Raw genomic sequence first — 136364 nt, 5'->3', positions numbered from 1 at the left:
CAACGCGGATGCCCCGGGGCCGGAGGCCCAGCCACACCCACCCTCCCACGACAAACGCGCCACACACTGACACCGGGGGCCACTGTGACCGCGCCGGGGGCCCCTGAGTCCTGCGGCGGCCAAGCCCCAGCTTCAAGGCCCGGCTCTGAGCGCCACTCCGAGTCCCAGAGCCAGGCCCACCGTGGGGCCTTTGTACCTTCACCCACGTGTCTACACTCGAGAGGCCCCCAGGGAGGAGCATGTCCGGGCTGCACTGTATGGGGGCTCCTGACACTTTTCCACCTGGTCTGGCGGGCATTGCTGAGCCTCCACCACGGACCCGACCTCGTGCAGGTGCTGTGAGGGAAGGAAGGCAGTTCCCACCTGGCGGGCCCTCGGGCTGCATCTAACAGGGAGGGGGTGTCCTCGCTGGGCCACGAAACCCAATTAGTAAAAAAAAGCCATGTATACACTGATGTGTATAAAACTGATGACTAATAAGAACCTGCAGTATAAAAACAAACAAACAAACAAAAATACCAGACCCAATGGGATACAGGTGCACACGCACACACTATGCAGACAGCCAAGCACCATCGCCATATAAAGCACAGAAAAAGAGCACAAAAACACACCCATAAAAAGAAAGAGGGACTTCCCTGGTGGCACAGTGGTTAAGAATCCGCCTGCCAATGCAGGGGACACAGGTTCGAACCCTGGTCCGGGAAGATCCCACAAGCCACAGAGCAACTAAGCCCATGCGCCACAATTACTGAGCCTGCGCTCTAGAGCCCGCGAACCACAACTACTGAGCCCACGTGCCACAACTACTGAAGCCCACGTGCCTAGAGCCCGTGCTCCGCAACAAGAGAAACCACCGCAATGAGAAGTCCGCGCACTGCAACGAAGAGTAGCCCCCACTCGCCGCACCTAGAGAAAAGACCACACACAGCAACGAAGACCCAACGCAGCCATAAAAAATAATTAATTAATTAAAGAAAAAAGAAAGAAAGAAAACAGCAACATGAGAGGAACTGTAACAATCTTACCTGGGCTCCGCTTGTTCAGCATCTGATAGAGGCAGGCGGGCGGGTGGCCACAAGCCAACGTCGCCAAGTTTCAAGGGGAGACCCTGGGGTTTCTGCCGGAAGCGTGGACTTTGGTCCCTGCAAGTCCTGCTCTGGTGGAGAGCCCGGTTCCAGGAGGCCAGGGGGGAGCTGGTTTCCAACAGCGGGGCGCGGGGCTTAGCTGCAAGGCAAGGCGGTCGTATGGAGCACAGAGGGTCGCAGAGCAGGTGGGGACAGCCCCCCGCCTCCCTGGGGCTGCACACGTGAGAACAGGGCAGACACTCGGATTTTCCTCTGTGAGTGGTACTCTGGTGTGGCCCAGACACAACCCTGTGAGTCACAGCTGAACAGTGAGTCTGTATGACCACAGGAGAGCAGCTCTGACCAGTCGGCAAGGACCTCAAACTTCCCTTAGGGTCACTTGTTACGGCAGCCCTCGGAAAGGAGCACCCCACCGCAGAGGTGCTCTAAGGCCCCTTGGGATCCCTGGGGCGTTTCCAGGATGAGATCAGCAGGTTCTCCACGGGAGTGCATGAGCGCCCCTCGAGAACATGAGTGTCCCTCTGGGGGTTAAGGAGGTCATCCTGGCCAGTGGCCACACCGTGGGTGGCTGGGCGAGGAAGGACAGCGTGGGTGCAGGGCTGGCCCGGGTATCTGCAAGTGTCATCTACGTCTGGGACGGGGAGAAGGAAGGGAGGGTACACGTGTTAGGCTTGGGAGGGCACGGAACAGGTGAACTAGCAGAAGGCAGCCACGTGCACGGCAACACGTTGCCAGGCCAGGCCTGTGGGAGAGACGCACGCCTCCTCCCGCCTGCGCTCCACCTGTCTCTCCTTCCACACGCCCTAACCAAGCGGCAGACGCCCCCTGTGAGGCTGGAAGTGCCTGCCCGGGTCCCAATCCCACAGCTTCGTAACTTCTCAGAGCCTGTTTTCTCTCCTGCAAAACTGAAGGCACATAAGACCCTGTGTGATGCGGGCCTCCCTCCTCACGTCTCTCCGCGGTTCCTCTCAGACGCCCCAACACCTCCACCTTGTCTCCGGGCCCACAGCTGGCAAAGGGCACCAGACTGCGCCTGGTAGCTCTCCGGGGCCTGGCAGTGTGTCCCCACCCTCCCCCACAGAGACTGACCCCTCAACTCATGAAACTTCCACATAAAAAGGGACCAGACACCCAGGCATGGCGAGGACTCCAAAGGATACTGAAGGAGGTGAGGCTGCGCGGGTCGTAGACCAGGCTGCAGCAGCGGGCACATGCGCTTCCCACACCGCCTGTCTGAACCCCTGGTAATTCCGCAACGCCAAGCGGTGTCCTTTCTCCCACAAACGAGCTTTCTGGCGGCCTGGGGCCAACTCCTAAAGCACGGTCTCCTCCGCCAGGCCGGCCGACCCCCTGGCCACCGCTCTGGCCAGTCAGCCGGTTCGGGGCTGGTGCTCATCAAACCTACCGTTGCGGGTTTGCGCAGGAGGCGGGGCGGGTGTAACAGGCTGGAGCGGGGTTCTCCAAGGCTGGGCTCGGCGCACGCTCCCACCCCAGGCTGGACGGAGCCCAGCTCGGCTTCCGCCCAGCCCTCACCTCCGCCCTCCGGTCCACGTCGAGTGGGCGCGCCAGGCCCTGGGGTCACGCCAGGGAAGTCCCGTGGGCTGGACACGCAGCCACGCGCTCCCTCCCCCACGGCCCGCGCACCTGTCCTGGGCGTGGCCCGATGCCCCGCCCCGCGGCCCCGCCTCGCCCCGGGCCGCGCCGCGCGCTGGTTGGCCGAGGCGGCGCGCTGTGCTAATGACCTGACCCTCCCGGCACCTGTGGGCCGCGCTGCCAGCGGGCGCCGGGCGCCGGCGTACGCACAGTGCGACCCGCGCGAGGACACCATGCCGCGCTCCTTTCTGGTGAAGACGCACTCCAGCCACAGGGTCCCCAACTACGGGCAGCTGGAGAGGCAGAGAGGTAGGGGCTGCGGGCTCCCCTGCCCTGCCCAGGGCTCGACTCCCGCGGGGCAGGAGGGGCGAGAACGCCGGGAACGGGAACACCTGTCCCAGGTGGGAGGAGGGGCCCGAGACCACGAGGCTGGAGGTAGAAAGGTGGCCCGCGGGCGTCTTATCCACTTCAGGGACTCCAGCCTCGCGTCGGGCAGATTGGGTGGGTATTTTCTCTCCACTTAGAGAAGTTTCCAGGCCCCCAGTCACTCTGGGGCTCTCCCGTTATGACCCGGCACGCCCATCCCAGCAAAGGGGACCCCAGGGCCATCTTCCTCATGCAGGACGTTTGAGAGAGCCCCACGGATATTGCAGAGAGAGACGAAGTGAGCCCAGGCTGTTCTCCAAGAGCCCCGTAGAACATCCTGGGTTGGGTGGTGAGCAGAGAGGCCACGAAGAGTGACCCAGGGGCCCTGTGGTGTCAGGGCCCAGCTCGCACAGCGTTCCGCTCTGCCCCCTCCAATGCCTCCTCCCCCCTCCTGGGGTTTCCTTCCCTCCCGCCTCCCTCACCCCACAGGAGGTTGCCCAGGGCAGGCTGTGCGAAGGGGCTGCAGTTCTTACCCAGGTGGGGAGACAGGTGTCCAGGAACCAGGGCTGTGCACTCATTTCCACTCCCTGTCAGGGTCAGGGACATGCAGAGGTCCCATGGCAAAGGCCTCTCTCGAGTGGTCAGAGGCGCCCGCCCCAGCTCCACAGCTTCTTGGCGGGGGGGACACCCTCTGGGGGACGGCTCAGTGACTTAGAGGGGGACGGGGAGAGACACTGCGGAGACCAGGGCACACAGTCGGTGCCCGTCCAGAGCCCTTTAGCCCTCTCAGGACTGGGAGCGGGGAGGGAGTCCAGGCTGGTGGGTCCCCGGGGCTGGGCTGCCACCAGGGGGCACCTTCTAGGACCGGGATCCTCAACTCCACATTTTGAAATCCAGTTAATGAGTCACCACCAGCAATTTTATAAAATAAAAAAGAACAGAAGCCATCAGAGTGCCGTGCTCGCGGTAAAAGAAACTTTTGTTTCGGATATACATGTATGATAGCACGTGTAATTCACACGGGTCGTGGCTTTAAACGTTTAAAAACTATTGTTTAGACTCCAGTCACACAGCGTGCCCCTTTGAGCGGGCAAATCCTGGCAGCCGAGCAAGGCCGGTGACTGTCAGGGAACAGCCTCGGGGCCATCGGTGCCCTGCTCCCCCATCCTTGTAGCACCAGCTTTCTAGGGCCAAATAGCCACGGTGATCCTCTTTCTGCCAGGCAGTTACCCCAAGATAGACCCGAGATGCTGGATTTGGGGTCCCCCACTCGTCACTTATAAATAAGTGCCTTTTTAAGGCCTCCCCAGGGAACCCCTGAAGCCAGAAAGGAACTTAAGTCTCTTCTCCCAGGAATCTGAGTTGCAGAATGAATTTTAAAATCTAGCTAACCCAGGGGACGTGGGGAAGCATTTAAAGCTATTAGCAGAAGCACATGGTCAGTAGCACCCGGCATATGGCTGCCTCCCCCGTGCTCTCCCACTGGAGTCGGCACTGGCCCCCTAGACAGGGTTAGGCTCCGAGGTGATGCCTGGGGTCAGGATAGTGGCTGAGCCGCAAAGCCTTAAGGTGACTTTTTTCCCATACAAGGGCCCCTACTGGAGCTTCTGTGTGGAGTGGGGGGCGGTCCTAGACTCTCCGGGCACCCCAGTGCTGTCTCCAGAAATTCCTTGGACTGCATCTCTTAGCTGGTCACTGTCCAGCCTCCATTGCTGGGAGGACAGAAACCTGGCGAGATGATTTTATAACTGGGAAGACTGGAGTGGAAAACGGTGAGGTCAGGAGAGAGTGGAGTGTGGGAGCCTCCCCATTCCTTTGCATCCTCATCAACACTTGTAATTTGCCTATTTTTAATTCTAGCCGCCCCAGTGGGTATGATGTGGTACCTCACTACGGCTTTAATCTGCATCTCCCTGATGGCTAATGATGTCGAGCATCTTTTCCTGGGCTTATGGGCTGGGTGTACGTCTTCTTTGGAGAAACGTCTATCCAGAGTCTTTGCCCATTTGAAAAGTGGGCTATTTGTCTTTGTATTGTTGAGTTACAAGTGTTCTTTATATATTCTGGACACCAATTCCTTATCAGACACCTAATTTGCAAACATTTCCCCCATTCTGTGGGTTGTCTTTCTCAACCCCAAGCCTTGGCGTGGACATAGAAATGGGGCCAGAGATTTATCTCAACACATATGAAATAAGAAATGGGTTGAGGGCTGGAGATTTGGTCTTTGGGAAAATGCAGAACTTCACTCTTACTTGCTAACACGTTTACGTTGGGGGCTTCTGCCGTCTGGGTCGAGCATGAGGCATGGTGGCCCCCACACACGAGAGCAACAGCCTGAGGGCAGGCCGAGCTAGGAGGCAGTGGACACCACCGAAAACGGTCCCTCCTGAGCTGGGAGCGTCTGCAGGAGGCGGTGGGCACCCACGCCATGGTGGGCGAGGGGTGACTGGCAGGGGACCGGAGGCTGATGAGTTATTTTACGCGCGGCGGCTGCTGCCAAGAGTTGTGAATTAAAGCTGCGTGTGAGTCCGCAGGATGCAGCTCCGAGCTGGCCCTGCGGCGGGTGGGGCTGAGAGAGAGGGCGGCTAGGGACCCTTCCTTGGCCCCTGAGGGCTGCTCTGGGATTCTGTGAGATGCTCCTCTTCCCTTGTTTGTAAAGAGGAACCGAGATTCCTGCTCGCTGTGGTCTCCGGGCTGCAGCCGCCACTTCCGCAGCCCACGCCTCTGTCTCGTCAGCCCTTTTTCCCCTTCCCGCGGGGCTACAGATGGCCTAGGTGGGATCCGGCCAGGAACGCGGGTTGGCGAACTCGCAGCGCCGGGACTCAGGCTTCACCGCGCACTGTCTCCCCTCCCCGCTTCTAGAGACCAGTGGCGCCTGTTCTGCCTGCGGGGGGCTGGTGGTGCCCCTGGTCCTCCCAGACGAGGCGGCCCCGTCCGCACCTGGCGAGCCTCCCCGGCCCTGGGACTTCACCTCCGTCGTCGCCCACGTCTCCCTGCCCCTCCCCACCTTCCTGTGTACCGAGGAAGCTCGGGGGGCCTCGGGGCCAGATCCCCTGGAAGTCAGCCCGGCGGACCCGCGGGCCGGCCGGGCCCCCGGCGCACCTCTCAGAGACGGCCTGAAGCACCTCAGCCTGCCCCCGCTGCTGGCTCTGCCCACGTGCTGGCCCCCGGTCCCGGGCGCAGATGGGGCCCAGGCTCCGGGCCACCTGCCAGGGGCCGAGCGGGCCCCCCGCACCCCGGCCGCAATGGCCGGGCACCAGCAGCTGCATTGCCACCTGCAGGCTCAACGCTGCTTCACCTGCAAGTTCTGCGACAAGGAGTATGGCAGCCTGGGCGCCCTCAAGATGCACATCCGCACGCACACGCTGCCCTGCCTCTGCGCCGTGTGTGGTAAGGCCTTCTCCAGGCCCTGGCTGCTCCAGGGCCACCTCCGGACCCACACAGGTAGGCACCGGGGCCCGTGAGGGGTCTGGCTGGGGGCGGGGTGGGGTCTGGGCCTCAAAGGAGGGGAGGGGTTGGGTTCATAAACAAGAGGATGCATGCGCACACATGGCTCCTTTTTCCTGGCTGTCCCGAGGCTGTGGCACAAAGAACCACACCCCGGGGGGCTCAGAACATCAGAAATGCTCTCTCACGGTCTAGAGCCAGAAGTCTGAAATCAAGGTGTCACGGAGCCAGGCTCCCTCCAGATCTGGAGAGCGGGATCCTTCCCACCTCTGCCAGCTCCTGGGGCCCCAGGTGTTCCCGGTGGCCCCGTCATTCCAGTCTCTGCCTCTGTCCTCACACGGCCTCTCCCCGGTGCGTGTGTCCAGATTTCCCTCGAGTTATGAGGACACCAGTCACACTGGGTTCGGGGCCCGCAAGCTCCGGCACAACTTGAACTTGATCACGTCTGCAAGGACTCTCTTTCCAAATCAGGCCATACTCACAGGTACCCGGGTTTAGGACACGGATGTATCTGTCTGGAGGGATACAATTCAACTCGTAACACCTGGCAAAGCGCGCGATGCACAGGGCTTCCGCGGGGCCCGACTTCTCAAACAGTCCATGGCCTTCCTGAATTCTGGGGCAGCAGGGAAGGAGGGGAGCCAGAAAGGCCTGGCGTGGGGGTGAGGACCCCGGGGCTCACACAGCCTTTCTGACGGGCTGGGGTTCACCCAGGAGCAATCCCGTCCCTGGGTGACAGGGTGGTCACAGAGCACAGGCGATGCAGGAGAGAGGAGCACTTGCGGACAGGAAACAGGGACAGGAGCGCGGGTACGGGGCAGGGAGCTCGCGGCCTTTCATTCCGTAGATTACAAACTACGGCCCAGAAAGAGTGCAAGGGCCGGCTCTGTCCAAGGGCAGCCAGGGGCTGAGCTGGACCCCACCCCAGGCCTTCCTCGTGAGTCCAGGACTTTGTCAAGCACGCGGTGAAAGGGAGACGGGAACAGGCTGCGCACTTACAACAAACACTCTGGAGCTGGACCCTCCCTCACCTTCAGTCACGGCTCTGGGACTCACGCCAAAGAAGGGTTTTGCAGGAGCCTTTTTTCCAGGCTGGAAATCCACCTGGTTTTCCCCGACCGCTCGCTCGCTGAGGATGTCCCGAGCGCCCCATCACACAGCCAGGGCTCAGTGCCCTGGTCTGGGGGCGCAGGGTCAGGCGGCCAGGACGCGATGCTCTGCGCCCCGCGGGACTACAGGCTGCTGCCTCCCAGGGCCCCTGGGGCTGCAGGACTCTCCACACAGGCAGAGCCGAGAAGATGGCTCTTACTGACCCTTTCTTTTACACTTGGGGGGGTCAGCCTGGAGGGCAAGGCCCCAACGGAAGGACTTTGTCCAAATCCCTGGTCGCCCTGATTGGAGGTGGCCTGGAGGACACGGGAACCCCCACCGGCCCCGAGCGCCAGCCCTTGTACAGCCGCCTTCACGGTTCCCACCATGGCTTTCGGGGGGGGGGCAGGTACAGCTGCCAGGAGGCCTGCAGCGCCTCTCCCGTCCAGGGCTGGTGACAGAGGGCCCCAGGGGAGCTCCAGCAGAAGCAAAGAGCCATCTCGCCAAGATCCGTGTTTTAGCTGCTGCGGTCTTGCCCGGGTCATCAGGCACGTGACCCCCTCAGCAGAGGGCAGGTGCTAAGGCCGCCGTCACTGACGCCGAGGGAGCGGGCGATGGAGATGAAGGCATTAGCTTCACCGCGAGGGCTGAGGAGCCTCTGGGTGGGGGACGGCTTACGCACTTGCGAGCCTGGGGCCACCCTCCGCAGGGCTCTTCTGGCGGCTGCAGCCGGTCGCTCACCTGTTGCCCTCCGCTCCCCCAGGTGAGAAGCCCTACACCTGCCCTCACTGCAGCAGGGCCTTCGCCGACCGCTCCAACCTGCGGGCCCACCTGCAGACGCACTCGGACACCAAGAAGTACCAGTGCAAGCGCTGCGCCAAGACCTTCTCCCGCGTGGCGCTCCTGGTGCGGCACGAGGAGGCCGGCTGCTGCGCCCCCTGAGAGGCGGAGGGGCTGCGGAGCGGGGCGTCCTGTGAGGGCGTCGCCCTTCCCTGCCCACGCGAGGGCCTTCTCTCCGGGGGTGACTCTCGTCCGGTCGCGAGCCTCCTCCGTGCCGCTCCCTGCGAGCTCCGGTTCCGGTCCTGTTCCTCCCGGCGACAGCCGGTCGGGAGTCGGAGTCGGTCGTCAGCACGGCAGATCCCCACCTGAGGCTGACGGCGGGGCTGCCCTGGATGCCCTCCACCCCGTGCCGGCAGTTTGACTTGGGCCGAGCGCATCCGTGGGGGCCACCTGCGTGGGCAGAGCTACCTGGAGGCTGCCCTCCACCTGCCTTGGCTGGCATCTGGGCCAAGCTGTCTCACGTCACGCGTGCACAGGCACACACACGCGACACGCACACACCCTCCCCTCCTCGCTAGGCCGTCCTGAGGACGGAGCGGCGAGGGAGGCCCCGCGGCGGGTGCATCTGGGGCGATAACGAGCCCGCACTCCCGCTGCCATGTCCTCTACGGCTCTGAGGCTCGCCCAGTCCCCTGGGTCCGCGGAGGAGGCCGGGCTCGGACAACCTCTGCTGAGGCAGCAGGGACCCTGTGGCCAGGGCAGGGGAGCCAAGGGGGAAGGGCCTTGAGCTGTGCGGTCCTGAGCAGGTGGGAGCGCCAAGGGAGCAGGGCGCCCTCCCTTGGAAGGAGGCGAGCGGACGTGGGCGCAGTACAGCGAGGATGCGAGAGGGGGGCCGAGGCCGCGTGTCTGTGGCAGGCGTTCACGCCCCCCCCCCGAAGCCTCACCTAGAGGGGAGCCCCTCCTGCACCTGCAGCATCTCTACTGAACACCACAGACGCATCGTCAATGCAGCCACCTCCCCGAGGCGCTAAGCCCCTCTGCCAGCACCCCGGCCTCCTTCCTGCACGCCCACTCCCGAGGCTGCAGCACCTCCAGCCCAGCAAGCAGCCCATCTCTGACCCCACCCAAGACACACACCTTCCCAAACCGACTCAGATGCCCAGAGCCCGCTTCCTCCTCATAGGTGGCCTCCCCTCACCCCCAGGCCCCGGGCGGTCACGCGTTGGGCTGGCCCCGCCTCTTGGCAGTGGGTCTGAGTCGTCCGCACCAGACCCCGGAGGGTGGCATTTAGGAAGGAGGAAGGAGGCCTGAGTCTACCGGAGACTGGCCGACTCCTTGATGCAGGAGGGCTGGCCCCAGCTGAGGGGCAGGGCTTGGCACCTCGGTCCCGCTCCAGGGATGGCGCCACACGGCGAGCGGCACAGGACCCCTCTCGGCCCTGAGCCACCAGACCTGCCGGCCGACCTCCTCCCCGGGCGACAGGACGCTGGGCGCGCTCATCGGGCCCACACAGCTACCAGCTCTGCAGCCCCAAGCCTGGGTCCCCACCCGTAGATCCCTCCTGACGCTGAAGTCAGGGTCTGGAGGTCCCTGGGTGGCTGGTTTGATAATGGCAATCAGAGGGGGCCCGGGGACATCCCAGAGGAAACCTGACCTTGACACTGGGCTCCCCTGGGTCAAGGGCCACCCTGATGAAACTGACCACCCAGGAGAGCCCCTGCTCTAGCCTAAACCAGACTGACGCATCTACCCACGGAACAGAGAGCCTCTCCAGGGAAGCCACGCTTGCACTCCCAGGCCTACTGCCTCCCCCCTCACAGCGATCAGCCTCCCCCTGAGGGAGGCATGGCGGGACCAGGAGGCTTAGCTAACGTGTCCGTTTGCTGGGGCGGCCGTAACAAACCCACAGAGCGGGGGCCTCAGACCGCAGAGACAGACTCCCCCACAGCCCCAGAGGCCGAAGTCCGAAGTGCTGGCCAGGCTGGTCCCTGCTGGGGCCGAGGGAGAACCTGCCCCAGGCCTCTCCCAGCTGCTGCATTTGCTGGCGCCTCTGATGCTCTGGGGCTCGCGGAAGCGTCACCCCCATCTCTGCTTCCATCTTCACATGTGCGTGTCTGCATCTGTGTCCAAATTTCCCCTTTTTGTTTGTTTGTTTGTTTTTTTGCGGTATGCGGGCCTCTCACTGTTGTGGCCTCTCCCGTTGCGGAGCACAGGCTCTGGACACACAGGCCTAGCGGCCATGGCTCACGGGCTTAGTTGCTCCGCGGCATGTGGGATCTTCCCGGACCAGGGCACGAACCCGTGTCTCCTGCATCGGCAGGCGGATTCTCAACCACTGCGCCACCAGGGAAGCCCCAAATTTCCCCTTTTTATAAGGGCATCAGTCGTACCGGGTGAGGACCCACCCTCACGATCGCATCTTGACAGCATCCGCAAAGACCCTGTTTCCAGACGAGGCCGCATTCTGAGGTACTCGGGGGTTAGGACTTCGACATATGAACGGGGGGCACCATTCACCCTGTAACAGCTGATGAGGGCACACAGTTTGCCTGGAGAAGCCTGGCAGGTCCCTGTGCTTGGACTACGGAGAGGAGAGCGGAACGCTGTTCCCCCCCAGGCCACAAAGGGTCGAGGGGGCGGTGATTCCACAACCGACGTACTAGAAACGCGCCCTCCAAACGCACTGTGACCCACCCGGAAGGCCCCTCGCGAGCGTGCAGGTGCCTGACCCCCCCGCCCCCCCGCCCCCCCGGTCAGGGGCCCACGGCGGGCGACAACAGGCCTCTGCCCTCCAGGGCCGTCCCTCCAGTGTCTCCCGCACGCCCGGGCCTCCGCTGAGCGGGGTGGGCGGCCCGGGGCTGGGGAGCCTCCGCGCATCCCCGGCAGAGGCCGAGCTCCCACTGCGCTTGTGTCTGTGCCCAACTCACGGGGTGGCTTTTTTCTTTTAATGGCATCCAGATGCCTGAAGGAAGCTATATTGTAAATTGTGTTCTATTCCTGAGCACCAGTATCTAAATGGAGCAAGGCACCTGTTGGGGACGGAGGAAGGGAATTTCACAGGCCTAAATAAAGCCCACGTTTGCCCTTCTGTGCCGGCCCATGGAAAATGCTCTTGTATTTATATCCGGGCTGGTGGAGGGCAGGGGTGGCGGGGGGTGGGTTGGCAGGCGGGCTGAAGAGAGGCCCGGGCAGCTGCCAGGGAGTCGACGTGGAGTGAGAGGGGAAGGCGTTCCCCTCCGAGGAGGGCAGCTGCCGTCAGCTCGCCTCGCCCCGCCGTGGGGCCGTGTCCCCTCCGGCCACTCAGGCCTCACGGTTTCCCGCTCTCGGCTCCTCATCCCTCGTGATTCTGCCTCATCAGCGGCACTGGCCCGGGATGCTCACTTAAGATCGGGATTTGGGGAGCCCTCTCCCAACACCCACGGATGGGAATCAGGAAGGGCTACAACCGTCCCTCACGCCGTCCCGGGAGAGGAGGGCACGGCCACCTCTTTCCTCGCAGGACCGCTACCTGGGCCCCCCCACAACTACAGGCTTCCTCTACCCAAAGTGTACACGTCACATTTCCGCTCTTCTCCCTAAAGAAGGCCTTCTGGCCACACGGCTTCAGGCACGTCGCTGGTGCCTCTCTGCGAGGCAGGAGCCCCAGGACCTGTGGAGCCGCAGAGGCGGCCCGGCCAAGTCTGGGCGGAAGCAGGCGCCTCGGCCATCGCCAGGATCCCGGACAAGAGGAGAACCTCGGAACGAGCCGAGGGGGGGGCAGCATCGACACCCCGTGAAAATCGCTCCCGGGAGGCGCGCGGCGGGCGGAAAACCACCGGCGCTGCCTTGTGACTGCGGCGCGAGCGACCGGCCCCGCGGCGCAGGCCCCGGAACAGGTGTGAGGGGGACACCCAGCCTCTCGGGGGCCCAGCTCCCCGTGGAGAGACCCCTCTCCTGAAGCCCCAGGCGCACTAAGGTTATGGCTTCCCTTCCACAAGCCCAGAGGCGTCTATAAATACCGTGTTGGGGGTTCTCCGGGAGTTCTAAAATAGTCCACCGGTTACTATCTATACTCAGCGAGTCCACGCCTGGCCTCCACCTGGCGGCTAAGTATAGCTCCCTGGCAAAGCTCAGTGGAACAGACGCGTCCAGCCGCCATCTCCTTGCCGACGGCGGAGGATCCCAGGGAGAGCAAGCCGGCCGCCAAGACTCAGAGGCGTGGGGAGAGGCTGGGACCGAGCCGGGGGTCTGTGGGAGTCTGCTGCAGACCCAGACCCCCCGCCAGATGCAGCAGGGAGGCGTTCTGGCTCCAGACTCTGACGGTGGCTTGATTCCACTGTGAAGCCTTGGTTTCTGCTTCTGGGCAAAGGGAAGTGGGCTACGCTCTGTTCCAGAATTCAGGAGGGGCCCGGGAGACACGGCAGCAAAAGAAGACACTTAGCACACCAAACGTAAAATATGATCGCTAACTCCAGGGGGACCCTCGACCTTTAACCCCTCCCAGACTCTACGTAAATTTCTTTTTTTTTTTTTTTTTTTTTTTTTTTTGCGGTACGCGGGCCTCTCACTGCTGTGGCCTCTCCCGTTGTGGAGCACAGGCTCCGGACGCGCAGGCTCAGCGGCCATGGCTCACGGGCTTAGTTGCTCCGCGGCATGTGGGATCTTCCCGGACCAGGGCACGAACCCGTGTCCCCTGCATCGGCAGGCGGACTCTCAACCACTGCGCCACCAGGGAAGCCCTCTACGTCCATTTCTTGACCACCAAGTTCTGGCTCCAGGAAACCTCTCCTCCCAGCTGCCCACCCCCCAGCCCAAGCCGAGCTGCCCCAGAGGTGGTCTGGCAGCTGCCCAGGGCGTCCTCGGGGGCCAGCAGAGCGCTGGGGAGCGCTGAGGGACAGGAGGGCAGAAGGTGCGAGGGCGAGGCTCGCCAGGGTCCGTCCTGCGGGGGAGCACGGGCCACCCTGGGGCGTCACGGGCAACAGGGACCGGCCTCCCAGGCGTCAGCCGGTGCTCCCTGGCGCCCAGGGTTTCACGGCCAGCTCTGCCCAGGCCTCCCCCTCCCCACACCTCCGTCCCTCAGGGCTGCTTTTGTCCCCTGTAAGGATCGCCTGTAACTGGTCCTCAGGAGAGGCGGAATCACCGCAGGCTCGCTCCCAGCTCAGACAGCCGCCCCCTCTCCTTCCCCCGGACAGACCGGGGAAGCCCGCGGAGCAGAGCGCGGGAAGCTCCCTGCCAGGCGCGGGCTCACAGCAGGGCTGGCAGGGCGCCGGTGCTTTCAGGCAAGAGCCACATCGTCCCAAAGCGGTTCCAGCGCGTCCCCGCCACACGGCCAGGCCTCCTTCCCACACGTCAGCCAAAGCGTCACAAGGAGGAGGCTGGCCACAGACGTCCACGGGGCCGCACGTGGACACTCGCAAAGATGCAAAACACCACCACTCTCCTCGCTACAACTCTGCTTCAGAAAACCACTATTGTTCACAGAACGTTAACACGTGACGGGTTTATCATTGATAATTTTAAACGAGCTTAATAATAAACAAATGCAGCAAATTTATCTTCCGAAATGGGTCAAAACAGATCGAAGCCCGCACACAAACCAGCTCTTTGGGGCCCTCAATTGTCTGGGCGGGCGCGGGAACCCCCGACCCTCCACGGGACCCTCGAGCGTGAACGTGAGCCCTCGGGGCCGCAGAGGCAGGTGGGCCGCCCGGGGAGGAGCCGGGAGGTGGGTCCGCCGCTCCCGGGGCCCATCCACCGCCCACTCGGGGCAGCTCGGCCCTGACGCGTTGCCTGCTTTATCCACTGACCGCGGAGATGACTCTCCGAGGCCACGTGGTTTCCTCTCACGTGCGTCACGAGAGACGGGCCCTGTACGCACCTTCCCCGCCCCACAGCCAGCCGGTCCCCCTCGCAGGCCTTCTCAGACCAGCATCTCCACCTCGACCACGGCCTTCACCACGGCCCGCGTTCTCGCCATCTCCCGGGCCGACTGCCGCCTCCCGTTCGGCCTCCGCCCCGCACCCCAAGGCAGCCCCACAAAACCTGCGCAGCTCGCGCCCTTCCGGCCTCACACGGGCCGTCTGCCCCGCAGCCCCGAGCTCAAGCCTGTCACCCTTAGCACCGCACACGACGCCACTTTCTCCCACGGACCCCCCATATGGCGGCAGCCTCTGTATCCCACGTGCCTAACCTCTACCTGATCCGGGACAGACCGTGGACAGACATCAAGGGAATGGGGGAATAAAGAGGGGACAGGGCAAGCCTTGGCCTAAACCGGACTTTCTTCCCGCTTCGATCCAGTTCCGGGGCTTATCTCGCAATCACGGCTTTTTCCCGCCCTTGGACAGGGGTCTGCTCTGCTTAGCACAAACGTCAGGAGGCCCGGCAAGCAGCCTCCTGGGCTCATCCCGGCTGCATGAATCAAGCCCCAGATCTATTTACAGGGGCAGCTGGGCTGCGGGACCACGTGGGTGGGTGTTTGCAAAAGCAGGTAAGCCGGGTGCACGCGTCCCCCGACGAGGGAAACACTTTCCACGGTGGCTGGCTCGCATAAGGAGGCCCAGAGTGTGGGCGCGACGCCAGCTGCCCAGCCCAGCTGGCGAGGCTTCCCAGCCTCGAGCATACGGTAACCGACGCCGTGCTTGGAGCCCTCGTTTCAGCAAACTGGAAGCTATAGAGGCTGCGTCATTTACTCCTGATTTCACGCACAGTTCCTTCTGAAGGGCGCCTGCACTCACCCGAGAGCTTCTCTGGGGACCCGCAATAATCAACAGTTACTGCGGATGGACGCGGCACGGCGCTCACACGAGCCCTCTCGTGGCTGTACCCCCCGCGAGGGAGGACACTGGCCCAGAGGGCCCAAGCAGCTTGTCCAGAGTCACACGGCAGGTCCATGGCAGGGCTGGGACTTCTGGCTCCGGAGTCTGTAGTCGGCTCCTAAACCAAACTGCCGCTCAGTAAGCAATTCTGAGCTTTCCTTTCACTTGGAAACCAGAAATAAGGCGCCAGATGAGGAGAGCAGATACGTTTCTAACCCAGGGCCAGGGCGTGGGGTGAGATGGTCACAGGGCAGCGGGCGAGCAGGAAGGGGCGCTCTGGAATCCACGTGGGAAGCGGGCCCCCCTCCCACACCTGGTGGGGGGAGCAGGGGGCAGGGAGAGGGAGACGGGCCGGAAGGAAGGAAGGAGAAGAGCAGGAGACACTCGCCATGTCGGCGCTGGCCGGGCTTTGGGAAACGAGAGAGAAAAGCTGGGGAGAAAGAGGGAAGGGAGGTTGGCGCGACTGGTCCCCAGGAGGGCTGACGTGGGCTGCTGCCGCGAGCCGGGCTTGGGGGCCAAAGGCAGGTAGGCAGCCCGCAGCCCCTGGTGAGCAGCCCTCCACACTCTGCCTCCGGGAGCCCAGCGGCCTGGGTCTCAGCGAGACCTTAAGTGTTTCTGCTGGAACCGTAAACCTCTCACGGGAGGCGCAGCAACAAGACGCTGGCAGACGCGGCCGGAAGGCACCTTTCCAGATTCGCCAAATACCCGCAAGAGCAGGAGAACCTGGGGCCAGTGAAGAGCCCACAGAGGGTCCCTGTTAACGGCTACAGTGACCCGTGCAGAGCGGCCCGCTCTGTGCCTCTGCTCCCAAGCTCTGGGGAGCTGGTGTGCTATAACCCAGGACAAAGCACCACAAGCCCGGAGGCTTAACACAGACCTTTCCTGCCTCGCCGTCCTGGAGACCGGACGCCCCAGATCCCGGGGTCGGCAGGGCGGCTCCTCCCGAGGCCGGCTTCCCCCCAGTGCCTCACAGGGCCGTCCCCCTATGTGTCTGGGTCCTATTTTCTTATCTCCCCAGTCATCAGGGTTACCTACCGGCTTCATTTTAGTTTAATCCCCTCTATAAAGATCCCACGTCCAAACACGGGGCCTCCAGGGTGATGCTGGCTCCCTGCCAACTGTGTCACCTCCCAACAGGCTCCAAGAGAAAGGGTTCTGTAGGGAAGGGGAGCGCACAGAGGCTGGGACTGTGGGAGGCCCACTGGCCAGTGGCAGAGCAGAGATCCAAACTCGGGCCAGACGCGGCAGCGGGCAATGGGACCCAGGGTAGAGTGGCTGCTCCTGGGAAAACGGCAGTCATTTCAATACAGGGGGAGCAGGGGCCACGCAGACGGACGAGGTCAGGGCTCAGGCCGTGGTGCTGGCGGAAACAGTGCCTCTGCGTCTCTTCACAACGGCATCAGCCCCTGCAGGAGGCCCTGCACTCAGGCGACGCTCCTGAAACTCATGCTTCTTGAACGTGTGCACACGTTCGCTGGGCCTATACTCGAGGACGGAGACGCAAACGTCAGACGCAAGGAACTTAGCTGGCGGTCCAGTGGTTAAGAATCTGCCTTCCAACACAGGGGCCGTGGGTTCGATCCCCGGTCGGGGAACTAAGATCCCACACGCCGCGGGGCAGCTAAACTGGCGCGCTCTGGAGCCCACGCGCCACAACCAGGGAGCCTAGAGAGTCCACGCGCCGCAGCTACTGAGGCTGCGCGCTCTGGAGCCTGCACACCACAACCAGAGGGAAGCGTGCATGTTGCGGAGACGGGCCCGTGCGCGGCAATGAAAGACCCCACGTGCCGCGGCAAAGAACCTGCGTGCTGCCCCTAAGACCGGGCGCAGCCAGATACATAAATCGGTTAATTTAAGATCCACGCATTAAAAGAGAAAAAAGACGCGAGCAGGCGGAGGGGAGGGGGCTCATCCCCCACACCCCGCCCTCCTCCAGACTCGGCTTCCTTCCCCACTTGCGGTACTTCTCCCCGCGCCGCCCCCTCGGCTCCGAGCCTGAAGGCAAGTAGTTTTAGGTGAGCGGCTGGGCAGAGACAACGCCTCTGACGCCATGAGAGTATTATCCTCAGACGGCAGCGAGAGCCCTCTCCCAACCTCTCTGAGCCCTTCCGTTCAAAATCATCCACCTGGGCCTCACAGAAAATCCCGCACAATCCAACCTGCTTCACTGAGATGTAGCTGGCGTACGGCCGCTTGCACCTACGCTGGCGCCCACGTGTGACCGAGCGCCTGTGACACCGTCGCCCCCATCGACGGAAGGGACACATCCACCCCCAGGAAGCTTTCTCCTGCCCCTTCCTAATCCATCCACCCCAGCCCCTCAGGAACCACTGGCCTGCTGTCTGTCACTACAGATTCGATGGCACTTTCTAGAATTTTCATGGGGGGAACTGGCCACGGTTGCCCTCCCTCTGTCTCCAGCCCCGGGCCCTCGACGCACCTCACCCTCCAGGCCTCAGACTCTGTTTGCTGCCACTGCCCTGCTGGTCCAGACCTTCCATTGCAGACCGTCACTGTCTGTGACAGTTTATCTCCTTAGCCTACGTCACAGAAGAGGACAGTGTCACAGGCCACCGCGGTGACCGTTTAGAGGTCTCCCTGGCCACAGACAGCCCTTTCTCCAGGGCACCCATGTCACCAGCTGGCTTTGCTCCCAAGGCACAGTTACAGTCACATCATTCTCCAGGCTGTTGCCACGCCCGTGGCACCACAGCATACACGTGCATCTCCTGGTGGCCCCCCGTGCCACTCTCTCTCCTGTGTTTTTGTTCAGTCTTATTTTTTTAAAAAAATATTTATTTGACTGCGCCAAGCCTTCGTTGCGGCACGCGGGATCTAGCTCCCTGACCAGGGATCGAACCCGGGCCCCCTGCGCTGGGAATGCGGAGTCTTAACCCTGGACCGCCGGGGAAGTCCCCTTGGTTCAGTTTGTAGAAGCCGTCTCACCTCCACGAGGACTTGCCAACCTCCCCCCTCACGCGATACGGCACCTGCTGGAGGAGGACCCCAACGAGTGTGTGAACAATCAGGGGAGCACGCGGAGTCCTTCAGAAGGACTCTGAAGGGTTCAGAACCTTCCGCTCTGTGACCGTTAGGAAGTTACACAGCTCTTCCCTGAAGAGGGAGACGACGGAAGGTAATTTTGAAAGCCTCAAAGTACGAAGGCCAGGATGACCTCCCGCAAGTCTTTGCGTGGGGCGTGAACTGAGCTCTGTTTCTCCACTTCTGCCACCAACCCCACTACTCTGCCATCCTCACCTTCCCAGGAAGCCAGCAGGTCCTGTCGACACTCAACTCATCCTATAAAGAAGAGTCAGGGGTCCTCAGAGACGTAACTACGAGAAGAGCCAGGCTCAGACCCGGGAAGTGCCGTGCGGGGCAAGACCTCACAGAAAGCAGGGCCACCCACCTCCTTGCATCTGCACCAGGATGGGAGGTGCACCAGGTACTTGGGGAAACTGGTCGGAGTTCTCCAAGTAAGTGGTGGAGGCTACGGCTTCATTTTATGATGCTTTAAATGACCACATGACCTGTATTCTTTTATGTGCATCAAACATTCTTTAATAAACAGGAAAACTTTTTTACCCAGAAACAATGGCTCTGGGGGGAAAAAAGTTATCAAGAAGAAAAGAGGAGGGCGGGTGTCCCCTGCAGTGATTACCGGGACATGGTCCAGCCGACGCAGGGGCCGGACTGTCCTCCCTGCAGACCCAGGCAGCCCTCAGCCCTAGGCGACTCCACCCAGATCCGTTTTCTCTAGACGGGGATGGCTGGTAAGCCCGGGCAGTTCCTGGATACTTACAAGGCAACGCAAAGCTGAGCACAGAATGTGATTTGGGACCGTTTTGTTCGACAGCAGGGTCAGTGAGCCATGGCCAGGGGCCTAACGGAGCCCTCCCGACCTGTTTTGGACAGCCCAAGAGCTGAGGACGGTTATATCCAAGAAAAGCAAAAGACATAGCAGGGACTCCCCTGGCGGTCCAGCGGCTAAGACTCCGTGCTCGCAATGCAGGGGGCCTGGGTTCGATCCCTGGTCGGGGAACTAGATCCCGCACGCGTGCCGCAACGAACAGTCCACGTGCCGCAACTAAGGAGCCCGCGTGCTGCAACTAAGGAGCCCACGTGCCACAACTGAGACCCAGAGCAGCCAAATCAATCAATAAATATTAAAAAAAAAGATACAGCAGCATTACTCACAATGGTCAAAAGGTGGAAGCAGCCCAGTGTCCACTGATGGATGAGCAAAGTGTGGTCCATCTGTACAATGGAACGTTGCTCAGCGATAAAAAGGAAGGAAACTCGAACGCTCGCCACGCAGGTGAACCCTGAGGACACGACGCACAGCGAAATAAACTAGACACGAAAAGGCACGTCCTGTATGATTCCACTGACACGGGGACCTAAAGGAGTCAGTCAGAGTGACAGAAAGTAGATGGTGGCTGTGAGGGCCACGGAGCCAGTGTTTAATGGGGACAGAGTCTCAGTTTAAGACGGTGAGAAAGTTCTGGAAGCAGATGGTGGTGATGGTTGCACCACAATGTGAATGCTCTTAAAACCAAATCCTTGAACACGGTTAAAACGGAAACTCTGTGTTATGTACGTTTTACCACTGTAAAAAAAAAAAAAAAACCAAAAAAATCAAAAGAAGATTTTGTGGCCTGAAAATTCTATGAGATTCACACCTCCGCGCCCATGTCACTTGCTCGTTTTCGAGGGCTGCTCTGGATCTGCCCCAGCAAAGGCAGGTTGTGGCAGCCGAGCTGGAAGATGCAGGAAGCCAATGGTGTTTGCCACCCAGCCCTTTGCAGAAAAGCCTTGAGCCAGCGCCGGGAGCCACGGAGGTGGGCTCGCTGTGAGGGCACAGGGTCAGAGTCCTGCGCCTTCAGAGGTCGCCGAGTTCAAGCCCTTTATTTCCAGGGCCAAAATCCTAAGTCCCACGGGACTCCAGAAGATGAGGGAGAGGACAGTGAGAAACGAGGCGGTGAGTGAAAGGTGGGGCCACTGGGCCCGTCTCGCTCTGGATGGGCGCTCCCGCCAGCACACACGAGGGCCTGGCTGCCGCCTGGCCGCCGGGCGGGCCTGGAGGAGAGAGGAACTTCCTCCTGGAGGACCACCGGCCCCCACTCAGTCGCTCCCACCGCCTCCACCGCCAGAACGCCCTGCCGCCAGCGTCACTCCTCGATGCCCCCACCCCCGACTCCTCTTCCACACGCTTGCCCTGGACCGCACCGTCTGCATCACCCACGTGTGCTACCTCGCGGTGGAGTCTACCTGCACCTCGTCGCCTCTGCAGTGTCACCTTTCCCCTAAGCAGCGAACCCCCCACCAAGGGAATCCCCCCAGGAGAGGACACCCTCCCGTTCCATCTCCCACTGCTCCACTCCCTGGCGTTTCCCACGTCCCAGGCTCCGATTAACCTCGCTGCGGAGCATCTCCAGGATGGACTGAATTGAAACGAAAGGGCAGTAGAGAAAAATCTACGTACAAACACGTATCATCTTTTCCAGTCACCTCCCATCCGTCAAGTCCCTTAGGGAGCGCTGCTGTGCTGTAGGAAACACGCTCTCTGCGAGTAAGAAAGTTACCCACACGCTGGGTTGGCCTGACCGCAGGGCCCCTGTGCACCGTGTTATCTGTCTTTGCTGCTCACGGCGTGGCCCGCCCCCAGCAGCTTCTGCCATTGACACGCGGGGCACTGGCTACACGGGCAGGCTCCCAGACCTCCTGACTCAAAACCTGCATTGCCGCACCCTCCCCGGGTGACTGGTACGGGTGCCAACGTTTGAGAAACGCCATCCCATCCCACGTGCTCTCTCACCCACACTGAGAAATCACCACCAATAAAAGGAAACCTGGGAATGCACACCACACCGCAATGAGACACCAGTGCACACTTCACAGCCCTTAGGATGGCTAGCACAAAAAAAGAAGAAAAGAAAAGAACAAGGGTCAGTGGGGACACAGAGAAACGGGAAGCTTGTGACCGCTGGTGGGGATGTAAAATGGTGCAGGCGCGTGGCAAACAGTCTGGAGGTTCCTCAGAAAATTAAATACAGAACTACCATATGAGCCAGCAATTCTACCGCCGGGCAATTCTACCCAAAAGAACTGAAAGCAGGAACTTTAAGGGATGTCTGACGCCACGTTCACAGCAGCATTACTCACAACAGCCAAGACGCAGAAGCACAAGTATCCACTGCCGGATAAACGGATAAGGGCCGTCCCTACAACGGAATGTTATCCCCCAGCCTTAAAAAGGAAGGAAATTCTGGCCCCTGCTACCACACGGATGAGCCCCGAGGACATTACGCTCGGCGAACCGAGCCAGACACACAGGACAAATCCTATAGGGTTCCACTTACACGAGGCCCCTGGAGTAGACAAATTCAGACACAGAGAGGAGAAGGGTGGCTGCCAGGGGCTGGAGGCGGGCTGGGCAGTCAGTATTCGGTGGGGACAGAGGCCCAGCTTGGGAAGATCACCGAGCTCTGGAGACGACGGTGCTGACGGCTGCTCAACACGTGTGGGCCCTCACTGCCACTGAACCGCACACTTGAAAATGGTTAAGACGGGAAATTTCACGTTACGTACATTTTACCACGTTTAAAAAAAATGCTCTGAAACAAGACAGGAAACCTGAGGAGGCCTGTGGGAGATGCCCGGGGCTTCCTGGTTGCCCCTCGACCTTGACACTTCAAGCGGACTCCGTTTTCCCTGCACCCACCACCGTGCCTATGAAACACGTTTTAATGGAGCAAATCGGCACATGTGTCTTAAAGCTTCTCCGTCTGGTTTTGCACCCTCGCCATGACCCAACAGGCATTAACCCACACCTCTGTGACAAAAAAAAAAAAAACCCCAGAAAATAGACGCCCTATGATGAGTTTATCTTATACATGCATGTAGACTGACCCTTCAGGAGAGCTGGGGCTCACTGTGTCAGCCTGGGGGGGGTCTACGTCCAGCCCTCTTTCAGGGGGCTTGTTTGTTCAAGGTTCCCCACTACATAAGGGAGCCTTTGCCCACATGCACACAGTCAGGCATTTATGCCCACATGTTCAACCGTGAACATAGTTTACACGATCATAACACTAAGAACATTTAACTGTACGGGGAGGAAGGACTGTGGCAGGGCTGGGAGAGATTTCCTCATTCCTACTTGGTGGTAATCAACAGACACGGTCGAAAATGGAAATAAAGGAAAGAGAGAAAAAAAGAGGGAAAATAAGCAGATTATTTAGAAACACGGAGAAATACGAGAGATTTAAAAGTGGCTGCCTTTGGTGAGCTGGAACCTGGGCGGCGGGTATAGAAGGGGATCTGGTAATTCACTCTCTAAATCACGTACATGTACTTCTGTCTTAGCCTGTTCTGGATGCTACGCCAAACACCACCACAGGCCGGCAGCTTACACAGCTAGCACTGAGCTCTCACAGTTCTGGAGGCTGGAAGTCCAAGATCAAGGTGCAGGCAGATTCAGTGTCGGGTGAGAGCCCCTTCGAGGTTCACGGGTGGTGTCTTCCTGCTGCTTCCTCACCTGGAAGAAGGGGTGAGGAGCTCTGTGGGGTCTCTTTTATGAGGGCTCCATCCCCATGACCTCATCACCCCCAGAGGCCCCCCTCCTAACGCCATCACACTGGGGGGTTAGGTTTCAACATACGAATCTGGGGTGACACGTTCACTCTATAGTAAATATAGAGTGAAGAGCAAATACTTAAATTATAAACCATAAAACTGAAGTTACCCGGGTGCTGTAGGGTGGAGCACCTAGCACAGTACCTGGTGCAGAACAGATGTGTCACGAACGTCTGTGCTGCCCCTCACATCATTGCCACGGCAGAGCATAAATCACTGAGGTTCACGGGTGACCTTTCTTCTGTGGCTCAGAGAACACACCGCGACCGCCGTCCAGAGCAATCCACCAGCAACTCTTCAAAGAAGTTTCAGTGGCTTTGCATGAAACCGAAAAGTGATTCCAAGAAAAACTGAAAATAACAACCATCAGAAACACAGCTGTAAACGCCAGTGAGATACCATTTTTCATGTGTCAGGCAGAGGGGGAGCCGCCGTGCTGGGGAGGGTTCGGGCTCCCTTACTTTGGTGGCTGGGCTTCAATGCTCAAAGGAACTTGCAGAGGAAACTTGCCAAAAGCTATCAACACTGCTTTAGGCACGTCCTGCTGGGCCCAGCAATGCCAATTCCAGGGATTTCTCCGACAGAAGAACTCACACTTGCACAAAAAAGCAGCTTCTGTCCAAAAACTGGTAATAACCCAACTGTCAACCAACAGGGGACACGGTGGACAAGTTATGCCAAGTCTAGATCATCGGAGATGATCTCCAAGAAACACCGAAGGGGAACGAAGCTATTTGCTGATACTTTCAGGAACAGAACTGGGGGCGGGGCAGCACCCAGAGTGGGAGAATTTATATCACATACTCCTGTCTTCACTGACACCTGAATCATTTTAAAGCTAAAAATAAATTTTTACAAAGGGAAGGGGGAAATTGGGAGTTACCGTGTAAGGAATAGAGTTCCAGTTTAAAAAAATGAAAACGTTCCGGAGATGGAGGGTGGGGATGGTTGCCCAGCGATATAAAGATACTTAATGCCATCCAGCTTAAAAGTGGTTAAAATGGGAAAAAAAAGTGGGTAAAACGGTACATTTTACAGCAATAAATGTGGCAACCCATTTCAACCAGGAAAAAAGAATCCTTGCTTATACGGAGCTTAAAAAAGGGGGAACGGGGCTTCCCTGGTGGCGCAGTGGTTGAGAATCTGCCTGCTAATGCAAAGGAACGGGTTCGAGCCCTGGTCTGGGAGGATCCCACATGCCGCGGAGCAACTAGGCCCGTGCGCCACAATTACTGAGCCTGCGCGTCCGGGGCCTGTGCTCCGCAACAAGAGAGGTCGCGATAGTGAGTGGCCCCCGCTTGCCACAACTAGAGAAAGCCCTCGCACAGAAACGAAGACGCAACACAGCAAAAATAAATAAATTAACTAATAAACTCCTACCCCCAGCATCTTCTTGAAAAAAAAGGGGGGGGGGAACGAGGTTTGAAAGCACCTATCTCCGAAGGAGCTCCTCCCTTAGCAGCCCGCCACCCAGGAACTGGTCGCCCAGGGGGTGGCGAGTCTGTGGGAACCCCGGGCGGCGGGCGCCCGCGTCCTGCCGAGCTGAGAGCAGCTTTCACCCAGAGTCTTCGACCGCAGGGACCCGCGCGCTACCAACAGGACTACCGCCACGCGCCTGCGCAAACCCCACGCCTGCGCAGAGCCGGCGCCTGCGCGGACACCGCGCCGGGACAGATCCCCGCGCCTGCGCAGAGCCGGAGCGCGGCCACAGGCCAGCGGGGGCGGGCTCAGCGTCGGCAGTCCATCATCCGATCCCGCTCATTGGCTGAGAGGTGGAGCGTGAACAGGACCCGCCGCTGATTGGGTGGCAGGCGAGCAGGTGGGGCGACGGGGACCAATCGCGGGGCTGGCTGCGGCGCGGCTCGGAAAGGCCTGCTGCCATGAGCTGGAGTCACACTGTTTTTCGGCCATGGCCTCGGAGAAGCGGCTCGAAGTGGTGACCTGCACCGCGCCGGTCAACATCGCGGTCATCAAGTACTGTGAGTGGCGGGCCTCGGGGCGCGGGAATGTAAGGGCCCTGTGGACGGGGAGACTGAGGCTCGGAGGGGCCGGTTTGGGCGGTGGACCGGGTCCTCCGCCCGCGGCAGGTGGGCTGGGCCCTCGTCTGGATGAGATTGTGTGTCCGCGTGCAGGTGTGAGGACCCGCCGCACCCTCCACCCGGCAGGGCAGTGCGATCGCGGAGCTGGGCACCATCTGCAGCCGGGACACCTGGGGGCGCTGTCCTTACGGGACGTCCGTCCCCGCGGGGCTAGACACCGGGAGACACAGTCCATACAGGACGCCCGTCCCCGCGAGGGCTTGGCTCCCATGGTCACGCCCACTCTGCCACCTCCACTTGCTCTCCGAGTCTGTCTTGTTCTAGTCTCAGGAATGCTCCTGGGATTAGCTCTTCTTGCTCACTAGTTTCTGGAGAGTCGCCAGGGTGAATCTTGGAGTCAGTTCTTCTCTCCTGTTCCGCTCCCAGCGTAGAGGGGCCACAGTTTGCTTGGCCATGTGCCCCTTCAAGGCAGCTGGACTGTTTCCAGTTTGGGTCAATTATGAATAACGCTGCCGTAAACTTTTCTGTACAGGTTTTTGTGTGAACATAAGTTTTCATTCTTCTGGATAATAGCCCGGAGTACAGTTGCTGGGCCGTAGATAGGGTGGTTGCATGTTTGGTTTTTTAAAGAAACAAACTTTTCCTGCGTGGCTGTACCATTTCTCATCCCTACCAACAACATATAATGTGTGATCCAACTTTTCCTCATGCGGTGTTGTCACCAGCTGTTATTTTAGCCATTCTGATGGGTGTGTGGTGACATCTCACTGTGGCTTTAGTTTGTGTTCTCCTGCCTCTGAGTGACGTTGAACAGCTTTCCCAGTGCTCACTTGCCCTCTGAGAGTCTTATGAGAAATGTCTCTTTAGGACTTTCGTCCACATTCTAACTGAATTGTCTGCTTTTTACCTTTGAGTTTTGAAAGTTCGCTTTGTATTTTAGATACTCATTCTTGCTGGATGTGTGGTTTGCAGATATTTTCTCCCACCGTGTAGTTTCTCTCTCCATCCTCCTAACAGGGTCTTTCAAAGGGCTGAAGTTGTTAAAAGGGCCCAGTGAGTCATCTTCTCCATCCTTGGTACCAGGTCAGACACGTCTTTCCTAGTCCTACGTCCTGAAGAGTGTTAAAGTTTTTTCCTAAACGTTGTAGGGTTTTACGTTTTAAATCGAAGTCTGTGGTTCATTCTGAGTGATTTTTTTCTGTCCAAGGTCTGAGATGTGGGGCTCAGCTCTGCTCAGTGGTGGATGTCCAGTCACCCAGCAGTGTTTTCAGAAGAGGCTGCGCCTCCTCCAAGGAGCTGCTTTTGCACTTTTGTCAGAAACAAGTTGGGCGTGTTTATGGGGGATCCTTCTGGACTTTCCTGTATTACCTACCAGGATTCATCTTTCTTGTGTCCCGTAACTGTCTGCCACCCCAAAGACCCTGCACAAAAGTGCAGCACCTGTGCCTAACAATGGATTTGAAATTTTGGACTTTCTGGAAGGTTTCCTGTGTTTGCTGTGATATGACAGGAGTGGAAGTGCTCAGCGGAAGTGGGGGGAATGCTGTCTCCAGGGGGTACAAACAGGGAGATTTGAAGAGTTTTCAGTAACTGGGGCTCCTTCTGTTTGGGAGGAAAAGGCAAGGGCCTTATAATCCGAGCACTCAGCACCTGGTAGGCACTCCAAGGCTAGTGGTTGAGTGAGTGAAAGACGAAACAGAAGCAGTGAAGCAAGTGGTCCAGCCCTGCTCTCAGGAGCTAAGTGAAGTGGGGGAGCAATCCAGGAGGGCTTCCTGAAGGTGGGGGCACAGCAGGAAGAGGACTTAGATTGTGCAGTGAGAGAGCAGGGTCCAGGCAGCTGGGGAGCTGTGGGGTGGCAGTGGGGGTGGGGAGGGGTGGGGCGTTGGTGGGCAGGAGCAACAGTGCGCCAGTCTGCTGGGCTGGGACACTGACTGGCTTTGCCGTGGGCCATGTGTTCCAGGGGGAAAGCGAGATGAGGAGCTGATCCTGCCCATCAACTCCTCTCTGAGCGTCACGTTGCACCAGGATCAGGTGAGCCTGGGCTGGCGATACACACCAAAAAAATATTTACAAAACCTTTGTTTACAGACGGTGGCAGTAAATCCCCAGCCAAGGAGTGCTGTGCGTCCCATCACCCGCTGTGAGGAGTGCTCAGCGCACAGGCATGCACACGCCTGGCCCCCTCCTAGCAGGTCCTGCCCGGCATCCTCTGCCAGGAGATGGGAGCATGGGCCGCGCCTTGGGTAGTGGACGCCCATGGGGTGTTCCCACCGCCCGAGCCCGGCCCACCTTGGCCTCCACCTCCAGCAAGGCCACTGCCCTGAGTGGGCGCCCAGGAGGGACCGAGGCCGGAAAGGCCCCCACAGAGAGGGGTGCTTGACCGATGCCTGCCACTCAGCAGGACCTGCACTTTCTTTCCCAGTTAAAAACCACCACAACGGCCGCCATCAGCAGGGACTTCACAGAGGACCGGATCTGGCTGAACGGCCGGGAGGAGGACGTGGAGCAGCCGCGCCTCCAGGCCTGCCTGAGGGAGAGTGAGTGGGGGCCCCGGGGATGCCGGGGTCAGGCCAGGCCTGCTCCTTCCCCCATGCCCCCTCCTCGCGCTGGGCGGGTCTGAGTGCACAGACGGCGCCGCCGCCGCCACCCCCCGCCCCCCGTACCTCCCACGCCCCAGGGGCCGCGGACACCCGTCGGCACAGCTGGGTCTGGGCCTGGGGCCTGGGGTCTCCCGGGACGGAGGTCTGCATGCAGAGCTCGGACAGAGGCCGGTCCCCGCCGTGCCGACCCGCCACGCTGTCCCCTGTCCCCGCAGTCCGTCGCCTGGCCCGCAAGAGGAGAAGCGACGGCCGTGAGGACCCGCTGCCCCTCAGCCTCAGCTACAAGGTGCACGTGGCCTCGGTGAACAACTTCCCCACGGCTGCAGGCCTGGCCTCCTCAGCGGCGGGCTACGCCTGCCTAGGTGGGTGCCCGGGATGGGTCCCAGTGCTGTGCCCCGGGCATCGAGCCGTGGCCTTGGCTGTGTCACACGTCTGAACGCTGAGTTCCGTGTCTAGGACCCTGTGCGTGATAGAACGCCCCTCAAACTGGCTTAAATTAAGTGGGGACGATTTCTTGGCTTACATAGCAGAATCCCAAGGGCGGTGGCCAGCTCCAGGCTCTTGGACGGCCTACCGGGAACCCATCTCTCCCTCTGGATCTCTGCTCTGCCCTCCTCTCCTTTGGCTCACTCTCCAGCAGGGACCCTCACCCCCGAGCTGGGGGCAAAGGCACTTAACCACAGAGTTGGGCAGCTGAGTCACGTCCTCCATGTAGCCTGAGACCAGCGGGCCAGGCTGCGTCGGGGGCAGACGGCCTGCCTCGTTGGACCCCCAGGTCCGCATCCTGGCATCAGACCCTTGACCAGTTCTGGCCCTGTGCCCAGCGCTGCCAGCAGCGCCAGACGTGCACACTTTTTGCCCTCTGTGCCCTGGGCCCCGCCCCAAACAGCACCCCTCAGAGCTTCTCAGAGAAGCTTTCTCCGGCCCCTCGGCACACAGGCCTCCCAGTCCCCGGGGGGCATCCCCACCCGCCCGCCAGAGCCCCCCGCGGAGGCTGAGCGCACGAGCACGTGGGTGCTGGATGCCAGCCGTGGAGCTGGGGGCCGAGCCTCCGTCCCCCCGGTGCCCCCTCCCGTGGCAATGAGCGCAGGCCAGCGCCCCTCCAGCCTGTGCGAGCCTCCCCGCCCCATCCTGCCCGCAGCGTACACCCTGGCCCGGGTCTACGGCGTGGAGGGCGACCTGTCGGAAGTGGCCCGCAGGGGCTCGGGCAGCGCCTGCCGCAGCCTGTACGGCGGCTTCGTGGAGTGGCAGATGGGGGAGCGGGCCGACGGGAAGGACAGCGTCGCCCGCCAGGTGGCGCCCGAGTCACACTGGCCGGAGCTCCGTGTCCTCATCCTCGTGGTGAGAGGGAGGGCCAAGCTGGGGGCGGGCGGGCCTCCCCAGCTCCCGGGGCCGCGGGCGTGGCGCAGACCTCCCTCCCTCGCCGCAGGTGAGCCCCGAGAGGAAGCCGACGGGCAGCACGGCGGGCATGCGGACCAGCGTGGAGACCAGCGCCCTGCTCAGGGTGAGGCCGCGGCCGGCTGGGCGGGTGGCTCCCGGGGCGCTCGGAAGCCGGGCCCCGTGGCTCCGTGGCTCCGCGGCTCCGCTCGGCTCACGCAGAGGCCGCCTGCCTTGCAGTTCCGGGCCGAGGCGCTGGTGCCGGCGCGCATGGCCGAGATGACGCGCTGCGTCAGGGAGCGCGACTTCCAGGCCTTCGGCCAGCTGACCATGAAGGACAGCAACCAGCTCCACGCCACCTGCCTGGACACCTTCCCGCCCATCTCCTACCTCAGCGACACGTCCCGGCGCGTCATCCACCTGGTGCACCGCTTCAACGCGCACCACGGCCGGACCAAGGCGGGTGCGGGGCTGGGGCGCCCCGGGCCGTGGGCCGCCCGTGCCGGGGCTTCACGGAGCCCGCTGCTCGGGGGCCGCGTCTCCCTCTCGCTCTCGTTTGCTCGCGCGGCCCCCACCCTCGTGCTGAGCGGGCGGCCTGCAGAGGCACTAGGAGCTGGTCTGAGCGTCTGATCCCGTGGTTCCAGGCGGCGTACACGTTTGACGCGGGCGCCAACGCTGTGATCTTCACCCTGGAAGACACCGTGGCCGAGTTTGTGGCTGCCGTGAGGCACAGCTTCCCCCCCGAGCTGAACGGAGACAGGTGAGTTGTGGGCCCCCTCCTGGGAGGCCACGCGTGCCTCTGTGTGGCCGCGGACGCTTCTCCGCTCAGCCCCGGGGGCACACACGTGCCGCCCGCAGCTCCTGTGACGGCAGGGCGTCTGGATTTCTTCCTCGCCGCTGTTTAAGGGACCCAGTTCTCGGTGAGGGGACGCCTGCCCGCTGGGGGCGCGGGCAGCGTGGGTGGGGCCCTTGGATCTGTCACCCAGCGGGGGCGGTGCCGCTGCTGGTGGGAGGAGCTGGCTGCTACCTTCCACAGCACGTGGGACCGGCCCCACGACCGGGGACTCATCGCCCTGGTCAGCCCGGGGGAGTCTGTGGGTTTAAGCACCGCCCCGAGCGTCAGCTGAGGCCTTTTCTTCTTAAGCTGTGTCTCCCAACCGGCGCAGCAGCAGCAGCCGCGGGCCAGGGTGGAGGCGGCTCCAAAGCCTCGTGGAGGTTTCCCGAAACCCTCCCCTCAGCGACGGCGCCAGGCCCTCGGCGTTCCCGCCCGGCGTCTGTGTGCCTGGTGAACGCTCGTAACGTAAACCCACCATTTAACCGCTTTGAGGTGTACGGCCGAGGCGTTAAGAACATGCTGCGCACCCTTGTCCGTCAGCCCCAGAGGCCCCGACGCCGTCGGTAGCCACGACCTCCCGCCCCCGGCGGCCGCTTCGTGTTCCGCCCTGGATCTGCCCGTTCCGCCCACGCCACATCGCTGCCCTCCCCGTCCAGTCTTGCCTTGTCTCCTAGGTTTGTGAAGGGGCTGCCCGTGGAGCCTGTCCTGCTCTCGGACGAGCTTAAGGCTGCGCTGGGTGCGGACCCCACCCCCGGCGGCGTCAAATACATCATTGCCACTCGGGTGAGTCCTGGCCGCACACGCACGTGCCCCGCGGGCTCGGCCCCAGAGCATCCAGCCCCAGCGTGTCCCGGCGGGAGGGACAGTAGCGGAGCCGTGAACCTGCTCCTTGGTTTCAAAGCACCTGGTGTTTCCCTCGTCATCGCTCACTCACAGTGGACGTTTAAGGATGCAGGCGGTGTACGGGGCGGTGCTCCCAGGCTGAGGGGAGGGGAGGGGGGGGCTGGAATGTGGGGACCCCCAGAACAGATCAGGGTCCCCGCTCGAGTGGCCGGGCCGGGATTTCCGCCACATCCGTCCAATTCCCAGACCCGTGACCTGTGCACCCAGCCCTTGGCCTCTACCGTCCACCCTAGGACTTGCTGTCCACCCCAGGTCTGCCCGGACGGACCGAGGCTGTGCTGGAGGATTGGGCCCTGGGCCCGGCGTCACCAAGAGGGTGTCATCTGACTGGCACTTCCTGGAAGGAAGTCGCTCCCTGTCCCCTGCCCTGACGTTGATTCCTCAACCCCCTAGGTGGGACCTGGGCCTCAAGTCCTGGATGACCCTGGCGCTCACCTCCTGGGTCCCGATGGTCTGCTGAAGGCAGCCGCCTGACCGCCTCCTCGACGGAGCCCTGGCCGCCGCTGGGAGAAGGGGCCGCTTTGCTGGGACTGGGAACCGGACGTGGCGGCTACCCGGCCACGCTTGTTGGGGTTTGTGGGTGGCCGCCTGGCTCCGGGCCGGGCGGTGTGCTGTGGCCCAGTTGGACAGTGGGGTGACGCCTGCAGGTGCCCAGACGGTCAGGAGCAGGGTCCCCCAGGTGCCTCACCTTTCCCCGACCTGCGTCCAGCACCTTGCTGAGATGGGAGCCTGGCTCCGGGTCCAAGCACTGGGGGACCGAATCGGCCAGCATCGCCAGTAAAGGGCTCTGGCCCTGAACTCGGGGGTCACCCCCACTGCCCCCGACCGCAGCTTGACCACTGGAGATGACGGCGTGTCAGGGGTCCCCCCGCGGAGCTGGAGCACGGGCCACCGCACAGGGTGCAACCTCAGGACACCCCCGTGAAGTGCCCCGCCTGACCCTGAGCTCAGGCCCCCGAGTGGGTACAGGGCGTCTTCACAAAAAGACCAGTGTTGTGTCTGTGGGGACGGGGGAGCAGCGCCCAGGCCGCAGTAAAGGCAGTTCGAGGACAGTGCCTGGCGTGCTTTCTCCTGGTCCAGGCAGAGCTCACCGAGGGGGCTGGGAGGGCACGGCGGGAGGCGGGGCTGGGGACTCCCCAGCCCGCCCTCTGTTGCCCAGCCACATATGCGGTGCTCAGCTGACCCTGCCCCACGCCATGGCCACGACCGTAGTGGCCGTGGTCACTCAGGCTGACAGGCTGGGGACGCGGTTTGGGCCTGGCTCTAAGCTCCGTCCAGGAAGGGAGCAGGGAAGCTGCGTTGCGGGCAGGAGCCCCTACTCAGCCCGAAGCTGTGGGTCTGCAACCAGAGCCCTCCCTCCAAGGGAGCTTCTCCATTCCTCCGAGCTGAGCGACCTCACCTCATCCCTCCCCATTGTCCTAACCCAGCTGCGGGGAGGAGGGGGAGGGCATCTGAGCTCTCTGACCTTGACCCTGAAGCGGGGGGGTCAGAGGAGGGAGGTGACAGGACAGGGCCCAGCACCCCTGCATTCTGGGTTTTCCCAGAAGCTCCCACACTCTCACCACCACCCCTCCCAAATTAGTCTCTGAGCAAAGGGTTGCCTGCAGAGACCACACCTGTCCACAGCTGCACTAGCCCAGGGCCCGATGAGGCGGAGGCTGGGCCTGCGCTGACCTCCGGGGAGGGAGCCTCGCGAGGCTCAGGGGTCCTGGCTTGTAGCCCCGCCTCCACTCGAGTCCACCGCGGCCGAGCTGGCTGGGTCTGCACGGAGGAAGGCCTGGGCTGGCCTTCCTGGTAGGGCCGCTTTCTGAGCTCCAGGGCCCAGGCTCTCGTGACGGGGGTGGGGGACGAGGCTCCTGGGAGTGCCGGGACCCCACCTGCCGCCTGGGGAACCGGGGCTGGGGCGGGGCCAGCGGCGGGGCGGGGCCGGGCGGCGCCGGAACTCGGGGAACTCGAGGCGGGAGGCAGACGGAGCTCTGGGGACGCGGGGTCCGAAGGGCCTGAGCCGTGTCCGAGCCGGGTCGTCACCATGAGGCAGATCGAGTGGGCCATGTGGGCCAACGAGCAGGCGCTGGCTTCCGGCCTGAGTGAGTGGGGGGCTGCTGCACTGGGGGCGGGGCTGCAGCGGCAGCCCGGGCTGGGGAAGTGGGGGCCTGGAGACCTCAGGCTATGGCCGAGGAAAGGGGGAGGGGGCAGGCTGGAGAGGGGGCGGGCGAGGGTCCTGCGGAGCCAGAGACCCTGGGCTGCAGGCCAGGAAGTTGGAACTGAAGCCTGGGGGTGGGAGCCCCAAGACTGAAGACTCCAGCGGGAAGGAGTCTGGGGGCCTGTGTTGGGAGAAGGCAGCAGCCTCCGAGCGGAGCCTTGGGGCTGGGGAAGGGGATCCGGGGCCCTCCTGTCCCTGCAGACCCGTGCACACCCACACCCCTGTCCCTTCACTCCCCCACCCCCACCCCCCAAAAGAGGAAGTTACAGTCGGGGAAGAAGCGTTTGCCTCCGGTGGTTTCCGGAGAGTCATCGCCCCGCAGGGTTGGGAAAACCTGGCGTGACCCACCCCTGCCTGAACGGGCCCCTCCTGCCCCGGGGGTCCTGGCGTGTGGAGGTGGGCTCCTCCTGTCTCCTGGCCTTGGACTTGGCCCATGGGGGGCGACCGCTCTGTCTCTGGGGCCCAGCCCTGAGTCTGCTCAGAAGGCCATTGCACAAGGCGGCTGGAAACAGCCCATGTGACCTCCTCCCACCCAGCTCCCTGGGGCTGCTTCTGGGGAGGGACGGCGCCGTCACCCTGCCGCCCTGCGCTCACGGGGCGCGGAAGCCCGGGCCGTACAGACTCAGGAACCTCTCAGGAAGCGGCGGGGCCTGAAGCAAGAAGAAGCCGCTCGCGCCCAGTCCGAGTGGGCGGGTGGGAGGACTGGGGGATATGGTGATGAGGGTCTCGGCCCACCACCGATTACCTGGGACCCACCCTGAGGCCCCCAGCCCCATCCTGGGGACTGGAGGAGCCAGCGAAGCTGGGTGGGGAGGGGAGCACTGTCAGGTCGCGTTTGGGGAGGTGGGCAGCTTTGGGGCACGGGCCCCAAGACCTGTGTCCAGGCCCCCTTCTGGCATCTGAGTGGCTGAGAACTCAGTGGGTCAGTACCTGGCTCTCCTCGCCTCTGCCCAGAGCTGTCCTCTCCCCCCACCATCCCCCCTCCCTCCACCATCCCCCCCTGCAATGACTACGGCTCAGCTTCCTCCACCATCAAAAAGGGCGGTTTGTCAGAAGGTCTCCCGTCTGGCTCCAAATTCCTCCTTTTGCTGACTTTTCCTCCTGATTCAGTACTAACTACAGCCCTCCGGGCTGACCAGGCCCGGCCCCGTGAGCATCGTGGCACGTGGGCCCTTTTTATTGCAGAAAGTCCCAGCTAATCAGACCATGTCCCCTCGATTCCACCCCCGGCCCTCCAGTCCTCTGGGGCCCACCTACCCTGGCCTCTGCGGAAGCGGCTTCTTCCTGAAGCCCACCTCTCAGCCCACGTCCACCTGCTCAGAGAAGTCTTTGCAGCGCACACAGCCTGACGTCGCCAGCACCTCTGCCCACGTTCAGCTGGTTCACCACTAGCTGAAGTTTCCATCCCCATCGTGAGACCACAGCCCCATGGGAGCTGAGGCTCTTGCTGATGATGGAGGCTCAGGCCAAGGAAATTACACCCCCAGATCGAGCGGACATGGTGCTGCCTGAATGCAGAGGAAATGTCCCTTCCCTCCTCCAGCGCAGGGAGGTGCTGAGAGCACAGCAAGCGTGAATATGAACGTAACGGAGCCTGACATCAGCGGAAGATGATGAGGGTTCAGGGGCCGAAGGGAGGGGCGCCAAGAGTCAGGGCTTTTACCAGGTGAGATTCTGAGGCCAGAGCCGGGAAGAAACAGACCAAAAGATCATCCCCCGCCCCCCCCTGCAAGGAATTGTGCCATCTGCCACTGGAGCCTGGACAAAGAAAGTCTCGAATGAGACAAAACAGCTGGAAACTCAGGCCTGTACTGCACATGGCCGGGGGGCTGCCCTCCCCCACCCTGTGCCACAGGGCCCACTGACCAGGAAGTTCAGGTCACCGGAAAGAACTACTGAAGGATATGCTCCAGTGAGAGTGAAGCTGGATCCAGAGAGAAGGAGGGCAGTACCAGTGTGAAGACACTGTAAATAATTAATCATCGTGGGTAACTTGGGGTGAGACTGAAGTTAAACCTTCTAAAGTCCACATGTGGTTCAGGAGGAGGAATTTTTTTTTTTTTTTGGCTGCGCCATGGGGCATTGGGATCTTAGTTCCCCAACCAGGGATTGAACCCGTGCCCCCTGCATTGGAGATGCAGAGTCTTGACCACTGCACTGCCAGGGGAAGTCCCAGAAAGAGGAATTTTTAAATTAAAGTTTGATCAAGTCAGCAGAAGGCAGGAGAAGCAACAAAAAAAGCTAGTTCAAGAGAAAACACAAGTAAGATAGCAAAGTAAGTTATCTGCAATCACAGTCAATAAAAGGTGTTAAATTCACTATCAGAAAAAAAAAATTCACTATCAGATTGCTTAAACTATAAAGAATTTAGCTCTATCAGCTTACTCATTATAGCCCAAGACCCGAAGCAACTGACAAGTCCCAAAGACAGGAGAATGGATAAATAAATGGTGGTGGATTCACACAGTAGGAAAACGCCCAACAAGACAGAGTGAGCTGGAGCTCCGTGCAAACCACCGCAGGAAGGGCCTGGACAAACCTTCGGCTCGGCGGAAGGGAGCCATCGGATAACCTTCTGGGGTGGCGGGGATCTTGATGCCGGTGGAGGTCACGTGGGGGGTCACACATGTAAAAAGTCTGTGCACTTTATGTAATAATTATACCTCAATAAACGACTGGAAATCCTGGGGATGGTTGGTGGTGACGGTGCCACAACAACGTGAATGTGCTTCACGCCACTGAGCTGTTCACTGATTTTACCGCGATAGAAAAAAACAATTACTGGGGGGGAAAGACAGAGATACGCTTGCTCGCGGCAGGCGCACCCAGAGCTGCAGGTAAAGGGCCCACTCAGAACCGGTAGGAGTATCAGCCTCAGACAAAACACACGAATGGGGTCGTCCAGGACACCCCCAGCCGGGAGAGAACGTCCACGCAGCCGGTACAAAGTCAGCAACCAACAGTGCAGTCTTTAAACGCATCGAGCAAACACTCAGCGTGGTGAGGGTCAGGGGCCTGGGGAGTGTGTCCAGGCTGGAGCCCGGGCCTTTCCTCTCCCACACATCCCTCAGCGGCTCCTCGGCCCCCTCCCTGGCTCAAATGCTGCTTCCCAGGGGAAGGCGCCCCGACCCCCATGCCTGCAGCCAGGGGCTGCACCCACCCGGGCCCCCTTCCTGGGCTAACACGGTGGCGGATCGGCGGCCCCTCTGGGGGAGGGGAGCACAGGGCGGGGGGCCGGAGCCCCCGCGGGGAGGGGGAGGGGAGCACAGGGCGGGGGGCCGGAGCCCCCGCGGGGAGGGAGTGGGGGACGGGGAGCACAGGGCGGGGGGCCGGAGCCCCCGCGGGGAGGGGGTGGGGGACGGGGAGCACAGGGCGGGGGGCCGGAGCCCCCGCGGGGAGGGGGTGGGGGAGGGGAGCACAGGGCGGGGGGGCCGGAGCCCCCGCGGGGAGGGGGAGGGGAGCACAGGGCGGGGGGCCGGAGCCCCCGCGGGGAGGGGGTGGGGCTCCCACTAACCTGCTTCTCTGTCCACAGTCCTCATCACCGGGGGCATCGTGGCCACGGCCGGCCAGTTCGCCCAGTGGTACCTGGGCACATACTCCATGTATCCTCCCGCTGCACAACCCAGGTCGGGCCGGGGGCGTAGAGAGGCCGCTGCCCCTGGAAGGCAGGAGGGGCTCAGAGCAGGGAGGTGACAGACCCACCGGGCCGGGCCCTGGCGGGGTGGGAGGCGTCAGTGCCCCCTGAGGGTGGCACTGAGGCCTCGGGAATGCTCAGGATCTCCTCCACACCCCCGTCTACCGGCCACCCTCCCTGGCCGGCCGGGCCTATCCACGAGTGGACCAGGTCCCCACTTCCCCCCGCCAGCCCGGCTGTTACAGGCTCTCTGGAGGCCAAGGCAGGCGTGGGGGGAGGGAGGGCACAGGACAGCAAAGAAGGCAGCAAAGTGGCCAGAGCTACGGGGATGCCGCGCAGCTGTTTCCCAGCTGTGTGACCTCAGGCAGCGGCCGCACCTCTCTCTTTTCTCACCAGCAAAGGGGGCTCACTGCAGCCCCTCAGGCTGGGCTGGGCTGTTCCTTAACCGCAGCTTCAGTGCGGCAGGTGTGTTGATCTGCCTGCTGGAGTACCCCCGGGGGAAGAGGAGAAAGGGCTCCACCATGGAGAGGTGGTGAGTCTCCCCTCCCCTGCTCTGGGGGCCTCCCCAGGAGCTGTAACCACGGAGGACCCTGGCCCTGTCCCCAGCGCCAGCCCACTCGGTGTCTGCCAGGCACCGAGCCCCCGGAGCCCTGGGAGGAAGGCCGGGCGCCCTGGGCCGGGGTGGGCGGTGGGGTGTGCTGAGCCGGACGCGGTCTGTCTCCCCTCCCTCCTCTGCGTAGCGGACAGAAGTACCTGACCAGAGTGGTGAAGGCGTTCGGGCCCCTCTCCAGCAACTACTACATCCGGGCCTTCCTGCACCTTGGGTGAGTCTCTGCCCCCTTGGGATCACCAGGGCCGCCGGCACAGGACTGCGGGGGTCGAGTCAGGCCCCTCCCGGGCTCTGCCAGAGCTTCCCTAAATCTGTATCCGTCACTACTTATAGGGCAACGATTCACCCCAAGCTGGTAGCTTAAGTCAGGAATAATCAGGGTTCCGGGGTTGACTGGGCTCAGCTAGGCGGTTCTGCTCGGCCGCCCCACAACGAGTCTGGTGGTCGCTGCCGGGGAGACCGCCGGGCGCAGCGCCTCTGCAACTGCTTGGGCCTCCTCCCTGGGCGGTGGCTGGGGGCCCAGGGCGCTGCCCCTGTGCAAACCGGGCAGAGAACAGCTCCGGGGCCGGGGTTAGAAGCCCAGCCTGGGCAGCACTGGTCATCTCCTCCGCTCAAGGTCCTGGGGGCTTTGCCCTGAGATCCTGTGGTCTCTGACCAAGGCCTGGGGCTGCAGACCCCCTCTGACTGTCTTCCGTCCCCCACCCCCTCCCCAGGCTGTCGGTACCTGCCGGCTTCCTGCTCGCCACCATCCTGGGTACGGCCTGCCTGGCCATCGCAAGCAGCATCTACCTGCTGGTGAGTCGTCCTCCGCGGTCAGCCCCGCTGGTCCTTGGCAGCCTCGGCCCCGTGGCTGGCCCTGCAGGCCGAGCCCATGTCCTTGCTCACGTCGTGGGGACAGTTGCAATGTAGCCTCCATTTTGGCCCATCTAACGTGCTAGCCGTTCCCCTGCGTCCTCTGTAACCTGCGCTGCACACCTGCGAGGTGGGAGGCGGGGCCCCCGCTTCACAGACAAGCGGCGGAAGCTCAGAGGCGGGACGTGGCTGGCCCAGGTCACACGGCCGGCGGGCCCGGCCTCGATTGGGATCCGTTGCTCAAAGGTTTCTCATCCAGTTTGGGTTGCTGTCAGGAGCACTTCCCGGGGAGCTCGTGAGCCGGGCAGATGCCACGTGCAAAACCCTTGGGGCTGGGTTTGCCTGGAGTCCCGGTTACGCAAAGGGCCCCTTGGCAGTCAGGCTGCACGAGGCCACCTTTACAGCAGGGCAGGGGGTGGTCGGGGCGGGGCGGAGGCCCCACCTGGCGCAGGCTGCCGGATGCTGGCTGTCCTCCTGCGCGTGGTGCCCCTGACCCGCCGAGCCGCGGCTCCAACCCAGCCACGGCCGACAGCTTCCGTCAGGCCGGCAGGGCTTGGTGATTCTGCCCTGATCGCTCCACTGATTACGAGTCGGCCGCCTCCTCATTCGCTGCAGCTGTCTGAGTGCTTCTCCGCTGCCTGTTCAGATCTTTCGCCCATTTTTCTATCGGGCTTTTGTCTTGTTCTCGTTAGTTTGCAGGAATGTCATGTGTATTTTAATTGTGAATCCTTTGTAAGTTTTAGCCATTGTGGATACTTCCTCCTTCTCTATTAAGGTTCTAACTTTGTCCATGAATTCTTCACTGAGCAGAAGTCTTGTCTGTCTGATATATTTATTTGCTTTATGGTTTGTGCTTTTTAAAAAATGGCTTTCCCTGCCCGTATGCCATATTTTCCTGCATTCTCTTTCTTCAACTTTCTAGTTTTACGTTCTGGGATAGAGTGTTCTAGTTTTTTGGGGTTTTTTTTCTCTCAGTTAATTTATTTTTTGGCTGCGTTGGGTCTTCGTTGCTGCACACGGGCTTTTCTCTAGTTGCGGCGAGCGGGGGCTACTCTTCGTTGTGTTGCGCGGGCTTCTCATTGCGGTGGCTTCTCTTGTTGTGGAGCACGGGCTCTAGGTGTGCGGGCTCAGTAGATGTGGCACTCAGGCTCAGTAGTTGTGGCGCACGGACTTAGCTGCCCTGCGGCATCTTCCTGGACCAGTGCTCGAACCCGTGTCCCCTGCACTGGCAGGCAGATTCTTAACCACTGCGCCACCAGGGAAGTCCCAGTGTTCTAGTTTTTAACTTAGGAGCTGTGATTATAGAAATTTACTTTATTCTTATGCTTCATAAAGTATATGCTGTCACATATTTTTTTTATCAGTTAACGTATTAGGGGCTACAAAATGAAAGATACACATTCTCAGGTCCACTTGGCCTGTGGCCCTGGAGTCTGCGTTTCAGCAAATTCCCTGGGCTGTGCACTCTTCCTCCTCAACACCCCTGGGCCCCTGGCCTCCCTGGCCACCGTCCTGGGCCTCTCTCCACCCCCCTCACCCAGAGCTGCTGGCCTCAGTTCAGCATAATGGCCACTCGGGCCTGGGCTCCTGTCCTGCTCCTGGCCCTCAGTCCCTGGCAGGAAGGCTTGTCTTGGGCCGTGCACCTGGAAGCTGCCTCCAGGGGGTCTTTCAGGAGCCCCGGGGTTCAGCACCCCTCACCCTTGTGGGGCCCCTTGTGTTGTGGTGAAATAGCTGGGTTCTGTGTGGCCTCAGCCCCATCAAATAACCTCTCTGAGCTCCAGTCCCCTCAGGTCTCACTGAATTCGGTCATGTCCTGGCTCCTGGCGGGGGTGGGGGAGCACAGGGGTGAGGAGGCGGTTTGGCGGGGCGGGGGTGGCCCGGGAGGACCCCCCAGCCCAGCCCCTCCATGTCCTGCAGGCGGCTATCCGCGGGGAGCAGTGGACCCCCATTGAGACCAAGCCCAAGGAGCGGCCGCAGGTGGGGGGTACCATCAAGCAGCCGCCCGGCAACCCCCCGCCCCGGCCCCCGGCCGAGGCCCGCAAGAAGCCGAGCGAAGAGGAGGGGGCAGGGGTCCCTGTGGGTGGCCCCCAGGAAAACCCCATGCCGGTGACTGATGAGGTCGTGTGACCAGGGCCCCGAGCCACTCCCGTCCCGCCAAAGCTTCAAGGGCTCCTCCTGCAGACGGGTGGGGGTGGGCGGCCCCCAGCCCGGGGCACCCCCTTTTCTGCAGACTCCTTTGGGTTCACCGGTAAGAGGGCTGCCATCTTCCTCACTGGTACTGGGATCTCAGTGCATCGCCTGTTCCACGAAACACGTGTCTGGAATTCCAAGTGTTTGTTTTCCTACTCTGGAAAAGAACGTCTCAGGTCTGGGGGGAGGGCGTGCATGTCCCCCCGGCTCCCTGACCTGCTAGGACTCACCTGCCGGAGCACCCCTCGGACCACCCTGGGGCCGATGTGCTGTGGGCAAGGTGCCCACTGGGGACTTCCGCTCCAGCCACGTTGCCGAAGTTGTTACCAAAGCAAACTTGGGTCCGCTCACCCACGCACAGTGAAGCCAGTCTGCTGACTCGCGTTGTGGTGAAGGCAGGTGCAGGGTTTATTGCAGGCACCAAGCCAGGAGTCCAGGCAGCTCGTGTTCAAAAGACCCCCAACTCCCTGGCGGTTTTCAGGGAAAGGTTTTTAAAGACAGAGTGAGGGAGGGAGGGCGGGGGAGTACTCAGTGGGTGAGTGAACACCAAGTGGGTTTGGTAACACATACACAGCCACACACCATATGTGCCCCCCTCGCACACGCCGCACACACCCCACACTAGCCGTGGCGGGGCCAGGAGCCCCTGTGGCCCCCAAAGCTTTGCCTGGCTTCAGCTCACAGCCCGGCCCGGGGAGCCCCTTCCTTCCCCGGCACCCACGCCCCCAAAGTCTGGAAAAGCCCTTCAATCGCGCGCCTCCTGCTCTCATGCTTTCAGCACTGGGGGTCTCTAGGGGCCTCTGGCCTGGAGGGCACAGTGCCGGCCAGCCCACACTCTTCGTCTTCGGCAGAAATCCAGGCGGCCCACCGTTCCTCCGCCCCCATCCCAGGCCACTCCCAGCGCTGCCCTGTCCCGTCCAGTTCCCGGCTCGGAGCCCACAGGCTCCCACAGCCCAGGACGGACACTGTCTCCGGCCCCCCGCCCCCATCTGCTCTGGCCCTGGTCGCCCCACCCACTGGGCTCCAGCCACCCTGACCCCCGGGCACAGGCCGGCCACCTTCTCAGCCTCTGCACAGGCCATCCCCTCTGCCTGGAGCACCGGGCCCTGGATGGCCACTCAGGTGGTTCTCAGGTGGCCTCCACGGCAGCCCCTCTCCCTTCCCAGGTCCCCTCGCCACCAAGCGGCCCAGGGCTTCGCTGCCGGTGCCGTGGTTGTCGGTCACCCAGGGGGCAGGCGGGGAGCTATCCGTTTTGTTCACTGCTCTGATCCCAGTCCTGGGCGCATGGCAGAAACTCAGTAAGTGCTGACTGAAGACTCCTTCCAAGCTCAAGGTAAAGGTTACCTCCTCCGGGCAGCCTTCTGAGACCCCTCCCCTCTTCCTGGGCCTTACACACAGTAGGTGTCAATCAGCAGGTGAGAGTGGCAGGGGCGCGCAGACAACGGCCCTGGAGCCCCCGGCCCTTAGCGCTGACGTGCGTCATAGGTGTGGGCACTGAGGCCCCAAAGCGGGCATCGTAGCTGACCCAGAACTGCGGAAGGAGGCCATGCACTCCTGGGCCCCTAAACTCATTGCCCCAAAACGTGCTCCGATCCAGGGCCTTCTGTCGTGATAGGTCAGGTGGTTCTCAGGTGGCTGGCGGGGTGCCTGAGCTGGGAGGTGCCCGTTAGCTTGGCTGCCCCTCGTCTGGCAGGTCACCCGTGGTGGACAGAAGCCCAAGGGGCTGTCCAGAGCTGCCTGGGCCTCTGCTGGTGTTGGGGGAGCATGACTCAGCCAGGCTACAAAGACGTGTCCCCCTGAGCGGACCCCCCGGGAAGTCACCCCAGGACACGTGTCCATGGGATAGGGAGGTAGTCCCCAGGGGCCACACCCACGTCTGTGGGTAGAGGGTGGGCTTTGGGAACGAGTCCCATCGCCAGCCCGGGAGCTACTGCATGGCCAGCGGGGCACGCTTGGGCTCCACTCTGTGTTAAAACATAGCCCCGCCCCACCCTGGGTGCACCTGGGTCCACGCGTAGACCTTCCTAGAAGGACACACCATGACCTGGGCCAGTGGCTGCTCCGGGGGGACCAGCTGGGTGTTGACGACCGGGCAGCGTAGAGGGTGAGAGAGCGGCTTCACCCACTGCCCTCTGTGCCGGCCACGGTCCTGTTTACCAGCGAGACAACGCGTATTCACCCGTAAAATAAATAGCTGTTTCAGAAACACAGGGGTGCTTGTTCCTCCCAGGGGGCTGGGGTGAGGGGAGCCCAGGGGGCCAGGAAGTGGAGGTGGCCATCAGAACACCTCTTCCCTTTTCTGTAGGTGTTTTAGCAAGTTCTGGAAGAGTGAGAATGCTCCTTCTAGCCCAGCTGTTTGTTGTCAAAGGATAAACTGCATCTCGAGCTGGGGGCTGCCCAGCACAGGGTCAGCCCGCAGGCACCGGGGACGGGGCCCTTCCCAGGCCAGATCTCAAAGCAGAGGCCTGGAGCCTCGCTACCTGCCCGGGGCCCCAGGGGGGCACATAAATAACCGATAAATACACATAAATAAGAGAGGCCGGTGATCACCGGGCCGACCTGGGCAGGACACAGGTGCAGCCCACGGGCACTCGGATGAACTCGGTGTGGAAGGTGAAGGCCCCGGGCGTGGGCACCCCCGCCGCATCCCGGGAGCAGGGCCGACGGCGCAGCACCGGGAGGCTCTGGGCCAGCGGCACCGAGTTGAGCGCGGCCGTCTCGCGGCCCGTCTTGGCGCTGATGCAGCCCCTGCACAGGCACTCGGCGAAGGCCAGCTTCTGGGGGTAGCGGCTCTCGTCCGTGTCCACGCTGCGGGACAGGCGGGGTGTCAGAGAGCCCGGGCAGGCGCCCCCCTTCCCTGCCCGCGGCCCCACGGCTGCCCCACGCGCTCAGGGCGGCTCTGGGCCGCAGGGCGGGAGGTGTGGGGCGCTGGGAGGGTTTGGCACGCGGCTGGTGCCCAGGAAGTGAGACTGCGTGTGCCCCACGGCCCTCCCAGAGCCCAGAAGCACCCCCTCTCTCCCTGCCAGTCCCAGCCCCACCCCTGCAAAGACTCAAATGGGGGCCCCCCAGATTTTCCCAGGGGGACCCTGGTGTCTGAGGTCTGGGCTGAGGTCTGAGACACAGCGAGGACCGGCTCGCAGGGGAGCCTTGACCTCCCCGTGGTGGGGCGGGCCGGCCGGAAGCCAGCAGGTGAGAGCGCTGAGGCTCAGGGGGCCCGGGGGCGGGGGCCCGGGGAGGCCCGCTCTCACCGGTATCTCCAGGGCGAGATGGAGCGCTGGTGGACGTCAGCTTCCAGCACCTCCTCAGGCTGCAGCACACGGCACTGGTCCCCGGCCGGGGGCCCCGCGCGCCGGCTCCTGCGGCCCGCCGCCTCCAGGCCGGACACCAGCGCCACCGGCAACGCCTGCTCCCACTTGGCCGCTCGAGCCAGCAGGTGGGGAGGGGCGAGGCCCAGGGGCAGCTCCTCCGCCGAGTAGCAGCGCGGGGTCCCGGCGGTGTGGGTGCGGGCCCCCGCCCGGGGTGGGGGGCTGTGGTGAGCCAGGCTGGTGGGCAGCCAGAGCAGGAGCAGGAGGGCAGGGAGGAGCTGGTGGAAGAGGCGGCGGGTGGTCAGCGGTGCCCAGGGGAGGGGGGCCCGCACCGCCGCCCACGGGCTCGACTCCGTGTGGGAAGTGGGCGGGGGGCGGAGCCTCCCTCTACAGCTGGGGAAACGGAGGCCCGCAGGGGCCTGGACTCCTGCGTCCCGGCTCCCCTTTGCCCCCAGATTTGGGCGGCCTCCTGGACCCTACGGCAACGTCCCCAGCCTGGGTGTCGGGCGGCAGGCCGGGCGGCACCGTCCAGGTGGGAGGGCGGGGAGAGGAGCGGCTCACCATCGCAGCGGGGGCTGGGGGCTGGGCTCCGGGCTCCGCGGCGGCGCACCCGGCGGCCCCGGCGTACCCGGTGGCTGCCCTGGCTGCAGCCGGCTTGCGGCGCCCTTTATACGTCGGGCCACACCTGGGGAAAATCCGGCCCCTCCCTCCTCGGGAAGGGCGTGGCCACGCTTCCTCCTCCCTCCCCTCCAGGACAGGGTGGACCCGCTCCTCCCTCCTCTCCCCAACCTCCAGGGACCCTACCCTAGGCCAAGCGCTTGCAAAGGGGCTCAGAACGGTCTTTCCTGTGTGACAGGAGCTCTCGGAACCTTCTCTAAGTGCCAAGTCCCGACCACTTGTACGTTTTTGCTGTTTGGACCTGGTGACCTGAGGCGAGAGCTTGCTCATTTTGCGCTGCTGCCCAGTCCTCCACCAGGGTTTTCTCCCGTCCCCTCCTCCTGCCACGTGGGGAGGGGTTCCAGAAGGGACCGGGGCGGCTGGGGGCCAGCGAGCACCTTCAGGATTCTCTGCTGGGCTTCTGTGGTTTCAGTCGACAAAAGTGCAAGTCTGAGGTGGAGGGCGTGACGATGCCCTGGAACCTTTAAAGGGAAGGCGCTCTAAGAAGCTTTCTAAGGAGGCCCCCGGAGCCCACCTGCACCAACTCCGTGCTGCTGGTGAGGGTTCTGGGGGTGCCTTCGTTATCCTAAAAGGGAGACGGTTTAGGGCCAGATCCTGCCAAGTTTTGAATGCTGAGGCTTGGATGCCATGCTGGCGAGGGCCCGTCTGCCCTGGCCCTCTCGAATCGGTATAAAATGTCCCGCTGAGGAGGGCCTGGGCGTGGAGGACGGAGTCAACCTGCCTTCGGGGTTTCCTCACCTGCTGGCAGGAGCCAGAATGTACACCACGAAGGGGCCAGTGTGACTCCGACTCTGGAGGCACAGCCTCGGTGGACAGGAAGGCCCCTAAGGGGGGATGGAGAAGGCGGCGGTACGCCGGGGCCCTCCCAGGACCTCCAGCGGGCAGTGTGTGCCTCGGGGCCCCGAGTCCGCCCGCCCTCCCGGCCTCGGCCTGGAGGAAACGTTCCCACAGCGGGCATCGCGCCACGGCTGACCTCCCGGCTTCTTTCCGACCGATGGATGGACAGACATGTTGAGGCCCCAGGGCTGCTCCTGCCTCTACTACACCCCTGCCCGTGGCCATCCACCCTCTGCCTGCACACGTCCTGCGGCAGGGAGCTCACCACCTGTATTCATCTCCTGGGGCGGCCGTAACAAAGTGCCCCCAAATGAGGGGCTTAAAACAACAGAAGTTTATTCGCTCACGGTCTGGAGGCCAGAAGCCCCGAGTCAAAGTGTCAGCAGGGCGGGTCCCTTCCGGGGTCTCTGAGAGGGAATCCTTGCTGCCTCTCCCAGCCTCTGGCGGCTCCTGGCAATCCTTGGGGCCCCGGGCTGTAAACGCACCAGTGCAGCCTCTGCCTCCCTCCCACGTGGCCTCTCGCCATGTGTCTCTCGTCTCTGTACCTTCTTCAGACATTCACCTACCCAAGATGATCTCATCAAGAGCCTGACCTTAAGCACAGCTGCAGAGATCCTTTTCCCAGATAAAGGCACATTCTTCCCAGGCACTGGGGCTAGGCCCTCAACATAGTTTCGGGGGACACAATTGAGCCCCTTCCACCTTCCACCGGGACAGAAGCTCAGGTCCAGAGAAAGACCCTTCTTTGGCTGAGATGAGGCCTGCCTCATTGCAGGGCACCCAGGGCCTCAGAAATCCCAGTCCCTCCTGCCTCGACCCCAAAGGTAGTGTGAGCCCCTCCAGGGCAGAGACACAGTGCAGTGGACCTGCCCCGTCCCCAGGCGTGGAGCTGCCCTCGCAGAGTGAGGGGAGGGGGCACCCATGCCTGGCACTGGCCCCTAGGGGAGGAAATCCAAGGGGAAGTGGCCTTGCCTTCGTTGGAGTGGGGTCCCCCGCAAAGGATCTTCGGAAGTGAAAGGCTCAGGGGTCCCTACGCCACGGGGGCTGAGCTCCAGCATTTTCTGTGTCTTTGGGCGGGCAAGTCGGGGACAAACCCTGGGGCCAGGCCTCGCGCCTCCTCCCTCACTACCACCCCGAGCTGTTTTGTATGCACCGGTGGCCTGCCTGGCGCCAGGGTCCCAGGCACCCACGGAAGGACAGGGCGGAGCCCAGCAGTGCCTCATTGCTGCGGGCGGCTGAGGCATGTACACCGGTACAGGGTTAGGCAATACTGGAAAGGCAGCTGCAGGAGGAAGGCTGGAGGACGTCCTGGAGGAGGCGCCCTGGATGGCTCCGGCCCTCAAACCACACCCACATCTCTGCCCCCAGACCACACCCATTCAACCAAGCTCCCAAGCCCCCCTGCCTGGAGAGATGCAGAAAGGGGATGGAGGGGCACAGAGTGGGGGTGGGGTGGGGGGGGATGGAGGTAGGGGAGGAGGGGTGGATGGAGACAGGCACAGAGATCTAGGGAGACTCAGACAAATGCAGAGACCACAGATGGAAGGCAGGGCAGGAAGGCAGAAACACAGGAGCCACAGGGACACTCACCAGGGCCAGTCCCTCTGAGCGCCTCTGGGGTGGCCCTGCCTGTGGCTCGGAGCCCTTGCAGCCTTGGCTGGACCGGAGCAGCCCAAGTGGGCCTGGGCTGGGGATGTGGCCTGCAGGAGGGGTTTGCTCCAGGCCCTGCCAGCTCCAGGCTCGAAGTTCTCCCCCATCCTAGAGGGAAGCCCAGCGGCAGGCCCCAGTCCCGTCTGTGAAGTGGGGGTGGCAATGCCCTCTCCCGCTTCCCTCCTGTGGCGGGGCCTTCTCGACCACGGGGCCCCAGGCAGCCCTGCCCACAGTCAACCTAGGACAGACACAGCCCAGTTTTCTCACGCCCCCAAAACTTTGCACCGTCAGGAACGACCTCTTCACTTCATGCTTGTCCACGGCCCCTCAAGGGCTGGCTGCCCGGGGCAGGGGTCCCTGCCCATTGACCCAGGGCCTGAGCCCCCTCCCGTCCAGCTCCTCCTGCCGATGGAGGCTGACTGCTGTCCTCAGGGGCTCACACGCCCGCAGGGGCTGAGGCGCTGGCTGAACTGTCACGGGGGGCGGAGCTGGACGGTTGGCAGAGAGCGAGAGGAGGGTGGAGGCCCAGGCCTTGAGGGAACCGGGGGCACAGGGCTGGCGCTGCGGGGAGGGGACTGGCAGCGGCTGGAAATCACCAGCAGGTGTAAGAAACCCACAGGAACTTAATTTTCGCTGAACTGAGCTGCCCCGCTAGCTCACTGTATTCACTCGGTGGAGATGCTACTTCACATTTGAGTTAGGAAAGTTATAAACTGAAAAAATGAAATCTTTTTTTTTTTTTTTTTTTTTTTTTTTACCTGTTCAAGAGCAAGAGGAGGAGAGACAGGAACACTCGAAGCTGGAGAGTGCCTGGGCCTGGGGAGGGCGGCCCGAGGGGTGCGGCTTCCCTCAAGACGAGGAGGGTTGGTATGAGAAAACGCAGAAGGGCCGAGGCTGGGCTTTCTGCCTTTGCTTTACACTCGGGGAAAGCACACCAAAGTTTCCCCGAGGAGGCCAGCTCCAGGACAGCACTGGCGCAGCGGACAGGGGAAGGCCTGAGGGGACGGGGCAGGCCTGGCCTGAGCTGGGAGAGGAAGGGTGAGGTGCAGCTGGGTCACAGTTCCAGGAACAGGAAGCAGTGCATGCAAAGGCCCGGGCTGGGAAGGAGGAATGCAAACAGGCAGGGGAGGGGCTCGGTCGGTAGGGGTCTGCAGCTGTGGAGGAGGAGGGCTGGAGGGAGGGGCAGGGGTCAGCAGGCAGGAAAGAATCTTGAGGAGCTGGGAATCACTCCCACCTTTGCATGTTAACCGCCTGGCAGGGCCTCAGCCCTCACGTCCCCTGGGGGGCAAAGATGCTGAGAACCCATTATACCACAGAGCCTCCCTTTTCCCACATGCCTGGCCTGGAATGTTCTTTCCACTAGACCTGGGGGAGAGTTGGCTCGGGGTGTGACTCTCACCCCTCCCAGGACACACCCCTGCCCCCAGATGGCAAATGGCAAGCTGCTAGTTTAAACCCAGCTCCGGTCCAGGGGACCCAGGGCCGTAGGTCCAACCCAGGCGCGGGAAGCCAGGTCAGCCCAGCCCTTTGGCACAGGAGCTGGCTGGTCAGCCGGGCCAGGGGGTGGCGTGCTGACACCTGCGTGGGGGACTCGCTCACCTGCGGGCTCCTGGCTTCAGAGGCCATCACTGCTCGGCTGGTTCGTGCGGCCCAGCGGCTGGGGTGCAGAATGCAGGGACAGGCTGTCACCCAAGGTGTCCTGGATTCTGGTTCTGCCTCCTTGAAGGCTGCCCTTCGGAGAATGGGAGTTCCCTCTGCACCTGGCTTTGACCCGAGGGCAAATCAGATAAGACTTGAGAAATTGCCCAGACACAGTATTGAGGCCAGTGACGCAAGAAGCATCGAGTGTGCTGTGCTGTGGGGCGGGCGTGGACTGCACTGCAGACAGTCCACGCAGGGGCTTCCCTGGTGGCGCAGTGGTTGAAAATCCGCCTGCCGGTGCGGGGGACACGGGTTCGTGCCCCGGTCCAGGAGGATCCCACAGGCCGCGGAGTGGCTGGGCCCGTGGGCCATGGCCGCTGAGCCTGCGTGTCTGGAGCCTGTGCTCCGCGACAGGAGAGGCCACAGCAGTGAGAGGCCCACGTACCCCCACACACACACACACAGAGTCCACGCAGGAGGCCCTGTGGCGTGGCACTGGCTCCCAGCTGGCTCTCCTGTCCCACAGGTCAGTGGCTACGCAGCCTTGGGACAGAGCACCCGGTAACTGAATGTAGCCTCAGTGTCATGACCCCAGGCCAGAGCCCCAGGCCGTGGCCTCCTGACAGCCCAGAGCAGGGCTCTGGGAAGCATGTCGCGTGCCAAGGACTAACGGCACTTGGTTTAAAGTTAAGTCACCCGAGAGCAGAGGTGCCGATGGGGGGAGCAGGAGGGGTCACTCCCAGGGCCTGGCACCACTCTGCAAGTTCAATCCACAGGGAAGTTCAATCCCCCGCTCCAGTGGTCTTGGTCCTGCTGGGAGGAGAGCAGGGGCTGAGGAGGGCACTGCAGGCGGCAGCTCTCAGGCTCGAGGACAGCCTTTCCCAGCCTGCAGAGAGTGAGACAGCACCACGGTCCTGGCTGGGGCGTCTCACGCTCAGACACCCACACGTCCGAGTGGGGTCCAACCGTGTGTTGAGGCACTGAGTGGAGAACTGGCTTTCGGGCTGGGGTCACCTCTCCGGCTCAGGGCCCACTGCTGGGGAAGGTGGGCTCTCGCTCAGGCGGAGATCTCGGTGTTCAGGAATTCCTGCCAGGCCAGCCCCCGTGAGGAAACCACAGTGAGCGCTCCACAGGGTCGGGCCTCCTTCAGCCAGCAGCCCAGCGGGCACTGCCAAGTGGAGGGCCGAGGTGGGGGCCCAGGCCCAGGCAAACATCACCACCAGGGCAAGACAGCTGTTTATCAAAATATTTTATTTTAGGAGACCCCTCAAAAAAAGACCCTCCACATCTGACAGATGCCCAACAATACCCTCGGCCTTTTTTTTTTTTTTTTTTGGTCTTTTCTGTATTTTTTTTTTCCTTTTTAAATCAACTAAAACAATTTGATGCTTAAAATAAAAGACAGGAGTATTTCCCAATCAGACTTTAGTCAAGAATATATATATACTTTTTGATCCTGGGGACGGCAGGGGCGGGGAGGACGCCCGGCAGACCTGGGGTACCGCTCTGTTCCCGGCGACCATAGGAGGGCGGGTGCCGAGGGTGCGACCGACCGGTGGTGAGGGCGCCTGACTGATGAGCGGGGGGAGGACCCATCGTTTACTTAAGCTCGAGCCGGTCCTCACCGCGCTGCCAGCCGCCCCGCCGCCCCGCCGGACTTCTGCTCTAGGAAGGGGCTGCTTCAGTCTGGGATTCAGCGTCATCTTCATTACGTGTGTGGCTTCTTTTCCAGCTGAGAAACTTTTTTTTTTTTTTTTTTTAATTTTTAAAAAGAATCACAGCCAAAATAAGACATTAACTGCAAAATCCAAAATGGCTGCGCTTACCCTATTTATAAAAACAAGTGAGTCTCTGCCTCGGGGAGCAGAGCCCGGGCTACACCTTCCCGGGGATCTTGGCCCGCTTGCGGGCAATGGCGTCCTCCACGGCCTTCAGCTGCTTCAGCAGCTCCTCCCGCCGGGACAGCGTGCTGGCCTTCCCTGACTTGGTGCCCGTGGACGCGCCGGTGGCAGCACTGGTGTCCGAGGCTTTGCCGGGCACACTGGTGACCTTGCTGGAGCTCTTGGACTGGGGGGACAACGGGCGCTTCCTGTGGGGGTGGGGTGGCAGTCAGAGGGATGGAGGGCCTCTCTCTATGAGCCTCCTGCCAGGGGCCTGGACCCCAGGAGCTGTACCTGCCAGGTGGAAGGCGCCCCTCCCCCCTGGACGAGGGTGGGGAGATCCCCTACCCAGGGTGACCTCATCGAGAGCCTGACGGGTACGCGTCAGGGGCCCAGCCCGGCCGCCTGCCCGCAGCCCGGGTTCTGGCCACAGTCGAGGTGGCCTCCCCACGCCGCTCCCACACCCCCGATCGTGGAGCAGAGACTGCGCGGGTGAAGGGGCACGGCGTCGGGGCTTGCCGAGAGCCACGCTGTCCCGCCCTCCTATTCTGGTCCTCGTACGCACCCCGCTCTGTGCTGACGTGAAACCCCACGCTGCTGACCCCGGCTTCAAGCGGTGCTGTGGGCCGAGGGCTGGGGACTGTGCCCACCCTCCCCGCGGCCCCTCCCACCTGGCCCTCGACCCAAAGCTAGGGGTGCAGGTGTGCAGAGACAGCCCACTTCCTGGGAAAAGGGGATCCATGCCCCTACTTCCTGTGCCTGACGTGGGAGGGAGGGGAAGGGGTGCCACCCTCCGGGTCCCGGTCCCCTGGCTGGGAGCTGGGCGCTCTGGACCCACTGGTGGGGCAGAGTTAAGACACGGGCCGGAATGCCCTCTCGCCTCTGGATCTGAGCCAAGTGCCACATCCCTGCTGCCTCTGAGCCTGCCCTTGGCTAGTCCTGCTGGCTTCCACCTGGGGAGGGAAGCTGTGCCAGCCCTCTCTGTGGCAAAGGAGCCAGCGTGCTGTGCCCAGGGCATGGGGGCGGGGGCGAGACACTCACCTGTCTGTCGGGGCCGCGGGGGCCTTGGAATTCTGGCCCCTCTGCCGCTCTGGCTTCGGGGAGCTGAGTCTCCCACCTGACTTTCGGTCTCGAGAACCTGGGTGACAGAGGACAAGGTAAGACAAGGGTCCCAGTTCCACACGGGGCCAGGTGCGCAGGGGCTGGTGTGCTCAGGCAGGGATGGGGTGGCCCCTCTGGCCACCGGTGACGCCATGCCACAGAGTGGTGGCCGCTCAGTTTGGCTTCCTCATTTTCACAGAAAGACGTAAGGAGCAGAGCCAGTGAGAAAAAGGAAAAGGGGAGGATTGATTACACTGGAAATTGAAGCCCCAGAAAAACACGGAAGCCGAGGTCTAATTTCGGTTCTGGTTTCCTGAGCCAGCATCCAAACAGGCCACCGAGCTCTGAGCATCCAACGCCAAGCAGACAAAACCCTCCTTCCGTGCCTTGAAGAAACTCACGGTGAGGGTCTTCAAATGGGGAACAAAAAGGCACGGCGGCTTAAAAACTATAAGGAAAACCAAGAACGGGAAGGAGTGCTTGCTGCCCTGCGAGCGGGGCCCTGAGCGAGGACAGATGGAGAGGGTCCCGCCCCGCAGAGGCATGCAAGTGGCGTGGGTTGGAAAAAAACAAAAGACCAATGCCACTCCTACTAACGTCTGCTTTGAAAGATACCGTTATTTTCTATAAAAAATCTTACCTGTGTCTTTTAAAGGTAAGTATTATACATAGTTTTAACTTCTAAAACCGTAAATGTCGATAGACACGACCCACCCGATCAGAAGTCCCTTGAGGGCCTCAAGACGTTTTAAGGGTGAACGGGGCGCTGGCTCCAGATGCGGGAGGCTCACCTCGGTCCGGGGAGAGGTTGGCCCGCTTGGCTGGAGGTGGGCTCTGCCTGTCCTTGTCCGAGGGCTCGTAGCGCTTCCTGCTCCCTTTATCAGCAGCCTGGAACGACGGGGTGTGTGTGAGGAGGACCAGGGCCTGAGGGAACACAGGCTCTGGAGCAGGCGGCCACCTGCTCTCCGCCGCTGCAGGCACTCCTCTGGGGCGCCTGCGCCGCGTGGCCCCAAGGGGGGGGCCGGGCCCACGGTCTCGAGGCCTCCACGCCAGGGGTGGGACTCAGGGCCTTCCAGTCTCTCAGGACACTGCGGATGTCAACTCAGAGGCCAAGTGCGCTTTGCTCCCTGCCCCAGGTCCCAGGGCTGCCATGTGGGAACCGGCCCGTCTCCCATCTACCTTGTGCCCACGCGGCACTGCCCACAGCGCTGGGCGCGAGGGCAGGACGAGCAGGGTGATGTGGAGAGCTGCCTGCCGGCCTGGCCCTGGGCCCTGGAGCCCCAGCAGCGCTGCCCACGGCCTCACCTTGTTCAGCAGAGTCAACTTGATCTCCTTGTGGGCGATGAACGCGGCCGGTGGGGGCTGGCCGGGTGGTGCCTGCTGGGGGGTCGTGGGCTGCTGGGAGGACCTGCCACCCGCGGGGTTTCTCGAGGGTTTGGGCGGCTGCGTCGACGGATCCCGCTTCCGCTTATCTCCTTTCACACCGTCTTCTTTCTTAGACTTTCCTGCCCGTGAGAAACGCCCATCAGAGCCTCTGTTCCGGTGAGGCGGCCGCCCGCGTGCCCTCTGGGGGAGGCGCCATCGCTGGCAGCGTGGGGCCGCTGCACGCCCCCTCCCCCGCACACAGGCTCTACCTTTCTCCTTCCTGGTCTGGGCTGGGGTGGGGGACCGCGAGCTAGCCGAGGACACGGGGCTTGCCAGGTCTGCATACATGTCGTCCGAGTCCACGCTGTGCGCTGAGCTGCTGCTCGATGTGGCGCTGGACACGGAGGAGACGCTGCTCACGCTCAGGGACCTGCACGCACAAGCACGTCTGCACCGCGGCCCCGGCCTGAGACCGATGCCTGTTCCCGGGGGAGGGGAGCGCACCCAGCCCGAGATCTGGGGGCTCCGGGCTCTCCACAGGTGCCGCCCGGTGCGGGGACGCCCACGTGGCTGTGGCCCGGCCCTCGTGCTCACAGGTGACTGTGCCGTTAGCCGGGCAGGGACACACGGCTGAGTGTGACCGAGAGCTGGACACCCACCCTGGCAACGGTGCACAACAGAGGGCGGACGTGGGCCGCAGCGCGAGCAGACGCTGTGCCAGACACCCCGACGGGCGGGCCCACCCAGGAGGCTCTGAACGTGGCCGATCTCCTAGGCCCTGGTCCCCTCACAGCCCAGGCTCCACGGGGACTCCCGCCCTCTGAGAAACCGGTAGCACTGCGTCCTAAGGTGTGTGGATGCTGCAACAGGGAAGGGAAGAGCCCAGCCTTTTTGAAAGGTTAGGTCTTTAACACACCCCAGACCTACGCAGACAGCTTTGGGCAAACGTATACACCGCCTGCTGCCTGCGAATGAAAGGGAAAGCCGTATCCGAGGAGTCTAAGGACTGATCCGACGCTGTCTGCTCTCTGAACAACTAAGCGGCAGCGCTCTCTCCTGCTGCTTCTCTCCTCGGGTCTCGTCGAGCGGCCGCCCCCCGCTGCCTCGGCCCCCCCTCCTCGCCGGAGCAGCTCGGGAACAGCTCTGGGACCCGCGGTGCCGCTGCCCGAGGGAGGAGGATGCTCCCAGCCGAGGGGCCCCTCCCGGGCTTCCCTGGGCCCTGACCGGGGGACGGAGGGGCGCGGACGGGACGGGGGACAGAGAGACGGACAATGACCTGGATCTGGAACTGGAGCCGCTGTAGCTGCTGCCGCTGCCGCTGCCGCTCACAGTCCGCCTACGACACAACCCAGGGTCCGGCTGCTTACGCTGCCGCGGCCTTGACACGCGGGCGCTCCTCCCCGCCAGGGCTCGCCGGCCTGAGGCCAACGCGCCCCCGGTGACTCGCCACCGGCTGGGCGGCGGGCCGGGCCGACTCCCTCAAAGTGAACCAGCCACAGCCCTGGCCAGCCCCCCTCGCCCTGTGCCTCCAGCAGCGGGGAACCTGGCATCGAGCGGGCACCCGGGCCCCTCGCAGCCATCGAGCTCCCGGGGACCCCGAGGGTCGGGGGCGCGCCGCGGTCCCTGGCCTCTGCCAGCCCTGGAAGGCCGGGCCACGCACCTCCTGGGCGGGCTCCTGGCCTGCCGCTCCCTCCTCCTGGCTTCCCGAAGGTCTCCGGGCTTGGTGGGCTCGGGGGCGGGAGCAGTGGTTTTGGGGGCCTGCGGTGGGGCTGGAGGTGGGGCTGGCTTCTTCAGCAGCTTCTCTCTGTAACGTGGGACAGAGGGAGAGTCGGACCCGGCCGGGCAGGCGGAGATGGCCCTGCCGGCCGACCTCGGGGCACGTGCAGCGCACGCACACGCTCCCCTGTGAGGAGCCGTTTCCCGCGGACCCCACCCCACACCGAGCAGCCCACGGGCCTCCCCCTGCAAGGAAGGAGAGGGAAGAAGACGGCCATCTTACGAGCCCCGCAGCAGTGCCAAGAGCTGGGCTGTGCTCCCTCAGTAATTGGGGACCCCACCGCAGACGGGAGAACGGCCCCAAGCTGCTCTTCACTGTTGCGTGGGGAAGATACCCTGCCAGTTTCAGCGCCCTGAACACGCACGGCGCAGATGGGCCGCAGAGCAGACCCTGCCAGCAACGCTGACGCCGGCAGGAAGCAGAGTCTGGGTTAAAGGAAGCCGCTCAGCACAGCGGCAGGGCTGAGTCCAAGCCTGTGCCGACCACGATTCGCTAAGCCTGAGGCCCGGGCGCCGACGCCGTTCAGGAGGAACACCTGCCACGAGGGCTGGGCCAGATGCGCGTGGGGACGGCCAACGTCAGGACGGGCCTCGCGCTAGGCAGAGCCGCAGGACTGGAGCCCCCTCTCACCCGGAGGACCGTGCACCCCAACCCTGCACGCCAGGTATCGTGAGGTTTGGGTGCTGAGTTCTAGATGCTTCTAACCCCTCCCGTCATCACATCTGTTGGGAGGGATCGATGTGACCGGTTTCAGGAGCAGCAGAGAAGGTGAAGGACAGCAGGGCTGAGGCTGCCACGGACACAGCCAGGGCGGAGCACGGCAGGGGCTCGGGGCAAGGGGCCCTCACGTGCCGCACCGGCTCCTGACAGGTGAGGCTCCAGCCCCAGAGTGAGCACGCCGGGGCACGGATGTGGCCCGCGGCCCCGAGGCCCACGCCCAGGTCTGCGCCCCGCCCCCCCGCCCACTTCCCGGGGCCTGTCGCAGCACTCACCCTGCTTTTGCAGGAGGCGGAGCCGGCTCCCCCTTGGCTCTGACAGGTCTGTGCGGCGACGGCGTTGGGGACGGGGACGGGGACGAGGAGAAGGACCGGGACCTGAGGAGTGAACCAAGGTGAGAGGAGGCGGCGCTGCACCCAGCCCACAGCCCCGGGGGGCTACCGAGCGGCCTCGGACGGGCCTCCGTCATCTCCTGAAATGCACGTCAGAGGGGAATAGAGGTGCCAAGGGGCAGGCAGCACCCCATCCGCCGTCACCTGGGAGCCGGCGGGGAGCACCTGCAACAGTCCGAGGGGCTCACAAACAACCCGAGGGGAAGGTCAAGGAGCGAAGAAAGCGTCCCCGACTCTGTGAGAACAGCTCAGCCGCATACACACCACACACACGGCCTTCTTCCGTCTGTCCCCGTGTCACCTGGTGCCCACAGGGGGGAGACTGCAGGTAAGCCCGCCACACCCTGGGGTTTCCAGAACCCACCAATTTATCCGCTTGGTTCCAGGCTTCTTCCCCACAGCTCACCAGCCTTATTTTTCACGTGAAACCACAGAAGGCTTCTCCTGCCACTGACGGTCGGTATCTTTGCTGTCTTCCTCGCAGCCGCCTACAAGCAGCCTTCCCCGACTGTCCCATGACAGCAGCCTTGCCCTGGACACCCAGGCACTGCTCACACTTCTGGCAGGAAGGCCGTGAGGCCCCAGTGCCCACAGCTGGCCCTCTGGATACCCTTAGCAAAAGGCTGGCTTTCTTTCCTTTCTTTTCCTGTGCTGTCACTCAGCACGAGAAGACACCCGGGAAGAGCAGGCCCAGCTGTCATCTAACCCACAAACACAGGAACGTGGCCTTCGGATGCAGCGGCTTCAACGACCCCCTCGTGCTGCTGCCACCCGCCCTACACTGTCCTGGGGTGAGACAGCCTGCCGGGAAGGGGCGCCACAGGGGGCCGCAGGCCCCGCAGGAGGACCCACCAGTTCACCCCAAGGACACTTTGTGACGTGCTCCCCAGGGAAGCGGCGGGCACGTGTGTCTGCGTGGGTCTGTGTGGGGTGTGCATGTGAGTGCGTTGCGGGGGTGAGGGGGGGTCCACGCCCCGCTGCGGCCCTCTGGGAGAGCTGGGCCTGTCTGTGACTGCGGGGACAGAGCCACACAGGCGGCCCCCTCCACTCGCAGCCTCCCTCTGGTCCCAGACCTGTCCTGGGTGGGGCCCCACCTGCGTGCCTCAGGCTGGCAGGAGGCCGAGGGCGGGGGAGTGACCCTGGGTCTGTGTGCAGGTGGCACCGGGGCCGGAGGCGCACGCAGCAGCCTGCACTCGTTGAAAAGGCTGAAGAGGCAAAAACGGTGTCAGCCGTTTCCTATTCCTCATGCGAACCAGTGACTCCTCCCACCCAGACTTCGACCAGAAATTCTCGAACATTCCAAGATGTGTGCCTATTTTCAGTGGGGAAATACTCCCCATCTTTCTGGAATAGGGCAGCAGCACCTCCTGCGAAGATGGAAACATTCTGTGTCTGAGCGCCCCAAACGGGTCGCGCACGCTCCCAAATTCTAGTGTGCTGGAATGCGGCCCGCCACGTGTGGTCAGTGCAGGTCCACGGGGGGTGCCCGGGCTGGCGCTGACCCTGTGGCTGCCTTGTTCACGAGATGAGCACAGCCCCCGTCAGGCCAACAGGGGTGGGGCTTGTGAGCCCTGGTGTGCAGCCGTGTTGGCTCCTCGGCTCCTCACCGTGTATTCCTCAGAATCCACCAGACACCTAACCCGGCGAGACTATAGTCCTCGGCAAATGAGGACCAGGAAGGCCCCCGTGAGAACAGGGAGCTGCAGTCCTGCAGGCACCCGGACGGGCCGGCGCCCTCCACACCCGCCGGGCCGCAGGGACGTACCTGGACCGGCTGCCTGAGAACGAGCTGTGCCTGGAGGAGCGGCTGGAGTAGGAGCTGTAGGACGAGGAGCGGGAGCGGGAGCGGGTCGAGCCGGAGCCAGAGTACGAGGACGACCGCGACGACGACCTGCAGCGCCGCAGGCGGGGGTGAGAGAGAGAGGCTGGGTCCCGCCCGCCGCCCGCCCCGCTCACACACACGTGCCCCCCCAGACACGCCACCTCTGGGCGCCTCGTGGACGCGCTGCGGCCCAGTCCCCCTTCTCGTGGAAGTGGTGCTTAGAAACCGAGACCCGGGTGCTGGGTGTGCCCGCTGTCGCTGGTGGCACAGCTCCCGGGCCCTCGGGGGACAGAGCCAGGACACGTGTGCCCGTGTGTGTGGGTGAGTGTGTCTGACCCGGGCAGACACACGCGTGTGCATCTATGTGTCCCCCAGTGCGGGCAGTGGAAACCCTGAGTCCATGGACACGCCCAGTCCCCGTCCACCTCCACGGGCCCCTCCTGGCCCTCTTCAGGGAGAGCCCCCGCTCGCACCGTCCACAGCACCCTCACTGGTCTGTGCAGACCTAGTACGCACACAGATGTCACAGCTGCTGACCCCAACTCACAGGCGACAGGCGGACCGACTGGACACTGGGGCCAGGCTGCCCTTCTGGTCTCTTCCGCCAAAAGCAGTGTCCCTGCCCCCCGACCCCTGCCCAGGCCTGTGCTCCACTCTGGGTGGCCTGCACCCCGGCTGACCGTGTTCCGGGGGGTATGTGAAGCCTCACCAAGGTGTGAAGTGTCAGTCCTGTTGGCCAGCGATGCTCTAGAACGCAGCCACGCCACCCCCCCGCTGAGCAGACAGACGCTGCTCAGTCCTGCTGACCTCCCTGCCTCCTTACCTGGAGGAATTAGAGGCAGAGGCCGATGAGGCTGATGTTTTTCGACGCCGTCGTGCCCGGCTAGGGGAGACCGATACCCCAAGTTTCTTCTTGGGAGACTTGGACCGGCGCCAGGGGTCCTTCCACTCATCGGCCCTCTTCACTTGGGGCCCGGCAGAGGCCGTCTCCTTCTTTGGTGGCTCAGCTTGACGGCTGAAATCACAGAGGGGTTAGCAGGTCTAGGGCCACCTCCAGCAGACAGCAATGTCGTTTGGTGAAAGAAGCTGAGTCAGAGGAGAGACTGCGACGTAACGGCTCACTCCAGGAACGCCGGACACACAGGGCAGCAGGCGCTCTGTCTACGGGAGACCTCACCTGGAACCAGACACGCGGGGCTCTCTCCACGAGCGGGGCCTTCCAGGGCGGCAGGGTAGCTGGCCATCCGGCGCCATCCTCCCCCAGAACCCCTACCTTCCCCGCTGCATGGGCTCCAGGAGCACAGGGAGGAAGGGGCCTGGCACGTTCTCTCAAGAGCTGGCGCACAGTGGCCGCACACCAGCACTTAGGAAGCTCAAGGGATTGAGGAACTCCTTGTCTGCAAACGAGTTAAACCCAAGCCTTACACATTACCTCTGTTCTCTTAGGTTTAATTCACTGAAAGAACATCATCTCCCAGCGAGAGGGACGCGAGCAGGACAAGTCAGTGCTGTGACGAAGAGCGTCAAGACTGAGGGCCAGCAGGTTAGTGAGAGCAGGACCCGCTGGGCCCCATGAGCAAGCCACCGCCACAGCGGGCTACCCAGGTGGTCACCACCAACTGGGAACGCAACAAGGCCAAACCGCGCAGGACAGTGGGAGCAGGGGGCAGGGGGCAGGGGGCAGGGGGCCGGCAGCAGCTCAGCAGTGCAGCCCTGGGGACAAGGCTCAGCTCCAAGCCAGGGTGCCCCATACCCCACACCAAAGCACCCCTGCTTTACAGTGAGCCAGGGCACAGGGTCCCAGAACAACTGGAAGCAGTTCAATATGAAGGTATCTGCTGGCCTTGTGATATTTATTAATTTAAGAATCACACAGAAAGTAAAGACAGAGAAACAAAAATCCCAGTATCTCGCTCCCTGGGGCCAGCCACCATTTAGCATCTCTGAATTTCCTCTCTGCCTTTATTTCATTCCCCACGATGAACCCTGCAAGCACAGCTGAGACCGCCTGGGGACCGCTCCACCTGGAGTTGGCCTCCCTGGCGGTGCAGTAGTTCACTGTCAAGTATTGTGTAATTCAGACAGTTCTCTACGGTTAGCTGTTTGTGTTTAAAAAACACAAAGAACAATAAAATCACCCTTTATATAAATCTTTATGGACATCCTGTTTTTCCAAGGGCAAATTCCTAAGATGGGGAATCAGTGGGCCAAAGGAGGTGAGCTGTTTAACGGGTTCTTGGTAAACCGGCACATGTTCCCTGCAGCTTGAAGCAGCTTGCACTCAGCACGGCGGGGGTGCCTGTTTTCTCTCCCTCCCATCAATTCTGGGCTCCTGTGTAACCGGTGGGGGGCGCCACAGCGCGGCCCACGCAAAAGTAAACCTGAGCCCGGGCAGCTCCACGCACAGAAATGGGCTCCCGCCTGTGCAGTGGCACCTGGCGGCGGGGAGGCCACCTGAGCTCTGGTTGTGCCTCACGTGCGCTGGTGGTGCTAACACTTGTTACAAGTGTAACAGCTTCTTCCAGGCTCACAGAGCCTTCTCCATTCTAAGCCACAGTCGCTTCTAGCTGCTCTAGACCTGCTGTCTATTTTAAGTCCCTCCCCCGCTCTGGTGCAAGTTCCCACCCGCTATCCCGCAGGCCAGTGGACCCACTTCCATGCCAGAATGGCTTGTGGGTGATGCCGTCTCTGGGGCATATAAATTCTTACTCCAAGGGGCTGTGCTCTCCCATTCATCTGTCTTCTCCTATTCTAGAATCTTGTCTGCACACAGGACCACAGCATTGTCACAATTCCAGATACTGTCAATTTTCAGAGGGTTCTGGGCATGTCCTGTCCACTGACCTAGAGAACAATGGCAGCAGTGCCATCAGCCCTGCCCCCAACCTGCTGGGCTTTGGGTTAGAGCGCTGTCAGATTTAGGAACTACGTCTTGCCTTTGAATCCCACCTTCTATGAGTGCCAACAAAACATCACAGTTTTATTAAAAAATGGTCCTGCCTTTTGGGACTGGAGTTTTAGAATTACATACATTTTCTATCACCAGCGTCTACTTACATTACATCATAACATACAACAACCAACACCTGTTGATATTTTCAGAACTTTTCAATCAACCCACCAACGAGCAAGTTCCAATGCTGACTATTTGCTAAGAGTCCCACACCAGGAACAACACCCAATGTTTAAAATCGCCTCAAGGAGACACTAAACTGAGGCATAAAATCCCTGTAATCTCAGCTGCAAATGTTGAGAGCCACTGCCCCATCAGCCCCTCAGTGTGTCCTCCTGTAAGGGTCCAGAAAGGGAGTGAGAGCGGCCTGATGGCTCTGGCCTGGCCCGGCCCATCCCAAGCTGCTCTCACCTTTACACTTCCTTGTTGTTCCCATTCTAAAAGTGCCACGGGAAACGGAACGCCTTGGTCACTAGGTTTTTCCTAAGTCATCAGAATGGTCCAGCTCTGTCAACCTGTGGCTCTTCTAACACAGGGAGAAAGAGATGGAAACCAAGGGCCTGATTCACGACGCGGCCACGTCAGTACGGAGAGCCGACAGAGTTCACTGACAACCCAGTTTTGGGACACTGTTCCTATACTTCTGGGGAAGGGCGGGGAAGAGGCAAAGCAGGTCTGCTCCCAACGCAGGCATCGGGGGAGCCCTGACAGAGGATGGGGCCTAGGTCGGTACCCCTGACAGGCAGCCTGTCCCTCTGCTTTCTGACAACATCCCCGGAGGAGAGCCGAAGGAGACGTGGAGAGCCTGGCAGCCAGGCAGCAACTCTACCGGACCGCAGTAAAGAGCAGGCACGCCAGGCTCTCTCCGCAGGCCACCCGCCGAAGGCCGGCACACGGGCTGCTCGACGACGGGAGGCTGGGGGCGCACGGGAGGAAGCCCGAGGCGGTGGGGACAGCTGGAAGGAGGGAGACTGCCAGCCACGCGGGCATCGAAAGCTGACAGAACAGACCTGGAACCTGCATAAGCCCTTCTGAACAGAGAGGGGGAAACACCATCTAGTGATCTCCGAGCAGCCCACCCCAGCACGGCCACGAAATGATCTTATCTTCCAGGCACCTGATTCATTTGTTCGAGGCCACTCTGAGGAGCCAAGTCCACGAGAAAGGGCCCCCGCGTCCCCCTGCGAGGCCAGGGTGGAGGTGAGAGGCACGGCAGGCCACAGCAAGGGTGTCTGCAAACTCCAGCCTGAGCAGCAAGCCCAGTTTTGGGTCAAAGATAAGAAAAGATAAAAAGGAGGAAGGTTCTCTTCTAAGAAGGAAGGGTTAAAGAGCGGGAGAGACACAGGGAGAGGGAACGGGCAGCACCCAGGTGGCTTCTTCCCGACTGGACTCGCTCATGCCTCCCGAGGGCCTTCTCTCAGGCCTTCCCCTCGAAGCTACTGGCCTCCCAAGCGCTGGACGAGGTCACCCCGGGGCCCAGTGGACGTGGAGCCGGCTCCCAGGGCCCCGGCCAGGACGGCCATCAGCCTGCAGGACCTGCCAGCTGTGAGCAGCCCTCCTCCAGCCTCCGCAGGGTCCCTCACGCAGACGAGCAGGGGATGGAAGAGGCCCCCTCACTCCCACTCACTTTCCCCAGGGGGCCTGGGAAGGGGAGGGCAGTGCCCAGTGAGTGGCACCGGGGACCACAGACCTGTTGCTTTATTGAATCCTCAGATTTTGAAAACATATTTCAACTCCAATGCGAGGTTGGACTTCAGTTTCTGGGCGGGGTCGTGAAAACTTCGTTCCCAAGGCGAGGCCCTGTCACTCCCAAGCCCACTCCCAAGCTGCCTTCGGTTCTGTGCTGACCCCAGGCCCCACGCCGCTCCCGCTGGGAAGCGCAGCCACGGCCTGACTGCTTTCATATTCACCTGCATTTACCCAGTTCCCAGCAACCCACACGTCTGTAGTTAGGTCAGAACACGTGAGAGACCACGAGTCTGTGCACCTTCTCAGTCGGGCAGCCTCTGTGATTCTGTGCGTTAGGAAAGAAGTTAAAACACAGGTACACCTTTCCTCGAAAACACCCCGGGCACGGTGACTTTCTCAGAGCACGTCAGCAGGTAAGCGGTGAGCAGGACAGATTGGAATGAGCTGAGAAAGATAAGGAACGGTTTCCGGAGCTCTCAGGGAGCGTCTTTCTTGCTCACAGGAAGGAGGTCAGCGCTGGGGATCTGACTTGTTAAGCGCGAGGACGGAGACGGAGCGGAGCGGGGGGGGGCCCGCGGGCCACGGACAGTGTGGCAGGCGTCCGGTGAGAGCGTGGGGCGCCCTCGCGGTGAGCAAAGGCGGGCGACGCCACCATGGGGGTCGACACGGATCACAACTCGTGGCGTTCACATCCCTGAACCCCATGAACTCCACCTATAAGACGACGGCACTGAAGGCAGAGCCACCGTGGCAGAAATGAGGCCGGAGGAGGAGCGGCTCTCAAGGGAACGGGGAGGGAGAAAGCACCAGAAGCAGAGGGAAACCTAACGTGTGTTTTCGCAAAGACAACAGAGTCCCACAGACCAGTCAAGGCAGACCTCAGTGACCTTGTCTCCAGGGCAGCAGAAGGCCAGGCAGCCTCGGCCCACGGGCCGGCGTGAGCCTAACGGAGACGTACGGGCAGGGGTCCAGCCGCCGCTTGGTCAACCGCACACACACAGTAACCTCCCCACCCCCAGGGCCTTCGAGAACAGTGGCTCCTCGCCTGCCCCCAGACCCCCAGGCGGGCACGCTGGAGCAGGGCACCTCCCTGCTTTTGAGTGACAGCCTGCCAGGCTCCAGAGAGTGTGAGGAAGCGGGGACGGCGCTCCCTCACGAGGACTACCGGTCTCCTAGCAAAGGAGAAGCGGCCATTTCAATCAAGAGGCACCAAACCTCACACTACACCCAAATGTTCAGGAAACAGCTTCCAAGCTAACAGGCAGTCTGGGCAAGCCCCGCAGGAAGGTCCTGGTTCCCGTTTCTGTCTGGAATGAAACTCCTCTGCCTGTGCCGAGAACATCCTAATTACCGCCGGCGCCCCACCGGGCAGGGCGCCCCCCCCCCGGCCTGGCTGTAAAGATCAGGAGGACGCCGCACAAAAGGGACTCCCCCACCACAGAGCTGAGCCCCACAGAGCTGGCTGAAAGGCCCTGCTCTCGTCTAGAAATAGCCCAGCTACAGAGTGGGCAAAATGTCTCCAAAGGCCTAATTACAAAGGCAAACCCGGACGAAAGGAGTGGTGCCATCTCCAAACACAGCAACATGGCGTCCGGCCCGGGGGTCTGGAGAAGAGCCAAAAGGAAGTAGGCAGCTCACCAACCGCCTGTCTCAGGGCGACAGCTCGGGCAGGTGAGGGGCAGGGGTCGGAGGTGGCGTAAGAAGGGAACCCCGGGTCCTGCCGGCGTCGGGCAGAGGCAGTGCCCACCCCGCTGTGCGCCCGCCTCCCTCCCCATCCCGGCCACAAGGTGGGTTCTGGGAACTCGTGCTGTTGCAGATGAAACGGAAGACCCATCACCACGCTCAGTCTATCATCATCTCCCACCATGTACATCCGCAGGACCCATAAGTGAGATCCCAGCACAGACTATGCCCCACTGTCCAGAGCCCCTCACACAGAGGTTGGAGACAAGAGCTTCCCAAGTGGTCTTTCTGGATGAAGCTTTGTCAGTCTCTTTGTCTCACGTGAGAGAAGTTCTTTCTATTCAGCTGTTGATGAAAAATTCCCGGGGCTTCCCTGGTGGCACAGTGGTTGAGAATCCACCTGCCAATGCAGGGGACACGGGTTCGATCCCTGGTCCGGGAAGATCCCACATGCTGCAGAGCAACTAAGCCCGTGCGCCACAACTACTGAGCCCGTGCTCTAGAGCCTGCGAGCCACAACTACTGAGCCCACGTGCCACAACTACTGAAGCCCGCGCGCCTAGAGCCCGTGCCCCACAACGAGAGAAGCCACTGCAATGAGAAGCCCGTGCACCGCAACGAAGAGTAGCCCCCGCTCGCCGCAACTAGAGAAAGCCCGCGCGCAGCAACGAAGACCCAGCACAGCCAAAAATAAATAAATAAAATAAACGAATCTATTAAGAAAAAGAAAAATCCCCAACCTGTCAAAGGCTAAATAAACAAGCTCTTCTATAAAAGGGAGGTCATACAAAGGAGTCACGGCAGGGAATGTGGCCACCTCCTAAAGAAGTGGTCACTCCAGCTCTGGCTGATCAAGGAAGAGGAAACAGGAGGCCATGCTGGAAATTCTGCTCTGGTGAAACCCCACCCTCCAGACTGGTCGCAGGGCTGGCGGGGCCCCAGCCAGGGTGATCAAAGATGGAGTTCAAGACTCCAGAGACCAGTGAGCCAGCCTAACCCGAGTGATGGAGTGCCCCCTGCACCCGCCCCGAGAGTAGTAGGTGCTGGGGGTGGAGACCCATGGGAGCAGAACTGAGCCCAAGAGAAGGAAGCAAACCAGGTCAGAGGCCGGCAGCACAGCAGATCGTCGGCCCATGAGAAAAGCTGCATCTGATTTTAGGAAGAATTCACGAAGTTTCCTGAACCCTGACCCGATAGTTCAGCCACTTTCTCACTGAGCCCTTCCTCGTGGGAGACCCTGTGGTGCTGTAAACGTCAGATCTGGAGGCCGTTCTCACCGTGTTCTGCTGCTTGGGAGCCAGGCCAAGACATCCTACTGCCTTAAAAAAAACCCTCCTTTTGGATCTGCTTGTACTTCCCTCTGGAGAGGCCAGGCAGCCCTGGAATGTGAACACAGGCGTCTGTCCCAGGAGCCACAGATGGTCCCTTACGATGGCTTGACTACAATTTTTTGACTTCCGATAGTGCGCAAGTGTCATGCCTTCAGCAGGAGCTGTTCCTTGAATTTTGCATTCGGATCTGTTCCCGGGCAACAAGCCACAGCGTCTCCATCAGCCACGTGACCACAAGGGCAGACAACCACTACACCAAACAACCCTTCTGGACCTAGACAGCCATTCTGCTTTCACCTTCAGTACAGTGTTCAATAAACTACATGAGCTATTCCACACTTTAAAACGTCTGGCAGGTTAGATGCATTTTCAACGTACAGCGGGTCCATTGAGACGTGACCCCTCGTAAGTTGGGTGGATCTGTGGTCACACGCAGACACAGCTGGCCTGCCCTTCCTCAGGGTCTCTAAAGCCACACTCGTGTAGAGACACCCCTGAGCTGGAAATATAGACAGCTACCTGGGAAGAGCCAGCCGGCTCCTTGGAAACAAGCAGAACGTCCTAGTAGGGCTGGGGAAGGCAGCCTGTAGCCGGAGGAAATATGCTCAGAAACCGTGAAACCACAAGAGCGGACTTGCTGATGTGATTCAGGAATCTACAGAGTTACACGCAGTGACACCCGAGCTATCACCTGCCCTTCTTCCTTGGGTCCCTGCTTCCAAGACCAGGCATCTGGGTATGCACGAAAACAGAGCCATCTTTTGAACCTGGAAAGCAGAACACTCTCTCGTGTCACATTAACCCAAAACTCACGACGGCACCTGTCAAGTGCTCACGAGCGCTCCCTCTGTGCCGGGCCCTGAGACTGCAGTGCCCTCTGGGGTTCCATTCTACGAGGGCCACAGATGACAACAGATAAATAAGCGAGTAATATGAGGTCAGGGGGTGCTAAGAGCTGTGAGAACAATAAAGCAGGGTGAGAAGACCGGAATGAGTGGGGTGACCTCTCTGAGCAGTGGGTAAAGCCCTGGAGTCAGGGGCAGTGGCAGAGCAAAGACCGGGGCGGAACGCTCGCGGTGAACGGTGCAGAGGTGGAACAGCTGGCGGGTATGAACAGAAGGGCAAAGGGCTTCTACCAAAAAGGGGCTTCAAAAGGGCCAACAACAGAAAGATCAAAATAAAGCTCTTCAAACACTCAAATGGATATATAAATTTCAGATAACTTAAAGAGTGATTACTGTAACGTAAAAAGATTCATCAAAGCAGCCTTTTAAAGAAAGAACTCTCTCTGGGCTTCCCTGGTGGTGCAGTGGTTAAGAATCCGCCTGCCGACGCAGGGGACACGGGTTTGAGCCCTGGTCTGGGAGGATCCCCCGTGCCGCAGCAGAGCAACTAAGCCCGTGCGCCACAACTACTGAGCCTGCGCTCTAGGGCCCACGAGCCACAACTACTGAAGCCCATGCGCCTAGATACCGTGCTCTGCAACAAGACAAGGCACCGCAGTGAGAAGCCCGCGCACGGCAACAAAGAGTAGCCCCCGCTCGCCGCAACCAGAGAAAGCTCGCATGCAGCAACGAAGACCCAACGCAGCCAAAAATAAATTAATTAATTAAAAGAAAGAAAGAACTCTCTCAATGCGTCTAAAATATGATCTACTCTGAGTGTTCTGTAAAACCTCACTTTGCCCAATGTTAGGAAATAATACAGTAAATTCAAGGAGGTCAGCTCATTGTAATCTAGAGGATGAAAACAGTCAGATCTGGCACTGACCACAAACTAAAATGAAAGATTACAGTCCTGACACTAACTTTCAGAAACAGAACTGCACACAGGATGGAAGTCTGTCCAAACGAAAGGACAAGAATTAGGGATGAGAGCCTTGTTTCATCCACCAAAAAACTGTTAGAACTAATAAACGTATTCAGTACAATTGCAGGATACAAAATCAACACACAAAAATCAGTTGTGTTTTTATACACTAAACAACAAACTATCTGAAAGAGAAATAATCCTATTGATAATCAAAAATAATAAAATACCTAGGAATAAATCTAATGAATGTGGTGAAGGATCTGTACACTGAAAATTATAACACTGATGAAAGAAACCGAAGAAGACACAAAATACTGAAAGATGTTCCACGCTCATGGGTTGGAAGAATTAATATTGTTAAAATGTTTGTAACACCCAAACCAATCTACAGATTCAATGCAAACCTCACCGAAATTCCAACAGCATTTTTCATAGAAATAGAAAAAACAATCCTAAACTTTCAGATTTAGTTATTCTAGTTATTACTTTTAAATGTATATCTCAGAAATAACTAAATTTCCTTGTCAATTGCATTATTATGAACTTTCATCAATTCTTTAACCGTGGTCATTTTTAAGTCTTTTGTCATTTACAGACAGTTCTGGGTATACTCCGATGCTTTTGCAAATATGGTCCTATAAAAGTGTTTCAACTTCAAGGAATTCTTGGAAAAGACTCTGACAAGTACAGGTTTCTGGTAACTGACTGCACTGCTGAACTGAATGAAAAAGCATTTTCAGAACTCTAATGGAAAACTGATGAACTCATAAAAGTGCTAACAAAAGATCAAGATGAAAAAAAAATTAATTACATGGGACTGAATGAACTGATGAGGATGATTATAATTTCTGTGATTCCTGTTTGAATAAAAAAAAAAAAAATCCCACACAGACTCAGAGGCAGAAAATATACAAATCAATATTCACTGCAAAGTAAAGGAGCTGTTACAGTGGAGGATGACTGGACTGAATGTCAATATTATGACACAGTATGAGTGTGTTTCATGTCTGGTAATTGCAGTCATTGTTGCTTTTGTTGTGGTCATCCATTTACAATGCTTGGTGTCAGTCTATTAAAAAAAAAAAATTTGTATGGAACCACAAAAGACCCCAAATAGCCAAAGCAATCCTGAGAAAGAAGAACAAAGCTGCAGGCATCACAATTCCTGATTTTAAGCCGTACTATAAAAGCTGTAGTAATCAAACCAGTATGGTATTGGCGTAAAAACAGATACATAGACCAATGAGCGGAATACAGTGCCCAGAAACAAACCCCTCCATACCCGGTCAAGTAATATTTGACAAAGAAAAGGCAATTATGTGAGGCTGGTGATAACAAGCCGTATTGTGGGAATTGTCCTGCAACATGTAAGTATATCAAATCACCACAGCACACACCTGTAACTCACACAATGCTATATGTCAGCTGTATCTCAATAAAGCTGGAAAAAATAAGAGGCCTTCTCTTAAAAAAAAAAAGGAAGAAAAGGGACATCATAAAGAAAGTGAAATGACAACCCGCAGGATGGGAGAATGCAGTTGTAAAGTATACATCTGATAAAAGACTTGTCCCTAGAAAATATAAAGAACTCTTACAACTCAAATTAAAAACCAAGCAAAAGGGCTTCCCGGGTGGCGCAGTGGTTGAGAGTCCACCTGCGGATGCAGGGGACACGGGTTCGTGCCCCGGTCCGGAAAGATCCCACACGCGGGTGGAGCGGCTGGGCCCGTGAGCCATGGCCGCTGAGCCTGCGCGTCCGGAGCCTGTGCTCCACAACGGGAGAGGCCACAACAGTGAGAGGCCGTGTACTGCAAAAAAACAAAAACAAAAACAAAACAAAAAACCAACCACCAAGCAAAATATCGAAATAGACATTTCTCCAAAGAAGGTACACAAACAGGCAACAAGCACATGAAAAGATGCTCCACGCTGTTAGTCATTAGGGAAATGCAAATCAAACCACAATAAGATACGGTTCCACAACCTCTAGGATGGCTAGGACCTAAAAAATGGGTAATAGTAAGTGTTGACAAGGGTGAGGAAGAAATCCAAACCCTCACATATATCTGGTGGGAATGTGAAATAGTGCAGCTGCTGTGGAAGTTGAGCAGCTCCTCAAAACATTAAGCATATTTAGCATGTGACCCAGGAATTCTACTCCTAGATATATAGATATGAGAGAAATGAGAACTACGTCCACACAAAGACCTGTATGTAAATGTCCACATTCACCATTGCCGAAACGTCGGGACACTCCAGGTGTCCATCAACGGACAAATGGATAGACAAAATGTGGTCCGTCCACATTATAATGCGATAGTATCTGGCTATAGCGAGGAACAAGGTATCGATAGACGCCACGAAGTGGCTGAGCCCTGGAAAACATTATGCTAAGTGAAAGGAGCCAATCACAAAAGGCCACACATTATATGACCCCATTTGTATGAACCAAACCCACAAAGACAGAAGTGCATGAGAGGCTGCCAGGGTCTAGAAAATGGGGAATGACAGCTAATGGGTATGAGGCTTCCTTCTGGGGCACAAAAGTGTTCTAAGATTGTGGTCACGGCACCACGACGCTGTGACTAGGGTATAAACCACTGACACTGGACCCTTTAAATGGGTGCACTGCATGATGCGCGACTCACATCTCAACCAAGTTGTAAGACACACGGGACGTACACGCTTCAGCCAGCGCTACGATCTTCTGCAGAGGACCACGTGTCCCGGGCAGGTACTCAAATACGTGTTTGCGCTTTTGCTTCCAAAAGGCTGCCCGAGACCCCGGAACCGCCCCCCCCGCCCCCCCAGCCCCCCAGCCGGGCCTCCAGCTCCAGCACCCCAGCTCCTGGAGCGCGCCCCGCAGCCCCGCCCCCCGCCCGGGGACAGCGAAGGCAGGCGCCTCACCTTGCTGGCTGCGGGGAGCGGGCCTTGGGCTTCTCCTTGTCCTTCTCGCGCTCCTTGTCGCGGTCGCGGTGCTGTCTGTCCTTCTCGTCCCGCTTGGCGCGCTCCCGCTCCCACTCCTCCTTCCGCCGCTGCCGCTCCTTGTCCCGCTCGCGCTCCCGCTCCCGCTCGCGCTCCCGCTGCCGCCGCTCGCGCTCCCGATCCCGCTCCCGCTCGCGCTCCCGCTCCCGCTGTCTGTTCTCTCGCTCTCGTTCCCGCTCCCTTTCCTTCGTGGAGAAGCCAAACATACGCACATGCCGCGATTAGCCACTCGGAAGGGGAGGCGCGGGGAGGACACACGAGAGCAGCAGCAGGAGACAGAACCGCCGGGGTGGGGGTCTTGTTTCAGCGCTAGAAACGGACTTGAGGCCACATGGTGGGGGTTGCCCTGCAGAGCCTGCCCTTCCAGCATCAGCACCCAGGCCGCTGTGAGCTGGGCAGACCTCTCTGGCCTTAGCTCTTGTCGAGGGATGGAGATGACTGAGCTCTGCACAGGCAGCCTGCCCTGGGCCACAGGGAGACATGGTGGCAGGGACCCCAGCAGGTCCTGCTCCCTTCGAGGCTGCCCCGTCTGTCACGAGGCACCTGGAACCGCAGGCCGGCCCCAGCGAGGAGTCTGCTTTGCCTGCCGGGGAGAGGGCACAGCGTGGTCAACCAGGGGCCCCTTCTCACCACAAGCTCACCATCTGATGGGTTCCCAGACAGTCAGCCCCCTTTGCTCCAAAAAACTCACGAATGTGACTTAAGTCGTGGCACAAAAACTGCTAACCTGCTTTTTTTTTTTTAAGAATAAATTTATTTATTTTACTTATTTATTTTTGGCTGCACTGGGTCATTGCTGCTGCGCGCAGGCTTTCTCTAGTTGCGGCAAGCGGGGTCTACTCTTCATTGTGGTGCGCGGGCTTCTCACTGCAGTGGCTTCTCTTGTTGCGGAGCACAGGCTCTAGGCGCGTAGGCTCAGCAGTTGTGGCGCACGGGCTTAGTTGCTCCGTGGCATGTGGGACCTTCCCGGACCAGGGCTCGAACCCGTGTCCCCTGCACTGGCGGGCGGATTCTTAACCACTGCGCCACCAGGGAAGCCCTGCTAACCTGCTTCTAACAGACCTCTTCCAAGCGGCAGCTTCACGCCAAAAGCAGAGAGTCAGGGACTCAGAGACTGAAGCGCGTATATTCACAAATCTACTGTATCTCAGAGAAGCACCAACAGCAACGGCTGGAAGTGGCCCAGGCAGCCAGCGCATGAGGCGGCACGAGCCGTAAAGGGTGGTCGGTCCTAAGGAGCCTGAAAGAGTGATGTGCTCAAGAGGGTGGGATACACCCCTTGCCGCTGGCATCGGTCACCCAACCAGCAGCTCCGGTGAGAAACAGAGCAAGAGCACAGACCAACCCAAGGAAGGATCTGCTCAAATCACCACAAAGTTAGTCAATGGATCCGAATTAGTTCTCCATGAACAGTCAACCGGGGCTTGAAATTAGTATACCACGCCCACACAGTTAAGCTCATATAAAGTCCTATAAATAAAAAAGGGATGATTTTAATGGGTCCATCAGTGAAGCTCTGACCTACACACGTAAGCCCCACCTACCCGGTAGTTATGGTACGGCTCCGCTTCTGTGTACTGCACCCGGAAATTCTCGTACTGCCCGCCGCGCCAGAACCGCTCTATCTCATAGTCGTAATAAGGGTCTGCGTAAGGCTCAAGTCTGGAAAAAGAGCAAGGAAAAGTCAAGCTTATCGCTTAGGAATATTAACGCCAAAACATGACATAAAATATCTGCAAAGATTCAGACACCACGTGAAAAGAAAAAAACACACCACCATTGCAAGGCTGACTCAATATTAGAAAATGAATATACTAAAGAAAATCACAGACCTACAGAGGAAAATCACAGGATTACACCTACAGATGATGAGAACGTTTGTGACAAAAATCCAATACCCCTTTCTCAATGAAAATAGGAAGTGATCCTTTCTGAACACGGTAACATGCTTTCACACACTTTAGAACTGAAGCCAGCACCTTACTGATTGGGAACGGGGAGGCATCCCCGTTAAGACCCGACAGGCTGAGGAAGCCCAGGGCCTCTCAGGCAGCCCACCCATCTGCCACAGGCGCCGCCGTGGTCAGACCCCAGGAGACCCCAGAACCACCCCAACCTGCACATCAAATGATGCTGTCCATGAAAAGCCAAGACATGCCGGTGAAGCCGATTCAAGTGGCCAGAGGAGCCCAGTAAGGCAGAGGCAGAGAACTTAACACAGAAAAACCAACACCCTTATGCACACAGATAATAACCAGTCGGGAGACAGAGGGTACAGAAAACCCCTCTTGCCCTAGCAAGAAAGAAGGAAACATATTTAGGAACAAAATTCATTTAATCAGAAACGTGCAGAACCTATTTGAAGAAAACTTTAGCACTCTTGAAAGACACAAAAGCACGTGTGAATAAATGAGACCACGTCCCTTGTCTTTGGAAAGGACAACTGAACATCACCAAGAAGTCAGTTCATTTACAAAGCCCTTTGTTAATTTACAAATTGAGGCCAATTCCTGTAAAGATGCTGATGAGTTTCTTTATGCAGCTAGACAACTGATCCTCAGGTTCACATGGACACCAAAACACGTAAGACCAGCCAAGAAACCATGGGAAAAACAAGACACACCCTCCGAGGGACTTCCCCAGCAGAACAGCTGTTAGATGCCGCGCTTCCACTGTAGGGGACACGGGTTTGATCCCTGGTCAGGGAACTAAGAACCTGCACGTCGCACGGCTCGGCCAAATAACAGAAAAAGAAAGAAAGAAAAAAAAGACACACCCTCCGCGACCTCACAACGTCACAGCTGGCCCGGCCCGTGAAGAAACAGACCCACTGAATAAATCAGGAGGTCTCGGAGCAGACCCCTGTGCGGGAGATAAAGGCGGGCCTTCAATCACAAGCACAGGACAGCTGACTAAGCCCTGGGAAGGGGCAAGGAGGCCCCAGCTCCCACACGCACAGACTCAGAGGACCTGCACGGGGCCCTGACTCAAACCCTGGGCGGGGCGCAGGGAAGGGAAGTGTACACCCGGCAGCAGATGGCCCTCGGCGCGGTTTCAGAGTCTTGCCTCCAGACTGACCCTTCCCGTTGGGTAAACTGGCGGGGGAAACAGGGACGCCCAGAGCTTGCAGAGGCCCGAGGCCCCCGCCAGGCCGCGCTGCGTCTGTGTGGCCTGCAGCGGCTGCTTTCTAGGATATCTCTCCCCCAGCACTTGCGGGGTGCCGGCAGGGTGACCCGGGCTGCTCTACCAAGTGACACAGCTGTTTCTCATTCCCAACAGCCAGACGCCTTCCTAACGCTCCAACCCTCACACCGCTCAGGCAAGCACTGGTGATCTTGGAAACGCAGAGCCAACCCTATGGCCTTTTTCTCAGCCTCTGACTGTCGTTTCGGTCAAATCAGTGGTTGTGCTTTGTAGCAGCAAACCTCCACGCACGGTGTCACTGTGAGAGAAGACGATGCTGGAGTCGGCCTGCTCAGGAGAGGCCTGGCCCGCTCGGTCCCGAGAGGTGAGTGCACCGGAGCGGCGCCTGCCCCGGAGCAGACGTGCTGGGAGCCGAGGGCCGTGCTTGGGACGCTACATAGCTCCTCCAGAGCCAACAGGTGTTTCAAACCCATGTACTTCTGCAATTTGTTTTAAAAGACCAGTGATAAAATGTCTGGAGGAAACAATGAAGAAACCTGCCATACTCCCGGATTTTAGTGACAAATTTCACAGCTTTTCCTGGTTCCTGGGGAACTTGGGGAAAAGTGGGGAGGACACTCACGGGGCCCCAGGGGCTTTAGGAGCAGCTGTAAAACCTCTCCGAGCTCTCGTAGGAACCCAAACGGGCGTGAGGCCCCCTGCAGTCACAAGGCCCAGGCACGGAGCTAAAACGTGTCCTCCCCAGAAGCAAAACAACACGGAAAGTCAGCTGCAAACTGCCTGAGACGCTCTTGGGGAGGCCATCCTCAGGCTGGCGGGTGGAGAGGCCCCAACGTGCCCTGGGTAACCTCAGCGCTGCTGCTCTCCAGAGTCCAAGCCCCACGCAGCTGGGGACACTGAATTCTCTCTCAACAGGGAAGGAAGAGGCAGAGCCATTCCTTACGCTGTGTCTCTAACATCTCTTGTGATCCGATAGTTCCAATCTCGGAAAACTTCGTTTTCTTTGTCAAACTCCCGTTCGTCTTCACCAATGGTCACCGTAAACCTTTTCTCTTCAAAGTCAGGCTCTTGTTCCTTTCGAATGGTTGCTTTTTTTAAAACCTACCATTGTAAGAAGAGAGAAGCCAACACCAGTTACTGTTAGGAAAACAAAGGGGGATCCTGTCCCGACTGACCCCGGAAGCCTGGGCTGGAGCGGCAGGAGAGCACGACCCAGCACTCACTGGGGACACGCCTGAGCTCCGTGCTGGGGCTGGACGCGGGACCCCACGCACGCTTCTGGGCAACAGGAGCGCCCGGTCCCTGCAGACACAGTGAGCCCTGCACTCAGGAGCTCACCCAGCTCTGGGAAGAGGTGACGGGGTGGCGACTCCGTTCCCAGGGCTGGCACCGACCCAGGGGACTGCAGACGTGCCCTCAGTGGGGAGGCAGGAGGTGTGCTCCAGAGGCACCGGGAGCGGGTCAGGGCTGGGGGCGGGCGCGTGCCGAGGGCAGGAAGAGCTTTGCTTCAGCCTGCCACGTCCCTGAAGGGAAGGCGGCCCGAGCCGTGAAGGGTAAGCCCGGGCACCCGTGCGGCCTAGAGTGGGGGGAGAGAGGGGAGGCCGCAGGGAAGCAGGAGCACCAACTCTCTGCGGAGTGCCTCCAAGGGGCCGGGGGCTGCGGCTCTGGCTCAGGCACAGCCCGGTACACCGCAAGCCCCGGGAAGACCGCGGGCCGTGCTCCCGCTGGGGCCTCCCTGGCCGCCTGGGCTCTGCCATGCCCTAGCAGGCCTCGGAGAGACAGAAATGCTAGCCGTGCGCGAGGACCGCCACAAGTTTTCTTCTCGGGTTCTCTGCTGATTCCATTACCTCCTTTGCATGCCGGAGTCCTCGTTCCCAAGCACTCTCCGTAGGGGGCTCTGGAGGGGGTGGAGGCAAAATTTCATCAACTACTGGCCCACCCTATTAAAAAATGAGAAGGGAAAAGTTAAGAGAGCAAGCAAACTTTCACATCTATACAAAAAAGGGGGAGCAAAAACACCAAGTAGAACACCAGTCGGCTTACTGCCTGCTCTCTCCCCCAAGCCTCGCTCCGCCCAACCCCGCTGCCCTGAGCCTGGGGGCCTCTGCCTGGAGACACCAGAGCAGCCAGGAGGCGGAAACGCCTGCCATACGAGGTGTACTAGCGTGCTTTGAGTCGGAGAGTCACAAACAGAGCTTAGGTGTGATTTGCTAGCAATGAAAGAGGTGTTCACGCACCCACGGGTTGGCAGGCATCAGAGGGTGAGGTCCGAGAGGCGGGGCACCGTTGGGCGGGAAAGGTTCAGCTTTGGTGATGAGGGAGTAGTTGCCCTTGTCGTTGACTCCAGGGTGTATAAACCTGCAGTTCATGCCCCAGGTACAGTTCCCTACGGAAATAAAAGCCAGGTCAGAAGGGGTGCCCGGCCCAAGCGCACAGGTCAGCTTCCCCCTGCTCCCCCGGCGCCGGGCCAGGCAGACAGGCGGCGGGCCAAGCGCGGCCCGGCCACCGCACGGGGCCACAGCAGGCAAGCCTGGAAGGTCTGGGACTGTCTCGTGAGCGGCACCTCGAAAAGGGCTCCCGCAGGGCCCCTGTCCCACAGTCACCGTGGGAACACTTCATTTCCCCTGAAACAGAGAGGCCCGAGAGCGCCCCGACGGTCGGGACGGCCCTGCCTTGGGGTTTGCTGCTCAGGACACGTGTGCCCCGGGGAGCCTTGCAGGTGCACCGACAGGGTCCTTGTTCTGACTCAAAAGACTGCCCGTACGGAAACAGGTATCAACCAGAAGCACAAAAATGATCAGAATTCTGCACGTTTATGCCAGGGTGGTCTTTACCAGCTCTGTACCTTTGCATTTCTCCTACCAAACCACTTCAGGCTATTTCTGGTACTTAAAAAAATGCATTAGAGAGAAAAAACACATAGACAGCAATGATAAATTGGGTGTTTATACTTTACAACAAAGAATTAAGAAGGTCAACTTTTAGCATTACTCAGCAACAGAACACCAAGATTATTCAAGAAAACCACTTGACTTTTCAGCACAGGAGGCAAGAAGTCTACATTTTAAAATTAATTAGTGAGTGAATGAATCACTTTCTTAAAATTTAATTTTTTGAATAGATAATATATACATAGGCTTAAAAAATAAATTTGGCATACAACATCTAAGCGGTTTTAAAAAACATTTTCAATCGGTTAGCATGTAGTTAAATTGTAAGCCATCTTTTAATGTATATTCACTTCTAAACATGATATTCCATGTGAATGTTTCTGTCGACAAAATACGTTTTTTCTTGTATCATGTACACTAAAGAGAAATAATCATTTGGTATTTAAGGAAACAATAAATTTTACCTTTTAAACATTATGAATATTTAAACTTGTATTAAAACCAACTTAATAATACAATGCTCCAAATTAAATATGAAATAAAGTACACTTAAAAAATTGCTTCTCTGAGAATGCAAAAATAACCAATTAACTCTTTAATTTCTAAAAGTGTTTGAGAGATCACATATAAGTCAGAGGCTGGGACATATATACTACAGGGGCTTCAAAATCCCAGAGACACCGAGAGTTTCAAAGAAAAAAGACTATGCAGTCATATCTCTAAATAAAGAATTCCAAAACATCATATACTTCTTCAATGCTTGACTCTTATAAACTCACATCATAGTCCACACTGCTTATGTAGTTAAAAAGTAACAAGAGCTCATTGCAGAAAACTGTAAGCACAGGAAAGCATTAACACTATAAACCACAGCTGTTCTATAATTTTTTAAAATCTAAAATAAATACGTGGGTAGCAGATAAATGAGTATTTGTGATTCTCTGTTCTTCCTGTATTTAAAAAATTTTCAAAACAAAACAAAACAGGCCCACTGACAAAGAAAGCTCTTTCGTTCCCCATGTTGGCAGGGGAGGGAGGAGGGGCGGGGGATGGGCGGAGCTGAGGGAGGAGGGTGAGAGGCAAGGGCAGGGGCATCAGCGCGAGACCCGCCCCCGGCCCCGCCCCCAGAGTGCTAAGGTCCGCACCGCACGTGTCTGGGCCCCCGGCCTCTGAGGAGGAGGAGAAGACTACTCCCGAAGAAGTGTGGTCCGTGTACACACGGGCACGGACAGAAGCCCCACGCCTGCGGCAGAAGAGCAGCAAGAAGAGTGTAATCCCACCCGCCTTTCGGAAAGTGAACTTTTAATTGTGTAGAGAAAGGCCCGAAAGGATACACTCCAAACTGTTATTGTTCTGACTGTCAGCACATATTACTTTTATAATTTTAAAAAGCAATTTATTTGGAAAAAAAATTCTCCAGGAAATGGAAGCAAAAATCGATCTACTGGTTTAAAAACTGTACAGTCTTCTGCTTCTAAATGAAACTTCACGAACACAAAATTTACGTGGATTGAGACTGTGACTGGATGACTAAACAGCCTGACTATTCTGTAAGGACTCTGCGTGGACAGGGATGTGAGCCCAAAAGGAACAAGGAGAAAGGATCTGGGAGTTCCCTGGTGGTCCAGTGGTGAAGGGCTCGGCGCTCTCACTGCCGGGGCTCGGGTTCAATCCCTGGTCCAGGAGCGAAGATCCTGCAAGACTCATGGCACAGCCAAAAAAACACAAAAACCCAAAACCACACAACGAAAAAAGGATGCAGCGTGGCAGTGTGGTGCGGGGCTCGGTGAGGCACGGGAATGCAGGTCAACAAAGGCATCCAAGTACTCAGAGAGGCCCTCAGTGATGTTTCCCCACCTCCAGGGCCCTGCACCAAAGGCAGGGATCCGTTTGTGGGGGATCGATAGATCAGTCAATCAGTACATCCATCCCCATTTTTTTCCTGGTTGTATGATACACTCTGTGTTGAGCCCCGCTTTTCTTCACTACACAATAAATATACCTACAAAAAAGGAACCTGCAAGCTCAAAAGTAACAAACCCAAACTCTACCAGTGAAACAGACACATACACAGAGAAAGCCTACCTGAGGCTCAGCAGAAACCACGGACCCGAACACAGAGACGACAGGAAAGGAAAACACACCACACACAGCAGCCCAAGGAGGCCGTCTCGCTCACGGCGTGAGGGGAGCAGAAAGCGCCTGTTTCTGCGGGCCCATGTGTGAGTGCGGCTGCCGCTGGGTCCAGAAACACCACAGACCTTAAAATTCTGACTGCTGGTCTGACTGGCGTCAGTGTGGTGCCTCCAGACGGCGTTTATAAGCCGCATGTCACCGCATTTGCGAGGCGTCCCACTGCAACAGCGGAGACAATTTGACAGTCTCTCTCTAGTGTCCATACAAAATGCTTGCTTCACACTAGAATCTTAAACAAAGACTTTATTTCTAAATAAGACACAGTGTTCTTTCTTAAATATTCCTTGGTCCCATTTCCTGTTAGTCTAAACAACTCAGAATAAGTAACAAATATAGGGATTGTCAAAATAAAGAAGTTTAAGGTGCTTCATGGTTTTTAAAAATGACTTCCTAAAAGGAAGGCAGAATATATAAAAATCTAATAATTAAATATTAAAGACCAACCCAAGATGCACAAACGCTTATTCTAACAGGCATAAAATCCAACGCCCTGTCGCATATAAACTTTTCATGAAAGAACACAAAAAACTCCAGACTCCCCTACGTCACAGAGAACTGTGACAGACAGCTACAGCCACGCGGAGCAGAATCCTGAGATATTCTAACTTCTGAAGGAACACAGTCATCATGGCAGCTGAAAGAATTAAAATAATTTCTGCGCTGCTTCTCTGTGAACAACATAGGCCAGTGGTTCTTGTAACTTTTTGGTCTCAGGACCCCCAAAGAGCCTTTGTAACGATTATATTTATTGATATATAATAATTGATTATATTAATTGATATATTTATATTGGAAATTAAAACAGAAAATTTTAAAGACATAAAATATAACGTATGTAATTTTATGTTAACAATAGTTGTTAACATAAAAGTTTTATGAAAACGTTTGAAGACTACTTAGCGATAGGAGTAGCATTGTCTTCCTTTTTGCAAATCCCTTTAATGTGACGTTAGAATGAAAGACGGCTGGGTTCCTACAGACAACTGTGCCCGGCATCCCACCTGCTGTGCCGGGCGGCTTCAGAGAACGAGGTGCAGCCGGCCCGGGGACACCCACGACAGCCTCTCCAGACACTCCGCATGTCCTCTGAGGCTCCGTTACAGCGAGCTGCAGTCCTATCACTGAACTTCTCCAGCTCTTGGGCGGAAGGCCACCAGTCCACCTTGACCTGTGAATGGCTTTCCACCCAGGTGTGCTTTTGTGACATCACACGACGGTCGTGTGGAAAAGGCATCAAACCCTGCAAAGCTGTCAAGTTCTCCAAAATTCTGATTTTCACTTGAGAGCCTGAACCTTAACACTAGCACAGTCACTGTCCTGGTCTCCCAGGTGTCCTGGAGGAGACTTGGCCATCTGGGCTCACAGCCACAGCTGGCACGCCCTGCCTGGAGGCGCCCCTCACGCCTCAGTGTCAGCAGAGGAACCCCGTGCGCACCTGTAGTTTCGTCAGGCGGAAGAGCGAAAAGACACACGCTGAGGGGCTGTGGCGGGGTGATGGAAATATTCTACATCTGGACTGTGGTGCTAGGTGCACAACTTGGTAAAGTAACAAAAATCACTGGACATTTAAAACAGGCGAATTTTATGGCACTTAAATTATACTCCGATAAAGTTATTAAAAAAAAAAAACACCTAGACTCAAAAATAAAGCTTAACTATGGATCTCCCTGCTCTATCCCGGATGTCATTTCTCGGTGCACATACAGGGGGCGACACCTGCCAACTGGCGCTGCTAGTGTTAGAGCACTGACCTCAGGGCGCTCCTGGGTCTTAAGAACACACCCCGAGACCTGCTGCTTTAAACACAAGAGGATGCAGGGATTAAAAAATGGGCAGTAGGGACTTCCCTGGTGCTGCAGTGGTTAAGAATCCACCTGCCAATGTAGGGGACCATGGGTTCGAGCCCTGGTCCGGGAAGATCCCACATGCCGCGGGGCAACTAAGCCTGTGCGCCACAACTACTGAGCCTGCGCTCTGGAGCCCGCGAGCCACAGCTACCGAGCCGGCATGCCACAACTATTGAAGCCCGCGCGCCTAGAGCCCGTGTCCCGCAAAAAGAGAAGCCACCGCAATGAGAAGCCCGCACACCGCAACGAAGAGCAGCCCCTGCTCGCCGCCACTAGAGAAAGCCCGCGCGCAGCAACGAAGACCAAAAATAAATTAACAAGAAGAAAAAGGCAGCAAACGTTTCTCAAAAGAAGATACACAAATGACCAAAGAGTGCATGGCAAGATGGTCCACATCACTAATCACGGTGGAATGTAAATCAGAACCCCAGGTCACACCCACGGCGATACTATCGCAGCATCGGAAAGCAAGAGTTGGCGAGCAGAGCCGGAACCCTGTGCTCAGTGGTGGGATGCAAAGCGATGCGGCCGTTGTGGACAGCAGCAGGGGGGCTCTTCCAAATGTTAAGAACACAACTACCACGTGACCCAGCCATCCCACCTGCGAGCACATACTCCAAAGATGTGAAAGCAGGCTGTCAGAGAGATGTCTGCATACCCACGTTCACAGCAGCATTATTCCTAATAGCCAAAAAATGGAAGCAACCCAAATGTCCACTGATGGATGATGGGTAAGCAAAATGTGGTTCAACCACACAGTGGAATATTGTTCCGTCTTGAGAAGGAAGTGAATCCCGACACCTGCTACAGCCTGGATCACCCTTGAGGACACTGTGCTGAGTGAAATAAGCCAGTCACAAATGGACAGATCCCATAAGACTGCACTTGTATTAGGCACATGGCGTAGTGGGATTCAGAGACAGAAAGGAGAAGGGCAGATGCCAAGGGCTGGGGAGCTAGTGTTCAATGGAGACAGTTTCAGTCTCACATGATGAAAGGAGTTCTGAAGACGGACGGTGGTGCTGGCCACAATGTGAAGGCACTGCATGCCAAGGAAATGTACACTTAAAAATGGCTACGATGGTAAATTTTATATTGTGTATTTTACCACAATTTTAAAAAGGGAAAGAATGAGGGTGGGAGAGAAAAAGAGATCATGAAGGAGAGGACTCAGGAGGCCTGGCCCACAGAACGGGCTGGGTGCTACTGACAGCTAGGGAATCAGAGACCCAAAGCACAACACAGTTTAAAGAAAATGCTATTTATGCCTTTGTGGATAGAACTTCATGTCTTGATGACTCAACCTAAATATAAGACAGGTAAAAATACAACATAAACAAAGTATTGGTGTTTTAAAACGTTTCAATTTGTATTCCTAAGTACATTTTGTTGTCAATGGTCACAAATATCAATGTGTCCATTGGGGCAATTTAACAATAAACCTGCAGATCACAATAACAACAGAAATAGAGCTAGCAAACATTTTTTATTTTTTTCTTTCTTTTTTTTCCGGGCCTCTCACTGTTGTGGCCTCTCCCGTTGCGGAGCACAGGCTCCGGACGCGCAGGCTCAGCGGCCACGGCTCACGGGCCCAGCCGCTCCGCGGCACGTGGGATCTTCCCGGACCGGGGCACGAACCCGTGTCCCCTGCATCGGCAGGCGGACTCTCAACCACTGCGCCACCAGGGAAGCCCCCAAACATTTTTTAAAAAGCATTTTCAAAGATATAATTTACATACCATAAAATACCCCCATTTAAAGTGCATAATTCAGTGGGTTTTAGTACATTCACAAAGTTGTGCAACCGTTGCCACTACCTAACTCTAGAACATTCCATCCCCCAAAAGGAAACCCTGTACTCAATGGCTACCCATCCCTCTCTGGCCTAGACAATGGCTAACCTACTTTCAGTCTCTATGGATCCGCACACTCTGGACAGTTCCTGTAAGTGGCACCGTACAACATGGGGCCTTTTATGACAGGCTTCTTTTACTTGGCAGTGTCCTCCAGGTGCCACTGCGTTGTGGTATCAGGATGGGTCTCATTTTGTTTATCCGTTCATGAGCTGACGGGACACGGGGTTGCTTCCACACCGTCACGTAGCTGTTATGTCTATGCTGCTAGTATGGGCCTTTGCGTGGCTCACACCTTCATTTCTGGTGGACAGACACCAAGGAGGGGAGCGGCCGGCTCAGAGAGCAGCTCTGCCCTTCACGCTGAGCAGGCTGTGCCCAGGGCAGCCACATCGGTTCACGTTCCCACCAGCTGGATATGAGGTTCCATTTCCCCACAACCTCCCCAAACACGAAAAGCTTCATTTTATTTTTAAAGTGACTCTCTTGCTACTTGGAGAGAACTGAAACACATTCATCTCAGTTCAACACCAATCTTACAAACTGCAGGTAAGCAAAAATATTTACATCCAAAACCTTTCTCATAACTAAGAAAAAGCAGGATATGTTCCAGAACACCCATTTCCTTCTGTACTCTATCGCATTATTCTGTAGAATAAACAAACAGTACGGAGGAAAGGTGACTAAATATTAAAAAAATACATTCCTGAAACAAGTTACTGAACAGGCCTAATTAAACTGCAAAAAAGGCCACTTACCACTGCGAAATGCCTGACCCACTGGTCTCACTCCCCGAAACCCCAACTGGGCACTCGGTGTGACTCCCCTCCTACTGTGCTGTGACCCCAAGGCGTCCCTGGAGAGGCGCCCTGTCCTCGTCTGTCCAGGAACCTCCCGACGGTGCTGACCTGCAGTACCACCACTAACTTCGCTTCACGGCGTGTGTGCTTCTGGGGCTAAATTCTGGAAAGTACTTCAGCAGTGGGACCCCAAACACCTGGACCAGAGCCTCTGTGACCTCAACAGTGGATGCTGCTGCCTCCTGCCCTTGCTGCCAGGGGGGCCTCTGGCTGGTCTTGACCGATGGCCAGGTTTCTGAACCACACGGTTTGCGGACACTGCTAACCGGAAACGACCGCAGTACATATACATGTTGTATGCACGTGTGTTTGTCTCCATCATTTTACTCCAGAAATTCCAGAGATGGGCCGACGTCATTATGAAAAAGAAGTCTTCGGCTTAAGTTTAAATTTTCTGAAATAATGACACTTCAAACACCAAGGCCTTTGAAGACCTGTAACAATTTACTTTCTACAAGGTACCGCACACGTATCTGCATCCCGAGGGCGGCTACGCTCCCGTTCCACGGGCACAGCGCACACGGCCACACACGGAGCCACTGCGTGGCCGTCTAACTCGGACGAGCCGGACTCCCCCACCCGGCAGAAACCAGCAGCACAGAATTAGCACGGCCAAGAGGACACGCCCCCAGCACGCGCTGACCGGGGTCCCGACTGTTCCTGTGTACCCTCATCCTTGGGTCACCTCGGGACAAGGGACGGGCTTGTTCGAGGCCACATGTAGGACGGGGCTCCACCGCCCCCATACCCCCCGTGCCCCCACAACCCGTGCAGGCAGCACGCAGCTCCCGTGAGCCTTGTCATGGCCGCTCTCTGCCCTCAGAGCCCCCCCCTTCCCCTGGCTTCACGGCAGTGTTCTGGATCCAGGAGAAAGGAGTCTGGCCTCCGGAGCAGGGGGACTGTGAGGTACTTAAGAGATGAATAGCGTATATTTTGTACCTTTAACCTGGCCTCTGAATGGTATGGAATTTGATATTGGTGAAGGAGGAGTGGACAATGGTGTCACAACATCTGGAAAAGAAGTACAGGAAGCTCTTGTGAACGTTAGGCCGCACGGGTGGGCTGGGTCACTGTGCGAGGCATCTAGGGTCAGAGCAGAGCCCAGGGCAGGAGAGCACCTTCCGCCGCGCACGGGAAACGTTCAATCGCAGACGCACACCGGACGGTGCCGTGACACACGTCTTCCCGGCTTCGGTGCCCGCTGCTCTCCAGCCCTGCCACACTGCCCCTGTCACAGCTACGCGACTCACTCCGTCCACTTTTCAGGAGGGAGGGGCCTTGCTGCCTTCAGAGGCCAACCTTCTCTAATTAGACGTCCATTCCAAATGAAAGATATGCCTCTGAGACATCTTGCAGAAAGTGGCAACTCCCCTTACAGAGGTGGGAAAATGTCACAAGTGGTGGCTGGGGCATTTGGCCTTGTAAGAAGGACCACTTAGAAAAAGAGTTAATATTGTCTACAGTGAAGATACAGGTCTGTGCTAGGCAGGTGGGCCTGGCATCCCAGGGTGCAACGAGCAGGCTGTCTCCCCTCCAACAGAGGCATTAGAGGGACCAGGAAAGGCCCACAGCTGACATCGAAGCACTGCCGCTGCCGCCACAGACCGGCCCTGCCAGCCCTGAGAACTGCCCTGCACAGGCCCAGGGCTGAAGCACCACCGCAGTCCCAGGAAAAGCCGAGGCCACACAAGCGGGCCGCGCAAAGGCCCCTCGCTCAATTACCTTTCATGAAGAATCGGCAGGTGGGACGAGGCCTCACCTTCCTGTCACTGGGGTCCTTCACTTCACCCTCCTCCAGGTCATCATCCTGAAACAGAGGACAACGTGACTTGAAGAGAGACTTGTCTCCATGAGGGCAAGAGGGGGGAGGGGCATCTACCACCACGCACGGCCTTCACTAAAGCAGAAAGGGTACTGTCACAAGACTCAGGTCTTGGCCACTCACGTGGCCAAGTTCACGTACATTTTCCAAACCTTAGGCGCCTCATCCGCACGATGGGGAATCTCTCAAAGCTTATCCACAGAAGTGCGGCATCACACAAGACAAACCACGTTCTGTGAAGTCCGTGATGCATGGTAAAAAGCAGGGTGTCATCACGTTTCTCTTAATTAGCAATTCTGGGCAGGAAATGGCTACACTTCAGGTTTTTAACATTTTTTACATTTAAACAAAATTTACAGGACAAAATACTTTATGTCCTTTAAATTAGACACTTTCTCTAATTTAAAAGTCTGGGGGCAACGGGGGGGGGGGAATTTAGGCGACTCAGGCCAGCAAGCGTATCCACCCTCAGCTTAGACCTGGGCCCTTCTCTTCTGCTTCTTGGTCCAGAGATCCTAACCTTGGCTTCAAACAATGCAGGAGTGTTTAAAGACCACAGCCCGGGTGGGTCTCTCCCCAAGGGATTCCGAAGAGCAGTCTCGACTTGGACCACCGCTCTGCGCCCTCCTCAGTCCCCGCCCGTGCCCCCGAGACCCCGCCCCGGGACCGCCCCCAGCTTGGGCGGGTAGCCAGCGCCCTGCTACCTTAGTTAAGTAGGTGAGTCCAACACGGAGCTCCTCACTGCCCCCCACCCCGCCCCCCGGGTCCCAGCCCATTGCAGAGCGCCCTCATGTGGTCAACGCAAGGGATCCCAAGCAGGGCAGAGGCCTGGGAGTCACCTGGACCTTTCTCTCCCCATCTCCTGCGACGCCACCCTCGTCCAAACTACTGCCCAGTCCCACCTGGCCTGGGGGCTGCTTCCTGATGGGTGGCCACACTCCTGAACCCGTTCCACAAGCTCCCCGCAGTGCCGTGAACTTTGCAAGTCTGGCCTGACCATACTCTCATGTAACTCATCTCACGTCCAGATCGCAGCTGAGTCCCCTTCCTCAGGGCCGCCCATCTCCCTTCACAACCGGTCCCACAGCCCCCTGCCCCTGGAGCACGGGTCCCGGCCGCCGCGGCGGCGCCCAACCGGACCCTGCCCTCTGCTTACCACGGGTCGCCGCTCCGAGCACAGCCTCAGGCTCAGAGTAGACAGCAAGTGTTGGTTTTCACCGAACAAAGAAATACTGAAGGCAAACCCTAGATTGATGATGACTGATTTTAAAGCTTAATATTTGTATAATTTTTGCCTTAAAAATACCAAGCTATTAAAAGGCATTTTATAACAAAAAAGAACAGATGCCTTAGAGTTATATCCCTTAAAAGAGAGTCAGCAGAGTTTCTTTTAGAGAGAAAAGTAAGTTATTCAAGGTTTTTTTTTTAAAGGTCCCGAGAATTTATTCATCTTATACCTGAAAATCTGTACCCTGTGAACAACATCTCCCCATGTTCCCGACCCCTCAAATGATTTCAGTTTGAGGAAAATGCGCTGATTTTATGCTATACGGCAGAAGACCCCACCCTTCTGGTCTCCCAGCCGTGTGTTCCTTTCACTACTTCCCTCCCGGCATAACCTCAAGGTGCTATTACCTATTACACACGAGCTCACATCTAAGTTGAGAGCAGATTCTGTTTGTTCTCATTAGAAAAACAAAACTCTTTTGAGAGGTCAGAACTCACCCAAATCTTCTGCTTTGTTTGGAAATCAATGCACAGGAGTTGAAATGATAAGTACAGAGTGACTGCTTTTCAGAAATCAAGATTCCGTCAGTGCACTAGAATGGGTTAAAGAGGTGTTTGTGCAAAGGTGTTACTCTCCATATTCACAAGAGCAACGAGGAGCCAGCTCCCTAGCTCAGACGGGAGGGGGGCGGGGGGCGGGGGGCGGCCACCTGAGCCACGAGCCACCAGGGAGTACTGGGCGGCTTCCCAGACGCCAAGCAGGCGAAAGCATCAACACATCACTCAGCCGTCGAATACCCTCAAATGTCATCTAGTACAATGGCCTTTCAAGCGCTGGACAAACAAAAGGAGTTCTTAAATCTTATAAAGAGTTTCACGCAAATACGACTCAAGAAGGAGGTCCCTGAAGCCAGACTCCCGGCGCTCAGCTGCTGGACAGCTGTCCTGCCAGGTCACGGCTGTAACTGTCAGGTGGGAATTCTGACGGGCAGCCCCTGATCCCGGAGCCAGCAGAGAGCAGAGGTCCAGCGAGACGCAAACTGGTGGGTCTATAAACAGCTAAAACGTTACCGACAACTACCTCAGGGGCTGAGTGCCAGGCCCTGCACAGTTTACAAACCCGGGAGAACCGCGGCAGCGTGTCCTTGGGCTGAGTGGGCACAGGGCAGCCATGACCGCGGACACGGCCCTCCGCCCCAGCCGCGCGCCCCCCGACCTTCCGAGCACCCAGAGCCCCCACCCGGGGCTCGCGACAGAAAAACCCCTCGGAGGCAACACCTCCAAATGTGAGGGGGGGCATGGGTGACTCTCACTTTCTCCTTTGAGCGGGTTTTTATTTTCCCTAAAATGAAAACAAAACCACAAAGGCTGTATATGACCTAAGTAACAAAAAGAAGTCACTTCCCACCCATCAGCTCCGCAGTCTCGGCAGATAAGGAAGCAAGACACGGCACGTGCCCTGGAGCAGAGGCCCAGGCACCCCCCGGGCCAACCAGGGGCTCCCTGAACCCTCAATTCTGCACCTGTGAAGTGGGGTAGCAAGTCGGGTCTATAACCCCGCATTCGCACCCTTTGGGGCCAGAGGTGAGGTTCTGGCCTCAGAAAGGTGATCGGGTGGGTGGAGCGGCGCCTGGGACGGAGAGTCCTCGTCCTGGGAGGGGACCCGGGACCAGCCCACAGGGGTAAATACAAGCCCACAGATGGCCTCCAGGGGCTCTGGCCGGTCAGCCACTGGCAGGAGGAGAGCTTCCCACCCAGAGCTGTACGGTGGCCCGGGCCCCGCGACCGCCCCGAGGGGGGCGGCAGGCCTTACTTAGTCCCTTGCGGCCAGGCCGCCACGGCTGCTTTCCCGGCTCCCAGCAGGGGACAGTGCTGTGGACGTCCCCAGATCCCTAAGCCCGGAAGCCCTTTGGCAGAAGATACTGTGTGTCCAGATGCAAAAGGAGCAGGTAGATGTGAACAGAAGAAAAGACAAAAGACCGCCTGCACAGAAAACGCCTCCAAGTGTATGTCTGTCGCTGGGCCCAGAGCTGCTACTTCCGCCCGAGGAGTCACGCGGCCCGTCCACTCGGGGCGCGCCCACCCCGCCCCGTCTCTAAGCGCGCACCCTATCGGTGCGATGGTCACTGACGAAAGGAGGAAGGGAACAAACTGCGCCACGCTTTCCCAAGGGGCTGGAACACTCCGGGCGGCTGAAGTTCTGTCAACGAGATGACAAGCGAGATATAAAAAGAGAACCAAGTCCATAAGCGGAGGAGACAAAGCATGGGCCAAAGATGGAAGGCCTTGAGCCCGTCCAGGTGACTCACAGAGCCACGAAGGAGGGTCTGCGTGCAGACCCTGCAGGGTGCGGAGCGAGCCAGGCAGAGGCCTCGCACGGCCACCCGCTCCATCTGCCTGTGTCCTGAGCACGCTTCCTGCACAGGTGAGGCTGCGGACGAAGCTGAACTCACCCGTGCTCCAGCTGTGGCTTGTCGGGGACCCTCAGCCCCCTCCACAAATAAGCCGGGTGCTATAAATAGTTGGCCCACAATCCTGTTTGCAAAATCCCATCCTCACGGCTGCTAGCAGGGAGGGGCACTTGCAGAAAGGCATTTGTATCTGAAGGTAGCTCACCAAAACATATACAAGTAATTCAAGGCCTGAGTTATAGACTAAGTGGTTCAGACAAAAGAATGTCAAAGGTTTATTGTACCAATTGATGCCACTATCAAGGAAACCACTAAGAGAGCAGAAAAGCTGGGGAGGGTGGGGGTGACTCCCCACCAAATCAATTCACCTGTCCCAGTGACCCAAAATCTACAAGGGAAAAAAGAGGGTCAGTGTGCGCCGACAGGAAAGAAAAGTGCTTCTCAGTTAAAAGAAGGATAAATCACAGGGCCTTTCAGATGCTCCCACTCGGCTGGCCGTCCCCAGCAACGCCAGGCCTGGACGCTGAGGGCAGGCGGGCAGCGAAGTGCAGCAGGAGCGACGTGCAGCTCTGGGTGGGAACGGTGAGCCTCTGCCAAGAGTCAGCGGGGCTGCAAGACCCCTGCCAGATGTGGAAGAGCTCAGGGGCCTCCGTGAACGCACACTTTTGAGGTGTGAGCCAAACTGCCCTTTTCTTCTGCAGGAAAACATCCAGGTAGTTCACTTCCGATACCAAAACTGGGCTTGAAAGCAATGGGGAAAAAGGCCCCCTGGCATGGATACTTTCCACTTGGACCAGAGGGTACTTGGCAGGGATTTAAACTAAAGGGGACCAGTCCGAAGCAGGCTGCTCATGGATCCAAGTGCACACCTCTGGCTCCCTTTCCACCTGGGAGAGAAAGATACAGGAGTGTGTGCTTGCGGGAACGCGGGGCAAACTCTCTAGCCAAGATCTCAACAGGGAAGGACGGACGGGAACCGGGATGGAGAGGAGGAGAAGCGAGAACCAGCAGCAGTTTTCGGTACGAGCTAACATGGATCTACACTGGGTTCTTCCAACCGCGGCTAGTGCTGGTGCTGGTACCCACGCGCAGGGCTTGAACCGCCTCTTTATGCGAATAGCTCTCCATTGTAGACCTTCCACCCACTGCCACCCCCATCTCAACAGCACTCAACTTCAACACGCCCCAAAGCAGCTGGAGTTCGCCCATCTGCTTAGAGGGCAGTTACTGGCTGCCTCCAAAGTGCCAGGTCCTGGGAATAGAGGGGGAAAGCCACGCAGGTCCCAGACTTAGGGAACTTGTGTTCTTGGAGGTGTGGGCACGGAAGAGCAACAGAAACAAACACACTAATGACCCAGTCAATTCAGACTGTGGAAGCCCAGCAAAGGCACTGGGCCAGATGGAACCGAGTCAGGGGCAGGAGGCAGAGCCTGCAGAAAGGAGGTGACATGGAAGCCAATGGTTAAAGGATGGGGAGGAGCCTGGAACGCAGGCGGGCACAGGCAAGGGCAAATGAACCAAGGGGCTCCTGGAAGGCAGGTATGCTCCCATGAGGGCCCAAGTCTCCATTCATAGCGTCCACTCCCGTTTAGGCCTGCCTATCCCTGAGGTGTGATGGGCTCTGCCCTTCCCAGCTACACCCCCAGCGTGTTACAATGAGCCTGACACACTGCAGGGTCTGTGGGGCTGTGTGTGGGAAGGGCAGTGCCACCCCATGGCTGAACGAAGCTGTGCTCTGGTCCCAGCAGCCTGCGGGTCCAGTAGGCCTGTGAGGCCCTTGCGAGAGGTGCCAGGCAGGCACAAGCCAAACCAAACAACCATCTAGGATCAAGTGGGCAAGAGAGTCAAACTGGATTTCTATTTCACCTGCTGTTTCTGGGGGAAACCAGCACACCTCCAGACGATGGGTGCCTTCCCGGGCCAGCTCAGTTCAACCCAATGTCCCACACCACCACATCTAAGTGCGGCAGGAAAGCCCGGGGGTGCGATGACGGCAAGGCCCCCCCAGGACCTGCAGGGAGCCACCTACCCGTCCACATATGATCGTGGAAGGGCAGGAAAGCAGATGAATTTTCCCGTACAGCTTATTCAACAGCTGAAGCAAGAAGAGCTTGCAACTGGTCCTTTCTTAACGGGAAAACAGACTGCCCAGAACCGCCGGTCACAGCACCCCAGCTATCAGGAGCCCCTCAATCCCTGGTGGCAGGATGCAGACGTGGCTTTTCTCTTTGTAAACTGAAAAACCAAACTCACGGGCAACCTCAACCAATGATTTCATCTTCTGCCCAAAATGTCATCCAAACTGATGAACTGGAGTCTCATGGCATCTCCTTTTCCTCTGGTAACCCCGTGGTCACGGTGAACTTTCCAGATGGGAAGGGAAGCATAGCTGGCGACACCTAAGAGTGCTCACGGATAATGTCCCGACAGTACCCTTTCGAACGAGCACGGCATTAATAAGCAATGGTTGTTAATGTAGGAGGCCATCCCCTACACTCAGCTGTGAGAAGACAAGATCTAAAATTCTAAGCTTCTAACTACGTACGCAATCTTGTAACGCCTCACGGCGTTCTGCTCTCGTGAACCAAAGTTTGAGAAGCACGGCCTTTGGAAACCGGGCCACAGCCACGGCCACCGCGACGCAGCGTCCGCGCCAGCTGCCGCAGCAGCCTGGCACTTCTGGCGAGCCGGGCCGATGGGCCTAAGCAGCCCCCACTCTCGCGGCAGCCCAGCGCGGTTCTGAGGCGCTCCTCACGCCTCTCGCCACAGCGACTCGCCGCTGAGCAGAATCTCCTTCCTGGGATATTAAAGGCCCAGATCCCGTGACTCTGCTCCGGCCCCCTCTCAACCCCTTTCAGTGAAAGCATTTCTCAGCAGGACTTCAGGCTCTTCCCCCCCCAGATTCAACTCCTTAAAAGATCGTGACAGAAATTCTTTCAACAGAATCATCTGTCATAAAAACCCAACCTGTGCACAACTAAGATGATTATTACTGGGTACCTTGTCCTTAATCTGAAGGCCAGATTAATTTAAATAAGTTATAAGAATGTGATGGCTTGGTCAAAAGCCAAAGCGTTCTGACACACAACCCCATTTTATCCAGTCCTGAGGGTCTTTTTAGGGACACTCCCAAAGAAGCTTGGCCTAGCTGTGACCCTCAGCAGAGAAGGGCAAAGATAAAAATGCCTAAAATAAAAGAGAAAGCTGGAAGGAAGTTTTTTTCAGTCTCAAGAACCTAACAGGGGACCTCCCTGTTGGTGCAGTGGTTAAGAGTCCACCTGCCAATGCAGGGGACACGGGTTTGATCCCTGGTCCGGGAAGATCCCACATGCCGCGGACCAACTAAGCCCGTGCGCCACAACTACTGAGCCTGCGCGCCACAATTACTGAGCCCGCATACCTAGAGCCCGTGCTCCGCAACAAGAGAAGCCAGGGCAATGAGAAGCCCAAGCACCGCAACAAGAGTAGCCCCCGCTCACAGCAACGAAGACCCAGTGCAGCCAAAACAAACAAATAAGTAAATAAATTTATATATATCAAAAAAAGAACCTAACAGGAACTGAAATCCACAATGGTTCTAGTTGAACCCTAACTCAAATATTACTTAAAGACAGCAAAGAAAAAGGCAGAAAATTACTCCTTGTTTTAAAAAAAAAAAGTCTAGAATTTTCACGCAATCCGACCAACAGCACCAGATGAGTGGGGGTCCACAGGACTTGTGCCAGCTACCGACTGCAAGACAGCTTTCTGACTCTAGCCCACACCCCCCGATTCCAGCGCTCCCTCATCACCACGGCGACGGTTCCCAGCACACGCCTCCTGTCCGCCTCCTGCCCCGCTCCTCCGGGGGCGCCGCCGGCTCCGCTGGGCATACTCACGTCGATCTCTCCATCGTCGATCTCTCCGTCATCGTCCTCTTTTCTCTTCTCCTTGGCGGCCTCCAGGGGCTCCCTGTCCTCCATGCCGCGGACGCCTGCCTTCCCGTCCTCCCCGGGAGCCCCTTCTCCCCTCTCCTCGTCATCCTCGGGCCCGGCCTTCTCGGCGTCGTCCTCCTGCGTGGGGGGGGCCGGCTCCTCGGGGACCTCCTCGTCGTAGTCTAACTCGTGCTCGTCCAGGTCCCTGGTGACCGACGAGGCCTCGTCCCTCAGGTCGCTGGTGCGGTCTTCCTCCCCCCGGTCCCCCTCGGCCCGCGGGGGGCTGGCCGGGCCCCCGCTCAGCTCCTGAGCCTCAGAGTCCCGGTCCTCCTCGTCGGAGCGACTCTCCTCTTCCTCCTGGCTCAGCCCCGGGGCGACGTTCTCCTCATCCTCCAAGTCAGAAGCCCTCCCCCCGGCTCCATCCAGACCCTGCTCAGACCCACTTTCCCTCAGGATGTCATCGTCCGAGAGCCCCTGCTGTTCCTCTTCTTCATCCTCTGGAGAGCGAGGGTCCCGGTCAGGGCTCTCGGCCACATCCATCGGTACCCGCGGTTCTGCAAAACAAAGAGAACACACGCTCACAGCATCCAGCAACAGGGCCAGTCAATCTCGCGCCGGTGTGCCGGGCCCCATGCTTGCCTCTGACCTGCGGGAGGGCTCGGCCCCGCCTGGCTCCTCCACATCCCAGACCCCAGTCCACAGACCACCGGCACTGCACCCCAGGCCTCCGCGGGGCCGGGCCGAGCGTGCGGAGCTGTGCGCCAGGAGCTTCACATCTGGAGCCGCCGGGTAGCGAGAGACCCGGCGTGCCCACCTCCACACAGGGCACCCCGACTGGTTATCAGACAGTGGGCAACAAGACGGGCATTGCGAGTGACAGCTTTTTGGGTTCGTAAAGTAATTACTTGTGAAATTCAGGAAAACGTGCATTTGGAAGGAGGTGGCAACACTGAAGGCAGCGCCTGGCCTCTTCCGGAGTCACCCCACAGGGTCTGGAACAGAAACCCGGCCTGCCTTTGAGAGCTCCCAGGACATGGGCCGTCTCCCGTTCCTGCATGCATGTCTCTCCAGGTCCGGCCGTGACGGCCGCATCAGAACCTACTGCAGCAGCCAAGGGACACCCGGAAGGCCTTCGTGCACTGTGATTCTCGAGAACCACTGTTCCAGGACAGGCAGGTCGTGGGAAAGAACTCTGGCAGAAGATCTTACATATTTAAGTAGTTTCTTATATAAAAAGACCAACAGTGTCATTTTAATAGATTTCATTTCTATTTTTACTCACTAGATTTAATTATAAAGTGACTATTTTCTGGTTTTCCCACCCCAACGTGCAAAGATAGGACATTGTTCCATTGGTTCTAAACGCAGGTTGCAGAAGGTGGGTTGAGACGGTGTGTGCGTGAAATCAACACCAAACAGCCTACAAGCAAACATTTACCATCCACCGTGCCAACGGGTAGCGAGTAACCACTAAGCTGGTGTGAAATAGCAGGAACAGTGAAGGGTTTAATGTTCACTTGATTCTTCAAAATTTTTTATTTAAAATAATGTATGCCCCAGTCATGCTACTTGGTACCTCAGTGAGATCTGGAAATGCACAAGTATATTTATATACTTTATATAAAATTACTTTATGCATTTACATAACTAAAAATTTAAAGTGTATCTTTTAAATTTATACCTTCAAAAGGAGAACCTATGTTTAAAGATGCACGTACCAAGAGTTGGTATCTGAACACAGTTAAAAACAGTTTTGTTTTGGATTTTTTTTGCTGTTAATGGAAATTATTAAAATTCAGCAAACATGAGGACAAGTCACTTAAAATTCATCACTTTATAAATAAACTAAATGGTTAGCAGTAAAAGAAATTTACAAACCAACCAATCCATTCAAAGTCACTTAAAAGTAGACAGCTTTGAAAATGATTCACTTTTCAGTCTTCTAACTATACTATCCAGAGATAGGGCTAGTGGAAAGAATTATTTAAAAGTTAGCCCTAAAACGGTGTATTTTGCTGCCCCGTGGCTTCCTGGCTTCCCTGTGCAGGGCAGAGCTTGTCACCACACACATCACCTCTGCAGCCCAGAGCAACGAGCAAGGCAAGACGGCTACCGCGGACAGGGCCCGGCACCCACACCTCTTCCAGACAGAGCATGGGGGCGTTAGGGCAGCCAGTCAGGGGTCAGCGGCAAACCGGCAGCCTCCCCCTCCTTAGCCAATGACATCAGTAAAACACAGGAGATTTTCCTTTGTGTATGATGTCCTATGCCTACCCTGGTCCAGTTTTTATTACATTGTATATAACAAAACCTCTCCACAGAAGGGCAGGGACTTTCATTCCCCAGCTGCTTAGGCTGGCACCTGGGACCCTGTAGGCAGGCAGTCATGTGCAGCTGGTCCCTGAGCCTCAGACACAGCCCTACTGGAAACCTGACAAGTTCTGATTCTCACATCATACAGTCTAACAGCAACGCTGGGAACCAAGTCACCTCCGAAATCAATCAACTGGTAATCAAAATTAAGAGTCCCCTTACACTAGTTTAAAATCCACAAAACTGATACTCCAGCTTTGCAACATATTATCCTGTCCATGGCACAGAGGCTCCTCACCAGCAACTCGATAGCAGCCCCTTCTTGGGGCCCAGGTGCCAAAAGGTTTCACTGTCATGATCAGGTCCAACCGAACTGCTCTTATATTCTGGCAAACTTCGATTTAAATCCTAGGGTGAGAAGCAGGAGAAAGAACGCCCAACTTCAACTACAGGAACTCAAGCGACTGGGCCACGTCTCGCTGGGACACACGGAACAGGGCGCACAGGGCGGCTTCTGAGTCAGAACTTGAATCCCGCCGCTGCTGCTTCCTGGCTTTAGGGTCTTGGGCTAATTACGTAAACTTGCCAGACCCCAGTTTCTTCATCTGAAATACGGGGAAACAGCATCCGCTGCAGAAGTCGTTGTGACACCTAAATGAGATCAGCCTGATGGCTTCCAACACCCACACCCCTCTCCCCACCAGACTGCGGTCAGTCTCCCAGGTGCTCAGGAGACAGCCATCCAACACGCGCCGGATAATCAACTCTGCACGACCACGTGTGCAATAAAATCAAGTCCCCCCACCTGCTCAGAGACTACACTCTGCCAGGCACTCGACCCAGTTCCTCGCATCAACCCTCCAAACAAATGCTGCTCCCCTCACAGAGAAGGAAACCAAGGCCACGTGGCCACGGGCGCAATCCAGGCTTGAATCTCCGAGCTGCCGCCGGAGCAGGTGCCCACTGCCGGCGCCGGCCCGACGCGGGAAACAAGCTCCTGCTACCTGCCCAGGGACTAATCCCCACTTACTGCCATTGTTTCGACAGGAAAATGGGACCTGAGCTCTAACTGACTTTACACATTCTTTTTCGGAACAGAGCCCTCACATAAATCGGGGACCTGTACTGAACCAGTAGATTTTGCCTGTTGTTCTTTCCTCCCTTCTAAAGTTTTGTGCTGATCCATCTAGGTTCCTATCTTAGCCCTTCTAGAACCAAAAAGACACACTTTCACAGAGACGGAAAAGTTCCTACATGATACATACAGACTATTAAAGAACAGTGATGACCATATGGGAATCAAACTTGCGACACCAGCCACTTATTTTTTTATTTTAAATGTGTCTAAAGTTTAAACCTTAGGCACTCACACTAAAGGTGACTCTCATAAAAGAAGCCCTCACAAAGGTGCACACTTCAACACCAACACCACAGGAAATGCTGCCTCAAATTAAAATCCTGAGGCTGCTGTACTGTGTGTATAACAGAAGTACTTGCAGAGCCTGCATGCCCCCCAAAGTTTGTATTATGGAAATCACTTCAACCTTCCAAGCACAAAGCCGACTTCCCTCCTCTCTCGGGCAGTTTTCAGTGCCGACCAGAAGGTGGCAGAGCGAAAGGCCCTGTGTGCACCTGTCCCTCTTGGGCAGGACTAGCGCTGTCAGCCTTCTGGGCAGCACGGACCGCTCTGAGACACGAGGAAGCGGACGGCTCCTCTCCCTAGAAAAACCTGGACAAACACAATTTATCCCCCACTTTTGGAGTTCAAAACCTCCCGAGGTCCACCCACTGAGAACTCCTTCCCTAAGTATGCTGTACATTATTCTACTACATACCCAAACGCGCCACACTGTATACCGCGACTATCTGTTTGCAAAGTCTGTTGGGAGACCCCCCGCCCCCATGAAGGGCCTGAGAGGAAGGGCTCAGAATCACCTGGGTCCGACCTCAGCAAATGGCTGGCACTTGGTAGCAGAGCTACCATATAACTTATTGTCTGAACTTGGGGGCGTGTTTGAGACTGAAGGGGGCACTGTTAACCACTACAGCAGGCATGAGCCTGGCTGGCCTAGGCACACTGGGACACACAGTCACCCTCAGGAGGCCCTGGCAATCTCCTGAGCAAAGGGGTCCCATCTTTTCTTTCCCTGTGGAACCTCCTGGGATTTTCCAATCTGAGGCTACACACCGGTGAACAGCTTGCAGAGGAAAACACGCCAAAGAACCTTCCTGCTTATCAGAAGCAACCTGAGTCACACCGTGCCGCACAGAAGGGCTGTGTCGCTGGGGTCAGAAGACGGCGTGCGTTCCAGGCCCCTCTCTGGGCAAGTTAACTGGCTCTCTGGACATCCGTGTCCTGTTTTGAGATTAATTCAATTTGGCAAATATCTGAGTACGTGCTCTGTGTCAGGAGCCAAGAAAACCATGTGGTCTATTAAATGCACACGATGAAATGGAGGGTCCTCTGGTCACGTCTTCACAACCCCCAGCCTCACTATTCTTACTCAGTCTGTTCTTCTCACACAATCACCCTGTCATCGAGCGTTCTTGGCAAAGTTTAGAACTCTTTAGTCCTTTGACCCACAAGACAGTGAACTTGCCTGGCGAACAGAATAACAGTGTCCATCACTGTGTCTCCACAGCATATACTACACTGGCAGACGGGGACTGAGAGACGCTCGCTGAATAAATCACAAAGTCTCATTACTTGATAAACTACCTGTTGCATGCCAGAAAGAAACTTGAAGTAAGTGCCTACTTTTTAGAAGACTATTCTAGAACTGAGACACAGAGCGGGTGCTGCCTCGTTTCCCAGTGGTCATTCTGGAAGGCTGCGCCCTGACTGCAAGGACACTGCTACAGTACACAACATGTGGGAACTTTTCTTTCCCAGCAACCTTTAGAACCTGCAGAACACTCCCCCGGCACTCTCAGTGGCAGCAAATCTTCCCTCTCTCGCGGTGGGTCACTTTGACAAACCGCAGGGAGCTGTTCAGAGCCTGGTCTGGGAAGTGAGGTGACTTCCCAAGCCAGGTAAGATGGGTTTTGATCAAACATGGGGCGTGACTATTGAATAAGACTGATTTTTCTCCTATGGCTTGTATATTTACTACCCAAACAGGAGTTCCAAAGAGGTTTTGGCAAAGGAGCACCAATGAAATACAAGCCTAACCGTCCAGGATAATAATTTTTAATAGAACAGTCCCTATCTGAATGCCCAAGTTCTGGTACATCTGGTTAAAATTCAGACTCATAACTTCATGGATTTACAACATCCAAAGGAAGGATGTCAAGGTTAGTGATAGACACCATCCCCAAACTGACTGAACTTGACATCAAACAACTCCTCAGGGAGGAAGCACTCACCTTGAGATGATCTGTGAAAAAGGAAAAAACCTCTTCAGTGTTTGATCGTTTCCCACCCAGAACCGGAGACAAGGTCCAGCCTCTGGGACGCACGTGATTGGTTTCCAGAGCTGTGTGGGCTCCACACATGTGCTCAGATTGTAAAATCATCAGGCAAAGACTCCCCTGCCTGGGAAGCGGCAATCAGCCTGGGTCCAGGCTCATCCTGAGAATCCCAAGCTCTGCTCTGGGACAGGACCACTCCACAGGCAACACAAAGGAGATGAGAATCAAAGGAGAAAAGATGACAGAACTGCTATGTCTCTAAATGCCCTCTTCGTCCACTCTCCCCAAACTGATCTGAAGAACTGACCTGCTCTCACAGATAAAGAGCTGAACAGCTCATTTAAGATGATCAATCACTCTAGCCGACAAACTCAGCTGTCATGAAGTAGTCAGTAAAACTGAAGTTTTAACAGGAGTAAGGCTGAAAGTCTTTTAAGTCTGAGGTTCTCCCAGCAATGAGCCGGCATCCTTTGGGCTCTTAACCAAAGGAGCACAAGGAATTTTATTCCAAAGAGTGGCGCGCGTCTTGGGACACAGCCCATAGGTCCTACCTGTGCCTCCGGAAAGCCGAGGGAGCAAGTTCCAGGAGGCTCCGCGGGGCGCTCAAAGCTCCCGAAGAGCCCATCCCCAATCCGGAGGGCGAACCTGTGTGCCTCCTTCCGCCCCCCACCCCATCTTTGTGGGCGGAAAGCAGTGCCACGCGAATATCCCGGAAGAGAAATGACAGTTTCGGGAGATCAACCCCACCGCAGGGAGCGGAAGCAGCTGTCGGGCGCTCGAGTTGAGGGGGTCCAGGACCCCCAGGCCGGCTCGCCCGGCCGGAACGTGGGATCGTGCCTGGCTCAGCTTCCCCATCCCGGGGCCCGAGAGCCACGCTTCGGCCGGGGTAGCCTGGAGCGCTCCCCGGAGGCGGAGGCGGAGGCGGCGGGGCTCCCGGGCCTCGGCTCCGCGCCGCCGCCACGCTCCCCGCCCGGCCGCCTCGGCCTCCTCCTCCCGCCGGCCCGGCCTCCAGCCGTCGCCACCACTTACCTCAGCGCAAGGGCAGAGAGGGGGCCACGGCTTCGCAGGTGTCGGGGCGGCGCGGAGGAGACGTCCCTCAGCCCTTCCGCTCCTCACAGGCTCCGGCTTGAGGCGCGACGCGGGCGGAACAAACGGGCTCCACTACCCGCGGGGGCCGGCCATTGTGCGACGTCATCAGGCCGCGACGGTTGTCTGCGGGCCGGCGGGCTTCCCTCGTTTGCCACGCCCTCCGTTCGCTTCCTTCCGGCCTCCGCGCGGCCGCCTCCGCGCGGCCCCGCCCCCGCGGCGCCCGGCCGCCTGAGCCAGCACGGCGCAGGCGCGGCTGGGGCACCGCCTCTGGGGCGGGTCTCCGAGCCGGCGCACAGCCCGCCTAGCCGCAGGGGGGGCTTCCCGCGCCGCGCGGTGTCGTGACCCGCGAGCGCCGGTTCGCGCCTGGCAGTGCGCCCTGCGGGCGGTACCGGACCCGCGGAGGTGGGTCCTGTGATGTCGGGGCTCGGAACTTACCTGCTGCGATCCGGCTGAAGAGGTCCCAGCCAAAGTTAATCCTTTTCGGGAAATGAGTTTAAATAGCAAACCTTAAACATTTTAAACTTCTTTCCGGGGACTAAATAGCTCCCTCTCTGTTAAGTATAATCAGTGCAACGCAAAATTAATCATTTTCGAGAAACTGAGTTTAAACGTCAAAGACTAAACATTTTTTTTACAAAGAAAATATTTTTATTTGTATAATATTCTAAGAAATGATGACATAATAAAATTAACAGAGTTGATGTGATGTCGAGACATAAATAAGTATGTAATGCTATTGATGATTAATCATTTTGTTTCATCCAACCTCCCATCGATTATTTTAGAGAGCATCTCTGGTGTATTTCTGACTGAATCTTAAGCATGATATATCCAGGTGATTCAATTAAGAAGTCTTTCCTAAACATTTTTTAAGATCTATTTCTGTGTGATATTTCTGTGATAAAGCTCCTGCTTTATCAAGTATAATAGTCCAACACAAAATTTAATCATTTTTTTTTAGATGCTGAGTTTAAACGTCAAAGCTTAAACATTTAATTTTTATTATTATGTTTTGTAGGCAATCCAGTGTTGAAAAGTTTGCTTCATCATTTTGTGGTGTTATCTTTGGGTTAAGAAACAGGATCAACTAAAAAGAAAATTTCATAGAGTCCTGGTGGATTTTACCACACTGTGGCTTGTAACCTATTTGCTGGAAGCACCATAAAGTTCTCAGTAGTAAAAATCAACCTTAATTAACTTTTAAATAGAAAATCAAATATTTTTGTGTGTGCTGTCTTAGAATGAGAGGTCAAGGGTTGGAATTTCCCCATAGCAAATAAATAAAAATAGGAGTCCCGGCTGGCAAAAGGACATAGACCACTGAAAGCTTAAACATTTAAAACTATTCCCAATGTTGTTAAAAAGTAGCAACAGGTCCAAAATGGAGTCACTTATGCTAAGCCTATCAAGACTTAATACCTAACTTAATTGAAGTTTTAGCCTCTCCCTAGAGTGGAAATTTAAATCCATCAGTCAGCACTAGGGAGGTGATCTGCCTAAGACCCCTGCATCCCCTAAGGGAAGGTGCCCTTGCTGGAAGTAACCCACACTTTTAACTTCCTTGTCCCACCCTCCTGTGCCTATAACAACCTCCATTTTGTACAGCTTTTAGAAGCCTTTCTGCTTGCTAGATGGGATGCAGCCTGATTCATAAATTGTTGAATAAAGCTAATTAGATCTTCAAGTTTACTGAGTTGAATTTTTAACACTGATTTCTTAAAAATAATCAGCTCAAAAAAACAAACAAAAACAAAATAATAATCAGCTCAACACAAAAGTTAATCATTTTTTAAAGATACTGTGTTTAAATATTAGAGCTTAAAATTTTGCACTCTTTCCATGTGGATAAACAGCTCTGTATCTTATTAAATGCAATCAGCTTAATGTCCTTGATCAGAAGGACATCCTGTGGCATTGGGGGTATTTTTACAGCTTACCAACTGCCTTCACAGCCATCAGGGTGGAGCCACACGGAGCCTCCTGCAGAACACCAAACATTGTCCATGTTACAATAGAAACCTGCACTTAGAGGGATCTTGGGCTTGGTCAAATGCTCTGCTGTCCTCGCCTTAAGATTCTTAATCATTTTTGAACTAGGGGCCCACCTTTTCACTTTGCAGTGGACCCTGTGTGAATGAATGAGCGAGAGAAGAAATTGAGGGCATTGACATGGAGCTACCATTTGACCCGGTGATGTCACTCCCAGAGAAATGAAACGTGCACACAAAAACCTGTACACGAATGTTCCAGCAGTGTTATATTCACAACAGCCCCAGAGTGGAAACAACCTAGGTGTCCATCAACTGATCATAGCTCAGTAAAATGTGGTCCAGGGAATTCCCTGGGGAGCCGGCGGTTAGGACTTGGCCCTTTCACTGACAAAGGCCCAGGTTCGATCCCTGGTCCAGAAACTAAGATCCTACGAGCCATGTGGCAACGGCCAAAAAAAAAAATGTGGCTCATCCATACGGTAGAGTACTACTCAGCCATACAGAAGATTGAACTCTGTCTAAGAAGCGATGCCGTAGTCCAACCGTAAGAGGACACAAGAAGGTGGAAGGGGGCTCTCATCAGAGCCCAGATCCTGGACTTCCAGGTTCGAGAACTGTGAGAAATAAAGGTCTGTAGTTGAAGCCCCCCAGTCTGCGGTATCTGTTATGGTCGTCTGAGCTGACTAATACACTCTATTTACATGGGATATCCCGAAGAGGCAAATCCACAGAGTCAGAAAGTAGGTGAGGGCTTCCCTGGTGACGCAGTGGTTGAGAATCTGCCTGCCGATGCAGGGGACACGGGTTCGTGCCCCGGTCCGGGAAGATCCCACGTGCCGCGGAGCAGCTGGGCCCGTGAGCCATGGCCGCTGAGCCTGCATGTCCGGAGCCTGCGCTCCGCAACGGGAGAAGCCACAACAGTGAGGGGCCCGCGTACCGCAAAAAAAAAAAAAAAAGTAGGTGACAGGTTGCCAGGGGCTGGGGGAGTTGGGATGGGGAATGACCACTTAAAGGGGACAAAAGTTCTTTTAGGGGTGATGAAAATATTCCAGGGTCAGGCAGTTGTGATGGTTGTACAACTTTGTGAATATGCTAAAAACCACTGAATTGTGCACTTTAAAAGGGTAGATTTTGGGGGGTGGGAGGAATTGGGAGATTAGGTTTGACACATATACACTATTGACAGTAGGTATAAAATAGACAACTATCGAGAACATACTGTATAGCAGAGGGAACTCTACTTAATGCACTGTGGTGACCTAAATGGGAAGGAAATCCAAAAAAGAGGGGATATATGTATATGTATAGCTGATTCATTTTGCTAACAACATTGTAAAGCAACTATGCTCCAATAAAAATTAATTTTAAAAAGGATAGATTTTATGGCATAGGAATTATACTTCAAGAAAGCTATTCTTTTTAAATTTATATATTTTATTTAATTTAGTTTTGGCTGTGTTGGGTCTTCGTAGTTGTGGCTCGCGGGCTCTAGAGCACAGGCTCAGCAGTTGTGGCGCACGGGCTCAGTTGCTCTGCGGCATGTGGTGTCTTCCCGGACCAGGGCTTGAACCCGTGTCCCCTGCATTGACAGGCAGACTCAGCCACTGCGCCACCAGGGAAGCCCCGAAAGCTATTCTTTTTGAAAAAAAAGATAAGAGCAACTAAGCCTGTGCACCACAACTACTGAGCTTGTGCTGTAGAGCCCTCGAGCCACAACTACTGAGCCCGCGTACTACGACTACTGAAGCCTGCCCTCCTAGAGCCCGTGCTCCGCAACAAGAGAAGCCACCGCAAGGAGAAGCCCGCGCACCACGACGAAGAGTAGCCCCTGCTCGCCGCAACTAGAGAAAGCCCGTGCGCAGCAACAAAGACCCAACGCAGCCAAAAATCAATCGATAAATGAAAATTTAAAAATAAAAGGAAAGAGGGCTTCCCTGGTGGCGCAGTGGTTGAGAATCCGCCTGCCGATGCAGGAAACACGGGTTCGTGCCCTGGTCCGGGAAGATCCCACATGCTGCGGAGCAACTAAGCCCGTGAGCCATGGCCACTAGGCCTGCGCGTCCGGAGCCTGTGCTCCGCAACGGGAGAGGCCACAACAGTGAGAGGCCCGCATAACGCAAAAAAAAAAAATAAAAAAAAAAAAATAAAAAAAAAAAAAAATAAAAGGAAAGAAATGAAGGGAGATGGTAGAGGAGAGGAGGAGGGTGGGAGCTGAGAGGCGGCGGGGGAGGCTTGGGGGAGGGGACTCCTCATAGGTGAATCTCTGAGGGTCCTCCCGTTCCCCCCTCCCCTCGCCTCTGGATCCAGCCACATCACCACCCGCCAGGATTCAGGCCACAGCTCCAGCTCCCCCCACCCCACCCTGTTTCCCGCTCCATCACTGCCCCAGCCCTACCGTCTCCCGGCACTCAGAGCCACGTGTCTAAATCTCGGATTGGTTCCCATCTCATCGCTCCAGCCTGAGACCCCTCCAGCAGCTTCCCCCTGCCCCCAGATAAAAACCACCCCTGAGCACGCTGCCCCCACTCTGTACCCCCGGGCCGCTGCCGGCCCCCCTCCACCCCCCCGCCCCGCCTGGGGTTACTAACCACAGTGTTTTCAACATCTGGAGTGTGTGTGGGGGGGGCGGGGGCGGGGAGGTACATTTAGAAAGACAGAAAATGGCCAAGGTGGGATTAGAACCCAGGTCTCTCTGAATCTAAAGTCTCCAACTCGAGCCACTGAGTCCCCAGGTGTAAAGATGCAAGCAGTGCTCTCTAGGCCTCAGTGTTCCGGCTCTGCGAAGTGGGGCTATTCACCCCTGCTGCCTCCCTCTCAGGAGGGAAGGAAGAGACAGGAGGTGACAGGCACACAAACCTCTGTCCTTGTATGGTCTCACAGCGGGCCTGGTGCCCAGCAACCTCGTGGAGTCCTGGGAGGCAGCCCCACCATTCTCTCCGTTTTATAGTCAGGGAAACAGAAACTGTAACATCTAAGAGCTGGGATTCCACCCCAGGCAGTCGGACCACAAAACCCAAGTGACCCAGTGAATGAGGCTGTCTCCAGGTTAAGGTACTCTGGCTGTGGCCGTTACGTAAGAGAAACGTAAACATCTGTTTCATCCAGCCCTGGTCATCTGGGGTCACCGTCACCGGCAGCCACTGTGACATTAACTGGCACATCCCCCCACGTTCTGCAGGACAATAGGTGTGGTCCCATCAGGCAAGGGCCTTTGGGTCAGTGGAGCCAATGGGCCTGCATTAACGTTACTTATCGTATACAATAGCTGCGGCCATGGGCTGTGACATCTGCATGGGCTGTAATCGTGGGACGCGGATGGGAACTTAACGGTGTGGCGATCTGCACTGACCCACGACCACCTTGGAAAACAGCGTGGCATTGGTGGGAGCAGTGCCTGGGATGAGCAGCTCCACCCGAGACAGCGGGGTCCCTGGATCGGCCACAGCAGCAGCACCCGGGGATCGCTTAGGAATGCACATTCTCAGGCCCCGCCCCACGCCTGCTGCTTGAGAATCTCTGGCTGTGGGCCAGCGGCCTGCAGGTTAACAGGCCCCGGGAAAGAGTAAGAACCACTGGCCTGGGACTCTCTGGCCCACCCCAGCAAGGATGTTCATAGGTCTCTTCGTAATAACCGAGAGAACGAGGGCAAAACCCAGAAATGGCCCAAATGTTTACAGGTGATTGTAATAGCACACGAAACTTACAAGATTGTAATTGTTTAGCATTGTAACATATGGATCTCAAGTTTCTGTGTATAAATCTATACAGGGGTGAAGCGAAGCTGCTTCCGAGGTGGGAGGGGGCGCTGGGCGTCCTGCTGAGGAGCCGTGGGGCCATGGGGGGCTCCTAAGCAAGGCAGTGACAAGAAGGGCACGGCAGGTGGTTATTTTAAAACCTCCGTCTGACAGCCCTTGCGTCTGGATCACCCGGGGGTCTGCCGGGTTTCCTCTGCTTTTCAGAGATCTGGCCCTTTTTCGTCGCACGACTTGTATTTTCAATTTGCTGTGGGACATTGTGGATGAATTACCTACTCCCAAAGAAGGAGAGGCTTTATTCTTCCCGGCAGGTGGTTTTAGCAGATCACTGGGCCCTGTTGAGATTTGCTTCTAGGCGTCACCAGGGCTGGTCCGTGCTCCCGGGGAGGGGGCCTTCTACGCCCACCTCGCCGTCTGCAGGTTCCATCTGTAAACTGTCTCTCTCAGGGCCACACACTGCTGGCTCCGTGCCGCGGACCTCCCCTCCCAGGTGCTTTCCGCTGGCTCCTGAGATTTTCCCCAGGGTGGGAGCTTCCCCTCCAGCCCCAGCCGGTGTGTCCCGCCTCCTCAGCTCAGCAAGGCTGTGCCTGCTGCTTTCTGTGCCCCGACGCCAGGGTGGGTGCAGGGCTCACAGTTGCCCTCTGCCTTCGCTCAGGGCTCATCCGCTCGACCCCGCCCCAAATGCCTCAACGTATGCATGTGTGTCTTTATGAGTTTGTCCGGGGGCGGGGGTGAGCCCCGCACAAGGGCTTCTGCCTGAAAGCCACATTTGCGAAAACGAATCTGCTGGACGGATCCACCGGCAGGAGGGAACCAGGAGTTCTCGCCTCTCCAAGCGACCGGATGCCAGCCGGCCTCCGCGCTGCCACGGGCTGCCACCAGAGGGCGCGCCAGTCCAGGCATTTGGGGTCCCATGCTGGGAGGGCCTCTGTCTCCTGGACGTTCAGAGGCTGTCCGCCCCCTGCACTAGCTTCCGGTCACGTGGTGAGGGGCACAGGCGGGCGCAGGCCATGTGCGGGCCCTGACACGCACACACGTGCACGCTCCCCCATCTTCATCCAGAGACCCCACTCACATCACAGCCCCTACGGAGACGCAGCGAGAGGGCTCCACTCTCAGGAAAGGATGGGCTCCACCGTCAGAGGTGCTGACCCCCGTGGGGCCCCTGGGCCCTCCAGGCTCCACCCGGGCCTCATGGGGTTCCCGGCACTGACCCCACCTGGCTTCCTTCCCTCCCTGGAGACATCCAGGGGCGACCCTGAAACCCAGCCAACGGGTGACTGCCTGCCCCTGTCTCATGAGGTTCACAGGCCCCGGGGAGGTTGGGGGAAAGGGCTCCTGGGACCTCCTCACCTGAAACTGTGTTGTTTCTGTGGCCCCAGGGCCCCTCGCACGGCAGGGCCCGGGCAGGCTGGTTCTGGTGAATGAATGAATGATTTCTTCTTTTGGCCTCGCCGCACGGGTTCTGGGATCTTAGTTCCCCCACCAGGGTTCGAACTGATGCTCTCAGCAGTGAAAGCGCGGCATCTTAACCGCTGGGCCGCCAGGGAGGTCCCGATGAGTGAATACTGAGCTAAGGGATGAAGTTTCAGCTCAGTTGCCACCTCGAGGCCTTTATCGAGGACCCTGGGTTCCCTGCCACGGTAGACAACCCGGGTGCGGCAGTTTCACACCCCAACACCCTCCCCCACTTTGGCCGCCAACGGAGCCCACGTGAACCCACAGGCCATGCTGTGGTCCAGCTGGCAGCTTCCTATGCTGAAGCCAAGTAGACCGTGGTGGCTGGGCTCCAGGACGGCCCCAAGGGAGCCTGCTGCCTGCCTGCCTGCCTGCCTGCGGGGACTGAGCTCCCCAGCAGCTCCTCAATCTGGCTGGGCCTTGGCGACGCAGGGGACAGGGTGCTGAGCTGCCGTGTAGGGAGCCCGGTTGTCTGCCGGTCTGGCTGCAGGGAGAGGCAGAGGCCCCGTGCAGCTGGCCCATCCCCCCTGTGGGCACCAGCCAGGCAGCCAGACACCGTTCCAGCCGTCATCACGTGCACAAGAGCCGCTGACAGAAAGGCAGGACAACGAGGAGGCTGTAGGGTCAGTCCTGCGCTGGCGGTGGCCAGGCACCCGGCGCCAGAGGACCAAGGCGGCAGGGGCAGTGCCACGGCGAGGACCAGGCGCCACACCCACAGGTGCCCAGCCTCTGTGTGAGCTCGCTGCCTGAGGGTGACCTTTCCCGTTTCAAGCACCAGCCTGCCTAGTCTCTTGACGCCTACAGCCTTCTGTCTCTGCCTCCGTCTTCTTTTACGCAGACATCACCTCACTCTCCAGGAGCACCTCCCACCCCACCCCTTCCTCACCTGGCCAGCAGCCACCCACTCCTCTCTGCCCAGATTCCAGCAGAACCCATGGCCAAATACCCAGGCATGCTGTTCAAATATTCATTAACAACCAGACAGTGTGGCCACCAACCAGCTAGAAGGGCCTCCGACATGGCACCAGACATTTACGCTTTGGATCCTGAGCCGTGGAGACGTCTAGACGGTTCCAGGGAGTAGCAGGGCGGCAGAGAGGAGGGCCTTGGGACCAGATACAGGAAGGATCCCATGAAGCAGGCAGCCTTTCAGTGGGACATTTCATCTTCTTTTCTTTCTTTCTTCCTTTGTACAATATATTTTAAAAATATTTATTTATTTGTTTGGTTGCACCTGGTCTTAGTTGTGGCAGGCCAGCTCCTTAGTTGCAGCTCACTGGCTCCTTAGTCGCGGCATGTGAACTCTTAGTTGCGGCATGCATGTGGGATCTGGTTCCCTGAGCAGGGATTGAACCCAGGCTCCCCTCATTGGTAGCTCAGAGTCTTATTCACTGCGCCACCAGGGAAGTCCCTCGTCTTTTTTCCTAACTACAGAATCAACCCACATTTACTGATGCAGACAGAGAAACAAGGTGACCCAGGTGCTGGGTGTCCCTTTTCTCCAGACATTTCTGGAGCCTATGGCCGAGGACACCAACTTTGTAGAGGGAGAGATTTGGGTTCAGATACCGGCTTTACCATTGACCAGCTCTGTGGCTTTGAGCTAACCAACTTGCGTCTGTGAGGCTCTGCTTTCTCTTCTGAAGAACGGCGACAATAACAGTTGTCACCATGAGGTGATAGTTGTGATGGCCACACAAGATGCCCAGGGCCGGGCCCCATGCCTGGCACATGCCAAGCTCCTGGAGGATGGCTATTAGAGACAAATACATTTTGCAAACAGGTGAGAGCACTCACCTGCTATTTGCAGCCCGCCCATTAACTCAACGGATCACATGCCAATCAGTTTTTCTCAACCACATCGGTTTTAACTGCCAGACATCCAGCTGTGAGGACACAGCATCAAGTCCTTACCACTCTGAGTGGACATCTAAGTTGTCAGCAAGTTGTCTTACTGTGAACAAGAGCTCCGTAACTGCATCATACCTGGGAGAAGCCACCGAGGGTTTCTGTGGTGCTTGGGCGGGGTGCCACTGGCTGCAGGGGACTCCAGGGGCACCCGGAGGGTGTTGACGCGGGAAAGTCTGCGGGCTGTGGTCTGTCCACGGGTGAGCTAGTGAGAACTCAGGGCGGGCGAGGCACTCTATACATAGGTGCTGGGTGGCGATGCCTCCGCCCCTTTGGCACCTTTTTCCTGTCCGAGAGAGAGAAGGAGGAGCCCCGCGCCCAAGAGCAAGGCGAGTGCTGTAGAGCGAGGGCCAAATGGCAGGCTTGAGAGATTCTAGTCCAGCCTGGTGATTTCAGCACCAGCCAGGAGGACAGCAGTCGAGAGCTGTCCTGGGAGTGGAATTCCCAGGGGAGGGCCATCCTGGAGGAGAGGGGAAAGGTGCAGGACGTGGGTTAGGGGTGGCAGGGAGAGCCAGGGAGATCCCCTGACCACCGGCTACTGCGGAGCCCTCCGTGTGGCCCTCCCAGTGTTCCACGCAGCCCCAGTGGGGAGCTGGGCTGCCATGTTTGGGACGGTGGGACCACAGCCTGCCAGGCATGCTGTCTCCTCTGCCACCCTTTCTCCTCCCCAGCAGCCCTCCCCACCCCCACCCCCCCACTCATCTCTGTGTCCAGCCAGGTCCTGGGAATCACATCTTAGGGACCAAGCAGATGAAAACGCGCTCAGCCAGGATTCACGTACAGGAGCGTTCACAACAGTGGCGTCGGATTCCCCCAAACTGGAAACAACCCAGAAGTCCACTGAGAGTCCATCCTGCATGGACATACCGCAGCCCAGCCCTACGGCGGAGAATCACACAGCAGGGGAAACGGATGAGCTGGTTACACACAGCCACGTGGGTCCCCACCCGCCGGTGTCAGCGGAATAAGCAGGACACAGTTGCAGTGGCTCTGGTTATAGAAAGCTCCGAGGCGGGCACAACAGAAGACAGAGATGCGACGCCCCCGGTGTGGGCGCGGGCGATGACACCCATGTGCTCGCTTCATTCATTCAACCGTTGTTTCGCGTTTCACGCACCTTTCTCTGAGCATATTATGTTCCAAAATCAAAACGTAAAGAAACAAGAGAAGACGCTAGGTGTCGCTGGTCTTTCTGGGAGCCATGCCTTCAAGGGCACTTGGCCTGGACGCTCGATTTGGTGGCCAGGGATCCGCACGCTGCCCAGGTCCCTCCAGCCTGAGGCATCCGGGCCCGGCACTGGAATCTGCACTTTAAATGCCTTGGCAGAGCCAGGCCGCTGGCCATTGCGGTTGCCAGCTGGGATTCCTGCTTTCTGAGCCAGCTGAGGGGCCCCTTCGGGCTCTATTCCCCAAGGCTAGCCAAGAGAAGGTGTGCCAGCCGTGGGGTGCACAGCGGCAGTTCCAGCCCAGCAGGAAGGGTGGGGCACCCCTGCTCCCTGGAGCCCCCAGGCCAGGGCCCCAGCCCCGCTCCGTCACCTGGACCGTTCACACCCCTGCCCGGGGCCTCAGTCTCCCAGCCAGTACGGCGCTCAGCTCAGTGTCCCCTCCTCTCCAGATCGCAGCGGAAGGCCCTCGGGGGGGCGGTCCCCACCCCAGACTCACCTTCGGATTCCAGACCTCTGAGCCCCCCGCCCCCCGCCCCAGTAATCCCAGCCTCCCGGGTAAGGGGACCAGTCCACGCCCTCCCCACCTCCTGCCTGGGTCACCGCCTCTTCCTGTCAGGCTCTAGGGGCCCAGTGGGCTAGCGGGGTCCTTCCCAGCCTGGCGAACCTGTGGCCTGGGGAAGGCAGGGGGCTTGGGCTTTCTTCTCACAGGTGTCCCTGCGGGGGAGGCTGCCTCGGCTGCCTTCAGCCCCGCAGGCGTGGCAGGGGCGGGGGCGGGGGGAAGTTGGCGGGGGCGCATGCGTGTGGGCACGCAGCACGTCTGTGGGCGGCACTGCAGCCTGCAGAACCGGAAGCCTTGCTGTGGGATCGGCTCGCCTCTGCCTGTGTCCCCTTCTGGGAGGAGCGGGGTGCTGAGGCTCTTCGCTGCCTAAGTTCTCAGCCGGCAGGCGGTGGTCCCGGCTGCCCCCCTGGTGGAAGGCTTTGTTCGGCCAGGCTCACGTGCAGGCAGGAGGAGGGTGAGGTGAGGAGGAGGGCGGCCCCCGAGACACCGAGGCGGCAGGGACCGCCGGGTGAGCGCCGGGCCGCAGGGGGCCTTGCACACGGGGGTGGGGGGCTGCTGGGAGAGCTCCGGGTCTGTCCTGGCCCCGGCTGGAGGGAAGTGGAGCCTTTGGGGTCGCGGCGGCTGCTGTGACCCTGGGGCCGTCGTGTCCTCCAGCTAAACGGGAGAGAGGCTCTTTTCCGGGAGAGCGAGGGGCCTCAGGCCGCGTGGATCCGTGTGTGAGACTGTCTGCAGACGCCTGTGGGTACAGGTGTGTGGCGTGTTCTGCCTGCTTGTGCACCTGGGTGTGTGAGCGTGGACGGCGTGTGTTTTTAGCTACAGCACAGATGCCTGGGTTGTGATGTGCATTTGTGTACTTGTGTGTGCTTTTGGGTCCCTGTGTTGTGGGTACAGGTGTGTGGGGGATGAGTTAAGTGGGTGCATGCAGAAGTGGGTGCCTGCGTGTGTGTGTGTGGTTGTGTGTGGCGGGTGTGCTGTGCAGGGGGGGTTTGGTTTACGTGTGTTTTGTGTGTGTGTGTGCTTGTGTGTCTGCATTTGTGCGTGTTGCTGTGCACAGGGGAGCCGGGCTGTCTGTGTGGGCAGCATGTGTGTGCACGTGTGTGAACACCACGTGACTGTTGCATGCGTGTGCGGTGCAGGTGTGCTGTGGGTGTGTTGTGCGGTGCGTGTGTGTGTTGCGTGTGTGCGCAGGCGTGTGGTCAGCATTCTGGGGCCACCAGCTCTCTCCCAGCCCTGCCCTAACTTTGCACCCTGGGCCCTGCCCCGTGGGCCACCCTGGAGGCCGCCCTGTGAAGCTCTGGCGGTGTCAGCCTTGGATCCTCTGCTCAGCAGAGCTCTGGCCCTGGGTCGCAGGTCCAACGGGGAGGCGGGGCTGCCAGGGGCGAGGCTGTGTCCTGAGGGAGCTGGCACGCGGCCCTGCTCGTAACAGGGGTTCTGAGCGGAGGGGCCGCTCCCCCTCCAGTTTCAGGGGGATCCCCAGACAGGTGTGCACAGGTCCCACATGTAACCACCACGGGCACTTGGAGAGGCTGGGGCAGAGAGGGCCCCTGTGGATGAGCAGCAGAGATGTGGGGGGGGGGGAGACAGAGAGGGAGACACAGAGACAGAGAGAGACAGTGAGAGGGAGAGATGGAGAGACAGAGGGACAGAGACAGAGAGAGAGAGACGGAGAGAGGAGAGACAGAGGCAGAGAGAGAGATGGAGAGCCAGAAGAACAGAGCGGCCAAGGCCTGCTGGCACTCGGGGTGTAGCATGGCCCCAGCACAAAGCTATGGACACAAGAGATGTCAAACTTCCTGGGGCAAAAGAGTGATGACTTCACGGGGACCCCTCTCCCCGCTACCCCTCCACAGACCCGGGAAGGACACTGCTATCCTCCCGATGCCACGAGTGGAAGAGGGAGGCTCAGAGAGGTTGAGTGGGCTGCCCACAGTCACACAGCTGACGCCTGCCGGCTCCGGCACCCAGGCCCCCACCCACACAGTGTCCCCTGCATCCTGAAGGCGGCAGCAGGGAGGGCCCAAGACTAGAGCAGATGACAGGCCCCCCTGAGACCTCCCCTCAGTTCTGAGGCCCACAGGAAGCTCCCCGCGTGGGTCAGTGGAGGCTGCCCTCGGAGGTGGCCAGGACACGTGCCCCTTCCCCTGCCACTGACCCTCCTCCCTCGCAGAGGAGCCGGGACCCTGGGCTGGCAGCTTGAAGTCAGGTGGAAGAGCCCAGAGTATCCCTGTCCTCAGCCCCCCTCCTGACAGGATTGTCTTCTGGGCCTGGAGACTCACTCCTGGGCTGAAAGAACAGATTGGGGTGTAGAACGGGGATATGACCGTGGCTGGCTGGGCCACTCAGGACACTGGTGAGCACAGGCGGGTGCAGGAGAAGCTGGTTCATGGTGCGTGCGCTGTGTCACCCTTCACCCTGAGCCTCTGCTTCCAATTCCTTTTTTTTTTTTTGGTCTGCGTGGCTTGCGGGATCTTAGTTCCCAGACCAGGGATTGAACCTGGGTCCTGGCAGTGAAAGTGCCAAGTCCTAACCACTGGACCACCAGGGAATTCCCTGTTTCCTCATCCGTCGTGTGGAGGTGATAACAGAACCACTGGGAGGGCCCGGTGCAGGGAACGTAACCTAAGTGCCAGCAGCCACCGCGTCCACCTGGGGCCTTCCCGTGTCATCCCGGGCCCGAGGCCCCGCTCCAGGCATCCGGTCTTTACTTGCTAGGCGTCTGAGAGGTCTGGGGGATAGGGTGCGCCAGGGGCCTCAGGGCAGTGAGTGTTTACCCCCTGAAGTGGGGCTGTTTCATAAGCCTATGAACCCGCATAGTTCTGAGTGCCGGCCCTGGGCTCCCGCACAGGAAGCGTTCAGCACAGAGCCACACGCAGTGGTAGTTCAAGTGATTATTGTAGTAACGTTCTCATCGCTTACTCGGGAAACACACCTGAGGCAGGAGCCATGTCACTCGGTCACGCGGTGTGCCGGTGCCATGGGCTTCCCACCGCTGCCCTCCCGCCTGCACGTCACCACGATGCTGGTGGCAGCCGTGCCACGCTTTGCCGTCCTGTGGATGCCCTGCCGCCCACTGGAGCTGCTCAACTCCTTGTGGCCCAGCCTTTCCTGGACCCCTGGGGGCTGCTCTTCTGCCGCACCTGTGTCTACACCAACAGCGCCATCAACCCCATCATCTGCAGCCTCACGTCCCCGGAGTTCCAGCTGCCTTCCGGCGGCTGTGCGGGGGTGGGGTGGAGGAGCCATAGAGGCGCATGGCTGGCCTCGGCTCCACCAGCTACAGCGTGGACCCCGGAAGATGCAGACCCGCGGGAGTGAGCTCACAGGCCCTCAGGCAGCTGGGCCCCCGCTCCAGCAGCAGGGGCCTGGTTTCAGCACCATCTGAGGGCTGCCCTCCCCCTGCCCAGCCCCTCTCGCCTCCCTCGGTTTGCTCCTGTGCTGGGTCCTGTCCGCTGGTGGCTGGCAGGGCCAGGAGAAGGGAGACACCCCTTTGCCAACGGCTCTCCTGGGTCCCTGGTGCCTTCCCTCCCCATGAACGAGGACTGGTCACGTGTCCTAGTTCTGGTCCCGTGGTTGGACTCCATTTGGGTAGCGCTCTCCCCTCCTCTGGAAGTGGGGGAGGTTAGGAGCAGGAGGAAGCTGGGAGGGTCCCAGCCTTCACTGGTGTAAATTAGGACCCTCCATCCGTTATTATTCATTCGTTTAAGCACTCTGTTTTCCAGGGGGAAAGTCCTGATGGGTGTTACAGGAATGCATTTCCAGTCTCTGGTGATAGCCGGTGTCAGTCTGGCTGGGGGCAGAGCCCGTGTGCGACGTTTTCCAAGCGGGACGGTGCCACCTGGTGCCACATAGAAAGGGTACCCAGCTCTACCGCTGACACCCAGAGACACCGCTGGCCGACTCGTCACTCACGTGTGCTGAGGCTGGCTGGTACCCGGGCCTGCAGCCTCCTCCCCTTTGAGCTCTGTCCCTGGACCACGAGCCGAGTGGTGCCGCCACGGGTCATAAACAGAGCAGAGCGCTGTGTTTCTTTGGGCTCCTCAGCCAGAAATAGGAAGCCTTCCTGAACCCCCAAGCCCGAAGTGTTCAAGCTCTGCTCTCGTGGGGCCCGCTTTGCTGACCACTGCCCTCTACACCCAGCACCGGAGGGGGAGTGAAGGGCATGGGACGGCCAGGCCCCAGGCTTCTTCCTCTCGGACTCCGTCTCTTTTCTGGGTGGAACACTGCAGCCAAAGGCATTGACAATTCAGGCATCAGGTGGCAAAAGAAGCCCTCAGCAGGGGAACCAGATGTGTTTTACCTGGCCCGGTTCTCAGAACCGCAGGCCTGTTTCTTCCCGCCGCTTCCCAGGCGAGACTCTGTACGGAAAGTGCTTTCAAAATCGCGGGCGGGGACACAGATCAGCGGTTGTCACGTCTGCTGTGACTCCAAGAGCCATAGGAGGATGGGCCGAGGGCCACATGCGAGCGGCCAGGACCCCCAGGTTAAGGGCCTGGCGGGCGGCCAGCTATGCGTTGAGCCGTCCAGGCCGCAGGCGAGGACGCGGCCTGTTTACAGGGGCCGTACAGTGTCGGCCAAGCAGGACGAACTGATGCTCGGCCTTCCATTGGTGCTCGCGACTGTCCATCCTGCTGATTCGCCAATGAGGGGAGAGCGTGGGTGCGAGTGGGTGTGGCCGTGGTCACGTGACAGCCGCAGACAGCGGGCCCCACGCACCTCGCTGGCCCAGCTAGCCCCTTGTCTGCCGCCTGTCCACGCAGGACCCTCCTCCTGGTGGTCCTTACTGATGGTCAGGGGCTCCGGGCCAGCCCGCTACAAGCAGCTCTTCTAACCCAGCAATGACCCTGTCAAGGGGACCTCCAGTTCTCCCGGTTTTATTGATGAGGAAACTGAGGCCGGGAGCCCTTTAGGCCGTCGCCTGTCCCCGGTGGGTGAGTCGCGGAGCTCCTGGCCACAAAGCCGTTAGGCCGAAGGCACAGGACCCTGACCCCATCCCCATTCTCTCCGAAATTATTTTCTTCTTGGGCCCCTGTGATGCTCATTAAAGCAGATTTTCCGTGGACCCTTGTTTGGGAGGAGGTCTGTGTGTCCAGAGGTCGCCCAAATGTGACTTCCAGGATGGAAGGAGGTGTGAATGAGGAATTACTTAGGTCAGGGAGGAAGGGAGTCCTGCAAGCTGGGGCCATGGTGGGGCTGTGTCCCCAGAGAGAGCCGAGGGACAGATGGGGGACGATGAGAAGATGGGGCCTCACTGGAGGGAGGGCGCCCTCACCTTGACCTTGTGGCTGAGCTCAAGGAATGGAGGCTGCCTGGGTGTGAGCATCTCCTGTGGCCACTGAGTGTGTGCGGGGCCCAGGTCTGGGCACTGGTGTTAAGAGGCCAGCCCCCGGGCTTCCCTGGTGGTGCAGTGATTGAGTCCACCTGCCGATGCAGGGGATGCGGGTTCGTGTCCCGGTCCGGGAGGATCCCACATACCGCAGAGCGGCTGGGCCCGTGAACCATGGCCGCTGAGCCTGCGCGTCCGGAGCCTGTGCTCCGCAACGAGAGAGGCCACAGCGGTGAGAGGCCCGCATACCGCAAAAAAAACAAAAACAAACAAACAAAAAAGAGGCCAGCCCCGGCCGCATTACTTAGTGTCCCGAGACCTGAGCCATGGCCCCTTCTTCCTTCATCTGTGAAATGGAGGCGAGCTTTACAGGCCTTCCTGCGTGGGCGCCGACAGACGCAGCGCAGCTGTGACAGCTTTTCCTGCTTACTCTGTTCCTGGCTTCAAGCTTTGTTTCTGGTACCTTCTGGACGGTCTCCTGATGCTGAGGTTACCTCTCCAACCAAACCGAGCCCCTGCTGTGAGGCTTCGGGTTTCCTCCTGGCCTTTCTTGATACTCCTCCCATCACCCTGTCACACACCTGGGCTCGGGTGCCCCTGCCCCCCAGTTAAGAGCAGGCCGAGGGAGGGTACTTGTCACGGGAGTTCTGGCCTCACCTCTGTGCCCGTCCTGCTGTCTGAACTGCTCCTCTTTTTTCTTTTGGCACAGGGACATGTCATTGACAGGGAGGTTGACTGCTTTACTGTCTCTTACCCAGGACATAGATGCAAATCAGGAAATAAGTCAATTTGGGCACCCCACGCCCCTGCAAATGAAAAGAGGGCACTTCTGAAGGTCAGAGAGGACGCCAAGCGGATGTCCAGGGTGAGCCTGTGCTCTGGCTTCCTTCACCCACAGCTCTCAGGAGCCCTGTTGGGTGGTCCAGGGCTCCCCAGACCTGGTGCGCGGCAGGCCCTCCCCCTCAAGCCCCTCGCTCAGTCGCTCCAATTTCTATTTCCTGGTTCTCACAATACCCGTTCCCATGTCCACCCCCCCCCCGGGGGAGCCTCAAAAATACCAGTGCTGAGCCTGGGCCCAGAGTTCTGGGCGCCTGCAGTAGAGGGGCCAGAGCTCCTTGGCGGGAACACTGCCCTAGGTGCGAAACAAATCCGCGAGCAACCCGCTCCGCGCTAAGGGACGCGCCGGGACAGGCGGACAGCCCCAGCCCCCTAGCTGGGCACCCCAGCCCTTAACTGTAACAGCGCCTGTGACAGCCAGCACCCCCAGTTTAAGGGGACAAGGACCAGCGCTGTGCTCTGGATGGATTTCCCACCCGAGGGGCTGAAAGCGACGAAGCTCTGGTGTGTGGAGGGGGACGCCAGCCAGTGGTTCGCTCCCAGCTGGGCTGCGAGGCCCGCGGCGACGTGTGTGCAGCCTGGCCTGCTGCGGCTCAGAACTCACGCTGTCCGGGACGACGCAGAGGAGCTGTCGCCACGTGGGAGTGCATGCAGCAGTTAGAGGTTAGAGCGGGTGCTGCCTGGGAACAGGCCCAGAAAACAGTGCTCGGAAAAGGGACGGTGCCAGGGCACCGGGTGGGGCGTGCCGTGCAGCGCCCTTGGGCCATCGGGACACCATGCCCGGCGCTGGCTTACTCGGTGCCATTCGGAGCTCCCCCGAGGCTCTGCTCTCTGATGAGTGTGTGTGGCCCTCGGGGTGAATGCCGAAGGGCTGCCGAGGGAGGGCGTGGGACCCGGTGCTGGCCCAGCTCCTGCGGAGCCAGCGAATCCTGCTGACCCCTCTCCGGGAGCCTGTGTGGGTCACCCATTTCCCCCACCTCCAGCAGGGGCCGCCGTGGGTGCAGGGACATCGCCACACTCCCCAGCTCAGCGCTGGGCCTTGGGGGCAGTGGGCTCCCCTGGGAAATGCTGGAGCAGCCAAGGAGTCTGGGCGGCGTCCCCTCTGAGCCTGTGCTCCCAGAAAACGGGCAAGAGGCCTCACAAACCCCTTGTTTTTTGAAGCACCCAGGGAGAAGGCTTACTGCAGAGACTTCCCCGAATGAAGTGAAGTTGATTCTCTCTTCCTCAGGACCCCCCTGAGGACCCCAGATACCCCCTGGGTTACCTACGACTAGGCCAGACCCTGACCCTCCAGCTTCCCGATCTTCATCTCATGGTTGATTAGCTGAGATTAGAGCCGCTTGTTCCCCTGAAACTAGCTACAGAGCAAACCATTTCCAGTTCAGCTGACCGAGATTCCCCTGACTGTCAAACAAGCCCAGCTGGAGACCACTGCCCTGTCACCTGCAGGCCACCCCCGTCACACCTCTCCTCCTCCCCACAGGAGCCCAGGGCAGGGCCGCCTGCTGGGACATCTGGTCTGCGGCCCCGCGGAGCCCTCCCGTGTGCTCTGGGTCTGCGGTTTGGCTGTCACCGCGGGCTGAGCGGGCCCCACGGCAGCCCAGGTGTTTCTTGTGAAGGCCGCACGCCGCAGGGGCGCAGGTGTGCTGAGTTAGTATCCACTCAATTGCTCACGTGCTCGCCTCCTCATCCCGATATCCCAGCAAGCACCGCGCCCAGAGCTCGTTTTCCCTCGATTTGCCCGGTGCTGGTCTCCTCCAGCGCCGGTCTCCCCCACCTCACCGGCCTGCATGGCGGTTTTTTGGTCGTCACAGGCCTGGATGGAGCCAGCGGCACTTAGTGGACGGTCCAGGGGTGCCTGAAGTCACCATAGTGGAGGTAAGAAGCCTGTTTTCAGTTTCTTGAGCTTTGGGCGTGGACACGAAGGGCTCTTTGCGCTTTTTGAAGCCACACTGGCTGTTCCAGGAGAGTGACCCCTGTGTAGCTGAGGAGACACTGTGCTCGGCTTCACGTGGAGCCTGAACAGGAGGCTCACTGTTTGGGGGCATCGTGTCATTACAGCCAGTCAATCGGTGTTTGCGCCTGGGGCGGTGCCTCTTTAGCTGCTACCTTCACCAGGAGCCTCCCACTCCAGGGAGCCCTTGGGCAGCCCCCAGCTGGTGGCACCCCCAGCCCTCCCACATCCCACGCCTCCCTCCCCTTCCTCCCCCCTCCCCTTCCTCCCTCCTCCCCTTCCTGCCTCTCCCCAAAACTCGCGAGACCCTAACACTTTTCCCTAGGTGTTCAGCGTTGATTTATGGGCCCTGGGAGTAGTGAGTGCATTGCGTGCGGTTTTGAATTCTAGTCTCCAGTGCTCCTGGGCTAGTGGCACGTGTGCAGTGGCTGGCTGGTCAGGCCGTCCAGGTGCGACAGGTCTCGCCTAGCGCGGTGCGCACGGCTGGGTGACCCCGGAGAGCCCCTCCCTCAGGGCTCTGGTGTCTCAGACCGAGCTCATGGTCTGAGCTTGTTCTGGAGGATCAAGAGGGGACTGAGAATCATGCATTAAAGAAATTGCAGAGAAAAACACCAGGGAAGAAGGTTCACCAGAGAGACTGAGTAAGGACAGGCAGATGTGTGTGGCCGCAGGTGCCTTTCTGCTCCTTTAACTGCGGGCGGGGCTGGGTTGGCCTGGGGCGATGGGACGCCCACTCCCCTGCTGGGTTCTGGCATGTTCTCAGGCAGTAGGTGCCCGGTGTCAGCGCCACACAGACGCACAGCACTTTGTCTTCCTCCAGGCCCACCGCCCAGGGCGCTTGGCGCCGCCTCTGGTCCTTCAGGGTCGTGCATCTTCGGGACGCTTGGGTCCTCCAAGCCCGCATCTCCCTTGTCCTCCTCCTTGCGAGGCCAGGGGCCCTCTCAGGCTCTCCCACCCCCGCCTGACTGAGGCGCTGGGGCCCCCGGCCCAGACCACAGGCGCCTGCTGGGTCGGTGGGAAGGAGGGTGCCAGGGGGAGAGGTTGGCTCTGGGCAGGGTTGCACTGCTTGGCCTGGGCCCGGGTTTCCAGGTCCTCAGTCCAGCCAAGTGAGCAGGCGTGTGTCAGGACCCTGGCTCAGAAGGGATTCGGTGACCGAGAAGGACTTGTCCGGGAGGCGTAGCAGCTGCCACCTGGCGCTGGGCCGGGCGACTGATGCCGCCGGGTGGTCCTCAGAGGAGGGCCTGGCGCCAGCAGGCGCGGGCGGAGGTGTCCGTGGCCCACGTGAGCCCCCCAGCTCTCTCTCGACTCCCCGAGGTGGCTCCGGACTCTGAGCTTGGGCGGCAGGGCCGAGGAGAAGTTGGGGAGGCGGCAGGTGGGCGGGGGGCGTGAGGGTTAGGAGAGCTCTGGTGGGAACAGCCCCAGAGCCTGGGAGACGGGCCCCCGCCTCTCATCGGCCACTTGGGACAGTCCTCACGCCGGTCCTGCGGGTGAGAGAGGGTGAATTGCGCTTTGTCGGTGGTGAAGCGTCCTTGTTCTGGGGGCTCGACGGACACCTGGGTCGCCACTGGGCTGCGCGGGGGCCGGGGGGAGGGGGAGTTACCTGGGGGCTTGGCCCTGTGAGGGCCCCAGCGGAGGGGCGGAGGCCTTAACAGAGGCTGCGGAGGCAGAGAGCTGGGCCGCGTGGGGTGGGAGCGAGGGCCACGCGCGGATTCCTGTCCTGCTGGAGACGGAAGTGGCAGGGCTGGAGGGGCCCCGTGCTGACGTCACCGAGCCTCCAGTTTCCTCTGCAGGAGACGGAGCTGCCCCCGTGAGCCGGGTGGAGGGGTGATGAGTGGTTAATCTCGCAGTTCTCAGGGTGTGGTCCGTGGAACCCTCAAGGTCTGTGACGTCAAGGCCGCTCAGACGCCACTTGCCTTTGTCGCAAGGTGACCTCTGCCCTGATGGCCTCGGCCCAGGCTGTGCTCACAGGTGTCCCCACAGCTGACGCTGAGGCTGTCCTTGACGAGGCGGCAACAAGATACTAACCGTACTGAATCTCAGCTCTTGAGTTTCGTCTTTTTAATGGATTTGGTTATGAAACGGGAGGAGCAGGTGTGGCTGTGAGCCGAGATGCCCCCCAGGGCCCAGGTCTCCTCCCGTATGCGCCTGCGAGACCAGCTCAGAGCCTGCGCTGGTGATAAAGCTGGGGCTGTCACGTGAAAATCAGAATTTTGCACAGCTCGACAGCTTCACAGGGCCTCACTTTGCTGACAGAATTGGTGGCGACGGGGCGGAGTGCTGTGTCTGTGTTTGATGATGTGTGAGGTGCGTCTCCGCCGGGAGATCCACTGGACCCCATGAACTTAGATTTTTCCAAACGGCCCTATCCTGCCTGGGTAAAAATCCTTTCAATGTGCAAAACAAACCAATGGATTTTAATGTAACAGAGGAGGAAAGGGTCGGGGATATGGTAGCGGAGTCCACCTCGAAGCTAGTCTCTAGGGCCTGCCGAGGGGTCCGATGGGGCTACTGAAATGCCTCTGCGTTTCCAGCCACACATGTATGGGGCCAGATTTTCGTTGCGTCCTTCAACCAAAATAGTGTATTGACACAGATGCGAATCCCACTGTCTGCTGTTAAATAACCAACAGTAAAGCCATTTGAAGCACTACAGTGTCCTTCTCCCTATTTTGGAAACTATGATTTTTCATAAAAACATTATTTCTTTTAACGTGTAATGGGTTTATTACTGTTATTATTATTTTTATTATTTTTTTTCTTTTTTGCGGTACCCGGGCCTCTCACTGTTGTGGCCTCTCCCGTTTTGGAGCACAGGCTCCGGTCGCGCAGGCTCAGCAGCCACAGCTCACGGGCCCAGCCGCTCCACGGCACGTGGAATCTTCCCGGACCGCGGCACGAACCCGCGTCCCCTGCATCGGCCGGCGGACTCTCAACCGCTGCGCCACCAGGGAAGCCCTACTGTTATTTTTAAATAACGTGAATATTTAAAAAATTCTCAAGTGTTTCTTTCTTTATTTTTGGCTGTGTTGGGTCTTCGTTGCTGCGCACGGGCTTTCTCTAGTTGCGGCGAGCAGGGGCTACTCTTCGTTGTGGTGCGCGGGCTTCTCATTGCGGTGGCTTCTCTTGTTGGGAGCACGGGCTCTAGGTGCGCAGGCTCAGTAGTTGTGGCACACAGGCTCAGTTATTGTGGCTCGCGGGCTGTAGAGCGCAGGCTCAGTAGTTGTGACGCACGGGCTTAGTTGCTCTGTCGCATGTGGGCTCTTCCCAGACCAGGGCTGGAACCCGTGGCCCCTGCACTGGCAGGCAGATTCTTAAGCACTGCGCCACCAGGGAAGCCCCTCAGGTACTTCTGAAATGGTAAATACCTATAGATACAACCTACATGGATCAAAGCTCTTTGGGGTCCTCAGTAATTTAATAACATAAATGGGGTCCTTAGATGAAAAGATTTCAAATTACTTAGGAGGTGTGGATTCATATAGTACCTGGCAAGTCCTGTTCTTGATAAATGGTCATTGTTCTTTCTTTCGCTTTACTTTTGGGGAAACTGAGGTTCAGAGAGGGAAGATTCACCCGTGACACAGGCAGGGCCAGGTGCCTGCCTTTCTCCTGCCCGGCGATGCTTCCCCTCCCTCCTCCTTCCTGCTGGTGACTCCTGAGCCGGGGCGGGGGGCAGCTTGGAGCCCTTGGAGCCCTCCGTAGGTGGCACGCATCTGTGAGCATCGCGAGAGGAGAGGGCAGCTCGCTGCAGCGCCTGCGGAGGTGGAAGGAGCCTGCCTGCCTGCAAGGGGCCTCTGCATCCACGTCCCTAGTCACAAAAAAAATCACTGCCGGCGCTTAATTCTAAACGGTGAGCGCCCGCTGCAGAAAACTAAGAAGGGAGAGGAAAGTGAAAAGAGCTCCTTTTCACACACCAACTACCTTCAACTCCATCACCTGCCTGAGTTTCCCCAAAGGCCTCAGCGGCAGCTGCCGGTACTGTCCTCGGAGAGTGAGGACCTGTGCGGGGCTGTCCTGGGCCACAGGTGCCCGGCGGGTCCAGACCAAGGCTCCGTCCTCACCTACACCAGCTGTCAGGAGACCCAGGCAGAGCTCGCTTTCTGGCACTGCCAGTTGCAGGTCTGTGGTGACCCTGCGTCGAGCAAGTCTATTGACGCCATTTTCCCAACAGCATTCGCTCACTTTGTGTCTCTGTGTCACATTTTGGTGATCCTCGTGATATTTCAAACTTTTTCATTAGTATAGTTGTTGTGGGGATCTGTGATCAGTGATGTTACTCTTGCACAAAAGATTGCAACTGGCTGAAGCCTCAGAGGATGGTTAGTGTTTTTTAGTTTTATTTTAAATTTTTTCCTTTTCCTTTTTTTCAACTTTTCAATTTTATTTTATTTATTTTTTATACAGCAGGTTCTTATTATCCATTTTATACATATTAGCGTATACATGTCAATCCCAATCTCCCAATTCGTCACAGCACCCCCATCTGTACCATTTTCTAGGTTCCCCATATATGCATTAATATACAATGTTTGTTGGTCTCTTTCTGCCTTACTTCAGTCTGTATGACAGTCCCTAGATCCATCCACGTCTCTACAAATGAGCCAATTTCATTCCTTTTTATGGCTGAGTAACATTGCATTGTATATATGCACCACGTCTTCTTTATCCATTCATCTGTCAGTGGGCATTTTGGTTGCTTCCATGACCTGGCGATTGTAAGTAGTGCTGCAGTGGCCACTGCGGTGCATGTGTCTTTTTGAATTATGGTTTTCTCAGGGTATATGCCCAGTAGTGGGATTGCTGGGTCATATGGTAGTTCTATTTCTAGTTTTTTAAGGAACCTCCATACTGTTCTCCCTAGTGGCTGTATCAATTTACATTCCCACCAACAGTGCAAGAGGGTTCCCTTTTCTCCACACCCTCTCCAGCATTTGTTGTTTGTAGATTTTCTGATGATGCCCATTCTAACTGGTGTGAGGTCATACCTCATTGTATGCTTTTTTTTCAATTTTATTCTATTTTTTAACATCTTTATTGGAGTATAATTGCTTTACAGTGGTGTGTTAGTTTCTGCTTTATAACAAAATGAATCAGTTATACATATACAAATGTTCCCATATCTCTTCCCTCTTGCGTCTCCCTCCCACCCTCCCTATCCCACCCCTCTAGGTGGTCACAAAGCACCGAGCTGATCTCCCTGTGCTATGCGGCTGCTTCCCACTAGCTATCCATTTTACATTTGGCAGTGTATATATATACATGCCACTCTCTCACTTTGTCACAGCTTACCCTTCCCCCTCCCCATGTCCTCAAGTCCATGCTTTAGTAGGTCTGCATCTTTATTCCCCTCCTGCCCCTGGGTTCTTCATGACTTTTTTTTTTTTTTTTTTTTTTTTAGATTCCATATATATGTGTTAGCATACAGTATTTGTTTTTCTCTTTCTGACTTACTTCACTCTGTATGACAGACTCTAGGTCCATCCGCCTCACTACAAGAAACTCAATTTCGTTTCTTTTTATGGCTGAGTAATAGTCCATTGTATATATGTACCACATCTTCTTTATCCATTCATCTGTCGATGGACACTTAGGTTGCTTCCATCTCCTGGCTATTGTAAATAGAGCTGCATTGAACACTGTGGTACATGACTCTTTTTGAATTATGGTTTTCTCAGGGTATATGCCCAGTAGTGGGATTGCTAGGTGGTACGGTAGTTCTATTTTTATTTTTATTTATTTATTTATTTATTTTTGTGGTATGCAGGCCTCTCACTGTTGTGGCCTCTCCTGTTGCGGAGCACAGGCTCCGGACGTGCAGGTTCAGCAGCCATGGCTCACGGGCCCTGCTGCTCCACGGCATGTGGGATCTTCCCGGACCAGGGCACGAACTCGTGTCCCCTGCATCGGCAGGCAGACTCTCAACCACTGCGCCACCAGGGAAGCCAGTAGTTCTATTTTTAGTTTTTTAAGGAACTTCCATACTGTTCTCCATAGTGGCTGTATCAATTTACATTCCCACCAATAGTGCAAGAAGGTTCCCTTTTCTCCACACCCTCTCCAGCATTTATTGTGTGTAAATTTTTTGATGATGGCCATCTGACCGGTGTGAGGTGATATCTCATTGCAGTTTTGACTTGCATTTGTCTAATGATTAATGATGTTGAGCATTCTTTCATGTGTTTGTTGGCAATCTGTCTATCTTCTTTGGAGAAATGTCTATTTAGGTCTTCTGCCCATTTTGTGATTGGGTTGTGTTTTAAATATTGAGCTGCATGAGCTGCTTGTAAATTTTGGAGATTAATCCTTTGTCCATTGATTCGTTTGCAAATATTTTCTCCCATTCTGAGGGGTGTCTTTTTGTCGTGTTTGTAGTTTCCTTTGCTGTGCAAAAGCTTTTATGTGTCATTAGGTCCCATTTGTTTATTTTTGTTTTTATTTCCATTACTCTAGGAGGTGGATGAAAAGAGATCTTGTTGTGATTTATGTCAAAGAATGTTCTTCCTATGTTTTCCTCTAAGAGTTTTACAGTGTCCGGTCTTACATTTAGGTCTCGAATCCATTTTGAGTTTATTTTTGTGTATGGTGTTAGGGAGTGTTCTAATTTCATTCCTGTACATGTAGCTGTCCAGTTTTCCCAGCACCACTCATTGAGGAGACTGTCTTTTCTCCATTGTATATCCTTGCCTCCTTTGTCATAGATTAGTTGACCATAGATGCATGGGTTTATCTCTGGGCTTTCTATTCTGTTCCATTGATCTGTATTTCTGTTTTTGTGCCAGTACCATACTATCTTGATTACTCTAGCTTTGTAGTATAGTCTGAAGTCAGGGAGTCTGATTCCTCCAGGTCCGTTATTTTCCTTCAAGACTGCTTTGGCTATTCGCGGTCTTTTGTGTCTCCATATAAATTTTAAGATTTTTTTGTTCTAGTTCTGTAAAAATGCCATGGTAATTTGATAGGGATTGCATTGAATCTGTAGATTGCTTTGGGTAGTATAGTCATTTTCACAGTATTGAGTCTTCCGATCCAAGAACATGGTATATCTCTCCATCTGTTAGTATCATCTTTAATTTCTTTCATTAGGGTCTTATAGTGTTCTGCATACAGGTCTTTTGTCTCCCTAGGTAGGTTTATTCCTAGGTATTTTATCCTTTTTGTTGCAGTGGTAAATGAGAGTGTTTCTTTAATTTCTCTTTCAGATTTTTCATCATTAGTGTATAGGAATGCAAGAGATTTCTGTCCTTTAATTTTGTATCCTGCAACTTTACCAAATTCATTGATTAGCTCTAGTAGTTTTCTGGTGGCATCTTTAGGATTCTCTATGTATAGTATCATGTCATCTGCAAACAGTGACAGTTTTACTTCTTCTTTTCCAGTTTGTATTCCTTTTATTTCTTTTTCTTCTCTGATTGCCATGGCTAGGACTTCCAAAACCATGTTGAATAATAGTGGTGAAAGTGGACATCCTTGTCTTGTTCCTGATCTTAGAGGATATGCTTTCAGTTTTTCACCATTGAGAATGATGTTTGCTGTAGGTTTGTCATATATGGCCTTTATTATGTTGAGGTAGGTTCCCTCTATGCCCACTTTCTGGAGAGTTTTTATCATAAATGGGTGTTGAATTCTGTCAAAAGCTTTTTCTGCATCTATTGCGATGATCATATGGTTTTTATTCTTCAGTTTGTTAATATGGTGTATCACATTGGTTGATTTGTATATATTGAAGAATTCTTGCATCCCTGGAATAATTTCCACTTGATCATGGTATATGATCCTTTTAATGTGTTGTTGGATTCTGTTTGCTAGTATGTTGTTGAGGATTTTTGCATCTATGTTCATGAGTGATATTGGTCTGTAATTTTCTTTTTTTGTAGTATCTTTGTCTGGTTTTGGCATCAGGGTGATGGTGGCCTTGTAGAATGAGTTTGGGAGTGTTCCTTCCTGTGGAATTTTTTGGGAGAGTTTGAGAAGGATGGGTGTTAGCTCTTCTCTAAATGTTTGATAGAATTCACCTGTGAAGCCATCTGGTCCTGGACTTTTGTTTGTTGGAAGATTTTAAATCACAGTTTCAATTTCATTACTTGTGATTGGTCTTTTCATATTTTCTGTTTCTTCCTGGTTCAGTCTTGGAAGGTTATACCTTTCTAAGAATTTGTCCATTTCTTCAGCATTGTCCATTTTATTGGCGTAGAGTTGCTTGTAGTAGTCTCTGAGGATGCTTTGTATTTCTGTGGTGTCAGTTGTAATCTCTCCTTTTTCATTTCTAATTTTATTGATTTGAGTCCTCTCCCTCTTTTTCTTGAGTCTGGCTAAAGGGTTATCATTTTTGTTTATCCTCTCAAAGAACCAGCTTTTAGTTTTATTGATCTTTGCTATTGTTTTCTTTGTTTCTATTTCATTTATTTCTGCTTTGATCTTTATGATTTCTTTCCTTCTAGTAACTTTGGGTTTTGTTTGTTCTTCTTTCTCTGGTTCCTTTAGGTGTAAGGTTAGATTGTTTATTTGAGATTTTTCTTGTTTCTTGAGGTAAGCTTGTATTGCCATAAACTTCCCTCTTAGAACTGCTTTTGCTGCCTCCCAAAGGTTTTGGATCATCGTGCTTTCATTGTCATTTTTCTCTAGGTACCTTTTGATTTCCTCTTTGACTTCTTCAGTGATCTCTTGGTTATTTAGTATCGTATTGTTTAGCCTCCATGTGTTTGTGTTTTTTATGTTTTTTTCCCTGTAATTGATTTCTAATCTCATAGCGTTGTGGTCAGAAAAGATGCTTGATACGATTTCGATTTTCTTAAATTTACTGAGGCTTGATTTGTGACCCAAGATGTGATCTATCCTGGAGAATGTTGCATGTACACTTGAGAAGAAAGTATAATCTGCTGTTTTTGTATGGAATGTCCTATAAGTATCAATTAAATCTATCTGGTCTATTGTGTCATTTAAAGCTTCTGTTTCCTTATTTTTTTTCATTTTGAATGATATGTCCATTTGTGTAAGTGAGGTGTTAAAGTCCCCCACTATTATTATGTTACTGTCAATTTCCTCTTTTATAGCTGTTAGCAGTTGCCTTATGTCTTGAGGTGCTCCTATGTTGGGTGCATATATATTTATAATTGTTATATCTTCTTCTTGGATTCATCCCTTGATCATTCTGTAGTGTCCTTCCTTGTCTCTTGTAACATACTTTATTTTAAAGTCTATTTTATCTGATATGAGTATTGCAACTCCAGCTTTCTTTTGATTTCCATTTGCATGGAATATCTTTTTCCATCCCCTCACTTTCAGTCTGTTTGTGCCCCTAGGTCTGAAGTGGGTCTCTTGTAGACAGCATATACATGGGTCTTGTTTTTGTATCCATTCAGCAAGCCTGTGTCTTTTGGTTGGAGCATTTAATCCATTCACATTTAAGGTAATTATTGATATGTATTTTCCTATTACCTTTTTCTTAATTGTTTTGGGTTTGTTTTTGTAGGTCCTTTTCTTCTCTTGTGTTTCCCACTTTGAGAAGTTCCTTTAGCATTTGTTGTAGAGCTGGTTTGGTGGTGCTGAATTCTCTTAGCTTTTGCTTGTCTGTAAAGCTTTTAATTTCTCCTTTGAATCTGAATGAGATCCTTGCCGGGTAGACTAATCTTGGTTGTAGGTTCTTCCCTTTCATCACTTTAAGTATATCGTGCCACTCCCTTCTGGCTTGTAGAGTTTCTGCTGAGAAATCAGCTGTTAACCTTATGGGAGTTCCCTTGGATGTTATTTGTTGTTTTTCCCTTGCTGCTTTCAATAATTTTTCTTTGTCTGTAGTTTTTGCCAATTTGATTACTATGTATCTCAGCGTGTTCCTTCTTGGGTTTATCCTATATGGGACTCTCTGCACTTCCTGGACTTGGGTGGCTATTTCCTTTCCCATGTTAGGGAAGTTTTCAATTATAATCTCTTCAAATATTTTCTCTTGTCCTTTCTCTCTCTCTTCTCCTTCTGGGACCCCTATAATGCGAATGCTGTGTTTCATGTTGTCCCAGAGGTCTCTTAGGCTGTCTTCATTTCGTTTCATTCTTTTCTCTTTATTCTGTTCCACAGCCGTGAATTCCACCATCCTGTCTTCCAGGTCACTTATCCGTTCTTCTGCCTCAGTTATTCGGCTGTTGCTTCCTTCTAGTGTAGTTTTCATTTCAGTTATTGTATTGTTCATCTCTGTTTGTTTGTTCTTTCATTCTTCTAGGTCTTTGTTAAACATTTCTTGCATCTTCTCGATCTTTGCCTCCATTCTTTTTCCGAGGTCCTGGATCATCTTCACTATCATTATTCTGAATTCTTTTTCTGGAAGGTTGCCTATCTCCTCTTCATTTAGTTGTTTCTCTGGGGTTTTATCTTGTTCCTTCATCTGGTACATAGCCCTCTGCCTTTTCATCTTGTCTGTCTTTCTGTGAATGTGGTTTTTGTTCCACAGGCTGCACGATTGTAGTTCTTCTTGCTTCTGCTGTCTGCCCTCTGGTCAGCAGGCAGATTCTTAACCACTCTGCCACCAGTGAAGTCCCTGTAAAGTATTTTAAATTACGGTTTGCACATCATTTTTTATACATGATGCTACTGCACACGTAATGGACTACAATGTAGTGTAGACGTCACTTTCACATGCACCGGGAGAGCAAAGAATTCACGTGCCTCACCTTATTGCCATGCTTGCTTTACTGCCTGCGATGGTCTCGACCCAAATCCGCAGTATCTCTGAGGTGAGCCTGTATGATTAGAACAAAACCTCCTGCCAACCCAGAAAACCTCTCCACAGGGTACAATAGAGAGGACGGTTTCATGATTGAAGAAGCATGAAACTGGAATGGGGTGATTGTCACACCCACTAGGCCGTTGCACACACAAGGCAATGTCACCCTTTCATTTAGCCAAGAAGATTCAGCCCATTAGACACACGTTCCCAGGACAGACAAGAGTTAGTCCTTATGTAGGAGGTCTTGACAGTGCCATTTGTCATACATAGTTCATGCCAACTTCGCCTCTACCTGGGGGCATCTGTGTTAGCTACTCGCCTTTATCTAAAGGGACAATAAAAGTTCTGGCATCTCTCGGGAGTGAGTGGGATTTCAGCCTGGAGCCAGGCACGGGCCCCCATGGAAACTGGGGGTAGATAGGGAGCCACCTTCCTAAGGCTCACATTCAAAGAGGCAGCTCCCAGCTGTTTGAGAAAGATGGTCCTGGGTCGTAAAACCTGCAAGAGGCTTATGTAGCTGCTTATAAAATGACATCCATTTCAGAAGAGGCAGAGAGAGAATTTACAGGTTTTTAAAAATGCTCTAAGGAAAGAGAGGGGATGGACCCATTCCCTTTTGCACCCGGAGAATTAATTTTTTCTCTATTTTAATCTGTTTGCCCTCACACAGCACCCCCAGGTAACCTGAGAAGGGTTAGGAGGTGACATGCCCACTTGGATAACGGCATAAGTGGGAGCAAGGGGGTCGTGCAGAGAAACAGGAGGATGAAGTGTGTGTAAGGACAGGAGTGTTAAGCCTGCGGGGGCCTGGCCAGTGTTGTCTGTCTGTCTGTCTGTGAGCAGTGGGCCCCCCATGGTGGGGCCTGGGAGCCGGGAGTGCCCTGTGGAGCTGGAGGGCCACTGGGTTGTGCAGGGGGGAGTCGAGAGTGAGGGGGGATGGGGCAAATCACGCAGCATCAAAAAGATACCTGCCCCCCAATGTTCATTGCAGCACTATTCACAATAGCCAGGACATGGAAGCAACCTAAGTGTCCGTTGACAGATGAATGGATAAAGAAGATGTGGTACATATATACAATAGAATATTACTCAGCCATAAAAAAGAATGAAATAATGCCATTTGCAGCAACGTGGATGGACCTAGAAATTATCATACTAAGTGAAGGCAGAGAAAGGACAAATTTCATATGATATCCCTTATAAGTAATATCTAAAAAAAATAATACAAATTAACCTATGTACAAAATAGAAACAGACTTAGAGACATAGAAAACAAACTTATGGCTACCAAGGGGGAAAAGGATGGGGGAGGGATAAATTAGGAGTATTAGTTTAACAGATACATATGACGTCGTATAAAATAGAAAATCAGCAAGGGTTTATTGTATAGCACAGATAACTACATTCAATATCTTATAATAATCTATAATGGAAAACAATCGAAAAAATGAATAACCAAATCACTTTGCTGTACACCTGAAAGTAACACAATATGGTAAATCAACTATACTTCAATAAAAGTATCTCTTATCCTGTTTATTCTGATTATATTGTAGCAATGTATTTTGTCTTATCAATTCTTATTTTTCTCATTTTTAAATTGAAGTATAGTTGATTTACAATGTTGTGTTAATTTCTGCTGTATAGCAGTGACTCAGTTACCCATATATATACATTCTTTTTTTTTAAATATTCTTTTCCATCATGGTTTGTCATGGGATACTGAAATATAGTTCCCTGTGCTATACAGTAGGACCTTGTTGTTTATCCATTCCATATATAAAAGCATACATCTGCTCACCCCAACCTCTTACTCCACCCCTCACCCAACCCCCTCCCCCTTGGCAACCACTAGTATATCTGTGAGTCTGTTTCTGTTTCATAGATAGGTTCATTTGTCGTATTTCAGATTCCACTTATAAGTGATATTGTATGGTATTTGTCTTTCTCTTTCTGACTTACTTCACGTAGTATGATCTCTAGTTGCATCCACGTTGCTGCAAATGGCATTATTTTGTTCTTTTTTATGACTGAGTAGTATTCTGTTGTGTGTATATGTGTGTTTGTGTATGTGTATATATATATATATATATATATATTACATTTTCTTTTTCCATCTGTTGTTGGACATTCAGGCCATGTCCTGGCTATTGTGAATAGTGCTGCTATGAACATAGGGGTGCGTGTATCCTTTTGAATTAGAGTTTTGTCTGGTTATATGCCCAGGAGTGGGATTGCTGGATCATATAATAATTCTAGTTTTAGATTTTTGAGGAACCTCTATACTGTTTTCCATAGTGGCTGCATCAACTTACATTCCCACTAACAGTGTAGGAGTGTTCGTTTTTCTCCACATCCTCTTCAGAATTTATTTGTAGAGTTTTTAATGATGGTCATTCTGACCAGTGTGAGGTGGTACCTCATTGTAGTTTTGATTTGCATTTCTCTAATAATTAGTAATGTTGAGCATCTTTTCATGTGCCTATTGGCTATCTGTATTTCTTTGGAGAAATGTCTGTTTAGGTCTTCTGCCCATTTTTTGTGATTGGGTGGTTTTGTTGTTGTTACTGTTGTTGTTGAGTTGTATGAGCTGTTAGTATCTTTTGGAAGTTAAGGCCTTGTCGGTTGCATCATGTGCAAATATTTTCTCCCATTCTGTAGGTTGTGTTTTCATTTTGTTTATGGTTTCCTTTGCTGTGCAAAAGCTTATAAGTTTGATTAAGTCTCACTTGTTTATTTTTGTTTTTATTTCTATTGCCTTGGGAGACTGACCTAAGAAAACAGTGATACGATTTATGTCAGAGAATGTTTTGCCTATGATCTCTTGTAGGAGTTTTATGGTGTCATGTCTTATGTTTAAGTCTTTAAGCCATTTTGAGTTTATTTTTGTGCATGGTGTGAGGGTGTGTTCTAATTTCATTGATTTACATGTGGCTGTCCCAGCACCACGTGCTGAAGAGACTGTCTTTCTCCCACTGTATATTCTTGCCTCCTTTGTCGAAGATTAATTGACCGTAGGTGTATGGGTTTATTTCTGTTCTCTTGATCCATATGTCTGTTACTGTGCCAACACCATGCTGTTTTGATTACTGTAGTTTTGTCTGAAGGGTTATGCCTCCTGCTTTGTTCTTTTTCTTCAGGATTGCTTTGGCAATTCTGGGTCTTCTAAGGTTCCATAAGAATTTTAGGATTATTTGTTCTAGTTCTGTGAAAAATGTCATGGGCAGTTTGCTAGGGATCACATTAGATACATAGATTACTTTGCGTAGTATAGCCATTTTAACAATATGAATTCTTCCAATCAAGAGCATGGGATATCTTTTCCTGTCTTTGAATCATCTTCAGTTTCCTTTATTAACATTTTATAGTTGTCAGCGTAAAAGTCTTTCACCCCCTTGGTCAGGCTTACTCTTAAGTATTTTATTTTTGGAGTTGTGATTTTTTTTTTTTTCTTTTGGCGGTACGCGGGCCCTTCACCGTTGTGGCCTTTCCCGTTGCAGAGCACAGACTGTGGATGCGCAGGCTCAGCGGCCATAGCTCATGGGCCCAGCCGCTTCACGGCACGTGGGATCTTCCCGGACCGGGGCACGAACCCGTGTCCCCTGCATCGGCAGGCAGACTCTAAACCACTGCGCCACCAGGGAAGCCCTGGAGTTGTGATTTTGAGAGGTTTATAAATTTTTGTTTTACATTCCCTTCTGATCTTTCATTGTTAGTGTAAAGAGATGCAGCCGATTTCTGTACATTAACCTTGTATCCTGCTACCTTGCTGAATTCATTTATCGGTTCTAACAGTTTTTGTGTGGAGTCTTTAGGGTTTTCTATACATAAAATTATGTTATCTGCATATAATGACAATTTTACCTCTTCCCTTCCAGTCTCGATACCTTTTGCTTCTTTCTCTTGTCTGAGTGCTGTGGCTAGAATTTTCCAATACTGTGTTGAATAGAAGAGGTGAGAGTGGGCCTCCTTGTCTTGTTCCAGATTTTAGCAGGAAGGCTTTCAGCTTTTCACCATTGAGTATTACGTTGACTGTAGGTTTGTCATAAATAGCTTTTAGTATGGTGAGATGTGTTCTGTCTATACCCACTTTGTTAAGAGTTTTTATCGTGAATGGATTTTGATTTTTGTCAAGTAGATTTTCTTCTGCATCTATTGAGATGATCATGTGGTTTCGTTCTTTTGTTTCTGTGGCGCATCACATTGATTTTGTGTATGTTCAACCATCCCTGTGAAACCTGCAATGAACCCCACTGTGAGTGGTGGGCATGTGCTGTTTGGGGCCATAGGTATGTGGCCATTTGTCACAAAAGCCACGAGACACACATGCAGGGACAAAGTCCCCGCCTAACCAGGGCCTCCCAGTGACCCCTTCAGACACCTGCCCCTCTCTTAGCTGGAAACATCTGTGACAAGACCGCCAGCAGGAGCTGGAGGGCTTTGCCCCGTGGTGCTGGAGTGGCCCTGGCCAGCCCGGGCTGAGGCTCTGGAAACACTGGGGCTTTCACTGAAGCGCTGTCGTTTTCTCTAGACCTATTGATGATCCTGCCACCCCTGCCCCTCGCCCCATTTAAGGGAGTGGGGGAGGCAGCTCCGAATGCCAGTGGGCGTCTCGGGGTGCCCCCTCCCCGAGTGGCCACCCCTGCCGGTTCCGCATGGCCTGGGTCCTCGCAACCGGGCCGGGGCCTGTGCACCCCCCTCCAGGGAACCCTGACCGGCTGCATCCCTCCTCCCCGGACCCCGCTAGATGGGGAGGTGTCCTCTGGCCAGCACAGCACTGCCCCGACATACACTGCCTTTAACTGAACATTGATACGCTCTCGCATCTGCCTTATTGCAGCTAACGCTTGGCCTTACTGGATGACAGACGTGTCACCTCCAAATGCCCATTTAACTTGCTTTTCACGGTGGGTTCAGGGGAGGAACATGAACGCACATCACCTACAATGCTTAAAACCTGTGGCTTTAGGAGAAAACAGGAGTTCCCTGGTGGCTTAGTAGTTAGGACTCGGTGCTTTCACTGCGGAGGCCTGGGTTCGAGACCTGCTCGGGGAACCATCCCGCATGCTGTGCAGTGTGGCCAAAATACAAATAAGTAAAAAGGAAATATGCTTTTTAAAAAAAGTAAAGGGCTTCCCTGGTGGCGCAGTGGTTGGGAGTCTGCCTGCCGATGCAGGGGACGCGGGTTCGTGCCCCGGTCCGGGAGGATCCCACGTGCCGCGGAGCGGCTGGGCCCGTGAGCCGTGGCCGCTGAGCCTGCGCGTCCGGAGCCTGTGCTCCGCGACGGGAGGGGCCACAGCGGTGAGAGGCCCGCGTACCGCAAAAAAAAAAAAAGTAAAGCACTTTAAAAAAAAGAAAAGAAAAAACACAAGAGATGCTGACGGCTGATGACTCTTGGGGACTTGGGGACACTGGCCTTTGAAGGGCCTTCCTCCTCCGTGGGGCAGGGTCCAGGAAGAGCTGCCCAGCTGCCCAGCGCGCCCCCTCACCCCGTCCTCCGGCCGCTGCCGAGTGCCAGGCTGTGGTGTAGCAATAATAAATGCAGGCTTTGTCTTCAAGGAGGCTTCTGCCTGACACAGGAGGTAAATCCACATATAAAGGACGATTATTCACGGTATAAATGATAAGGCCCCGTGTGAGCTTCGCACAGCTGACAGAGTGCCACACGCCGCAGGCCTGAAACACAGACGTCTATTCTCTCCTGGTTCTGGAGGCGGCAAGTCTGAAATCAAGGTGTCCAGAGGCCCCAGGGCTGGGTGCTTCCTTCCCTCCTCCAGCTTCTGTGTTTGCCGGAGTCCTGGGCTTGTGGCTGCATTCCTCTCATCTCTGCCTCTGTGCCTCCCGGCCTCGACCTGTGTCTCTGGGTCTCTCCATGTCCCGGTCTCTTGTTATATGGACACCAATGCCTATACTGGATTCAGTATACACACCCGAACCTAGGATGAGCTCAGTTTAACCTGCTGACATCTGCAACGACCCCGTTTCCAAATGAGGACACATCTACAGGTGCAGGGGGTCAGGACGTGGATATATCTTTCGAGGGGACACAATTCAGCCCACAACAGGCCCCAAGGGAGGGGGTTCCGAGGAAGGAGAGGTTACTCCGGTCCCTTTGTGAGAGCAGTTGGTAACAGCCCTTGGATCCTGAGGAAGGAGCGAGACTTGGGGTTGGGGAAGACCAGGAAGGGTACCCCAGCCAGAGGGGACAGCACACAGGAAGGCGTGTGGAAGCGAGGGGCGAGGCTCTGGTTTACGGGGCTGGGGGCTAGCAGGGACGGCTGGGGCCAGAGTCTGCCTTGCAAGAAGCTAGACCCCTGGGGCGTGGGACGCAGCTGGCCAGGTGTCACGCGGTGGGCCCCTGGGCAGGGTCACTGCTTTCTGGAGAGATGGCGGCCATGACTCGTGTCCCTGGGGCAGGCAGGGGCTTTCCTGGGCGTCATCGTAGGGACAATGACAGGAAGCAGGACAGGCCACCCATTGGGGCCGACAGGGCGCAGTTCTCCCAGCCTCATGATTCAGAGCTGCCTCCCATCAGCTGCCACAAACACACTTGAAACCTGACAAGTCAGACACGCCTCCCGGGGTCGTGGTTCCACAAAGCTCAGCGTACACATGGCGGCGCGCTGACCCGCCTTAAGGAGGGGCGTTTGGACACACGCAGCAGTGCGGACAGCCCCGGGTGTGTGCTAAGTGAACCAGGCCAGGTGCCCGAGGCCCGGGGCGTGGGATTCCACTTACAGGAAGCGCGCAGAACAGGCCCGTCCTCAGAGAGGGAGCAGGTGGGAGGCTGCAGGGGTGAGCGGATTGGGGCGTGAGAGCTGGTGGAGGGGGTCTCCTTCAGGGGTGATGCAATGAGCTGCAAGTGTAGAAGGGGGTGTCTGCACATCGGGGTGAATGTGCCAGATGCCACTGAAGTGTCCCATGAACTTCACCTCCATTAAAATAAAGGGCTGGCGAGGGGGTGGGGAGTCTGGGGGGCTGAACCCGCTGCTTGGTGACCTGGCAACTCGAGGTCCTCCCGTGCAAGGTCCGTGGCTGCTGGACTCCTGTCCCCCCTGCCCCCCCACCTGCCCTCGGAGGGTTTAGCGCCTCCAGCTGCTCTCACTGAGACCAAACTGGCTCTTGGGGGCTCCAGCCTCCTGGGCGTAGGTAACGGGCCGAGGCGTGGGTGGCGTAAGGACCATCTCAGGTCCGCAGACGGCTCCCTGCAGGTTGGTTCCCGGCAGCCTCTCCTCTCTGAGCTCAGAGCCTGACTCCCCTCTCCCGGAGCCTGGCTGCCGAGGAAGGCCACGTGGTGGCCGGCGGTGGTCGTTGGCCGGCTGCGGACTGCGTGGCCGACCGCCCCTGCTCCCTGGCCTGGAGTCTGCGTTCTGGGGTTCGCACTGGACAAGAAGCGGAGGTGCCGCGAGCGTACTGGGGGGGGGGGCCCAGCTGGGGTTCAGTAAGCGTGAGGTCCCTTCGTCTTTTGCCTGACAGCGGGGTTCCAATTGGGCCGAGCTGACCGCCGACCTCAGGAGCAGAGGATGAGCCTTCACCACGGGGTTAGGCTCAGCCTGGCCAGAGGGGTCCGGGCTCTGACCGCTCAGCCCACCCTGACGGAAGCCTCCCCAGCCCCTGCCCGGAACACCCCCTGCCCTCCCCTCCCCAGGCATCAGACGGTTCCAGAAGTTCTCGTTGCTGCTTATGTGAGCGTTTGCCCGAAAACGAAATTTCCAACAGTCTGGCGCGGGTTGAAGTGACTTCCACGTTTCTTTTTTGAATGAACACGTAAAAAATCAGAGCCAAAGTGTTCTAGACACTGCAGTTAAAATCAGAGCCTGATGACTCCTTCTGTGAGGCTGACTCTGATATGAGACCTGTTTTGAGACTCAGAAATTGAGTAGCTTTACTCTGCTTTGGTATTTGCGGCTTATTCTGGAACACAAGCTCTGCGTGCTCTTTGCCAGGTGAGCCTGGCGTGGAGTCCGGGTAAAGGCAGCCGGATTTGCGTCTCTGTGCTGTGGCACGGAGCGGCGGGGCCCTGCCTAGCCCTGCCGGTGATGGGCGTTTCACCCCTTGGGCC

General features: G+C 57.0%; 5 protein-coding genes, 3 long non-coding RNA genes and 1 other non-coding gene across 12 annotated transcripts; 4 read left to right on the top strand and 5 right to left on the bottom strand.

The window, feature by feature from the left end:
• The first annotated feature begins 2862 nt into the window (after positions 1 to 2862).
• On the top strand, positions 2863 to 11470 carry SNAI3 (snail family transcriptional repressor 3). Its single transcript, XM_059045952.2, has 4 exons — positions 2863 to 2990; positions 5913 to 6494; positions 8350 to 10490; positions 10719 to 11470. The coding sequence occupies exons 1-3, from the start codon at positions 2915 to 2917 to the stop codon at positions 8526 to 8528; spliced, it is 837 nt and encodes a 278-aa protein (XP_058901935.1). The 5' UTR covers positions 2863 to 2914; the 3' UTR covers positions 8529 to 10490; positions 10719 to 11470.
• A 10909-nt stretch (positions 11471 to 22379) lies between these two features.
• On the bottom strand, positions 22380 to 24470 carry LOC136792971 (uncharacterized). The gene is made up of 3 exons (XR_010837627.1): positions 23260 to 24470; positions 22943 to 23148; positions 22380 to 22700 (listed from the first exon to the last, which is right to left on the bottom strand). It is a non-coding gene; the product is annotated as an uncharacterized lncRNA (long non-coding RNA).
• A 160-nt stretch (positions 24471 to 24630) lies between these two features.
• MVD (mevalonate diphosphate decarboxylase) lies at positions 24631 to 31604 on the top strand. 2 transcript variants are annotated; one of them, XM_059045941.2, is made up of 10 exons: positions 24631 to 24777; positions 26798 to 26868; positions 27260 to 27374; positions 27653 to 27799; positions 28579 to 28778; positions 28867 to 28941; positions 29055 to 29273; positions 29459 to 29574; positions 30324 to 30432; positions 30946 to 31604. In XM_059045941.2, exons 1-10 carry the CDS (start codon positions 24708 to 24710, stop codon positions 31024 to 31026), a joined length of 1203 nt encoding a protein of 400 aa, XP_058901924.1. In that variant the 5' UTR covers positions 24631 to 24707; the 3' UTR covers positions 31027 to 31604. The 2 variants fall into 2 exon arrangements, with proteins under 2 accessions (XP_058901924.1, XP_066874542.1); XM_067018441.1 differs by lacking the exon at positions 26798 to 26868 and having other exon boundaries at positions 24653 to 24777; positions 26926 to 27374.
• An 867-nt stretch (positions 31605 to 32471) lies between these two features.
• CYBA (cytochrome b-245 alpha chain) lies at positions 32472 to 40181 on the top strand. Its single transcript, XM_059045959.2, has 6 exons — positions 32472 to 32639; positions 36288 to 36357; positions 36847 to 36921; positions 37130 to 37213; positions 37713 to 37794; positions 39769 to 40181. The coding sequence occupies exons 1-6, from the start codon at positions 32582 to 32584 to the stop codon at positions 39976 to 39978; spliced, it is 579 nt and encodes a 192-aa protein (XP_058901942.1). The 5' UTR covers positions 32472 to 32581; the 3' UTR covers positions 39979 to 40181.
• Positions 38800 to 48144, bottom strand: IL17C (interleukin 17C). Of its 2 annotated transcripts, none has more exons than XM_067018244.1 (4): positions 48111 to 48144; positions 43908 to 44485; positions 43290 to 43624; positions 38800 to 42849 (listed from the first exon to the last, which is right to left on the bottom strand). In XM_067018244.1, the coding sequence occupies exons 2-4, from the start codon at positions 44292 to 44294 to the stop codon at positions 42588 to 42590; spliced, it is 984 nt and encodes a 327-aa protein (XP_066874345.1). In that variant the 5' UTR covers positions 44295 to 44485; positions 48111 to 48144; the 3' UTR covers positions 38800 to 42587. The 2 variants fall into 2 exon arrangements, with proteins under 2 accessions (XP_066874345.1, XP_058901940.2); XM_059045957.2 differs by lacking the exon at positions 48111 to 48144 and having other exon boundaries at positions 38806 to 40508; positions 42601 to 42849; positions 43908 to 43977.
• A 1416-nt stretch (positions 48145 to 49560) lies between these two features.
• ZC3H18 (zinc finger CCCH-type containing 18) lies at positions 49561 to 98741 on the bottom strand. 2 transcript variants are annotated; one of them, XM_059045895.2, is made up of 19 exons: positions 98578 to 98734; positions 91789 to 92378; positions 84173 to 84257; positions 83390 to 83461; positions 75041 to 75189; positions 74651 to 74743; positions 73747 to 73904; positions 71204 to 71321; positions 69582 to 69844; positions 58030 to 58221; positions 57150 to 57275; positions 55268 to 55369; positions 54159 to 54302; positions 53775 to 53834; positions 52768 to 52928; positions 52439 to 52638; positions 51925 to 52021; positions 51074 to 51170; positions 49561 to 50241 (listed from the first exon to the last, which is right to left on the bottom strand). In XM_059045895.2, the coding sequence occupies exons 2-19, from the start codon at positions 92362 to 92364 to the stop codon at positions 50028 to 50030; spliced, it is 2907 nt and encodes a 968-aa protein (XP_058901878.1). In that variant the 5' UTR covers positions 92365 to 92378; positions 98578 to 98734; the 3' UTR covers positions 49561 to 50027. The 2 variants fall into 2 exon arrangements, with proteins under 2 accessions (XP_058901878.1, XP_058901879.1); XM_059045896.2 differs by lacking the exon at positions 83390 to 83461 and having other exon boundaries at positions 98578 to 98741.
• An 8274-nt stretch (positions 98742 to 107015) lies between these two features.
• On the bottom strand, positions 107016 to 109680 carry LOC136792980 (uncharacterized). The gene is made up of 3 exons (XR_010837644.1): positions 109580 to 109680; positions 108531 to 108628; positions 107016 to 108209 (listed from the first exon to the last, which is right to left on the bottom strand). It is a non-coding gene; the product is annotated as an uncharacterized lncRNA (long non-coding RNA).
• Positions 109681 to 109766: 86 nt separating this feature from the next.
• On the top strand, positions 109767 to 117542 carry LOC136792990 (uncharacterized). Its single transcript, XR_010837653.1, has 3 exons — positions 109767 to 109933; positions 115556 to 116297; positions 117449 to 117542. It is a non-coding gene; the product is annotated as an uncharacterized lncRNA (long non-coding RNA).
• Positions 111948 to 112019, bottom strand: TRNAE-UUC (transfer RNA glutamic acid (anticodon UUC)). The gene has a single exon. It is a non-coding gene; the product is annotated as a tRNA-Glu (tRNA).
• Positions 117543 to 136364: the final 18822 nt, after the last annotated feature.

The sequence above is a fragment of the Kogia breviceps genome, chromosome 18, assembly GCF_026419965.1.
Source record: "Kogia breviceps isolate mKogBre1 chromosome 18, mKogBre1 haplotype 1, whole genome shotgun sequence".
NCBI lineage: Eukaryota > Metazoa > Chordata > Mammalia > Artiodactyla > Physeteridae > Kogia > Kogia breviceps.
This window is presented reverse-complemented; position numbering and strand designations above follow the sequence as displayed.

Coding starts and splice junctions, on each gene's coding strand:
- SNAI3 (XM_059045952.2), top strand. CDS start 2,915: ATGCCGCGCTCCTTTCTGGTGAAGACGCACTCCAGCCACAGGGTCCCC. Junction 2,991..5,912: donor GCAGCTGGAGAGGCAGAGAG/GTAGGGGCTGCG, acceptor CCCCGCTTCTAG/AGACCAGTGGCGCCTGTTCT. Junction 6,495..8,349: donor CCACCTCCGGACCCACACAG/GTAGGCACCGGG, acceptor CCGCTCCCCCAG/GTGAGAAGCCCTACACCTGC.
- MVD (XM_059045941.2), top strand. CDS start 24,708: ATGGCCTCGGAGAAGCGGCTCGAAGTGGTGACCTGCACCGCGCCGGTC. Junction 24,778..26,797: donor CATCGCGGTCATCAAGTACT/GTGAGTGGCGGG, acceptor CATGTGTTCCAG/GGGGAAAGCGAGATGAGGAG. Junction 29,575..30,323: donor CCCGAGCTGAACGGAGACAG/GTGAGTTGTGGG, acceptor CTTGTCTCCTAG/GTTTGTGAAGGGGCTGCCCG.
- CYBA (XM_059045959.2), top strand. CDS start 32,582: ATGAGGCAGATCGAGTGGGCCATGTGGGCCAACGAGCAGGCGCTGGCT. Junction 32,640..36,287: donor GGCGCTGGCTTCCGGCCTGA/GTGAGTGGGGGG, acceptor CTCTGTCCACAG/TCCTCATCACCGGGGGCATC. Junction 36,922..37,129: donor GGCTCCACCATGGAGAGGTG/GTGAGTCTCCCC, acceptor TCCTCTGCGTAG/CGGACAGAAGTACCTGACCA.
- IL17C (XM_067018244.1), bottom strand. CDS start 44,294: ATGAGCAAGCTCTCGCCTCAGGTCACCAGGTCCAAACAGCAAAAACGT. Junction 43,625..43,907: donor CCCCAGCCCCCGCTGCGATG/GTGAGCCGCTCC, acceptor CTCTTCCACCAG/CTCCTCCCTGCCCTCCTGCT. Junction 42,850..43,289: donor ATCTCGCCCTGGAGATACCG/GTGAGAGCGGGC, acceptor CCTGTCCCGCAG/CGTGGACACGGACGAGAGCC.
- ZC3H18 (XM_059045895.2), bottom strand. CDS start 92,364: ATGGATGTGGCCGAGAGCCCTGACCGGGACCCTCGCTCTCCAGAGGAT. Junction 84,258..91,788: donor TCGACGATGGAGAGATCGAC/GTGAGTATGCCC, acceptor CCTCTGTTTCAG/GATGATGACCTGGAGGAGGG. Junction 52,929..53,774: donor GGCTCCAGTTCCAGATCCAG/GTCATTGTCCGT, acceptor TTGTGCGTGCAG/GTCCCTGAGCGTGAGCAGCG.